This window comes from Oryctolagus cuniculus, chromosome 10 (assembly GCF_964237555.1).
Source record: "Oryctolagus cuniculus chromosome 10, mOryCun1.1, whole genome shotgun sequence".
In the NCBI taxonomy this organism is placed as follows: domain Eukaryota; kingdom Metazoa; phylum Chordata; class Mammalia; order Lagomorpha; family Leporidae; genus Oryctolagus; species Oryctolagus cuniculus.
In genome coordinates this window covers 102,389,440-102,529,436 of record NC_091441.1, presented here as the reverse complement: position 1 = coordinate 102,529,436, position 139,997 = coordinate 102,389,440, and the positions used below count along the sequence as shown (strand labels likewise).

General features: G+C 53.5%; 4 protein-coding genes and 2 long non-coding RNA genes across 12 annotated transcripts in view; 4 read left to right on the top strand and 2 right to left on the bottom strand.

Moving 5' to 3' along the window:
* The window catches only part of CCR9 (C-C motif chemokine receptor 9), an 11,553-nt gene extending 3,107 nt beyond the window's left edge, over positions 1-8,446 (top strand). Inside the window, exons 1-3 of one of the 2 annotated variants that reach the window (XM_051851681.2) lie at positions 4,765-4,892; positions 4,995-5,038; positions 7,217-8,446. In XM_051851681.2, coding sequence (XP_051707641.2) covers positions 5,018-5,038; positions 7,217-8,305 — 1,110 coding nt within the window. In that variant the 5' untranslated portion in view covers positions 4,765-4,892; positions 4,995-5,017 and the 3' untranslated portion in view covers positions 8,306-8,446. Of the gene's footprint in view, positions 1-4,764; positions 4,893-4,994; positions 5,039-7,216 lie in introns of those variants that run through there. The other variant, XM_008260511.4, reaches the window with a different exon arrangement.
* Positions 8,447-21,831: 13,385 nt separating this feature from the next.
* Positions 21,832-100,816, bottom strand: FYCO1 (FYVE and coiled-coil domain autophagy adaptor 1). Of its 4 annotated transcripts, none has more exons than XM_008260514.4 (18): positions 100,680-100,816; positions 91,142-91,312; positions 86,763-86,869; positions 84,837-84,962; positions 80,779-80,885; positions 78,781-78,924; positions 73,881-73,971; positions 70,603-73,005; positions 69,552-69,644; positions 68,923-69,041; positions 67,391-67,558; positions 64,529-64,678; positions 63,649-63,860; positions 60,626-60,770; positions 41,964-42,059; positions 33,635-33,845; positions 26,236-26,345; positions 21,832-24,581 (listed from the first exon to the last, which is right to left on the bottom strand). In XM_008260514.4, the coding sequence occupies exons 2-18, from the start codon at positions 91,194-91,196 to the stop codon at positions 24,506-24,508; spliced, it is 4,413 nt and encodes a 1,470-aa protein (XP_008258736.3). In that variant the 5' UTR covers positions 91,197-91,312; positions 100,680-100,816; the 3' UTR covers positions 21,832-24,505. The 4 variants fall into 4 exon arrangements, with proteins under 4 accessions (XP_008258736.3, XP_008258737.3, XP_002713297.3 ...); XM_008260515.4 differs by lacking the exon at positions 100,680-100,816 and adding an exon at positions 94,805-94,933; XM_002713251.5 differs by lacking the exon at positions 100,680-100,816 and adding an exon at positions 91,793-92,267.
* Positions 48,575-53,263, top strand: CXCR6 (C-X-C motif chemokine receptor 6). Of its 2 annotated transcripts, none has more exons than XM_008260513.4 (2): positions 48,575-48,794; positions 51,465-53,263. In XM_008260513.4, the coding sequence occupies exons 1-2, from the start codon at positions 48,630-48,632 to the stop codon at positions 52,506-52,508; spliced, it is 1,209 nt and encodes a 402-aa protein (XP_008258735.3). In that variant the 5' UTR covers positions 48,575-48,629; the 3' UTR covers positions 52,509-53,263. The 2 variants fall into 2 exon arrangements, with proteins under 2 accessions (XP_008258735.3, XP_069907041.1); XM_070050940.1 differs by lacking the exon at positions 48,575-48,794 and adding an exon at positions 50,240-50,371.
* Positions 100,817-105,573: 4,757 nt separating the features above from the next.
* XCR1 (X-C motif chemokine receptor 1) lies at positions 105,574-112,623 on the bottom strand. Its single transcript, XM_008260516.4, has 2 exons — positions 112,487-112,623; positions 105,574-106,873 (listed from the first exon to the last, which is right to left on the bottom strand). The coding sequence occupies exon 2, from the start codon at positions 106,840-106,842 to the stop codon at positions 105,841-105,843; it is 1,002 nt and encodes a 333-aa protein (XP_008258738.1). The 5' UTR covers positions 106,843-106,873; positions 112,487-112,623; the 3' UTR covers positions 105,574-105,840.
* A 12,192-nt stretch (positions 112,624-124,815) lies between these two features.
* LOC138843968 (uncharacterized) lies at positions 124,816-129,278 on the top strand. The gene is made up of 2 exons (XR_011379220.1): positions 124,816-124,972; positions 129,058-129,278. It is a non-coding gene; the product is annotated as an uncharacterized lncRNA (long non-coding RNA).
* A 1,934-nt stretch (positions 129,279-131,212) lies between these two features.
* Positions 131,213-134,560, top strand: LOC127492341 (uncharacterized). Of its 2 annotated transcripts, none has more exons than XR_011379219.1 (3): positions 131,213-131,511; positions 132,824-132,939; positions 134,373-134,560. It is a non-coding gene; the product is annotated as an uncharacterized lncRNA (long non-coding RNA). The 2 variants fall into 2 exon arrangements; XR_007921578.2 differs by having other exon boundaries at positions 131,215-131,511; positions 133,262-134,560.
* Positions 134,561-139,997: the final 5,437 nt, after the last annotated feature.

The following is a 139,997-nucleotide window of genomic DNA, read 5'->3' as shown; positions in this document are numbered from 1 at the left end:
GGAAATCCATCTTAATGTCTCTTTATGCGCATCTTTGTGGTTTTTTTTTTTTTTCCTTGTGAGAACACCAGCAGGTGAGGTGCTGGGTCAGACTCACCGCTTCATCCATTTCACCAGCCTCAGCTCTCACCTCCACAGAGGCCGTGGTAAACTCTCACTCCCCACGGCGGTGCAGAGGGTTGACCCCAAAGTCTTAGCAATGTCATTGTCATCTGTTGCTGCCTCCATCACTGCCTAGCACCAGGGCCTTTTTCCCCACCCTCCTTTGGTGGCTTCTTTGGGAATTTTTCTCAGGTGTTCTCTGATTCACTCACGTTCTTCAGTCAGTAAACAGGAGGTGACATAAGCCGGGCACACTAGGAGAACATGCAATGTCTCCTAACCCATGTCTCCAAAGCCAACCTTCCAGTTCTCCAAGCAGTAATGAGATGCAATGTGATCACTGGCCGTTTGTCATCAGGCAAAAAACAACGAAGTAAACCCGATTCCCAGCCCCAGGGTGGCGGCTAGTGGGATCGCCAAGCAGGCTGATGGGGTTTTTAACGGCACCTGCGGCAATGCTGCGTGGAAACCACTCCAGAGAGCCCAGGAACCCCCAACGCAGAAACACCTGGGGAAAGGCACAGAGCACGGCTTCCCTGAGGAAATGCGTTTCCCCTTCGCTGGGAACTATTTGAAAATAGCCAGGAGAGAAGTGGCCAGCACTTCACAGGTGGCTTTATCCTCTCAGCTGTCACGTGTTTGTCAGATTTCATACAAAAATGGGGTGCTTTTATCATAGTTCATTGGGAAACTTAATATTTTTAAAAGATGCATGCCGGAATCTTCCCGACACTCAGCGGGCTGCCGTGGCACTTGGCTCACGCCCGGGTGCTGCTGGGAGGTCGTGGCCGGTGGCCGATGCTGCCCGTGTTGGTTTCAGCTCAGGCCTGCTCCAGGCTTTCTAAGGTCTTGGAATCCATTTCCAAGGCATTTTTCTCCTTTTCCTTTTGTAACTCTTATTCGAATCTAATTCCAACTTAGTGAAAAGCATGAATTGTGTAGAGTGTTCACAGACACTTTACCACAACCATTGTCTTCATTTTGCCTCATTGGCATTCTCTCTCCTTACACACACACACACACACACACACTCACAACTACCTCAAGGTGTTTGAAAACATGGATTTAAGAGATAAGCCTATCTTGGTGCAGTTTTTTCCATCTATAGTTTTTTTCCATAATATGCATTTTCATGAACTTTTTGAACACTCCTCATATGCATGGATTTTGAGATTAATATTATACCAAACTACTACTTTTTTTTTTTTTTTTTTTTGAGAGAGAGAGAGAAAGCGAGAGATCTCCTAGCCACTGGCTCAGTCCCCAAATGCCCACAACAGTCCGGGCTGGGCCAGGCAGAAACTGGGAGCCGGGTACTCAACCCCACCTGGGTGGCAGGGACCCCACTGCCTGGTCCACAGACCGCTTTCCCCCAGGTCTGCATTAGCAGGAAGCTGGAATCGGAAGTGGAGCTGGGCTCAAGCCCAGGAACTCGAGTTTGGGATGCACCAGCATCTTAACCACCAGACCAAATGCCCACCCCACGCTGACCTTTTAACCCCATTTCCCACAGACTTTGTGGAAGTGCCTTCAGCCATCATAATTCTCTGAGTCACTGGGACTAAGCTGAAGATGCTGTGAATTTACCCCCGATTCCTCCAGCAGGTACTTCCTATGAGCAAGACGTTTTCCCATAGAACCACAGCACGGTCAGAAAATCGGGAAATTTAACGCCAACACTGTAGTTATCCGATTTACAGCTCACATTAAAATGCCCTTGATTTCCTAGTAATGCCCCACCCCCTAGCTCCAGGGCCAAACCCAGGATCTTTAAAAAAAAATTATTTGAAAGGGGGGAGAGAGAGAGAGAGAGAGAGAGAGAGAGAGAGAGAGAGAGAGAGAGAGAGAGAGAATTTTTCTATCTGCTGGTTCACTCCACCCCTCACTCCAAATGGGCCACGCTGAAGCCAGGAGCCAGGAACTCTGTCCCAGTCTGGTTAAGGCAGAATAATGAGGCCCTCGCTGCTGCATAGCCAATTAATTCAACAGCGATGAGAGCTGGTGAGAGCTTATTTCAAGAAGCAGTGTTTTGGGGAACGTGCCTGTCCCTTCCAACAAGCCCACGCCCGCACGCAGGGTTTGAGAGGGGAGGGGTGGCGCAGGTGGAGGTGCGGGAAGCAGTGGGGCCCAACACGGATGGCGCAGGTGTTCAGCTCTGTGTGCTGGTGGCCTTTCCGAGCCTCGCAGGCCAACGCTGTTGTTCACAGATCAGCTGCAGCACCAGCAGCCCGCCCTTGTCAGCCAAGATGTGAAAAGGGAAGACCTTCATTATGGGTACAGTCTCCCACGTGGGTGCGGGGGCCCAAGCACATGGGCCATCTGCTGCTGCTTTCCCAGGGGCATGAGCAGGGAGCTGGATCAGAAGTGGAGCAGCCAGGGCTCCAACTGGCGCTCCGGTGTGGGATGGCTGCATCATAGGCAGCAGCCCTCTGGTTCCGGGGTTGCATCTCCATGTCCTGTCCGACTCTGGGACTGCGGCCCAGGCTCTCTGCGTCATTGACCTTGCTGTCTTGGGATAACATCAGCCGGCTGCTTTGTAGAAAGTCGCTGGGCAGGGGTGGGCAGGTGCTTCCTCTCCTTGGGATGTTTTGTGTCAGGAAGGAAGATGCCGAGCCTGCCTCCTCCACGCACCTTTTTAGGGCGATGGTGCCGTCAGTTAGAGCCCGGCTGAAGCTGCTGGCCTCTGTCTTCCTCTGTCTTTGATTTGCTGTGTGTTGGGGCTGGCATCGGGGCGGAGCTTTGAGGCAGGGTTGACAGCCGAGTCCTAAGGTTCCCTGGCTGAGTCAGTTTCCACCCGTGCTCTTCTGCCTTCATCGCCTCTTCAGGACTTCCTGTTGGCATCCTCAGAAGACCTTTCTCTTCTCCCCACTCCCTCGCCAGGACTTTTGCCGCCACAGACGTCTGCTGGATTAAACGTGCTCTCAGGAGTCAGCAGGAGTCCTGTTAAGTCGACCCCTGCGCATCCTTCTGCCAAGTCCTCACGGTCTTTTGAGCATGTCCTTGCTTTCTGGGGCAAAAGCCTTGTCCCTGGCTCATCTTATAGTCTCCTTGTCCTGGCTCCGGAACCCGACAGTTCTCCAAGGAGCCCCCGTTCTTTTAGGACGGACAGGCATCGAGAAACCAAGAGCAGGCCACTAGCGCTCATGCTACAGTGTGTCAGTGCTGTTAGGCCTGCTCAGCAGAGCGGGGAAACACACACACACACACACACACACACTCGCTGTCCGTCTGTCCATCCTTGTCTACCCCCTGTGCATCCATCTTCATCCATCCATCCATCGTCTAGTCTGCCACCTGTCACTACCTCTCAGTCATCTGTTCTACCTATTAATCCTTTATTATCTCTCTCCATCCATCACCTATTCTCTATCATAATCTTAAAGACATGAGTTCATACCAATCCCTGAATTGCACCATAAGAGTGCAAGGCACCTTTCAGAAGTGGCTGGCAGAGAAGCTGGAAAGGGGGAAGCTCCCGCTGCCTTCCCCTGGGCTCCTGACAGCCAGGCATGGCTCTGATGAAGAAAATCCAAGCCTCCATCATACCGAGTTTCCTTCCCCCCTCACGGTAACAGCTGGATTGAGGTCCCATTACAATCAGCTGCCAAGTACTTAAAACTCGGGCTGTGTGTTCTGCCATCTGGGTGCACCTGCGGCTTCTTCCCATTCAGGATGCAGTGAGCCGTTCGGCCACCCTTTAGTCACCCCTGTGCCCTGCACCCCACCTGCCCTCAGGCCCTCTTTGCCAGCTCCTCACTTCCCAGGAAACCTCCCCATTCTGTTGCTGTAGTTTGCATCACGTGCTTTTATCCAGGTGGGTCCCTCTGCCTGTACTACTTGTGGTCTGGCTTCTTCTCAAAGTCGCCGTGTTGCTGTGTGAAGCAGTCACTCGTTCTTTACGTCTCTGTTGGACAGCCACAGAATAGTCATCCATTCATGGCTTGCCAGCCACTCGGGCTGCTTCTGGGGTTTGGCTGTTACCAATGAAGCTGCCATTTGCACTCATTCACCAGTCTCTGTGGGACATGAGCTCGCATTTTTCTGAGCCAAATACTTAGGAGAGGTATGGTTAACTCACATGGGAAGCGAGCAACTGCCAGCCTGTTTTCCAAAGAGGTTGTACCGCACGTTACGTATTGAAAACCACCGTACTTTCAGACAAAGAGGGCGGGTCACAATGTCGTCATGGAAACGGAGCCAGCAGGTGAGGGGTGGGTTTTCGAAGGAGCAACTTTTCTTCCAGAATCTGGAGGTGTGGCCCTGGCCATGCTTCTTCGAAATCTCCTGGTGCTCAGGGTATAAAAGGAAGCGCTCCGGCCCCGGCACAGATGAAGAATCGGTCAAGCTATTGTTTCTTGGGTTATTTAGGGGTGTTTTCTTCTCATCACCTGCTTACCCAGAGGTCCCTGGGCCTAGAACATTTTCAAAGCAACATCTGTCCTGTGAACACCTGCCAATCCCTTAGCTGGTGGAATGGGGTGGGGGAGGAGAGCCATGGAGCCACCCAGGACTTGAGGGAGGGGTGGGCTCCAGGGAAGATGGACTGATGCAAACAGGCTGGGTGGGGGGGCACTTGGGAGCCCCGCCTTGCCCCCCACCCCTGGGTGGAAGATGTGGGGCCAACTGCCATCAAACTAGCAGAGAAAAGCTGGAATCAGGTGACAGAAATCAGAGTCAAAGGTACAGGATGACTTCAAACGAGAGGTCCCTGTCATTTCTGTGTCTAGACTGTGGCATGATGTCAGCAGAACACGGGCTCTAACTCCTCCTGGGGCTTCTCCCCTCAACGGGTACAAAAACATTTAATATTTAATCTCTGACCTTCTGGTGTTTGGTTGTTACCTGGACAACTGCAAGCCGGGTCCCTGTTGATTTTCGCCCTCTCTTTCTAGACGCAGGCTTGCGGCTGACCACCATGACCCCCACGGAATTCGCAGTGAGTACAGCTGTGCCCTTGGGTGCCTAGAACACACTCACTCTCCTCTTCCCCTTTCTGGGGGCGTGGGAAGGAACCTGTGGTGGGGACGCACTTCTCGCTGTGGTCGGCTGTGGGCCAGCACGGTGGGCCTGGCAGATGCAGAGTCCCAGGGCTTGGGCAGGGGCGGTTGTGAACACGTGGGAAAGTGTGCCTTTCACATTATTGATCGTGAACGGTTGTTAGGCTCTTTCACTAGGCCTGGCTGATTGCATTTTCTGAAAGTCAAGCAAAAGAGGGTGAGAGAGAAGCCATTGAGATTGCTTTTGTGTTACTTTTTATGTATTTGAAAAGCAGAGACAGAGACAGAGAGAAACAGAGACTGATCTCCTGCGGACTTGTTTACTTTCCAAATGCCTGCAATGGCCAGGGCTGGGTCAGGCTGAAGCCAGGTGATGGGAACTCAAACCACGTCTCCCCCATGGGTGGCAGAGACCCAATCACTTGAACCACTGCCTGTTACCTCCCAGAGTGCACATTAGCAAGAAGCTGGAATCCTAAGGCAGCCAGGACCAGAACCCGGACACCCTGATATAGAACACAGGTGTCCCAAGTGGGGTCTAAATTGGCAGGCAAAATGCCCACCCCTGAATTGTTTGTAAAAAACAGGGCTGGCATTGTGGTGCGGTGAGTTAAGCTGCCACTTGCATCGTGGGCATCCCATACCAGCGTGCAGGGTCCCAGCCACCCCACTTCCAGTTCAGCTCCCTATAGGGCACCTGCGAAGGCAGTAGAAGCTGGGCCCGTGTGCTTGGACCCCTGCCACTCATGTGCAAAACCCAGATGGAGTTCCAGGATTCTGGCTTCAGCCTGGCCCCACTCTGGCCAATGTGGTGGCCATTTGGGAGTGAATCAGTAGATGGAAGATCTCTCTCGCTTCTCTATGTCACTCTGCCTTTCAACTAACTAACTAAATCTTTGAATTGCTTTTAAGAGACCCAAGGTGGGTGCCCTCTCTCTCTCTCTCTTGTACAATATTCTGCAGGCCTTATGTCATGGTATATATTTCTCTGGACAAACATAGGTGAACCAAATCATTATCCAGAGAATTTTTTTTTCTTTTACAGCCAAATGCAATTAACTATAGGATCAACTCACATCCCAGTGCTTTTATTGTATTTATAAATGCCTTACAACTGTGCCTAAGGGTTTCTCAAAGTCTGAGTCTGACGCATCGATCATGGAAACGCAGCCTTCCTGGAGGGCCCAGAGCTGCCCCTCACATCCACTGCAGGTTTCCATCAACTCTGCCGGAGTCATGGTTGAAATAGTTTAAATTAACCGAATTCTTCACAGTCGACTCATGATTCGTGAGCATGACACATTCCCGACTGGGGCACTGCACACTCAGGGCAGGTAGTTGCTTTGGTCCTGGTGAGGGGATGAGGCCTCTGGTCTTTGTGACAGTGAGAGTTAGACCCTCCATGACTAAGGGCAGTTTCGTGATGGGGAAGCCATATCTACCCGATTTTCTACTGCATCTTAGGCACCCTGTAGTATAGTGAACCTGTAGCCGGTGGATGAGCAGGAAATTCTTATTGAATAAAGACTGCTATAACCCGTGTCTGGCCCTCGAAAGCTCCCCAAAGCTGGGCGTCGAACAAGGAAAACAGGTTTGTTTAGCTCAGAGTCTTGGGCGCTGAAAGGCTAAGATCTGCTGACCCCACCGGCTCAGCCTCTGACAAGCGCCTCCTGGATACATCACCGCGCGGTAGACGGCAGCACGGAAAAAGCATGTGTGAGAGGGAGACAGCGGTCCCGTGGCGGGACGAGGAGCAAGAGGGATTTGGCAGGCACGTTCGTTCTAACGGCCGCTCTCTCAGAACCTAGTGGGGTCTCAAGGCAACCGAACGCACCCCTCAGTGAGCTGCCTACCTCTTGCAGGTCCCGCACCTGAATGCCACCGTGCTGGGGACCAGGCGCCCGGCACAGGAACATTGTGGAGGCGCACTCAAACCTTACCCAAACTGCAGCACAGCCTCATACATGACCTCACAATTCCTACTCCCTACACACACGGGTCCTCTGCCTTTTCACAGATTTCGGGGTAGGAAGAGCCAAGTGGCCCATGCATCTGCCACCAGACAGGATCTCCAAAAGATTGCCCTTGACCTCATGCTGCCTTGTGTCCCCTTGCAGAGCCTTATTCCCAATATGTCTGATGACTACAGCTATGACGCCACGTCTTCCATAGACGAGTACATGGCCTTCAACTTCACCGACCTCTTCTGTAAGAAAAGCAACGTCAGGCAGTTCGCGAGCTACTTCCTGCCCCCCTTGTACTGGCTGGTCTTTATCGCAGGCACTGTGGGTAACAGTCTGGTTGTTCTCGTCTACTGGTACTGCACGAGGGTCAAGACCATGACCGACATGTTCCTCCTGAACCTGGCGATTGCTGACCTGCTCTTTCTGGCCACGCTCCCCTTCTGGGCCATCGCCGCCGCTGACCAGTGGCAATTCCAGACCTTCCTGTGCAAAGTGGTCAACAGCATGTACAAGATGAACTTCTACAGCTGTGTGCTGCTCATCACGTGCGTCAGCGTGGACAGGTACATCGCCATCGCGCAGGCCATGCGAGCCCAGATCTGGAGGCAGAAACGGCTTCTCTACAGCAAGCTGGTTTGCTTTGCAGTCTGGGTGATGGCGGCTGCACTGTGCATCCCAGAGCTCCTGTACAGCCAAATCAGGAAGGAATCGGGCATCAGCATGTGCACCATGGTTTACCCCCGGGACGAGAGCACCAAACTCAAGTCCCTTGTCTTGACCCTGAAGGTCATCCTGGGCTTCTTCCTCCCCTTTGTGGTCATGGCTTGCTGCTACACCATTATCATCCGCACCCTGACCCAAGCCAAGAAGTCCTCCAAACACAAGGCCCTGAAGGTGACCATCGCGGTCCTGACCGTCTTCGTCTTGTCTCAGTTCCCGTACAACTGCATCCTGCTGCTGCAGACCATCGACGCCTACGTCATGTTCATCTCCAGCTGTGCCTTTTCCATCAACATTGACATCTGCTTCCAGGTCACTCAGACCATCGCCTTCTTCCACAGTTGCCTGAATCCCGTTCTCTACGTTTTCGTGGGCGAGAGGTTCCGCCGAGATCTCGTGAAAACCCTCAAGAACCTGGGGTGCATCAGCCACGCCCAGTGGGTTTCATTCACAAGGAGAGAGGGGAGCTTGAAGCTGTCATCAATGCTGCTGGAGACAACCTCTGGAGCCCTCTCCCTCTGAGGGGTCTTCTCCCAGGGCGGGGCAGATGGTGCTTTTGAAAACAGTTTCCCCGCTGATGGGACCCGAGAGAAACCAAGGGGGAACAAAGGACACAGAAAAGGAAACACACACAGCTCGGAAAGAGAAGAATGGGAACAACATTCCGACTTGTAGTGAGAAGTTGGGAAATCCGAGTTCTCAAAATCGGCTACTCTAGGAGGCTGTCGATGACCTCTTGGCAGCAACAATCATTTCCCAAGGAAGACTAAGGCACCACCTCGCAGACCACGCCCTGGCCTTGCCACCTGTCTTAGCACCGACGCGGCTGCTCTGGGGAGGAGCACTGTGAATCCCCGTGTCCCCACACAGGGGCAGAAGCACTGACTGCTGCCGGAGTCCCTAAGAACGGACGCTTTTCTGAAAACTTCCATCTTCAGGAAATTGCCTCCCTGGTTTTGCGCCTGACACCTGTGCCAGTTCTTACAGATCCTTCATCTAGAATCCTCCCGAACAATCTCAGATCGGATTCCGCTCGGGACTGCTTGGTCTGTTCTGGACCAGTGAGGGTCCCTGTTCTTGTCATGGAGCTACCTGCAGGACTGGGCAGTGAGCTCCTGGTCATGCAGAGTCTGTTGGCTTCCAAGCCATTTCCGTGTCTGGCTGGTGGTTCCTGGATTGCGCACCTGGCCACGGGTTGATCTGGGCGGGGATGTGTCGCTGGTCTCTGGTCCACCCTGGGTGCTCCCAACGAGATGGGTCGGTTCTGGAGATCCTCCGCTTTCCAAAGCTGCTGGGAGCTATTTACCCCGTGCTTCTTCCTAGTGCCAACATTTCCAAAGCTTAAAATCCAGAGATGCGGCCGGAAAAATCGACCATAATTCACTTTTGCTTTGTGCTTTTAACTATTTTGCAAATTTGTCACATGTGAAAACATTCCACATGTTGGAAGGTTGCTTTTTAATGTGCATTTAAAATACTCATTGCTTGCTGCTGCTTTCATCCTTCTGCTATTTGAAATGTGTGCAGTTAAAGATCAGACAGACACATGAAGAGTGTGGAGAGGTCAGAGACTGGACGAAGGAAATAAAATCTCCAAATACCTTAAAACTGTCTCGGCTGAGCAGTTTTCCTCTCTCCCCTGCCCAAACGTGTCCCCAGGTTTTCCCCAGTTGATCAAATGGGACTTCCAGGGAGGACGACTGCCGCAGCACCGCCAGCCACCCCAGGATTCGTTCTTCTCTGGAGGAAGCATTTGATGTCCCCAGGGCACAGAGCATTGCTGTGGTTTCGGTTTCAACACCGTCCTTTCTCCAAGGGGACACAAAAGCATTGGATTTTCCTTGTTTTCTTTTTCTTTTTTTTTTTTTTAAGATTATTTAGGGGCTGGTGCTGTGGGGCAATGGTTTAAAGCCGCTGCCTGCAGTGCTGGCATCCCTTATGGGCGTCAGTTCGAGACCCGACTGCTCCACTTCTGATCCAGCTCTCTGCTGTGGCCTGAGAAAGCAGTAGAAGATGGACCAAGTGCTTGGGCCCTTGCACTCACGTGGGAGACCTGGAGGAAGCTCCTGGCTCCTGGCTTCAGATTGGCACAGCTCCAGCCATTGTGGCCAACTGGGGAGTGAACCAGCGGATGGAAGACCTCCCTGTCTCTATCTTTCTCTGTAACTCTTTCAAATAAATAAAATCTTTAAAAAAATTTAAAAAAAGATTATTTATTTTAAAAGGCAGACTTCCTCTTTCTTTCATATATATATGTATATAAGAGAGAGAGAGATGAATGAATGAATATTGGGGCTGGCACTGTGGCATAGTGGGTTAAGCTGCTGCCTGCAGCGCTGGCATCTCATACGGGCACCTGTTCGAGTCCCGGCTGCTCCACTTCCCATCCAGCTCTCTGCTATGGCCTGGGAAAGTAGTGGAAGATGGTCCAAGTCCTTGGGTCCCTGTACCGTGTGAGAGACCTGGAAGAAGCTCCTGCCTTCAAATTGGCTCAGCTCTGGTCACTGTGGCCAGTGAGGAGCGAACCAGCAGACGGAAGACCTCCCTCCGTCCCTCCATGTGTCTCTCTCCCCCCCCCCCCCACCATACACTCTGCCTCTCTGTAGCTCTGCCTTTCAAATACTAAAATAAATAAATATTTTTTTTTTAAAAAAAGACTATCCTCCATCTGCTGGTGCACTCCCCAGATGGCCGCAACAGCCAGGACTGAGCCAGGCTGAACCCAGGAGCTTCTTCTGGGTCTCCCACATGGGCGCAGGGGCCCAACCACTTGGGCCATCTTCCACTGCTTTCCCAGGTACATGAGCAGGGAGCTGGATAGGAAGTGGAGCAGCCAGGACTCAAACTGGCTCCCAGATGGGATGCTGGCACTGCAGGTGGAGGCTTCACCTTCTACACTACCGCACCGGCTCCATGGACTTCGCCTCATTAATTAGGAGGAAGCACATGAGAGGAAGAAACTACGTGAGTCTAACATGGAAAGCCACAGGGAGCGTAAGTAATGCAAAGGCTGTGCACAGGCAGCTGGAGGCAAGAAAGCATTACAGCATTGGCCTGGGGCCAGCACGTGAACACCAAGCGCGGCCGCCACAGTCAAGGGCAGGTGAAACCCCTTGGATGACAATCACTTGTGACAGCCTTGCTAGAATGAATACAGAGCTTCCCCTGATGAGCTCTTAGGTTGCTTCATGGGTGTACCTGTTCTGGCTCTGTGTTCGTACCCTCTGCTCACCACTTACACATAATGTGTGTCTAATAGGCACAATACATTGGATTAATACATTTATTAAGATCTAATATCGGCTGGCGCCACGGCTCAACAGGCTAATCCTCCGCCTAGCGGCGCCGGCACACCGGGTTCTAGTCCCGGTTGGGGCGCCGGATTCTGTCCCGGTTGCCCCTCTTCCAGGCCAGCTCTCTGCTGTGGCCCGGGAGGGCAGTGGAGGATGGCCCAAGTGCTTGGGCCCTGCACCCCATGGGAGACCAGGAGAAGCACCTGGCTCCTGCCTTCGGATCGGGGCAGTACGCCGGCCGCAGTGTGCTGGCCGCGGTGGCCATTGGAGGGTGAACCAACGGCAAAGGAAGACCTTTCTCTCTGTCTCTCTCTCTCTCTCTCTCACTGTCCACTCTGCCTGTCAAAAAAAAAACAAAAACCAAAAAACAAAAAACATAAAGATCTAATATTAGCCAGGAGCCAGTATTGTGGAAATATGAAGCTGCCTCCTGCAACGCTGGCATCCTATATGGGCGATGGTTCGCGTCCTAGTTGTTCCACTTCCAATCCAACTCCCTGCTCATGTGTCTGGGAAAGCAGCAGAGGATGGCCCAAGTGCTTGGGCCCCTGCACCCACGTGGGAGACCTGGAGGAAGGTCCTGGCTCCCGGCTTCAGCCCAGCCCCGGCCTGGTCATTACAGCCATTTGCGGAGTGAACCAGTGTATGGCAGATTTCTCTCTGCAAGTCTGTCTTTCAAATAAATAAATTTTATAAAAAAATAAAATTGACCATTTCTGAAATATGTAGTTCAAGTATCAGAGTTAAGCTGCCAGAAAACTTGTCAAAAGCAGAGATTGCAATGCTGAGTGATGGCACAGTCCCTCCCCTTGGGCAGTGATGTGGCCTGGGGAACCGGGCAGTCGAGGGTCAGACTGGCCAGACCCAGGCCCGACACCTGTGCTTTGCCCAGCGTTCCCGCGGCCCTGCGGGTTGCCCGGTGAGATGTGCACCATGGTCTCTCCCATGTGCCAGTCGTAGTTGTTCTGAGTAGTCCTGAGCAAGGCAGGGGCCGCCCACAGCGGGCGCCTTCCACTCTGGTCTGGTTGACCAGCACCACCGTGGTGTGGCTATGGGTAGTGTTTCCATGATGGGGTCGGCTTAAACTCGAAGCCAAGGCCGCCACGGAGCATTCAGAAGGCGATGCCCCCGGGCACCCCCACCAGCTTTCTGCCTCAGGGAGTGACAGCCTGCCTGGCCCCTGCTTCCACGCTCTTTAATGTTCGTCAGTTCGCGAGCTTCCATTCAAGTTTGCCGTCTGAGGACCAGAGCGCCCCCTGGCCTTCAGATGGGAGCATGGCGGGACAGGCTCCCAGCCCCAGCCAGGCCCTCTTGTCCAGAGAGCTCCGTCCTCAGGGAAGCTGGCCTCCCCGGAGCTGGCCCCTCCTCCACGCTCTGGTCAGCTTGTCTCAAGGTGAGGTCTGGCCGGGGAGCTCTAAGGTGACTTGGAAAACGGAGAAGCAATCGTAGCCTGACCTTACACCTACACCTTACGCACTGCAGATGCACAGATAAAGATTTCTCTCCATTCAATGAGTTCCAATACCAACTGTTTGCTGTGTGTGGTTCAGAAAAACCACAGCCCTAGGAGCACCAAAGTCACCCCCAGGATGCTCCGGGGCTTCTGCAGAACACCGTTTCTGCCCCGTCCCGAACGCCCTCCCCTGGCGGTGGGGGCCTGTGCCAGGCATGCACTTGGGCCGGTGAGATGTTACCATCATCATTTCTACATCGCTGCTCCAGAGAGCCAATGACCCCACCAATGACCCAGCCAACGGCATGGACAGGAAAGGGTCTGTCCACCAAGCGACTGGGTGCGTGTCTCTATTCTAAACATACTTATTTGTGCACGCGCGATTTTGGTACCACAAGCTAAGTAGAAAATCTCTGTGGTCAGATGGATCTGCTCAGAGAGGACTTGTGGGGAGTGTGGTCGGCACACGCCCTCCGCAGGCCAGGCCTCTGCTGCAGAGCCGCCCTGCCCAAGGCCAGGGCCACCTGCTTCCAGGGCTCACGAGGCAGCAGCACGGAGCCGGCTCAGCATAGCCAGGGCGCTCGGGTAGGGCGCTCCGCCCAGAGCCTTCTGCCAGCTGGTGGAGCCTTAGTCTGGCCTCGGTTGCAGTTGGAGCTCTCCCTCTGCCTGGCCCGGCTTCCCCTCATGGGTGTCGATTCTGAATAAACACATGGCACCCAAACTACATGTCAACACCTGGGTGGAGCCTCCCCAGGTGCTGCTGGTGCCAGGAAGCCGCGCGAGTGAGGCCCACTGGGCGTGCAGACCGATGGAGCAGGTAGCACCAGACTGGGCGTTCCTCTGAGAAGCCTGGACACCCGTTCCCTCTTACCTCAGCCCAGCCACTGGGCCAACACCCTCGGGCGTCAGCTGCACACGAGGCTGCACGGGGAATGGGACAGACCTGCGCTCCCATCACGAACTCCTTGTGGGGTTGACACAGTTCCGACCTCACAGCTGTCTTCTCACCCAGGCTCTGAGTCAGGAGGACAGGGTGGGCCTGCACTGGCCAAGCTCCTAGGCCGGGGAGCAGGGACCCTGACCAGCTTGTGGCCTCCTCCCAGGCCCGCCCTCCATGGCGTCATGCTGCTGAGCTAGGTGTTACGTAGGTGACCCCTCTGGAGACTGTAAAAGCACTGTGTCTTACGTTCAAGTCTCCAATCCATTGTGAGCTGATTGTTGCACGTGATGAAAGACAGGGGTCTAGTCTGATTCTTGGCCATTTGTTGAAGAGACCGCCCTCTCCCCAGCATGCATTCTCGGCTGTAGATGCATTGATTTCTTTCTGGGATCCCTGTTGCTTTCCATCAGTCTTCGTGTCTGCTTTTATGCAGGCACCATGTTGTTTTGGGTATTATTGCTTTGTAGTATATTCTGAAGTCATGTAGTGCGATGCTTTCAGCTTCGTTCTTTTTGCTCAAGATTGCTTGGGCTATTTAGGGTTTTTTTTTGGGGGGGTAACACATGAATGGTAGGATTGTTTTTTCCAGTTCTGTGAAGAAAGTTGCTGGCATTTTGATAGGAATTCCACTGAATCACTTGGGGTGGCATAGACACTTGGGTGGTATAGACATTTGAACAATACAGGCACTGTTCCACACGCTGCTCTTTGGGACATAGGAAACCTTTCCACTTATGTGGGCCCTCTTCAATTTTTTTTTAATCAATATTTCGTGTTTTCACTGTAGAAATATTTTACTCCTTTGGTTAAATTTAGTCCTAATTTTTAAAAAGCTACTACAAATGGGATTTAAAAAAAAACTTATTTATTTGAAATACAGAGTTACAAAGAAGTAGAGAGAGAGGGGTCTTCCATCTGCTGGTTCACTCCCCAAATGGCTGCACAAGACAGAGCTGGGCTGATCTGAAGCCAGCAGCCAGGAGCTTCTTCCGGGTCTCCCACATGGGTGCAGGGGCCCAAGCACTTGGGCCATCCTCCGCTGCTTTCCCTGGCCACAGCAGAGAGCTGGACCCGAAGTGGAGCAGCTTTGCCACAGCACCAGCCCCTGGGACTGGTTTTTAAATATTTCTTTTGCAGATAGTTAGCTACGGCATCGAGAAAGAGTACTGATTTTCGTATGCTGGCTTTGTATCCTGCAAGTTCACTGAATCTGCTTATTAGCTCTAATAACCTAGCTACGTACATAGAAAGGAAATGAAATCATTCGTCCAGGAGAGATCAGCACGCCCATGTCTACTGCAGCCCTCTGACAGTAGCGAAGATACGGAATCAACCTAACTGTCCACGGACGGACGAAGGGACAGCAAGGGCGACCTGATTACTTGCAAGAATGGAACCGACTCAGCCATTGGAATGCACAATACCTTGTCATTTGCAGCAACCCAGGAGGGGCTTGGCGGATGCCATGGCTATGTTCAGTGAACTAAACCAGGCACACAAAGACAACACTGCGTCATCTTACTCATGTGTGGAATCCAAAGAGGCCGCCTTATGGAAGACAAGCGAAGCCTAGTGGTTAGCAGAGGTCAGGAAGGGTAGGGGGCGGGGGTGGGGGATGGGAGAGGGTGGTCCAGGGGTGCAGAGCTACAGTGGGTGGGGAGGAATCAGCTCGCATCCACAGACTGCAGGTTTCCAAATAGCTCGAAGAAAAGATCCTGAAAGCTCTCACAGGCACATGCATATGCTAATTACCCTGACTCCATCAGTCAACATTGTCCATAAAAATGGGCCATTAGTGAAATTGGACATGACCCCCTAAAATCTACACTAAAATGTGGTTCCTTAAATTTCCCTGGAAATGCTATCGGGGTGCCACATGTGCTACTGGAATTTGGGGTGCCTTACGATTTCACCACAGGCTTATTACTAAATCCCCAGTATTAATAAGCCCAAGAGGGTTCTTGCCTAATATTTAGAGGAGAATTCTAAATACTGGACAGATCAATGAGGCAGCATGGTGCATTTGAAGCTTTTATTTAGTGAGAAAGATGCATAGGAGAGTGAGAGCTTTATTTAAGAGAGAGAGGTGAATGGGGGTTCATACCGAGCCACGTGGAAGAGCACCTAGGCCTGTATCTGGGCCAGGAAGCCTGGAGCACATGGCCCGCAGACAGTGCGCCCTGGAGGCGCGGGGCTACAGCAAGTCCCCTCCCGACAAGAGGCCAGGGAAGAAGAGCAGCCGGGCCACACCGTATCCTGGCTTTTAACCCACTTCCAAAGGGGAGTGGTTAATTAACCTGATTGGCTGGTAGGCACCCAGGTGTGGCCAGGTAGGGGCATGAGGCCACACAGGGACGTAGTGAAGGCGTGGTCTTCCAGTTCACAAATCTAATCAATTTTAGCCGGCATGGCTGCCTACTTCATTTAAAATAAAACTTTTACAAAACTGTTACGATGTCAGATTGTGGGAGTTGGACACTTGGTTATACATTGGGAAACTGAGATATGCATAAATTGATGTGAATTTCTTTTTAGGAACTGGTTTTCAAATTTAAAAGCTAAACTGGCTCTATTAAAAATTTAATTTCAAACGGCACAGAGGGAATAAAGGAAAAAGAACAGAATCTTTCCCCTGCCCAAAGCCCCGCACGCCCCCAGCCCCAATTCCAGAGGCAGCCTCGGGGTTTCTGGTGTGTTTGTCCAGAACGGCGGCGCGTGCCTGACCGGTGTCCACTGCGGTCTTCCAGGGCACTCACGCACAGCTTCCATCCGTCCCCGCTTCAACAAACCCTTTCCTGTGTTTTCTTTGGCTGCACGGGCACTAACACCACCCGGAGCGTCGTGGGTGTGTCTGTCACGCACCAGTGTTTTTCTGCAGGCGGTGAGGCCGAGCCAGGAGGCCACGCAAGAGGAGGTGACCTACATACAGCAGAACGATCGCTTCAAAGCACAAAGTCCCAGTGCGGACCTCACTGTGCCTGCACACTCACGGTTCCTCCTCTCAAGGGGAGCCCCTTGGGGCTGGCGCTGTGGTGGAGCGGGTAAAGCCGCCGCTTGCAGTGCCAGCATGCCATGCGGGCACTGGTTCAAATCCCAGCTGCTCTACTTCCAATCCAGCTCTCTACTATGGTGTGGGAAAGCAGTAGAGGATGGCCTAAGTCCTTGGGCCCCTGTACCCACGTGGGAGACCTGGAAGAAGCTCCTGGCTCCTGGCCTCGGATTGGTGCAACTCTGGCCATTGCGGCCACTTGGGGAGTGAACCAGTGGATGGAAGACCTCTCTCTCTCTCTGCCTCTCCTTCTTTTTCTGTGTAATGCTGAGTGTCAAATAAATAAATAAGTCTTATAAAAAATTACCTGTAGGTGTATGTGACTATAACTTGTACACAGAAACATAAAAAAACAAATAACAAAAAACCAGGGCTGGACCAGGTCGAAGCCAGGAACCAGGGACTGAATCCAGATCTCCTACATGAGCGACAGGAGCCATGGCCACCGCCTCCCCGGGTCTGCCCTGGCAGGAATGGAGCGGGAGCGGTGAGCCACACCCTGTGACTCTCGCTGGCGCCGGGCATCGGAACTGCTCGGCTCACCGTGTGCTTCCTGTTTGTGTTGTTAACAAACCAGCACAGCCATGAGTTAACCTTTCTCTTCCCTTTTTTCCATTAACACCTGGCAGAACCCAAAGATCCTTATTTTTAGCATAATGTTTTTTGTGTCATCCACTCCTTTTGGCAATCCGAAAAAGTCAACAGTCCCTTTAAAATGCACGCAATAAGATCATAGGATTACATCCAAACAAAATTCTCTATGTACTAAACAAACAAAAAACCCATAAGAACTAATCGAACGCTGCCTGTTCGCTTACGCTTTCCATAAAATCCATCAGCAGATCCGACAGCCACCTTTCTCTCAGAGCGGGGAGGGGCAGACAGATGCCCCGAGAATCTGTAACTACGGTCACGTCGCACCAAGTACCAAGTCACAGGACAGCAGCGACGGGTGGCATCGTAGCAGGATTCGGGGACCAAGACGAGACACCGAGGCCTCTTAACAGGAAGTCGACTTTCAGTATGCCGGCAGAGGGCCCAGGTGGAATTGCTTATCCAAAATCCTGAGCCCCGCACAAGGAAGGGGTCTCCCTCATACATGGTTGTAGCCTCTCTGTCTCCCTTACACGGTTACCTGCGTACATTTGACTGGATATTCTAGTTACATGGCGGCCACAGGCTGATGCAACACTGTGCATGCCAACGGAGTGACCCAAGATGTTTTTTTTTTTTTTTTTTTTTTTTTTGACAGGCAGAGTGGACAGTGAGAGAGAGAGACAGAGAGAAAGGTCTTCCTTTGCCGTTGGTTCACCCTCCAATGGCCGCCGCGGCCAGCGCGCTGCGGCCGGCGCACTGCGCTGATCCGATGGCAGGAGCCAGGAGCCAGGTGCTTTTCCTGGTCTCCCACGGGGTGCAGGGCCCAAGCACCTGGGCCATCCTCCACTGCACTCCCTGGCCACAGCAGAGAGCTGGCCTGGAAGAAGGGCAACCGGGACAGAATCCGGTGCCCCAACCGGGACTAGAACCCGGTGTGCCGGCGCCGCTAGGCGGAGGATTAGCCTAGTGAGCCATGGCGCCGGCCACCCAAGATGTTTTTTAAGCACATACCGAGCCTTAGCCGTCCAGCAAGGGTTAACATCCTTGCTCTGTACTGACAGGCAGGACCTGCAGTGGTTACACAGCCGCAGACAGGGACCACAGCTGAACCTCCATAGGCGAGCAGGCAGCCACCACACTGCATTCCCAGGACGACGCCTCCCCCTTTTTCTTTTGCTGACCTCGGGGAGGCCTCTACCACAGCTGTCCCCGTGTCAGTTAGAAACAAGTTTCGTTAAAAGACGGACGCCTCTCCCACAGCACTGTCCAGCGATAATGCCCGGAAGAGCTACATTTTAGCTGGAGGTGAGGTGAAGGACGCGCCCTCCCCCCCCCCCGGGGCCAGCTCAGCAACTCCCACGTACCCTGACCTCCACGGCTCACGCCCACCAGTCCCAACTCTTCCTTCTCTGATTCTGAAGATTTGGACACCCGTGGGCCTGCTCTGCTTTGGGGAGAAGGGCATTTGTCCAATCACAGAACACCTGCCAGTTAGCGACAGGCCCCTTGAATACAAGTGTAGAAGATCAAAAAACAGCAGCTGCGAGAAGGTTTTACTCATGGACCGGCTTCATACCAGGGAACGCGCCGAGAAACATCCCCCCGCCCAGGAGGGAGCGCCCACCACGGCGTCCCCGTGCTCGGGCCAGTGGGAGGCCGAGGAGGCCCGAGCCCAAGCTTCAGGGGCTGGCAGGGGAGCTGAATCAGGAGACAGCCCAGCTGGCTCGTGGTTCCCATTTCTGCAAGTTTTGCCCAAATCAGTGGAGCTGCAGCAATGGCCACCCACAGCCTTCCCGGCACTGCCCCCAGGCCACCTCCCCTGCGTCAGCCAGAGCCGAGGGAAAGACCAGAGCTGGTGGACCGGGGAGGGAGGGGGCGCGGCTGGGGCCCACGGGGAACTTGGAGAGCCATCTTCTAGAAAGTGCTGCCGCCTGCTCCACGTAGCGGGGCCTGGCTGAGTCCTGGGGTCTCCCAGTATGTCTGACGCCCGAGGGCTCCTCAGGGCCCGGTTCTGGCGTCCCAGTGCCTCCCCCACAGGTCGGCCCCAGAGCGTGGCTACAGTTGGCGGTGGGGGGGGGGGGTCCTGGCTGCCGGGGAAGAGACTTTGGGTCCATACGCGCACCCCACCCCTCCTGTGCAGAGGCCTCTGGGGAGGAGGGGGCCGCGACCCCTCCCTGCTGCTCCTGAGACAGCTTCAGAGATGGGTGCCCTGGATTGGCCCCCCGCGCCTGCAGCCCCTGCCCTTGGTATCTCTGCAGCCAGTGGCCTGGGTGCTGCCGACATGAAAAGGCAGGGCCACACCGGTGTTGCCACTTCCCCTCCGCTCCGTTCTTCCAATGAGATGCGGCCTCGGCCCAGCTGGCCTGGGGTCCTGCCCTCCATGAGGCCTGCGGCAAGGCCCTTGCTATAGACGCCTCCCCGCCCCCCCCCACCCCCGTCTTTGTCCCCTTGCCGTCCTATCCCCTGCCTCCCTTCTCGAGCCGCCGCCACTGACCTGCAGGACCGGGCTGAGCTGTCCGGGACTGGCCTCCTTGCCTGTCCTCGTGGCTCTGCTGGAGCAGCGACCCCCAGGCCTCGCGGCGCCAAGGACGCTCCTGCAGGCTTGGGCGCGGCCACGCCTCTCACTTTGCAGCTCCCAAGACTTCATTCATTCCTGGCTTCAGGAGGGGGTGCAGGGTGCACACGGCAGCCACGCGGGCTAGCGCCGGGAGCGCGGGGTTGGGGAGAGGGAGAAGGGGACACACATCAAAGGCCCCCGCACGGCTGCCGCAGCGGGGACAGTGGAAGGCTCACCTTCCTGTCACCCCGAACCCACCAAGCGCCTTTCGTAACAGCTCTGCTTTCCCCTCATGCTTTTGATGGCTTCGGCTTCAACTGCCGTCTCAAAAAAAAAAAAAAAAAAAAAAAAAAAAAAAAAAAGTCCAGCATTAGTTCAGCCTGGGCAACACTTTTCACTGTTTCTTTGCTTTTCAGATGTGTGTAGGCGGTGAGAGATTTTTTTTTTTTCCCACGCATCTTCAAACCGAAAGGGCTGACCTTGCAGCGGTGCCCTTCTGAGTCACCCGGGGAGTCCCTGCTCCTCCACACCGGCCGGGTAGATGTGGCTGCCAGAGCTGGGCCCTTGTCCACCACGGAGCCTGCAGACGCCGAGCCAGGCTGCGAGGCCCTGGGAGGGAACGCCGGGCTTGGGATTGTCGGAGCAGAGGCTCTGGTGCACTCCCGCTCTGAAGTGAGTCATCAGGGATGGGCCCCCGGCCCGAGGCAGCACCCACACCTGTGTGCGTCTCAGCTCAGTCCAGCCCAGAGATAGGACCTACACCTGTGTTTGTCTCGGCTCATCTCAGCCCCCAGCCCAGAGGCAGCACCCACACCTGTGTGCGTCTCGGCTCAGTCCAGCCCAGAGGTAGGACCTACACCTGTGTGCATCTTGGCTCATCCCAGCCCCCAGCCCAGAGGCAGCACCCACACCTGTGTGCATCCTGGCTCATCCCAGCCCCTAGCTCATGTGGCCATCGAGCCTCGGAGGGACTGCTGTGACAACAAAAGAAACTGCTGGGTTGTTTGAGGCACTTGGTGAAACCACTTTTCCGTCCCCTTAACCAAGTTGGTAGCCAGAGGCTGGATCTGAGGACATCTTTAACTCACCAGGAGGGCAGGGGCTGGTAGGGCCAGGAACCCAGCTCGGAGTCTGCCTCCCCAGTCCAGGCCGGCCCTGTGCCCTTCTCTGCCACAGCAGTTTCAGGGTTGTTTGGCCAGTGGAATTGTCGGCAGCCTTTTGGCTGACTTGAGACGCTGGAAGCAACAGGCAATGCCTTCATCAATAACGCTGTGTGTCCTGAGTCCTTCGGTAGCTGGGGCATTGCTGGTGGGGACAGGAGAGTGGAGATGCAGAGCAAGGAGACCTGGCTCTGCTCCACTTCCTATCAGCTCCCTGCTAATGTGCCTGGGAAAGCGGCAGATGGCTGAATGCTGGGGTCTTTGCTACCCAAGTGGGAGACCCGGATGGAGTTCCAGGCTCCTGGCTTTGGCCTGGTCCAGTCCTGGCCATTGCAGCCATTTGGGGGAGTGAACCAGTGGAACGAAGAGCCCTCTGTCTGTCTCTCCCATTCTCTAACTCTACCTTTCAAATACGTAAAATACATCTTTAAAACAATAAAGAAGGAGCTGGAGAAAACCCTGGGCAGGGGCGGATTTGGAGGACCTGGGGGTGCTGGCAGGTGTGCCCCGAAGCCTCTGGCATGGAAGGAACCAGCCCCGGTCAGCCCAGATGTGGGGCTGTGAGTGTGTGTGTGTGGGGGGGGGCCCAAGCCTGAGTTCCACATGACCGGCCCAGGGGTGACTGGGGTAGTGAGCCCTGTGCCAGCAGCCATGGTGGCCTGTTCACGAACTGCAGCGTCGAGCCATGCATGGCCTTCCCCACCCCCAGTCTGGCAAATTAGAAGTCCGTGCTCTGCTCACCACGCCCCGTGAGAGCTGAGGGCGTGAGCTGACCTGGCAGAGGGCTGGCCTGGGAGGACGCCACCCTCAGATGGGACGGGAAGGAGCCGGACGCCGGCCGTGCACGGGGCAGCTGCTCAGAGCGTCTGCTGGCTCAAGTCCTTTCGAAACGCCACTGTCAGGGACGCCCTATTCCAGCACTACTCGGACCCAGGTCTGGGTAACCCCGTCACGCATCCTCCGATTCTTCCTGTCCAGAGGAGTCAAAGACAACGGCACTTTGAATGTCATAGTGTTTATTTAAATCCTGAGGTTCAAAAATATTTCTCAATAGTGTGGCAGACACTATGGGGTACAAGTTTCTCCCCCGGTGTGTGGCTGGGGTGCTGGTATTCCATGTGCTTCTGGGTAATTCTTTGGCAGGTGAGGAGGAGACGGGTTCCCGGCCCGCCCTCTCCTAAGGCCGCGCGAATGGAGCACTGATCAGCTAAAGTGCAATCGGACTGTGAAGCCTCGCAGCTGAGGCCGGTGTCCCCGGCGAGCAAGTGCCCCCGGGGACACACGTCACCTGGTTGTGAGGGAGCCCTTGGACCAGATGCCCCTGAAATTTAACCACAGACTGTGATTTTACAAAAGTGCTTCAAAGGGAAGAGAATCGTTTCCCTGGTTCCTTGGAAGAATTAGTGAGGTGCGAGGCACTCGCCCGAGGTCCCGCTGACAAGGGCTTTTCGTGAGTCCCCTAAGGCCGCACGGCTGGCTCAGTGGGGCCATGCACACGACCACATTCGGCTCTCAGCGCCCTGAGTGGCTTCCCTCTGCTTTCTCTCCCGGCATCTCTGAGCCAAGGATGGTCTCGTGGCTCTAAGAGTTCCCATGGTGGAGGGATAGAGGTGGGGCGCTCCTAAAATTGTCAGCAATGCACACGTAACAGCATCACCAAAGCCAGCCTGCGACTTCACCCCACAATCGGGTTTCTCATTGGGGGCCAGAAATGGCTCCGCCTCCTCGGGTGACCGCTCCAAGTTCTCGGGAACAACATGGCCTGCATTTTTCAGTTCTTCCTGTGGCTTTTGTTTCTGCTTTCCGAAGTCCGTGGGTCTGCAGCTCCAGGTTCCTGCCCTCGCTCCAGCGGGCTTGCGCCACAAGGCAGGGAGCTCTGGGCAGCCGGAGGCAGCAGTGGGATGGGGCTGGTGTTGGCAGAGCTGCGCCGTCACAGGGCAGGGAGGGGCCGCTTCCCCTGGGCTCCCAGTGTCACTCAGTCCAGCCGCGGTAGTTCTTCCGGTGTCATCCGCATTTTTTTTTTTTTTAAAGTATCTCAGCCCCCAAACTACAGTGAAGTTGGGAGCCTGTTTAATAATAGGAACGTTCGTCATGAAAGCCACGCTTAGACTGGCCGGCACGTTCTCTAGCTGCAAGGTGCATGGCAAACTTGGACCTGAACAGCAGACTGAGGGAGGTACACAGGGGCACCCAGCACGAGAAATAAATACGCTCACGAAAGCATGGGGTCAGGCGGGGTCCGGTGCCCGCGGGGCCCCGGGCAGTCCCCTCAGGGCAGCGGCAAGGGCTTGCTCCACACAGGACGCTCAACCCCGGGGCTGCAGGGCCGCTGGAGGCGCGGGCTGGGCTGGCTTTGCCGGAGCCCCGTGTCCTTTAGAATGTGAGGAGCAGCTGACGTCCACGACGGGGCTCAGAGGCCCCGGGCCCTTCCCAGGCCTCAGCTACTGTGGTTGCAGATGGTGGTGACATCAGCACGGGTGTGCCCAGAGGACCCAAGGCATCCTGGGAAAGCCAGGTACCCAGACAGGCCTCTAGACAGCTCCATGTCCCGTCAGCATCCTCCTCCTGTGGCCCAGGCCGCCTGGGATTCCCCCTGGCCCGAGGGCGGATGGAGTCCGAGCGAGGAGTCTGCCTCTCAGTCAGCCCGGCTGTGGCGGCGAGTCTCCTGGGGCCTGGCATCTTGTCCTGGGGCTGAGCAGGCCAGGCCTTGGCCAGCAGGGACAGTGGCCCTGGGGCTTTCCGTCAGAGGCTGTACCGAGGCACAGCCATCCTCTGAGCTGGGCATCTGAGGGGGTCCCTTCACCATTCCCTTGAGCCTCGATCTGGACGATGGAGTGAAGCTGGGGGAGGGGTCACAGGCCGCCTGGGAGGACAGCGGGGCCAAGTGCTCGGACCCTCCCTTCCCCCCGCCAGAGTGGGTGGCTCTGCTCACTGTGGGAGCACCTGGGCCTTTGCGGCCGGTGGAGAGGAGGAGGCGGGGGAAGGGGAGAGGAAAGGAGCAGGGAGCAGGAAGATGACCACACCTCAAGGAGAGGGAAAGCCAGGGCCCACTGCTCTCCGGTGTCGGGTGCAGGCTGAGCAGCGGGCGCTGGGCGGACGGGCGTTGGGGAATTGGGCAGGAGGGAGTGGGGACCACGAATAAATTATGCTTCTGTTTCCTGTCACTTGGGAGCCTCAGCGCGAAGCCCGGTTTTGGGTGTGGGCACACACGTCTGCAGGGAGCGGCGCTCCCGTGCGGCCGGACAGCCTGGCTGAGGGAAGGGCTTCGTAGGAGGGCAGAGTCGCCAGGCAGCAGGGCCAGCAGGAGCGTGCGGCCCAGGCGCCCCAATGCTGCTGCAGGAGGAGGCTGGCTGGGGTCTCTGGAGTGGTCTCCCCACCCCCGCCAGGCAGCCTGACTCCTCAGCCCAAGGACACGCCGGGGGCGGCCGCTGCGTCTGGCTCCTGCTCACTGGACGCCTGGTCCTGGCGGGCTCAGCTGCGGTGGCACAACCCTCCCCAGGAGGGCCGGTGGCGTCCCTGCACCCCGCAGGTGGAGACGGTGCCAGCAGCCCCCGAGAGCCGGAGCTGAGAGCCACGGTCTTCCTGGCTTCTTTCTTCCCCTCCCCTTTCTGAGTGCTGTGTGACAGGTGAGAGCCAGCAGTGTTTCCTGTGCAGGAAGCGAGCGCCGTGCCGGCTACGGGAAGTCGCTTCCATCGTAGATCACAGGCCGGTCAACTGTCAAGTGATAAAAGACTTTTTTGGAGACGAACCTGAGGAAACAGAAGCGGAAAGGGGGGGCGTCACCCTGAGGGCTGAGGGACCAGGGGTGGCGGCTGCCACGGGCCCCTGCAGGTTTTGTGACCACCCTAGCTGGGCGCAGGTGCCAGAGGCCCCAGGGGGATCCTGACCCACTCGAGGGTGCCTGGGCCTCTGTGGGCCCCTTCCTGTCCCTCAGCAGGTGCTCTCCCTGCACAGCGGGGTGTGGGTAGGGATGGGGCGGGGGCAGGACATCCGCACAGGCCTCCGGGTCTGGGTGCAGAACCGCCCTTTGGGGCACAGGCTGGGAACCCCCCGCCCTTCCCTACACACATGGCTGCTCTGAAGCTGGGACCACGCAGGGCAGCAGGTGGACGGGCCCCTGGGAGGAAGCACGTGCTGGAGGCTGGTGTGGGTTTCAAGACAAATCAGCATTCATGCCAGTTTGGCCTCCTAGGCTGTGTGCAGCTCAGAGGGCCCCAGAGATGACCCCCAGGGGCCAAGGTCAGAGTGATCACGGGGAGCCTGCCTAGGGTCTGGGATGGTGCCCTGCCCTCATCACTCTCCTGGCTTCTGCCCAGCCACAGCAAGGCCCAGTGAGGCCTTGACAACACTCACTCTGCTGCTCAGAGGAAGAAGCTGGGGCTGGCTACGCAGAACCCATGCCTCGCTGTGCCCAGCCCCCTCTCCTAACCACCTGCCCGTCCAGCTGGCCAGGAAGCTCTGGGGTTTGGGCCCCCGTCTGCAGGACAGTGGGCTGGGGCAGTGCTCACAGGCAGCCCTCTGGACAAGCCAGGCCTGCACCACAGTCTTGCCAACACCAGGCATTCCCCTAGGGGAATGCAGGGCAGGCTCATCCCCCAGCTTCTCCCAGGACGGACGCCCCACCCCAGCCCAGGGAGTTGAAGGCCTGCAGGCAGTGAGGGGTGGCACAGCTTTTCCCTAGCGGGTCCTGTCCAGTTACTGTGCCATGCAGGGGAGGTGGCCAATGGCATAGCGAATGCTTAGAGAGGGTGTGGCTGGGCACAGAGCAGGCAGGTCTCTTTAAAGAGGCAGCCGTAACGAAGGGGCTACGCTGAAGCCAGGACACAGGCCTTGTCTCGTGCTTGTGGCAGATGCGTGGTCAGGGTGGTCCTCTCTCAGGGCCCCATGCCTGCCCCACCTTCCTGACCGGTCTTCTCCTTGCCCTTCAATCCAGAACCTCCCTCAGAGGCTGTTGCCACAGCCCAGCCAGGGGCTTTGCCTTGCCATCTCAGTCCTGCTGCTCGGGGCTTCACCCTGGGTTCACGGCCCTCTTCCTCCCTCCGTCATCCACGCAGCCCTTCGCTGGGTTTCTGAGCCCCTTCTTGGGGCTGGGCTGTGAGGCTGACCAGAGAGGGGCAGAGGGCACACAGGTCAGAGGTCAGGCTCTGGGTCTTTGCCTCCTGCTTCCAACCTGGCTCCGCTGCAGCCGTGTGGCTTGGGAGTGTGCGGCACGAGGCGGTCTCTGCGGCACGGAGCGAGCCCGGAACGCACTCGGTGAGCGGGAAGGCCCTCATGCTCACGGCACGCGCCGGGCACGCGGGAGAGGCCTGCTCACGAGCAGCTCGTGGCGAGCCCACAGCGGGTTCTCAGCGGCCGCTCGTGCTCCTACCAGGCGGCGGCGAGGCCCGGGGCTGCGGGGCCTACCTGGAGAAGGTGTTGTCAAAGATGAGCATGTAGATGCCCGGCGCGCGCACCTTCAGCTGGCCCTGGATGTTCTCCTTGTGCGAGTTGCAGCGCGTCGTGGGGATCAGCACCTGGAGGAGGGCAGGGACGGAAGGCGTCACGGGGGCCGGAGGGGCCGAGAGGGGCCTCCGGGCAGACTCTTGACTTCGGGGAGGAGGCTAGTGTCCTCTGAGGCTGCCCCTGGCAGTACGGGAATGGGGTGGGGGGTGGGGTCACCGCGCAGCCTGAGTCTTTTGCGACAACGTGAGTAGGGGAGGCTGCGGTACACTTTCACCCAGAACCATGGTGGTCAGGCCCTCCCGGAGGGTCCGCCAGCCTCCCTCAGCCACAGTGGAGGAGCAGCCCCGCCCTGGCCCCAGGAAGCTGGGGCTGCTGGAAGTAAAGTGCGTCTGCCAGCCAGATGATGCCAGCGCTGCCCCTTCCAGAACCTCCCAGGCCCCGTGGGAAGCTGGAGGGCTCACTCTGCCCGCGGCTGCACACCCTCTCCTGGCGGGGCCCCGGGACCCTTTCCTCTCTCTGAGCCTCAGCCTCAGCCCCCTGGTCACCCCCTGCCTTCTGTGGGAACGAGAAACTCCGGCCAGGAAACACTGCGTCTGGAGGACGGTGTGTGCTGGCCAGGGCCGGCCGGGTCTCAGGGTGGCCAGCCTCCTCCCCCAGGCACGGGGTCTCCACCCGCTGACCAGCTCAGACACAGGCCCCGTGTTAATACTGAAGCAGTAAGAGTGGACCAAAACTTAACTGAGTTTTGTGGGGAGCAGCCCGGACTGGACTGAGTTACTGGAATTAAGACTTATTCTATGCATCTGCTCTCCCACAATATGGCGCTGGGAGAGAAGTAAACAGCTTCCGCACAGCTGCCTCCAGTTCAGCTAATAAACTGTAGGACTTGCTCCTGATTGGAGGAGAGCAGCGTACTCGGCGTGTGGGCAGCCGAGTTGGGATTGGCGGAGGAGGACTATAAAGGAGGAGAGAGACGGCATGCACAGGGAACATCTAAGGGGAACATCTAGCTGAAGGAACACCTGTGCAGCCCCCCAGAGAACCGGCCGGCGGTGTGCCGCTCCCCTGCGGAAGTGGGGAATGTGGCCAGGGGGAACTGCCCTTCCACGGAGGTGGAAGGGATAGTAGCCAACCCGGGAAGAACCAGCAGCAAACCCGGGGAGGGCCGAGCAGCAGAAGAAAGAACAGCGCAGGGTCCTGTGTCGTTCCTCCACGAAGAGGGGGAGCGACAAGTTTGTCTTTCTTTTCCTTTTTTTTTTTTTTTTTTTTTTTTGACAGGCAGAGTGGACAGTGAGAGAGAGAGAGAGAGAGAGAGAGAGAGAAAGGTCTTCCTTTTGCCGTTGGTTCACCCTCCAATGGCCGCCGCAGCCGGCGCACTGCACTGATCCGAAGGCAGGAGCCAGGTGCTTCTCCTGGTCTCCCATGGGGTGCAGGGCCCAAGCACTTGGGCCATCCTCCACTGCACTCCTGGGCCACAGCAGAGAGCTGGCCTGGAAGAGGGGCAACTGGGACAGAATCCGGTGCCCCGACCGGGACTAGAACCCAGTGTGCCGGCGCTGCAAGGCGGAGGATTAGCCTAGTGAGCCACGGCGCCGGCTCTTTTCCTGTTTTAAAGAAGCGACAGATGTTGAGCAGGTCTACCCAGGTCCTGAGCCCCCACACGGCGCTAGCAACACGTGAGGGACCACGCCCACATCTTAGCAACGCTGAGTGCCTAAGGTGGGAAACTGCCCCAAGCAGGCATGTTTATTCTTTTTGTATACATATATTTATAAAAAGATATTTGAAAGGCAGAGTTACAGACAGAGAAGGAAAGAGAGAGGTCGTCCACCTGCTGGTTCACACCAAATGGTTGCAATGGCTGGAGCTGGGCCAGGCTGAAGCCAGGAGCCAAGAACTTCTTCCAGGTCTCCCACGCAGGATTGGAAATGCAGCAGCCAGGACTCAAACTGGTGCCCACATGGGATGTGGGCATCCCAAGCTTAACCTGATACATCACAGTGCCTGCCCCTTCCCTAGCTTTCTGCTTGCAGGGGAAAAGGGAACAAAAAACAGAGACAAACAGAAGGCAAAAGCAGGATGACAACCTCAAACCTAACCTCAACATGATCACACTCAGGGTGGACAGCCTTCACAGCCATGGCGGAACCATCAGACTGGCTATCAGCAACCCCACCCTACTAGAAATGCAATTTAAATATGAAGGTACAAACAGGTTAGAAGTAAGTGATGTAAAAACGCGTACCATGCTAGCACATCAGACAAAAGAATGCTGAAATGCTGTTATTAATATCAGATAAAGTAGATTTTATGTCAAAAAATATTGTCAGGGACAATTTCATAAGGACAAAGATGTAGGTTCATCAACAGGACAAACTAATCCTAAACGTTTACGCCTGAAATGACAGAACTTGTAACCAGGAAACTGAGGCCAGCGCTGTGGTGTAGAAATTGAAGCCTCTGCCTGCAGTGCCAGCATTCGGGCGCCGGTTCGAGTCCTGGCTGCTCTACTTCCGATCCAGTTCCCTGCTAATGCGCCTGGGAAAGAAGTGGAAAATAGCCCAAGTCCTTGGGCCCCTGCACCTCCATGAGAGACCCAGATGAAGCTCCTGGCTCCTGGCTTTGGATTGGCCCAGCTCTGGCCATTGTGGCCATTTGGGGAGTGAACCAGTGGATGAGATCTGTCTCTCACTCTTGCGCTCTCTCTCCTTATCTCTATGTATCTCTGCCTTTCAAATAAATAAATAAATAAATAAATTTAAAAACAAAAAGAAGAAAAGAAAACCAGGAAACAACCAGTAGTAGAACTTCGAGGAGAAACAGCCAAATTCACCAGTGAGGGTGTGGTCTGCCACGTCCCTCTGCCAGTGACTGATGGGCAAGTGGACAGGAGCTCACACGGGAGGAGAGGACCTGGGCAGTGCTGTCTGCTCACCTGGCCCCCAGACAGGCACGGAACACTCTGCCCAGCAGCGGCAGGACACTGCCCTCCTTCAAGTACAAATATTCATCCGCGCAGACCACTCCAGGCCATCAAAACAACGACAAGACTCCAGATTTAAAAGGCCGTAAGTGATATAACATGTCCTCTGACCACAATAGAATTCAACTAGAAATCAACAGCAGATCTCTGGAACGTTCCCAAATATTTGGAAACGAAAACAACACACTTAAACCCATGGGTCAAAGAGAAGCCGCAAGGGAGATCACCAAGGCCCAGGAGGGAGGGTGCGGCCACACAGCGTCACTGTGCTGGGACACACACCAGAGCTGGTGCGGAGGGGGCACAGGACAGGCCCAGGGCCTGCGAGCAGGGAACAGCACGCCTGCACCCAGAGTGCCCGCAGCTGCGGGGAACAGGACAACCTGTGCCGAGCACCTGCTCCGATCAGGGAGTGGCAGCCTCTCATCCATGGAACCTCGTTTAGTTCTGACCTGTAATATGCCAGGTCCACGCAGGAGGCAGACTCCTGGGAGCCTGAGGGGTGGGTTTGTCTCCGGGGTCCCGAGCCTGGCCGACACTCCAGCCAGCGACTGACCGCTTGCTGTTAGCAGGGGCAGCTGCGTGCCCACCCTGCACACCTCCACGCTCACTACCTTGCTTATGGAGCGACAGCAGGAGCTCACTGGGGCAAGTGCTATGAGGAGGATACTTGCAAAAATACATTACTGTGTGTTCTTTAAACTAACATTATTCCTTCAAGAGTCCATTCCAGCTGCTGTTTCCCGACCATGGATGGTCAAAATGCGAGGTTTCCTCATTGTTTTTCCTGAATCAAAACACGAAGAAGTCTAGCGGAGATGAACAAAGGCTCTGGTGTTAGGGTGGGCTTCCCCTGGCGCCCCCCAGCAGCCGCCACGCCTGGGCAGGTGATGTCCCGCTGTGTGTGATGTGTCTGCGAAGCAGCCCCAGCCCAGGTTCACTCATGTCCCGACGGGTTCTGGGGCCCTGGGCCATGGCCAGAGCAAGGGTTCTGTGCTAAGTGAAAGGAGCCAGCTACAAGATGGGCAAAGAGGCTTGCGAGCGCTGCTAATGGCACGCACGGGGTTCCTGTGAGAGGGTGAAATGATCTGAGTGAGCCAGTGGCAATGGCCGCACGTCTCTGACTATGCCTGCACGTCTCTGACTACGCCCGCACGTCTCTGTGACTACGCCCGCACGCCTCTGACTACGCCTGCACAGCTCTGTGACTATGCCAGCAACCACCAGAGATACATTTTAGATGCAGGAATTACTGCTGGGTGAATGGTATCTCAACAACGCTATTCCTTTTGGAAAGTCTGGGGTCCTTGCTCTCAGTCCTGGTTCCTCCTCTGACTCCCTCTGAGGCCCCCAGCTGGCGTCGAGCTTCTCTGGACACAAGTGGGTCCCTGGGCAGGGTCTGGCCCTGTCAGGCCAGCAGCCTACATGGGGAGCTTTGCGTCCATGGTTCACTGTCTACTTCATCAGCTGCCTCCCCCAGGTTCACCATCTCTGGTCTCAGCGTCAAGGCCATGGCTGCTCGGGGACAGGGTGGCTCAGTGTGGGGAGTGTCTGCAGGTGCCACTGGCGGGGAGGCTGGCCTCGTGCTGTGCTGCTCTGTCCTCCTGGACGCTCCCCCTCTGACCCACGCCCCCTTGCCTCACCTCACCTGCTGCTCCTCCTCCCTTCTGTTAACGTGGTCTTCCCTAGCAGCCCAGGGGCCTCCGCCCCAATTACTGTGCCCCTGGTGGGCTTGGCACCCTTCCCAGGTGTACCCACGGTGCCTGTGTCCCCCATCGTGGCACTCTCCCCTGGAACCACAGGTGTCTATTTGTGGGGGTCCTGTTCCAATTTCACTGTGAACTCTTCAAGCCCAGATCCATGCTGTCCCTTTCTCTCTCCACTCCCAGTGGGCCTATAGAGCCTAGCATACAGCAGAGCCCAGTGAGTGGCTGTCAATGGTGGCAAGTACGCAGCTTCCACCCGCTGCGATCCTGAGACCTGAGGGCCGCAATCTGCAGCGCATTTGTCATTTTCTATATGGCTCAGGCAGGCAGGGGGCACACGGGAGTCCCTGGGGCAGGCGCTGACATGTGCCTGGAAAAGCTCCGCTCGGGGACTTCAGGCAGACACAGCAGCTGCCCCCAGGCTCACTGGTGACTGTGGGGTTGTGAAGGCAGATGACCTATATTGGTCCTAGTCTGCCCCCTGGTGTCCACTGTAGGGAAGGACAGGGACACCATAACCCCAGAAGCTAGAAACCAGGAAGCCTCAGCCAGGTCCCAAGCGGGTCCTGATGCCTGGCAGAAGCACACGGGTTTGCCAGGGCTGTGTGGGCTCAGTGGGTGAGGGACTGAGCAAGGGCAGAGGCCATAGCCCAGCCCTGCGTGCAGAGGTGGGCTGGCTGGGGCCGGGCTGCCTGGTTTCATTTCCTTCCCTCCCTTCAAACACTCACCAGAGTCTAATCTGGCCGGTCCCAGTGCTGGGTGGGCCTGGAGGACATGCAGGTGTGCAGGGAAGGTGCGTCTGGGAATGTCTACACAGCGTGCTGCTCCTCTGAGCACAACTGACAGGCACCCGCCCACACTGCCGCTGGCCTGCCCGGCCCCGGCCATCATTTTCCATCTCAGCTGTGATCTGGGACTGAGCCCAGCCTCACAGAGTGAGAAAGAGCCTTCCTGTGCCATCAGATGTGCTGACAACTCCACCTCGGGGGCCCGAGGAGGAGCCTTGGCCCACAGGTGCCAGCGCCTGCCCGCCTTGGTGAGGTGCAGAACCGCTCAGACTGGGCTCCAAAGCCGGGTGCGTGATGCTGGCTGTGGGTCTCCACGGGAGAAGAGAGGCAGAGACTTTACACAAGACAGGACACGAGGGGACTGGTGCTATGGCACAGCAGGTAAAGTCATAGTCTGCAGTGCCAGCAGCCCATCTGGGTGCCAGTTCGAGTCCCGTCTGCTCGAATTCTGATCCAGCTCTCTGCTGTGGCCTGGGAAAGCAGTGGAAGATGGCCCAAGACCTCGGGTCCTGCACCCGCGTGGGAGAACTGGAAGAAGCTCCTGGCTCCTGGCTTTGTCCTGGCTGTTGTGTATATTTGGGAAGTGAAACAGTGGATGGAAGACTCTCTCTCTTTCTCCTCTACTCCCTCACTCTGCCTTTCAAATAAGTAAATAAGATCTTTAAAAAAAAAAAAAAAAGACATAAGACCCCGGGCCGACAAGACAAGGTGGAGTTAGCTCCCAGAGTGAGTTTGCAGAGGATGGGAGTAACAAAGTGAGCTCTACAGTCAGGAGGTTCTAAGGAGAGTGACAGCAGGATGCATACAGTCCCACAGCCCTCTGTGTGCTGTGTGTTATCCTGCCTGCCCTCCTGCCCGGTGCCCTCAGCCTGGCTCTCTTGTCCTACACCTTTCTGGTGTCTCAGCCCTGAGCCCCAAGGGCACTCGGTGGACCAAGCACACAAGGGACTAATAGACATTATTGCGAAGGCTCACAGGGCTCTGGTTTCACAGGCCTCCCAATCACTCTTCCCTGTCTCCATCCTTGCCAGTCTTGCAACACCGAGACTTCTGCCACCACACACCCAGCCCAGGAGCCACTTCCAGCTGAAGCCTGCACGGGGACTGCCCTGGCCAGCCTGTGCACCTGGAATGATTCAAACGGAACTTCCGCTTCCATCCGAGCCGGCTCTCCCGCCAGCACCCGTCGCAGAGATGCGCGCGTGGACTTCAGACCCCAGGCAGGGTCTCCCTCCCCTTCCCCCTGTCCTGAGTCAGCCACTCCTGCTCTGGCTCCCAGCCCCTTGAACTACATCTGCGGTTATCAACCTGGGCTGCTTACTAGAACCACAGGGGGATGCCTGGATTCCACTCTGGGGCTCTGATTTGAGGGCCTGGCGTGGGGTCTTCAAAGCTCTCTAGGGGTTCCTAATGCACAGTCAAGGTCAAGGACCTTGTCCAGGCCCTGTGGACATTCCACACCTGGCAGCACTTTTTGGTTTATGAGCTGCTCTCTGCCCAACGTCCCAACAGACACTGCGCTTGTCTCCGCCGCTGGCCTTGCAGGAGACGCCGGGCAGCCTGAGCTAACAACCAGAGGCAGACAGGGCCCCACCTCCCGAGGTGGCCATTCCTGCCGCGCACAGCTGTTAGAAATGATCCTTAGGCTGCGTCATCTGTACTCTGCTGAGTTTCACGTCCAGATCTCCCGCAAGCTCAGTCAGGGGGCAACCTTCACACGTTCAAACAGCACATCTGAGCCTCAGGGGCTTCCCTTCCCCGGGCTGGATCGGCCCCAGGTGCGCTGCCTGCCCCGCACGACAACGCAGCCGGGAACACGGCAGACAAGCCCTGCCCAGGCATCCTGCCCTGGGTGGCGGGGCCCGCAGCAGGCGCCGGCTCACCTTGCACTGATCCAGCGGTGTGTCCTCGGCCTCCCGGAAGACCACGCAGAAGGAGATGCTCTTGGGGTCGGAGGAGAAGACCCAGCTGATGGTGAGGCCTGCCTCGGCTGCGGTGATGCAGATCAGGCTGTAGGTGCTGGACCTCACGAACAGCTCCCGGGGGCCCTCCCCGAAGCTGGCGAGCTCCTCCATGCTGAGAGGCAATTTGATCCTGAAATGGAAGCAGAGGGATCTGAACGGCTGGCAGTCGCCGACCAGGTTGCTGGGGACTTGGAGGTGGCTACAGCCTTCGGAGACTCCTGGAGGAAAGCCTCAGACAATGCTGACCACAATGCTTCATTACAGATGCGGGGTTCACTCCAACAGGTGTTTCCTGGGCACTCAGTGTGTGCCTGGCATAGTTCCAGGCCCAAGGACCAGCACAGATGGGAATGAGGTGGGGAGCTGCCTGCACCCTCTGTGGACAGGAAGTGAGTGCCAAGGCTGCCCTGTTGCCTGATTTCTGTGTTCTACCTGCCTTTCACCTAACCTGTCCCCGCCCCATCCTTCGGGAACAATGGGCCCCGTGGTGGGGCCCCACGCAGGCACCAACCTCTTCTTATAGCCTCACGCCGGGCACATGGGTGCTTGGGTGGTTTGGGGAGAGAAGCTCCTTGGGGATCTATTTTTTTTTTTTTTAAAAGATTTACTTACTTATTTGAAAGGCAGAGTTAAAGAGAGAGAGAGAGAGAGACAGAGAGAGAGACAGAGAATATGTTCCATCTGTTGGCTCACTTCCCAAATGGCCACAATGACTGGGGCTGGACCAGGTGGAAGCCGGGAGCCAGAAGCTTCTTCTGGTTCTCCCACGGCAGGGACCAAGCACTTGGGCCATCTTCTACTGTTTTCCCAGCTGCATCAGCAGGGGGCTGAATCGGAAGTGAAGCAGCCAGGGCTCAAACTGGTAGCCACATAGGATGTCAGCACTTCAGGCTTGACCTGCTGTGCCACAGTGCCGGCCCCCGGGGATCTAGCTCTCACTAGGTGGGTAGAAGCCTCTTCTTGAAGTTTACAGTCCCTGGCAGTGACACCTCTGCTTCCGGGGCACCGGCCTCACTTGTCTGCCAAGGGCTTAGGCTCTTGTGCGCCCCAGTTCCTCGTCTGCAAAGCAGAAACAAGCATGCCTGCCTCAGGACCCAGGTGCACATTGCCTTCGCTCATGAACTGGAGGCGACCAGGACATCTGATGCTCCTGCCCTGAGCTGCGGCTCGGCTCAACAGCGCCCCCTCTTGCACAGGGCAACCCCAGAGGCAGCAAGGCTGGCTCAAGATCTTGGGGACAAGATCTCCCTAGTAGGGCTGCACCTTGGGAGTGGTGTGGCCCGGGGCAAGTCACTCCCATGGGGCCTCATTTCTTCAACTAAGAAATGGGAGCGTGGCGGCCAGGGCGGGCTAGGCCCTCTGCCCACGACTCCGTGTGCCACCACAATGGCTACAGGAGGAGAGCATGACTGCTGCCATTCTACAAAGCAGGAAATTGGGAAATTCGGTTCTGGGTTTTACAGGTCTGATTCAAAGCCATCACCTTTTTTTTTTTTTTTATTAAGAGATGTAATTATTTCTTTGAAAGGCACAGTTACAGAAAGATAGGGAGAGACAGAAGAGAGAGATATTTCATCTGCTAGTTTACTCCCCAAATGGTCACAATAGCCAGGACTGGACCAGACTTCCACTGCTTTCCCAGGCCACTAGAAGGGCGCTGGATTGAAAATGGAGCAGCCAGTCCTCTTCTGATCCAGCTCTCTGCTGTGGCCTGGGAAAGCAGTGGAAGATGGCCCAAGTCCTTGGGCCCCTGCACCCGCGTGGGAGACCTGGAAGAAGCTCCTGGTTTCTGGTTTCAGATTGGCCCAGCTCCGGCCCTTGTGGCCATTTATGGAGTGAACCTGCGAATGGTTCTCCATCTCTCCCTCTGTCTGTAATTCAACCTCTCAAATAAATAAGTAAAATCTTAAAAAAATTTTTTTAAACCCTATATATATATATAGTTTTCTTTTTTAAAGATTTATTTTATTATTTGAATGACAGAGTTATAGAGAGAGGAAGAGACAGAGAGAGAGGTCTTCCATCTGCTGGTTCACTCTACAGATGGCCACAACGATCGAAGCTGTGCCGATCTGAAGCCAGGATCCAGGAGCTTCTTCTGGGTCTCCCATGTGGATGCAGGGGCCCAAGGACTTGGGTCATCTTCCACTGCTTTCCCAGGCCATAGCAGAGAGCTGGATTGGAAGAGCAGCAGCCAGGACTAAAACTGGCACCCGTATGGGATGCCAGCGCTTCAGGCCAGGGATTTAACCCACTGCGCCCACAGCTCCGGCCCCTATATATAGTTTCTTAAAAAAAAAAAAAAAAAAAAAAAAAAGTGGAGCGGCTGGGACATGAACCAGCACTCACACAGATCCCGGTGTTGCAGGCGGTGGCTTTACCCTGTGCCACAGTGCCGGCCCCAAAAGCTGTCACCTTTCTATTGCACCAAACTGCTTCTCATGGAGAAAATCTAATACTGTCCCCTTTAACACAGAGAGGTAAAACAAAGCTCAGAGAAGTTACTTTATGTGCTTAAGACTGCACAGCAAGTAAGCAATAACACAGCAAGCTCTTTGTCTCCAAAGCGTGAAGGCCGACGGTAATACCCCTCAAAGCTCTGCTAAGAGCAGTATTCAACACTCCACAGAGCTTGCAGGAGCAGTCTACTCACTTCTGTGAGAATTTAGTTCCATTCAACACTTCTCCATGTGTGAACCTCCGCTTTATTTCTAACTAAAAGCCCTTGCTACAATTTTCAGACCTCCGAGCACAGGCAGGGAGATTCCGAGCACAGGGCACGCCTCGTGTATCACCGCGGAGGAGCATCGATGCTGGTCACTGTGCAGCTCGAGTCCTGGCACCTGCTTGCGCCGTGGGTCTCCGTTACTTCCCTATGCGCCATCCGTTCAGTGAGGACCTTACTCAGTCAAACCAATCAGGCGGCTGCCACCTAGGCACACATCCAGCTGGAACTCAAGCCCGCTGTCTGCGTGCAAACCCTACCACGTGATCCAGAGATTCCAGTCTGTGTGAGCTCAGGGGCACCAACCAATTTTCCAGGTTCTGAGCTAATCGCAACCGCTCGTGTTGAAAGGAGCCAAGAGCCACCATAAAAAAATGGGGCTCCTGAGACAAACCGTTCCAGAGACAGCCTTGGGAAATGGGGAGTAAACCGGTTCACAGAGAAAGCAGTCAGCTACTAACCAGAGATACACAGAACACCTGCCTTGTAGATAAGCCCCTTCCCTACGCTTGCTCAAGGTTAACAAAGAAAGCTGCAAGGCACGTAGCAACCTATTCCTCTCTCCTAGAGACCCCCTCCCCTAATGTATCCCTTTGACCCAGTACTTTTCCACCGACATTACCACTTTTAGACTGCCATACAAGGCCCGCTACTGAAAATTATCCAATGAACTTACGCCAGCCTATAATATGTTAATTTTGTGGTTTTGCCCTTTAAAAGCTGTGTGAGATAGCTGCTCGGGGCTCCTCTCGCTTGCTTGCTGCTTGCAGCAGTAGAGGGCCCATTTGTACAAATGAAATAAAATTACCTCCTGTTCTATTGCATCGTCTGGTCCGGAGTCTGTGTTTCTGGGGTCGTCACAAGAGGACACCGCTTTTGGGGTCCTACAGTGTGTTGTCAGAGTTTCTGGAACTGTGCTTGCTAAACCCCAGATGTTGTGCATCTCTTCGAAAGGGGCAGCAGTCCGAGGCACTGTCACCCTGCTCGGCTGACGTTTCCTACGCACTCATCTTATGCCACCCTCTGCAAGGGCCGCTTGGATTCTGTGTGTTTGGGTTACTTCTTAGTCCATGACTTTTTCCACATCCCTCTGCGGAAGGCACCGTGTTTGAAAGTTTTATTATGAACAACTTCAAACATTTACCTGCTCTTCTGCATTAAGTGCCAAGGACAAAACAATTCAGCAATGGCAATGTAGGAAAGCGAAGGTGAGCTTCTTAGGGACCCGGGACTTGAGGAAAATCACACCAGGAAAACTGCCCCCTGGGGTCCCCTCCCTCATTTAGTCCAAAACCACACATCACGCTACAAACCAGGACAATCAGGGCTAAGCGGGAACCCGCAATTGGCAGAGGCCAACACTGGCCTCCATTAGGTGTGGGAGTTGCACAACAAGGCTGTCAGAGCAGCCAGCAGAAAATCGCTTCCGCAAGAATTTCAAATATTTTTGAAACAAAGTAAAACAAACTCATAGCACAGAAACAGAAGATATACATAAGAGGGAAGTGGAGCTTTTAGAACTAAAAAAAAATACAATCATCAAAACAGACGATCCAAGGATGGGCTCCAGCAGAAGGAATGTAACTGCCCAACCTGAAGAAATGACTCAGCCGGTCAGCACAGGGGAGAGGAAGGAGACGGGGAAAGAGCAGAGTCTCGGGGAGCTGCAAGACAACCAGGTTCTAACAACTGTCTCTCCCGTTTCTAACACTTCCCCTCCCGAAGGCAGAGGAAAGCAGGTTTCAATCTGAAAATATATTCAATGAAATGATGGCTAAAGACTTCTCAAATTTGGTAAAGGGCACAAACCTACAGATTCCAGCACTGAGTGTGCCCAAACCAGGAAGAGCACACGGAGATTCCCGCCGGGACCATCGGAATTCCACCTCTGGGGCCGGCGCCGTGGCTCAGGGGGCAAGGCCTCTGCTTGCAGCGCCAGCATCCCACACGGGTGCTGGTTTGGTCCCAGCTACTCCATTTCCGATCCAGCTCTTTGCTGGGGCCTGGGAAAGCAGTGGAAGATGGTCCAAGTGCCCGGGCCCCCACGTGGGAGACCCAGAGGAGGGTCCTGGCTCCCGGCTTCGGATCAGCTTCGCTAGGGCTGTTGTGGCCATTTGGGGAGTGAACCAGCGGATGGAAGACCTCTCTCTCTGTCTCTCCATCTCTCTGTAACTCTACCTCTCAAATAAACAAAATAAATCTTGAAAAGAGAAAAGAATTATACCTCTGCAAACAGAAGACAAAGAAAAAAGTCCCGGAGGCGCCCGAGAGAAACGATGTGTTCCCTACGAAGGAGCGCTCATTTGAATGTCGGCGTACTGCCCACCTCACACGGAGGCCAGAGGAAGGCACCATTTTGTGAAAGGAAGGAACGGCCAACTGTGAATTGTCTGACAAAATGTCCCTCAACAATTTTGCTGAACCCAGCGGTGAGACGAGAAACCCAGAGCAGAGTGAGGGGGGCTGCTTTCAGCAGTGGAGCCCCCGCACCAACAGGCTAAGGAACGGGAGCCTGGGAGCCCCCACAGAAACGCATGGATGGTATTCAACACCGTTTCGCGGTGAGCCACGTTCGCTTTGATGGCCGCTAACTGCTGCTGCTGCGAGCAGCGCTGGAGGAACGCCCTGGGCGCTCTGTGTGCGTCCAGTCACCATTTCCTGAGAGCCTCTCCTCTGCCTGCGCGCACCCATCACTATTTCCCGAGAGCGCGTTCCTCTGCCTGCGCGCGTCCATCACTATTTCCCCGAGCGCGCGTTCCTCTGCCTGCGCGCGTCCATCACTATTTCCCGAGCGCGCGCCCCTCTGCCTGCGCGCACCCATCACCATTTCCCCGAGCGCGCCCCTCTGCCTGCGCGCACCCATCACCATTTCCCCGAGCGCGCCCCTCTGCCTGCGCGCACCCATCACCATTTCCCCGAGCGCGCTCCTCTGCCTGCGCGCGTCCATCACCATTTCCCCGAGCGCGCCCCTCTGCCTGCGCGCATCCATCACTATTTCCCCGAGCGCGTTCCTCTGCCTGCGCGCACCCATCACTATTTCCCGAGCGCGCGCCCCTCTGCCTGCGCGCGTCCATCACTATTTCCCGAGCGCGCGCCCCTCTGCCTGCGCGCGTCCATCACTATTTCCCGAGCGCGCGTTCCTCTGCGCGCATCCACCATTTCCTGAGCGCACACTGCGACACAAGTCCCTGGGGCTGAAGGGAAGGCAGAGCGCGTGCACTTCCGGTGCCTCCTGCAGCCAAGCTGCTCCCCAGAAAGAGTAAACGACACCCCACCTTCCCTCACACCCTCAGCTAGTGGGCGGGTGAGCAGTCCAATTCCTCCTGTGTGGACTGACCTGTAATTCAGTGCGGGGTCTGACAAGCAGGGCCCAGGGATCACAGGAGAACTGGCTCAACACCGCATCTACTCGGATCCTGCAGGAGGTGCTGCGGCGCCACCTTCCCAATGTCTGACCTCACCCCTGCGCTCTCTTGGCTGTCATCTGGCTGGAGGAAGCAGGGGTGCTTCCACCCCTCCGAACCGCTCTCCCCACTGCTGCCCCCACCGCCTCTGCCCACAGGACAACCACGGTGCTCCCTGTCCACAAAGAGATCACACCACGTCACTGTTCTGCTCCAAACCTAGTTTTTGGGCTCCCCATCCCCCCAGACTAAAAGCCAAAGCCCTCACAGCGGAAAACAGGGCCCTGTGTTCCCTCTCCGACTATGCCTCCCTCGGTCTCTGCTGTGGCCTTCACTGTGCCAGCTTCAGGCCTTTGCACTGGCTGGCTGGCTGCCTGGAATGCTCTCCCTTCAGACACTGGCTGGCAACTCCTTCTCTTTCACACCTCATGTCCTCGGTGACACCCTATTTAAAACTGCAAACGCCTCTCCTCTTATCCTACTCTTGGTCCGGTCTCTGCCTTAGGAAGCACCACCTGAAACAAAGTACATGCCACATGTCTACCTGTGCTGCTGCTCAGTCCATCACCCCTGCTTTTATCTGTTTTGTTCACGATGTGCTCTGAACACCCAAGGCAGGGCTTGGCACCCAGTAGGGTGTGAAGAAACACCTGTGAGCGAATCCACCTGATGACTCGTGTGCAGCCACTGCACACAACACTGGAGAAACCCATGACATGGGAACACACATGCAACAACCAATGTACAAAGACTGCAGATTCAGTTGCAGAGTAGTTGTCTATATCAAGAAATTATGATGGGGCTGGTGCTGTGGTGTAGTGGGTAAAGCCACCGCCTGCAATGCCAGCATCCCTTATGGGCGCTGGTTCAAGTCCAGGCTGCTTCACTTCTGATCCAGCTCTCTGCTATGGCCTGGGAAAGCAGTGGAAGATGGCCTAAGTCCTTGGGCCTTTGCATCCACGTGGGAGAATGGGAAGAAGCTCCTGGCTCCTGGCTTCGGATTGGCACAGCTCTGGCCATGGTGGCTAACTGGGGAGTGAACCAGTGGATGGAAGATCTCTCTCTCTGTCTCTCTGCCTCTGCATCTCTGTAACTCTGCCTTTCAAATACATAAATCTCTTAAAAAAAAAAAAAGAAATTATGTATAGATAGGGTCTGGCCTCCATATCCAGGGCTTCCACCTCTGTGGCCTCAATCAACTACAGGCGGGCCAGAATTCTTCTTTACAAAACTGCATGGGGGTAGGCATTTGGAGCACGCCCACGCCCCACGCTGGAGTGCCTGGGTTTGAGTCCCAGCTCTCCTCCCTGTTCCAGCTCCCTGCTACTGTGCGCCCTGGGAGGCAGCAGTGACGGCTCAAGTAGCTGGGGTCCTGCTCCCAGGTGGGAGACTGCAGGGTAGAGTTCTGAGCTCCTGGCTTTGGCCTGACCGAGCCCCGGCTACTGTGGGCGTGGGGAGGGAATCAGCAGTGAAGGAGGGTCTTTTGTTGCCTCTAGCTCTCTGCTTCTTGAGTAAATAACTTTTAAACACTGCACCTGTACTGAACAGGTACAGACTTGTTCTTTATCAATATTCCCTGAGCAATACAGGACGGCGACTATTTACATGGCATTCACACTGTGCTAGGTGCTGTAAGTCAGCCAGAGGTGACTCAAGGCACGCAGGACCATGTGAACAGCTTATGTGCAAACGCTGCACCATCTTCTACAAGGGACTTGAACGCTGCAGGTTTTGGCACCCGTGGGGAGTCCTGGAACCAACTCCCAGAGGATCCCGAGGGACGAATCTACGTGCAGAGAAGCCTGGAGGGCCGCAGCCTGGTCTGCTCACGTCCCTGTGCCCTGCCTGCTACAATGCAAACGCACTGTTCTCACAGCAGGAAAACCAGTGTCGCCTGCAGTAGGACAGCGATGGCTACCCGGGGCCCAGGGAACTTTTCAGGGCGGCGGAACTGGTCTGCATCTTAAGTGTGGCGGTGACCTGTCAACACCGAGGCACAGTGTGCTAGGGACTGTGAATCTTAACTATAGACATTCTACCTGAGGAAAAGCCAAGCCCGGATGGGGGCGCTGTGGGTGCCACGTTCCGGCCTCGGCCGGGAAGGGCGGCTGCCACTTACATGAGCTCGCCGGACTTGAGCAGGCAGATCTCCACGTCCTGCCCCACGGGCGCATCCTCCGTGTCCTCAGGGGTGAGCGAGTTGGACGTGGTGTCCCTGAAATGTTTTAAAAGAGAACACAGCCGTCAGCCACCCAGCACACCAGCTTCCGTACCTGACACCCACAGCCCTGGTGTCCCGCAGCCCCTCAGAACGCATGTGTGACCCTCACACCATGGAGACCGTGCCCGAGGCCCCGGCAGACTCCACAGGAGGTGGGAGGCACAGGGGCTGCTGCAGCGACTGTCTTCCCTGGGGGTAGGGGACAGCGTGAGCAGAAACACAAAGCGCCGGCTGAGCTACTGCCACAGGCCAGGTTACCAGCACCTGATCCTCAGTGCCAGCCCATGACGGAGACGCCTGCCCTGCTCTGCCTCGCCACAGGAACAGGAAACAGGTGCCCGGGGCTGAGGGGGTAGGCAGTGGTTAGGGTCAGGAGGGCGGTGAGGGGACAGGGCTAAGCACAACGTGGGCAGAGCTGAAGTCCGTCTCCTCCTTCCCTCTCAGCCCTATCTGATGAGCAGAGACAGCAGCAGCCCCCTGTCAGCGGGGACACGTTCCCAGGCCTCACTGGTGCCCGAAACCACCGAGAGCACTGAGCTCTCCACCTTCATCCAGAATGGCGTGCGATTTCGCAGTTGCCAAGTTCCCTTCTAGTGTTTTCATGTAGTGTTTGTGGACCCTGCTGAGGGCAGGTAAGTGAACTGGGGAAAGCAGAACCATGGACGGGGGAGGGGAACTACTGTACGGCCACGCCACAGGGCCCCAGCTGTGTTCCAGGGGACATCAGTGCCAGGGAGGCGAGTCCCCTACACTGTGCCCCGCGCGGCAGACCAAGGCTCCACCACACACTGCAGTCAGGAGCCTCTGAAATTCTACCTTGCGTGTTCTGTATTTATTTGCCTATGGAACACCTCAGCACCTGCTGACTCGCTAATCCTTACTGGTGAGGCCCAGAGGCCCAGGATGTTCTTGGACACAGGGCTGGAGCCGGAAGTGGAGGCTCTGACTGTCGCTTGGGCTCTCCCTGCCGGGCAGGGCCCCAGGGAGCTTGGCCAGTGGCTCATGCAATTTCAAGGACCAGCCAGCGCCACTCCCTATCTGCCAAAGAGGAAAACTGGCTTGCCCACATGAAGGACTTAATGAGGACAACCTCCCAACCAGCAATGCCTCTTCCCAAAATGGTGCAACAACCCCCTTCCCAACAGCCCTGGAGAGCTCCCCCCAAGAGTCCCGAGGGTAGGATACAATGTGCCCCCCCGTGCCACACCCAGTTCCTCCTGGGTTCCTCTGGGTTCCTCTTGCCCAGCCAATCCCTGGGCTCTTGCCAGCCTGGCCTCAGGTATGTTTACTCCAGCCTCACCTGCCCTCTACAGCCCCTGGGCACCATGGGAATTCACTCCTGACCTGCCCCCAGCTGCGGAGAGCTCCCTGAGATATGAACGCGTGCCCGTGCTGGGTTAGGCACTGCACTAGACACAGGAAGGGCCCTCGCCCACCACCGAGGCAGACCAGGGCGCGTCAGGTGCAGCAGCACAGGCAGGGCAGCCGGCCAGCAGCAGGCGCCCTGGGCACGAGCCGAGACGGCCCTCCTCCTTCACAGCCGCTCAGGTACCGCGCGAGGCTCCGTCTGGACTGCGGCCATGACTCGTGCTGGGAAGCGGGTGCACTGTGAGGGTGGCTGACCGGGGATGGCCGTGCTGCAGAAGGGTTCCACGGCTTCCTTAGTGAACTGCCAGATCACGGAGCCCAGAGCCCCTGTGAGTCTGGGACCTGCACATCTGTGGGAGGTCAGGGATGCAAAGGAGAGGGCAGGGGAGCCGCCTCAATGCTTGCGGAGCTTCTGCTGGGGAGTGCAGCTGCAGGCACTGCTGCTGGCGTTTCAATGCCAGGTGCACAGACGTGGGGGTGAGATGCTCCATCCTGCCACAGGGGGGAGCACTCACACCACAGCGCAGGGCGTCCCTGTGCTGGGTCTGAGGGCTGAGGCTCTTTGCTCAGTCAGCAGGATCCCCAGAAGTCCCATTCGGGCATCCAGGAACATCTGTGTAACACCCGGTGCACCTGCAGCAACAGCACCACCCCAAGGGCCCATGCTTGAAGGTGACTGGTGGCTGAGGCTCCGAGATGACACAGAGCATCTGCAGCCTGTTCCCACCCTCCAAGCCCCCAGCCCACACTCCTTCCTGCACCCTGTGCACACCGATGTCACAGCCCTGGTCTCAGTGGCCTTACTCATCTGCCTCTGGGTCTTTTTTATTTTAAGGATGTGTTTTATTTATTTGAAAGGCAGAGTTACAGAGAGAGAGAGAAGGAAAGAGAGAAAAAGAGAGAGAGAACAAACCATCTGCTGGTTTGTTCACTCCCCAAATGGCCACAGCAGCCAAGCTGGGCCAGGCCAAAGCCAGAAGCCAGAAGCTTCTCCTGGGTCTCCCTCATGGGTACAGGGGCTCTAGCACTTGGGTCATCTTCTGCTGCTTTCCCAGGCACATTAGCAGGGAACTGGATCAAAAGTGGGGCAGCTGGGACTTGAAGCGGTGCCCATATGGGATCCCAGTACTGCAGGTCAGCCCCTGCCTCTGGGTCTTACATCCCCCTTGGCCACGAGCTCCTTGGCCATGCAGGGCGGCCTCATCTCACTTGCTTCCATCCTAGTCCCAAGTGCACATACCATAAACGAGACACGACACAGGGCAGGACAAGAAACATGGAAAACTGCAGTTGCTTCTCCCCATTTCCCCTATTTAGGATAAACGGTGCCCCTGGTCTGTAGTCCCCTCTTCCTCTTCCTCCCCCTCCTCTGGCCTCACAATGACAGACCAGCCCTGTCTTCCTCTGGGTAACCAGGGTAGCCTCCCCAGGCCCTGGGTGGATGGGTAGGTGATGCGGTCTCAGATGTGATGATTAGGGACAGGGATATCTTCCCAAAGGATGAAGTTGTGGGTCACTGCCCATTCAGTGGGCTGTGAAGCAACTGAGTAGGTTATGACCAACAGTGAGAGAGACAGAACAGAAAACGTCAATGTGATAATACATTGCAAGCTGCAAGGATAAATATTATTTTATGAAGCCTTTCTAAATTATGTGTACACATCGCGCTCAGCCCTCTGCCTCTCTGCTGAGCCGCCCGCCTGGTCTGACCAGGTGTATTCTCTCTACTCAACCATATAACCTCGCCCCCCCACCCCTGCCCCTCAGTCCGAGCAACTGCACTCTCTCAGGTCCTGTCTGGAGAGGTGCCCATCCGTCCTTACGGATGTCCCTTCCCTAATAAACCTTGCTATTTTACCTCCCACTACTCTCTGTCTCACGCCTGAATTCTTTCTTGCGCGAAGACAAGAACCCTGCAATTTCTCTGGTAATAGCTCATGTCAGCAGCCCCCGGAGAGGGTTTCTTTCTCTGTTGATAAGATTTAATATATTCCCTCTCTCTGTAACTCTGCCTCTCAAATAAATAAAATATTTGTAAAAAAGGGGGAGCTCTGTGGTATAGCGGGTACACCCGCCTCCTGCAGTCCTGGCATCCCATATGGGCACCGATTCAAGTCCCCGCTGCTCCGCTTCCGATCCAGCTCTCTGCTGTGGCCTGGGAAAGCAGTGGAAGATGGTCCACGTGCTTGGGCCCCTGCACCCACGTGGGAGACCCGAAGAAGCTCCTGGATCCTGGCTTTGGATCGCCCCATTCTGGCCCTTGGGGCCCTCTGAGGAGTGAGTCAGTGAATGAAAGACCTCCCCTCCCCTCCGCCCATGCCTCTGCCTCTCTGTAACTCTGCCTTTCAAATAAATAAACCTTAAAAAAAATTATGTGTACACACATGCACACCTAGGTAGTCAGGTGGAGTGCATCTCTTACTGCAGGACGCAGTAGAAAATGTTTCAACAATTGTTAGAGAATGTCAAGGGATTAAAAAAACCATCATGATGGGCATCAAAAGCACAGCCACTAGAGGGCACCCTGGCTCCCACTACAGCCACTTCCTCCACCTGCACTGAAGTCAGTTTTCTCAGAAAGGTGGATCAACTCTGCTCACAAGTGACTCCTGCCCGCTCCTGCTCTGCCATGGGACCTGCCACAGCTGATGGTGGCCTCGGACAGCTGATGCAGGCCACCTTTTCCTGCTGAGTCGCTGTCCCGGAGCCTCTCTTGAGCACGCACGCAGGTCCAGCGATTGCTCGTCCCCTGGGGGAGGTGTCCAGGTGCTCCCAGGCACCCTGCCGTGCACACACGTGCTGCTCCATAGCTGTCTGAGTGATGTGCCTCACAGGAAGGGGTTGTCTTTGTCTCAGATGCCCCCCAAGGAGGACATAACCAACGCTCCACTTGAGAACTGTGAGGTTAATGAGGCAAACAAACAGCATGACGCCCAGGGTCTGCAGTCCAGCAATCCACGCCTCTCTGGGTGAGGGCTCATGGCAGGAGCTGGAAAGCCTAGTGCCTCTCTGTCACTTGTTTTTCATTTCATCACTGTACAACTCCGGGCCTGCAGAGGGCCTGGGGGCAGGTGCCCAGCCTGTCTGGACTGTGGCTGAGAACAGAGAGGCCCCCAGGAAGTTCCCCCACCATCTTGCTGAGGGTCCTTCCCAAGGGCTCCGTCTACCTGTCCTCGCCAACCCAGCACAGGGACAGGTGTGGCTGCACCTGGCTCCCAGGGCGCCTCCAGGCCTCCAGCTCAGCCTCCCTCCGAGTCATCTCTGGCCAACTGGACAAGCCTTCAGCTGCACTCCACAACGCAGTCACCACGAGCCACATGTGACTGCTTAACACTTCAATTCCTCAGAAGCAAATGCAGCTGGAGAGGTGGCTCTTTGGCTGCCCTATCCACACTTGAAGTGCTGACACAGAACTCTGGCCCCCAAACCAACTGAGTGGCTCAGTCCCCTGAGCTTTGCTGCAAGTCTTCTGTGCTAGGATGCCAGGTTCTCAGACACACACATTCCCACACAGCCTGCAGCCAGGGCAAGCAGCAGGCACGCGTCTCTGTTCCCCCCGTGGCGCACAAGGAACTGCCGAGAGGAGCATGGCTGAGAGTCTGATAAGCCTCAGGCCGCTCTACTACGCAATAGGCTTGGCCTGAACTTCACGGTTGGCTTCTCCTTGCAATAGCCTCCTCCAGAGCGTAAAGATCCCAACTCGTCAGGCAGGCTTGCTCTAAGGTCTCTTTCAGAGGGCTGGTGCCTTGGTCCACTCTGTCCTCTCAAGTCCATCACCCGACCTTCCTGTGGCCACCTGTCCGCTGAGAGGTATTCCAGCAGCCTCGTGGCTCCTGCTCTTAACGAACGCTCCACCCACTCATATGAGTTTGTAGTAAAAGATCATCTGCATGAGTTCACTCAACAAAGGCCTGAAACCCACCAGAGGGCTTTAGACCGCTTACCAGGCCCCTGGGCAGCTCTGTCCTCAGAAGAGTAGGGCCCTGGCTTTGCAGTCAGCACAGACCCCGTGTGCCCTCCCCCCGGGCAAGCTCTTCATCGGACCTCCTGCTTACTCGAGGGAGCAATCCAGCCCAGGGCCCGGCTCGTGGTAAAACCGGTGTCAGTTTCTAGGTCCTGGGGCTGCTCCTGCCCCCAGTCCCAGTCCCTGACTCCTGCCCTGAGGAAGAGCCGCACCCAAGGTGTGCCCAGCAGGTGGGCACAGTGGCAGCACTGGGGGAAGCATCTGATGAGGAGTGCCAGGCAGGGGAGGGAGGTCCGACACGCGGGCAGGTGGGCAGCTGCTTCTGGCGGACACAGAGTCCACACCTCTACCCAGGGCCCTCTCCACCAGGAGCGGCTGGGGAAGGTGGCTCAGGCAGACATCGCTCTGATTCTTGCCCTGCTGGTGAGTTACTACACTGGCTCACGGAGACGAATCACTAGAGTTAATCTGGGAGACTCCCAGGGTGGAGCACACCCCAGGTATCTGGACGATTCCCTCCAGGATGGGAGGGTCCCTGCTGCCAAGGCGCCTGAGAGGTGACGGTTTAGGTCACAGGGGTGGGGAGCATCCAGCCACGGGCCATGGAAGTCCTGTGAGATCATTTGGTCTGGGCCTACCAACCCAACTGCTGGAGGGCCTGGAAACTCAGTAAATCTAGAGCAGGATAATTTTTAGGGTGATAATGTTGTATGGCCTGTGAATCCATGTTCCAAATGGCCCCTGGCAGAAACATGTTTCCTACCTCCTGTAGGTGGGGCTGCCCAGGCCCTATGGCACACCTGTCACCCAGACGCCCCTGATCCTTTGGTCTGGCCCTGATGGAGCCCTGAGTTTCTATCTTCCAAATGCCAGTTGGCTATCAGCTGTGCACACATGAGGCTGTAATTTCAGCTATGGTCCTCAGTATTCTCACTCTGCAGGTCAGAGGACCAGGTATGTGGGAGTGCGTGCACACACAGACCCCAGCCCACAGTGTACACCTTGCACTGGCCCAGCCCCAAACAGTTCCAAAGAGATGCATGGCTAGCAAATGAAATAATCTTAAGAGACAAATGCCCCTGTCGTCAGGGGACTGCCAGAGCCAACCCTACTCACTGCTCCCCCTGGTTTACAAACAAAACCCTCTCAGGGCCCGAGAGAATAAGCTCCAAACGAGGAGAGGAGGACTGTCGGGATCTCTGGGCCCCCGAGTACGCAGCTGCAGGCTGGTCATGTGGATTCTGAGCTACAGGATGCGGGTGGCGTGGGTCTGCAGAGCAACCAGCCGAGGGCTCTTAAACACTCGGCGGAAACCTGGCCCACATCACAGGAGTGGAGGTGGCAGTGGCCTCGTGAGCAAGCTCATCTCTGGAACCACGGCCAAGGCGCCTCTGCTGGTGAGTCATTTCTCTTCCCCCTCATGCTGAAGACAGAGGACTGACCCCAGGCACGGCCAGGGTTCCCAGCCTCACGCCTGCAGCAAAGCACAGGGTAAAACGGGCAGGCTACAGTGCTCAGCTGCTCTCGGTTCAAAATCCATCCCTGCCACTGGTGGGAAAGCTGATGGCGCTGATGGCGCTGAAGGCAACGGGGCCGGCAGAGCCGCCCAGGGAGTCGGGAGTCACTGCCGAGATTTGCTCACTGAATAATCTCCGTTTTCCTTTCTTTTCCACTCTGCAAGACAAGCTGTGAGCACAGCTGACTTCACTTTTTCTAAACAATATATAGTAACAGACTGCTGGAGAAACTTTGGAAACTACAGAAAAATAGCACGGAGGGGAGGAAATAAGTTGGCCATAATTCCACCAGCCGCAGGCCGGCTGTGGATGACGTCTGGTCATTTTTCTATGCTTTTGAAGAGTCAAAATTCTAATAGTTTACCATGCATTCTTAAACCAGGGTCCCCAGAATGCACAGCAGAGGGAGTCCAGGGTTCTCATGAGCCCCGGGGCCATGGGCGTTTGTGTATAGACTCCAGGGGACACTGGAAAAGCTCATGGAAAATGCACGTTTTCCCTGGATCCGGGTCGTATTTCTGAGGGAAGGTCTGAATGGTTTATGAGATTCTCACAGTGAGAATCTTAGAGGTTTATGACTGAAAGAGTTCAAAACCATCTATTATCTAAAATAGTAACAGGTAATACTTATTTTGCATATTTACTTTGTGTTTCATTGTCTTGCACAATTTAAATGTACTACATTTTTCAAGTTAAAAGCAAATCCTAAATGTTTCAGTCATATTCTATTTTATGTCTGAATTATAAGTTGCTTCATTGTTTATTTATTATAACTTTTATGCCACTTCCAAAGTTGTAGGTTATTATTTTATTTTCAGAAATCAACATAGGATTTTGATTATAGAAAAAAAAAGAAATACATTATTTTAATCTTTTCTGTAAGGCAAAGTGACTTTTAATACTTTATCTGCCTAGAACTGTCCAGCCTCAATCTGTTAATGTAAGTTGATCAATTACCACAAAGGAATCTGCATGGGCTTTTTGTGTTGAACGTGCAGTGCGGGGGTGAGGGCCCAGCTACAGGCGGAACAGGATGCTACAAAGAAAGGTCAGAGTGAGTTCGGCAATAATGGACAGCTGGACATGCCTCTCGAGAAAAGCAAAGCTACCAGTTTCAGATTTGAAACGATAACAAGATGTTTTTGTTCTTGTGTGAAGTAATAACACACCCACCGCATCGTCTGCCCTACTTACTCCATGCCTCAGACAGCTATGGGCCAGAGCCTGCCGGCTGCCCTATCACCCTGGCAGATCTAGCACCTCGCGCTCAGGGTGCAGGGGCTGCTCAGTGACGAGCGGTGCCCCAAAGGGCAGGTCCTCAGCAGAGACGGAGGCAGGCAGCAGCAGCAGCGCCGCCACTGTTCTCAGCTACACAGTCTCTGAGAGGACGCGAAAGGCCAGACAAGCTCACTCTCGTCTGGGCAGTCAATATTCCAACTCTGCTGGACTTCGCAGAGGTACCGTCCAAACTCCTGCTGTTCTTCAAACAGTTCTCTGAGGTGCTGATGAGACAGGGCCCCGGGTCCCTGGAAATGAGCCTTTGGGTGCTGAGTATCTGCAGGTCAGAGGCAAGGTGGCCACAGCTGCCCCTGCACCTCTGTCACAGGTTACATCACCCTGTGTCCTGTGTGGTCAGAGGGGACAGAGAGCCTTGCGGGGCCAGAGCCCTGGCCAAGACAGCCAGCCACTGGGTCTCTGCTGCAAGCCCAGCTCATGGCTTCGCGGCCTTTTGGCTAAGGTCAAGTATAGCCCACCCATCTGATGTCCTGCTTCACTGGGGTTCTCCATTGTTAAGAGACCCCTAACGCCTAGCCTGCTCATCACAAAAGCTAAGGCAATATTCCCTTCCTGGGAAATCTACCTTGTAAGAGATTCCTGGAGATGAAAGAGTCTTCAGGATACGAGGCTCTGATGGGAGAATGTGGTAATGGTGACAGACGATAAAGGGCAAAGTATGGGCTAGGACAGGAACAGAACGGCCCCTTCCCTGGCCATGACAGTCGTCAGCCACCTGCTGGGCAGCCTGGGCTCTGCTAGCACTTGTTTCCCCATCAGTGAGTGGCCTTCGTAAATCGAGGCAACTGGGAGGAAGAAAAGGCAAGGACTGCCCCCCTCCCAGGCCCAGGAGTCCTGGTCACCCCCATATACCCCTGCTCCCCGGGGACCTTCGACAGGGGGGCGGGTCCTGGAAGGGGCACTGCCTTGGCCTTCAGAGTTTAACAGAAGAGGGCCAGAGGTGAGTGGGCACCTGCTGTGAGGCGTGGGAAGGTGAAGACAGGTGAGTCCACTGGCCAGCGTGGTGGCTTCTGCTCTGAAAAACGAGTTCAACAGAATGTTCAATAGAATGTGCGTGGGGGTCTCCTGTGAGCTCTCTCCAGGAAGGGTGAGACCCTGAGAATTTTAAGGCAAAAAGAGTCCCTCACCCGGCTGCAGTCATTTCCCAAGGCACGGCTGTCTCCAGGGGACTCTGCAGTGCTGTTACTGTGCACAGCAGTGGGAAGGGGGTGCCTCCCTCTGCCCCAAGCCTAACTGCTGGGCTTTGGCTCACAGGTGTTTGTCGGAGGAGCCACCACGATGGAGGACGAGTACTCCGACCCTGGCTTCTTCAACTCCACAGACAGCAGCCAGGAGCAAGAGTGCTTCTTACGCTTCAGGAAGGTCTTCGTGCCCTGCGTGTACCTGGCGGTGTTCACCTGCGGCCTGATAGGCAACTCCCTGGTGCTGGTCATCTACATCTTCTACCAGAAGCTGAAGAGCCTGACAGACGTGTTCCTGATGAACCTGCCCCTGGCCGACCTGGTCTTCGTCTGCACTCTGCCCTTCTGGGCCTACGCAGGCCTCCACGAGTGGGTCTTTGGCGAGCTCATGTGCAGGACCCTGCTGGGCATCTACGCCATAAACTTCTACACGTCCATGCTCACCCTCACCTGCATCACCGTGGATCGCTTCCTTGCAGTGGTTCAGGCCACCAAGGCCTACAACCAGCAGGCCGCGCGGAGGAGCTGGGGCAAAGCCATCTGCGTGTTCATCTGGGTGGCCTCCTTCCTGGTTTCTCTGCCGCAGATGATCTACGGCAGTGTCCTAGACCTCGACAAGCACGTCTGTGACTACCGCAACGAGAAGATTTCCACCATGGTTCTTGCCACCCAGATGGCTCTGGGCTTCTTCCTGCCACTGTTCGCCATGATTGTCTGCTACTCGGTCATTATCAGGACCCTGCTTCGGGCTCGCGGCTTCCGGAAGCACAAGTCTCTCAAGATCATCTTCCTGGTAGTGGCCGTGTTCCTGCTGACCCAGATGCCGTTCAACCTGGTGAAGCTCATCCGGAGCACGAGCTGGGAGTACCACGCCATGACCCACTTCAGTTACGTCGTCGTGGTGACGGAGGCCGTCGCGTACCTGAGGGCCTGCCTGAACCCTGTGCTCTACGCCTTTGTCGGCCTCAAGTTCCGCAAGAACTTCCTGAAGCTTGTGAAGGACGCTGGCTGCCTCCCTTACCTGGGGGTTGCAAGTCAAATGAAGTCTTCTGAGGACAATTCCAAGACGTGCTCTGCGTCCCACCACGCGGAGGCCACCAGCATGTTCCAGCTGTAGGCCGAGGAGATGCACCTCCGGAACTTCCTGAGCACGGCTGTGCTTCCTGGACGTGATGAAGAAGGCTTTGTTTACAGCTTGTGCATTCCCACGGGGAAGAAACCAAACACCGGCTAGCTTAGAAGGCGGCTTCTCAGACGCGAACATACTCTGTTCTCTCCTGGAACCTCCAAGGGGCTCTACAATTTTTAAGGGCTTTCCTTCCTCCACCCCAAGAATGGTGATAACAAGGGGATGCCGTGTGACAAGTCTATGGTCTCAGGTACTCCTTGAGTGGGACTGAAGGTCACAGATAGGAATACAGTCGACAAAGCTGTTGAGGGTCAGGGGAGATGAGGACCCTTCTGTCTCCTGGGCAAGCAGTGGAGATGAGAAGGGCTTGTCCTCACGGCTCCCACCTCCCTCACCAGGCACCCTGCGGAAACGAGATCAGGCTCTGCTCACTGGGGGTCTGACTTTCGTACAGGGTGATGCGAGATGTGTTCCCTCTGACTGACATTGGAAGGACCAGCACCAGGGACTATAAAGAGGCTAAACAAATCGGATTGCCTAAACAAATCCAGAAGGCCACGGCACGCTAGAAAAACGTGAGAAACTGAGATCGAGGCCAATGCATCCAAGCAGCGCTTTCGGATTGGCTTCTTGGGTGCCTCTGCTCCCTTAAAGATGAACTTTTCAGTGCCTGCCCCCTCACCCCCCACGCCAAACAGCATACGTTCCATGACCAGAAAATAAACACTTTTTACGAGTCTCTACACTGCTTGTCCCTCGTGTGCATTTTCCTCCAGGGTGACATGTCTGGAATCTAGCAACAAGTCACTTCTGGGCTGGGAGGAAGTAAAGATCACTGCCCCGCTCGTTCACTGTGGTTTCCAGTCCCAGGCCCACAACAGGGGCCACCCTTGCCTGACTTCTGTGACAGGGCCACGGGATGAGGGGTTGCTTGAAATGGCAGACTTCTGTTCAACAAGCTTGAAGGTGCTCCGTAGGTTCATGCATCCCCAAATCATTCCCCCACTATGGAGAAACAACGGGCAACAGCTAAGCAGAATGCCCAGGGAGGCAGGCCCCATCGGGCTTAACTGTGTGGTTTGGGGGCTTGGGTGGGCAAGAGACCCGGGTGGAATCCCTGCCGCCCCCTGGGTGGGAAGCCCTGAGCGAGTCGCTAAACCTCTGACCAGCTGTTTCCTTTCTCTTTGGCGTCACCTGGATCATAGCAGAACCCACCGCTCACAGCTGGTGTGCAGGGGACCTCAGAGGTGCAGACAAAGTCCCCGGCACAGTTTGCACCCTGGGTAAGGGGTTTCCAAAATGGCAGCAGCTGTTCATTCTTACAGATCTGGAAAAAAGGTAAGCCCTCTAGGCCAGCCCTGCAGGTCAGTAGGTGAGGGAGGGTCTGCTGAGTGCCTTCCCGAGGGGCATGGCAGGCCAGTGTACCCTGGGCCAGCCGAGCACAGGCCAGGCCCTGCAGGGCCCTCCAGATCTGGGGCACCACCCCAGAGGTCACTGACATGCCCCCACTGGGACCTCTCCTCACTGGACTCAGGCCACAGGGGCCACCAAGTGCTTCCTCAAACAACGGCGCCTGCCCACTGCAGGGTGAGAGGGCTGACACGACGGACCTTCCTCTCCCTGGCTTCCAAGAGGGCTTCTGTCCCCCTGCCTTTGCACATCCACCTGAATGTGAAGCCTTGCATACAGAGGGGCCGCCAGTCCCTGGCTTGCCTGACACTGTCCCAGCCCTGGACGCAGAGGTCCTTGTGGGAAGGGAGAAGTAGACACGGCTGCGGGCTCTGCACAGGAAGAAGCGTGAGGGACTGGGAGGCAGGGCTCAGAACACTCAGACTGAGCTTGGAGATGCCCCCGCCCTGCCCCTGTGCACCTCTCTGGGCAAGTGCCACAGCCTCCCCAGGGCCCCACCCACACCACGGGTTGAAGACAGCCCTCCCTTTCAGGTGCTTGGGAGGCGAGAACAGTACACTCCATGGGCTATACTTGGGGTCTTCCTGGCCACGGCGTTCTCAGAGGACAGCTGCTGGGACCACTGGCCACCTGTCCCCAGGAAGAGCCCAGCGGCAGAAGCCCCCCCCCCCCCCCCAGGCACCCCCTGCTCCCACATTCTCTGGGCCTTCCCTGCTGCACCTGGGTGCAGGGATCATTTTTCCAACTCCTTCCTGCATTTGCATCAACACTGGCAATAAACACTGGCACTGCACATGCAGGCTGCAGAGGGCCTACATGTCTGGACCTCGTTCCCTCCACACCACAGCCGAGGAAGCAGGTGACACTGCTGTTACGGTTCCATGCCACAGAGCAGGAGAGTGAGGTCACATCTGGGGCCGAATCAGCCCAAGCTCAAACTCGCTCCCCTCCTCCTCCACCTCCCCCACCCCGCCCCGCCCTTGGCTTTCCCTTCTGCTCATGCACAGCAGCACAGGGCCTCAAAGATCTGCAGTACCAGGAGGGCTGGGCGACGGAGTCAGGCTGCGTGTGGACCCTGCCTGAGGCCAGAGTGCCCGGGGTGCAGACTCCCCCACAGGGTCCCGACTCCTGGGGCACTGGTTGTGCTGAAGGGCTCCCGCCATGGTTAGAGACATGGCAGAAGCTGCAGAGTGCGCTGCCTGAGCTGCACGGAGCCAGGGGCTCCTTGGGAGTCCAGGTGTTCTCCAGGAGCACTCTGGAGATGGGAGATGGAGCCAGAGGCCAGAGAGAAGGAAAGGTTAAAGCCACCGCCAGTGAGAGGTGGGGACAGAGCAGAGAGCTGGGGGCTGGGAGTGGTCAGGGTGGCTGCTCCGATCTTTGACTCCAAGGGGCCCAAAGCAGCACCCCATTCCAGGTGCTCTGGCCTTCCTGGCCCAAGGGAATTGTGTGTTGTTTGGTAGGAGCCTGGCACCATCATCTTTCAGACAAAGCCAGCCCAGAGATTAAAACCTGCCAGAGCTCACGCAGCAGGGCCAGGGCTCCTTGCCCGCGAAACCGCATCTTTCTCTGCCCCCACATGGTTTCATGCGAGTGACAGGCCGCAGGGCACCCGCCAGCTCTGAATTCATCTGAAGGCGGAGACTGTGGGTTAGCCCAAAAACAAGGTGGCTTTCTAGCCTTAACCATGATCACCATATCCTGTTCTCGTTTCGTTTTTGAGATGCCAGGTATTGACTCTCCTGCTTGGTGAGGAATCCGGCAGACACCGGAAGCAAGCACCCATCCGGGAGCATCTGCTGGCCATTTACTATGTGGGTGGGTTCGGCGAGCTCACTTAGCGTCATGTAGAAAAGGTGATGAGGCCACAGGGTGCAGCAGAAGACAGGCCTGGCACAGCCTGGCCTCACCGTTCAGTGTCACACATCCCGAAAACAACACACGTCCACTGTACTTGCAACCCCAACTCCCACCTCAGCTGCCTCCCAGCCCCGCTGCTGGAGCTGAGCCCCCAGTGAAGGGACTGAGTGCAGGGGGCTGAGCCCGGAGCACGGTGCCTGCAGGCCAGCAACCTGACCAGGTGCGTCTCACCTGGGAGAGCTCCTCACTGCACACAACCTGTGCGCCTGGCCTAGAAGCAGCCATGACAGGGTGAAGGCTGTGCAGTGGCCATGGGAGTCAAAGCCTCAGGCCCTTGCCAGCCCTTGTCCTATATCCCAGCCTCATTCACCAGCTGACTGCCTGCCAGCTCAGCCCTGAAAACAGTACCATTCGAGCCGAGCTGGGGCCCTGGGAGGTCACTCAGGGAGGCCACAGTGCCCTGCCAAGTCCCCCAAAAGGCTGGAATCAGGGACCCTCTCCTGTCTCACCACTGCCAGGAGGGAGCAGGCAAACAACTTATTCAGCCCTAAGCATGTGCTGTGTGCAGAGGCGGGGCCTTAGCGGCTACAGGTTCTAGGCGACGGGGCAATGGGAGGATGGGGCCCAGAGAAGACAGTGGAGCCAGCCCTTCCTTGGGCTGGAGGGAGGCCTCTGGGTCCAAAGCCTGGTCTTGACCCTCATAACAGTACAACCAGACTTCTGCTTCTTCTTCTTCTTCTTTTTAAAATGTATTTATTTGAAAGGAAGAGTTACAGAGAGAGAGAGGGAGAGGCAGACAGAAAGACCTTCCATCTGCTGTTTCTCTCCCCAAATGGATGCAACAGCTGGGACTGGCCAGATTGATGCCAGGAGCCTGGAACGCCATCTGGGTCTCACAGGAGACCCAGAGTAATTGTGCTATCTTCCTCTGCATTCCCAGGTGCGCTAGCAAGGAGCTGGATTGGAGACAGCATAGCTGGGACTTGAACTGGCACTCACACAGGATGCCGACATTGTAGGTGGCGGCTTAACCTGCTGTGCCACAATGCTGGCCCCTCCAATCACTATTTCCTTGGCTCTTTCATGACAATGAATTTTTCCTGTTTGAAAATCCTTTCCCTTCTTGGCATCCATATTACCATTTTTCCTTTTATTTCTCTTGTTACTTTTTCTTTGTGTCTTCTTGCACTCCACGGGCAGGACTTGCCTGTTTCACTTCAGTTTGTGTATTTTCCCTTGGGCAATTTCACTCATTCCCCCAGCTTCACCTGGTGGCATTTGATTGATGTTTTTTTTAGATTCCTGCAGTCACATCTCCAAAGGTTGATGCATCCATACCTTTTTCCTCAGCACTTGCCTTGTGTATCCAATTCCTTGTTGAATTTCACCTGGATGTGCACAAGCAACTCAAATTCAACAAATCCCAAAATGAAATTATCTTCCTTCTCAACTTGTTCCTTCTTCTGCATTACCTATCATGCTTTGGGCTGAGCGTGAGAAATGGATCTCCCAGTTTCCAGAAGAAATACATAAAGGTCAACCACAGGAGACAGGGAAAAGCAGCCGCGGTTCACACAGTAGTCGGACGTTGCTCACGGTAAAACAGCCGATGTAAGAAGGCACCAGGAACACCAGGATCAGCAGAATTACACACAGGGTCACTTTCCAGTGAAAATAATGGGAGCTGTTTTTCAATACTCCGAAGATTTCAAAAATGATGAGCTCACACATGGTGCAGGAAAATGCAAAAGTCACGGAGAAGATCGCCCACCCGTACAACATACTGTCATACCTCATATCCTCAAACAATTGGCACCTGAAGAAAAGCCACCCACACCCAAACAAAAGTACCTGGGGGGTCATCATGATGCTGGAGTTGATCAGGGAACTCATGGAGAAGCGTAAGGAGGGCTCACGCCTTCACTTCCAACGCCCCAAGCCCACCGCACACTGAGGTGCCGGCCCCCTCACCAGCGGCCTACGCCCGGGGGCTGGCGCCCAAACGGGCCTTCCTTCTGCTTCTTGACCTGTGAAATGGCTGGGAACCCGTGCTCCTGAAGGGCTGTGCGGGCCTGTGTGAGGTCACAGGGCAGGGCCCCTGGACAGGGCAGCTGCTCTGGCGCTGCTCCCTCCTGGGTCACTTGCGTGCGTGTGCTTATTTCTATCTCTTTCCTGTCTCAAATCCAGGCCTCTGTATCCCCTGCCCTCACCCCCTACTCTGCTTTCCCAACCTCTGGAGTTTTTGGTTGGGTCTTAGACTTACGAAGAAAAGGCTCACAAGAGAAAGCTACTAGGCGTGTTTGAGTTTGTCTCGAGCTAACTGACAAAGAGCAAAGAGGTGTCTGACCGCCTTGGAGGGCTGGCGCCTCCAGTGCGGCGACCCAGGTTTCCATCAGGCAGTCCCAGATCCGCCTTGGAGGCCAGAGCCAGTTTCCTTCCCTGGAGCAGTTCCTGATTTCCCAAGACCCAAACACGTGCATTTGTCAGCGGTCAGAAAGTCTTCTGTTTTTGTTCCTATTGGGAAAGGGGAAAGGGAGGGGGACAGAGCAATGGGGGAGGGGGCGAAAGGGAGCTACCTTCCCAAGCAGGCCACAAGAGGCGGCAAGGCACCTTCAAGCCGAAGATGACCTCCCAGATCCCTGGGATCCTGGTCCTACCCTCCTTACCACCTGCCCACCACATTTGCCAGGTGAGGAAGGCAGAATGTGGCCTATGCGAACAGAATGGAGCAGGCCTGGGCACCTGGGGCAGAGGGTTGCGGAGAACACACTAGGCTCAAGGAGGCAGGGAAGGCTGCAGAGGGAAGAGCACCAGGAAGGCAGGGAAAGGCCAAGTCAAGAGTCACAGTGAGCAGAGGCTGCCATGGACTCACCGAACAAGTTGGCTTCACCCGTGCGGCCACAAGCGAGCTCAGTCCCTCATCAGGCGACAGAAGGCTTAACCAAAACCCACCCAGGAAGAGTGGAGGCAGAAATCCTGGGAGGGCAGTGTGACAGGTCAGCCCCCGCCCTCCCTGGGACTCTGGGCAGGAGGACAGGAAGGGAGACATCGCCGTGAGCTGGTAGGAGCATCACACGAGCCCCTAGCTGGCGGGAAAGCTGGGCCTGGGGAGCAGTCAGTCTGTGCTACAGAACTGCACCCGAGCCACCAGGGAGAGAAACACCTTTTCTTGTTTTCCTGCAGGTCCCAGGGCATAAATGTCTAACGCTTTAATACGGTAGCACTTTGTGATTTTTTCTTTCATGTTTTTAAAAACTGGCCCTTCGTGGGGGTGTTCTAGCACAACAGTTAAGGGGCCCGAATTCCATATCAGAGTGCCAGGCCTGCTTCCAATCCAGCTGCCTGCTAATGAGCACCCTGGGAGGCAGCAGCTCACGTTGTTCAAGCACTTGGATTCCTGCCACCCACACGGGAGACCTGGATGGAGTTCCAGGCCCAGCTCCTGTTGCAGGCATTTGCAGAGTGAACCAGTAGATGGAAGCTCTCTCTCTTTCTCACTCTTTCAAGTAAGTAAAATTAAATAAAAGAAATAAACAAAAAGTAGCGGTTTTGACACAGCTCTTGCAAATGCCACAGGAGAACAGAGGGCCGAGGGAGGGTAGATACTCAGGGACACCCACGCGGCTGGTGTTCCTGTCCCTCAGAGGCTGCCCCGACAGGGGACTGCAGCCTTCTCTCCGCAGCAGGCCCAGGCCACTAGTGATGAGCAGTGTAAGGCACATGAGTAGTAAGGCACAGCGTAAGGGCATGCTGGGGGAGCAGAAAGTCCCTGGGCTCCTCAGGGTGTAGGGTACCAGTCTCACCTTTGCATTTACTTCTGTTGGAGCTCTGGGGCTTTGGCGGGGCGCACCTGGAGCTCAAGGCCTCTGGAGCAAACGTTACCACCCAAGACAACTGCCCTGCCCATGGCATTGTTACCACGCCTGACCAGTGTTTCCAAAATAGGAACTGAACTCGCACCTACTCACAGACATCTCTTGGCTTAGCGCATTTCCTGTCCTTCCTGCAACTGCCCCTTTGCAGCCCTCCCAGGGCCTAGCAGCCTGGCTCAGGGTGCCCAGAGCATGTTCTGCTCCATGAGCACTCAGTCTCTGTCCCCTGGCAAGCCGGGGAGGTCGGTGGTGCGGAACGCAGGGCCAGGAGCCTAGGGGCCCAGGAGCAGATTCTGCAAGGGCAGCACGACGCTCTGAGCAAAGGCCCAAGGCAGCACAGCAAGGGTGCTCAGTAGGTTGTGCCCTCTCCCCCAGCTCACATGTTCAAGCCCCGGCTCCCAGGACTCACACCGGGCCTGTACTGGGAGATGAGGCCTTTAAAGAAGTGAGGCAGTTAAAATGAGGCCATCCGGGAACCTGACCGTGGCCTTACAAGAAGGGATGAGGAGACGCAGCGAGGCACTTGGGGCACACCCAGGGACGACCATGTGCAGAGGCTGCAGGAGGGAGGGCAGCCATCTGCAGAGCAAGCAGAGAAGAAACCAGTCCTGCCAGCACCCTGACCCTGGCTCCCCAGGCTCCAGAACGCTGAGGACAGAATCTCTGGTTTAACGCACCCAGTCTGTGCAATCAAGTAAACGAACACCATCACTCAAGCCAAGAAACAGGTCTTCACAGAGACAGCTGAAACCAGGGAGGCCCTCTGACATGGCGTAGCACTGACCCTGCCCCACACCCGGGGCTCTCCCAGGGCTCCGCCAAGCCTAGCACTGCCCCAGGGCACCCTCCCTCCCTCTAGCAAGACGGCCGATCCCACTTCGAGCTCTGTTTGCCAGTCCTCTGGTGAGGAAGCAGCGAGTCGGCCGTGCAGCAGGCACATGGGAAATAGGAGTGACATCTACTCACTGTTCAGCCACATTTGGGTCAAGAGAATCCGTTTCAGTGGGTGTTTCAGGCAAAGAAGAGCCGGACTCCTGTATCTGGCACAGCTCCTCGTCCGTGATGATGTCGAACACAGCATCATCTGGTGGCCTGCAGTCGGTGCTTGCTCCTGGGGGGCAGAGGCGGGTCAGAGAGGAGATACACACACTGCTAGGCACAGCAGGGGCAGGCCTGACATCAGGTGTGGGGGTGCCGTGTGCGGGACAAGCTTGGTGGTCACTCAACTGACAGCTGTTCTGTCCAGACATGAGAGAAATGCCTGTTGGGACATTCCAGAAAAGCAGAGCAGGGACCACAGATGAAATTGAACGTGCAACCTAACAGACATTTCTAAGTCAGGGGCTTAGAAAGGCTGACCTCATATAGGTTGTCTCAGGTCTCCTACTCAGAAGGAAAAAACCTACCGAGCTGTTTCAGGGAAAGACGTTAACAACAGTGAAAACCCCCTTCTGTGCCACTGAATCACAGCCAGTGCTGACGGCCTCTGGGGGCAAGAGTCTGCACTGCTTTCCTCACTCCACTGCTGCTCTCCCTCTGTCAAGGCTGCAGCAGGCCCCGGGCTGCCAACCAGGGCCCCTGTGTTTGACCTCACAGCTTCTTGCTAGGAAGGCCACTGTAGGGATGCTGCTGTGCCAGCCACCCACGCACAGTCTCTAGCATAGGTCATGGAAAATGTTGAGGGCAGAGCTGAGGCAAAACAAAACAAAACAAAAAAATACGAAAGAAAGAAAGAAACCAATTAGCAGACAGGCAATGTCAGATAAAACCAAGTGATCTCAGCACACTGGCACGGTGCCAGTCTCTGTTGTCACTGCAACACAACACACACCAAGGAGAGCTCCTGGGCTGGCATGCAGAAAGAATGGTTCTGGTGAGATATGTGTCCCCAGCTACCTTACCACACGACTCCTGGGACAGGCTCTACTCTACAGGGAATGTTCTTCCTCGTGTCTCCTGCCTGTACACTGGAAGGCTTGAGCCTTGGCTGAAAAGGGGATCATGGAGTGGTTTATTCATACAGGCCTAACCACATCCCTGAACCTGCTTTCTGAGGCTGGCAGGGGGACAGGAAAGTGGGTGACAAGGATGCAAAATGATGTCCACTGAGAGAAATCAAAGAAACCCTAAGTGGAAAGCTATACCATGTTCATGGATGGGAAGAGTCAATTTTATTAAGATGTGAATTCCCCCTCAAACTGGTCTAGAGATTCAGTACAATCCCACTGAAAAGCTCACATGCATTTTTTTTTGTAGAAACTGACAAACTGATTCTAAGATTACATGGGAAAGCAAAAAACTTAAGAGTAGCCAATACTTTGAAAGAAGATAAAATTGTTCTTCCTGATTTTAAGATGATTTATAAAACAATGATAACCATAATAGTATGGCCTTGGTCAAGGCACACACACAGATAAATTGAATGCAACAGAAAGTCAAGATACAGACTCACACATATAAGGTCAACTGATTTTCAACAAGGGTGTGAAGGCAATTTGATGGAAAAAGAATAGACTTGCAATTGGAGCCACAACTATGCACAAAAAAGAAAAGGATCACTGACCTGAATGTATAACCTAAAACTATAAAACTTCTAGAAGAAAACAGGAGATCTTTGAGTCCTTGGGTTAAGCAAAATTAGATGACACCAAAAGAAAAGAAAAATAGTTGGTATATTGAATTTCATCAAAATATTAAACTTCTGTTCTTTGAAAGAGACTTCTGCTCTTCCAAAGAAAATAAAAAGACAAGCTATAGATAATCCATATCTGATAAAGAACTTGTATTTGGAATATATAGAGGACTCTCAAAATTCAATAATGAAAAATATTTTTAAGTGGGCAAATGATGTGATGAAGATACAGATACCGCCCCCCCCCAACACACACACACTGCACAGTTCTTTGTACCCAACAAAATAATGGGGCCTGCCAGTTTCCCTGATGATCCATGTCAGCAAGAGCAGAACTGACGAGGTCTCTACAGGCCAGCCAGCATCCAGGCTGAGTCCCAGAGACAAGGAGCAGAGGGCAGTGGAGTCTGCTAGCAGCAGGTGAACCTCGTGTCTGCCTCGCTCCTGCCAACTCAGCTCTGCCTGCCTCTGTGCCACACACAAAGTCTAGTTTCCTGAGGGCAGCCTGGGCTGGCCTGGGGGGAATCAAACCCCACTTCCTTTTATTGATTGAGTAGTGGGGAGACACATGGAGAACATGTCCTCCATGGCCATTAAGAGAGTAAGAGCGGCTGGTGCCGTGGCTCACTAGGCTAATCCTCCGCCTTACGGCGCTGGCACACCGGGTTCTAGTCCCGGTCGGGGCGCCGGATTCTGTCCTGGTTGCCCCTCTTCCAGGCCAGCTCTCTGCTGTGGCCCGGGAGTGCAGTGGAGGATGGCCCAAGTGCTAGGGCCCTGCACCCCATGGGAGACAAGGATAAGTACTTGGCTCCTGCCATCGGATCAGTGCGTTGCGTCGGCCGCAGTGCGCCGGCCACGACGGCCATTGGAGGGTGAACCAACGGCAAAGGAAGACCTTTCTCTCTGTCTCTCTCTCTGTCTACTCTGCCTGTCAAAAATAAATAAAAATAAATAAATAAATAAATAAGAGAGTAAGAGCTTCAGGGGGACAGTGGATGGCTTCAGCTACAACTCCTGGCCTGGGGTCACACTGGGAGAGAGGGAAAGTGCAGGGCTCAGGTTGTGCCTGACAGCAGTTTCCAAAGTGTGGGGTGTCCTGTGTTGGTAACACATGGGTGCAGAGGTACACAGGCTTCACATTAAGTCACACTGAACCCTATTAGGAGCGAGTCACTCCTTTTTTCAATTCTCTTTCAGTCCTACAGACATCAGAAGGAAAGTCCCAGGGTGAGGATGTTTTTAGTACCTTGGTAACATCTAAGTTTGGAAGACACTGAATTAAGCTTGTCAGAGCTAACTGGACACTCTGGACAGGGTGGCACCTTGAGGACTCAGTGGGCAGTCACAGGACCCTGACCTTGGCCTCCTGTGGCCTGTGGCCCAGTGTGGGCTGGTGACAGTGCAGGGCTGGGCTCGCCTTGGCTGGTGCCGGAGCCAGTGCTATCTGGGGAGCCGGGGCCTTCATTGAGCTTCCGGTAACAGGCGCGGCAGCAGCGCTCCTTCTTGCCACTGGACTTGGTCAGGACGTAGTTGTTGCAGCAGTAGTAACAGAAGACGCGGCCACATACCCTGGGGACAAAACAAGCATGGGCTCTGCCGGTGACGTCTGGCGGGGCTCATGTCACTGGCTCAGCACCAGAACTGGGCTCCATATGCCACCTGCATGGCTCCTGAGAGACCCCGCTCCGCCCCTCCCTGTGCAGCATGTGACCACATCAGCCCTTCTTGTGAGGTTTCAACACGTCAACCTGGGAAGCTTAGTGGGAGAATGTTCCTTCTCTTAACGTCTGGAGGAGAGTGTGTGACTGACACAAAATGTACCTAGAAGCTGAGGTTCAGAGACCACGGACCCACACGTGCCTGCCCAGCCTCCTCTCCTTCTGCCCCACCCCAAGCTGAGCATCACTGGCTCCCGTCCCAACGGGGGCCTGAGAGGGCGTGTGCCGCTCCGCACATCCTCCGTCCTCTAGTGAGCCCCAGGCCTGGCTCCCGTGGTGCTCCAGCGATGCTGTCCCCTCCATGTCCTTGGGGCCGAGGGACAGCCACAGTGCTGCTGCTATCTTGTGGCACTGCATCCCTGTGGGATCCCTGGGCCCAGACAGCACCTCTGAATTCACCTCTCTCTCCTTTCGGGGGGCCCTGGTGTCCACCAGGACCCCCACTTGTATGTCGTCCCTGCCTGTGTCCCTTCGAGCCGCAGCGCCCGCCCTCTGCTGGGGGTTGTGCCGCCTGCTGACCTGCAGTGGTGCCGCCGCACCATCCAGCTGAACTCTCGCTTGCAGTCGAGGCAGTGGTTGGCCTCCGTGTCCCCAAGCCACCGCTCCTCGGCACTGAGCTTCTGCTGGAACTCCAGGGCGTCTGACTTCTGCCAAAGGGCATCCTTGTCCCTGGGCAAAGGCACACCCCAAGACAAGGAGAGAAGTTATGAAAAGGCCACAATAGCCCAGCTTGATTTCGAAAGGCCAATGCCCAATTTCCCAAGTCACACGGGGAAAACTGATTTTTGCTCTGGGAGTGTCCCCTGCTCCCCACGAGGTCTCCTCGGAGTCCCAGCACAGCGACAGCATGTGTGAGACAGCGCCCAGGAGGAAGGGTCTATCAACGGCAGAGAGCTGCGGGCACGGACGGGGGCCGCTCGGGCATGTGAGCCAAGTGCAGGCGGCCACCGAGGCCTGAGGCCAGCAAGGCTGACAGCCTGTGCACGGTCCGCCTGAGGGCCGTCAGGTCCGAGGACCATGAACGCCCTCCCTCCCCGGACCTTACAGTGTTCCTGAACAAATGTCTCTTCATCAGTTTAGGGCGTGTTCCAGTAAGAAAGCATCATTAAGAAAATCAAGGATTTCCTGGCTTGGAATCAGGTCAGATGCTAACTTCTCTGATCTGAGAGAGAAGGGGGTCAGTCCAGGAAGCCAGACTGATGGCTGTCAGAGTCCTAAAACCCAGGATGCCCCCAGGGGGATGCGGACAGCGACTTCCTCTTGGCTGCTAGTGGTTTGGGGGCTTCTGGTTTGTGCCAGAGGCTAGTTTGTTCCCATACGAAGCCCTGGTCAGCACCCTGCCCTAACAGCACCGCCAAATCAATTGCAGGTCTTTTCCTTGGATAAAAATGTCTGCACATGGACTTGATCGGCTTCTCAAAGGTGTGTGAAATTGTCGGACAGCAGGAAGACCCATTTTTCTGGACTGGCCCTGTTCTCCCAACTGATCTCTGGCAACGGGGAGGCCAGACCCCCACCTCCTAGGAGTGCAGGAGGTGCTGGGAGGACCAGGCTTCTCCATCACACCTCTTGTGAGGACGTCATGCTCAGAGGGCCCTGGGTTCTACGTCTGAAACCCGATGACATGTGAGCAGAGTTTTTTTTTTTTTTTTTTTTTTTTTTTGTGACAGGCAGAGTGGACAGTGAGAGAGAGAGACAGAGAGAAAGGTCTTCCTTTGCCATTGGTTCGCGCTGCGGCCGGCGCACCGCGCTGATCCGATGGCAGGAGCCAGGAGCCAGGTGCTTCTCCTGGTCTCCCATGGGGTGCAGGGCCCAAGCACCTGGGCCATCCTCCACTGCACTCCCTAGCCACAGCAGAGGGCTGGCCTGGAAGAGGGGCAACCGGGACAGAATCCGGCGCCCCGACCGGGACTAGAATCCGGTGTGCCGGCGCCGCTAGGCGGAGGATTAGCCTAGTGAGCTGCGGCACCGGCGTGAGCAGAGTTTTTAAACTTCCAAATTAGGTATAACTTCAAAATGGCCATGTTGCAGCCCTAAAGAATTAGCAGAGGTAGGCACAGCCTTCCCATGGCTGCTGACACCACAGAGACAAGGCCAATCACATCTGTGCACTGTGTGAAGGAAAGACCCAAACTACAAACTGGTCCTGCAGGCATTCTTGTCCAAACTTGGACTCCAAGTGTGAGCAAGCCCCCAGCAGAGCAAGGGTTCCCAACTCCGGCTCACTGGGGCCTGGATCCCACTCCCAGAAATCCAGATGCAGGCACTCTAGGTAGCACCTGGACAGGGGCTTTTTTTTCATGCTCCTGTGGATTCTAAGGGGCAGCCAAGGTTGAGAACTGCTGCCGATTCCAGCTATCAACTGATAGGAAACACAAGGAGTGGACGAACACATTAAATGACACCATGGGGATGCAATCAGCAAAATCCAGGCTGTGGCTTTTTCAACAGCAAATGGCAAAGCAAGCAGTAAGAGAGACGGTGGGAGACTAAAGGACTAACACACCACAAATTGCAGAACAAATTCTGAAAAAATTATTGAAAAATATTTGAAACTGACTAGATATTTGATGGCACTAAGGCACTGCAGAGTTAGTTTTTGAAGGGTGGCAATGATGAAATGGGGAGCTCTTGTCCTAGCCAGGCACAAACTGAAATACTTATGGATGGCGTGATACTACAGCTGGGAGTTGCTTCAAAATGACCTGGGAGGTGGGGGACGGGTGGGACAATCAGTGAAACAAGATTGGCATGAGCTGAATACTGCTGACGCTGGGTGCTGGGTACCTGGGGTGCATCAGATTCCTCGTTTTATTTTTTATATTTCAAAATCCCCATAAGAAAACAATTTAAGTTTTGAATGACTTGCCAACATTTAAAAAATCAAGATGTTTTGCCCCCAAACAGGGCGGTCTGGTGGCCCTGGCTCAGGCACAGTGTGCACTGGGCGGGGCTGAGCACACTGTGGGCCCCAGGCTCTCAGGCCCCTCCCCGGCCCCATACCAGTTAAAGGAGCAGTCTGCTCCCTGTGGACACTGGAGATCGGGGTGCCTGACACCGGGGAGAGGGATAGAGAAGCAATAAAAAGCCCATGAGACAGGAGCTACTAAACATCACGTATTGCCACCCTGTGGCTGAGCACAGAGTGTGAAAACAATCATGTAATAATATGAAATCCAAATCCAGACTGGCCCGGGAGGAGACAGGGCCCCGTCCTTCTACGGCTGCCACGGCCTAGCAGCCCCTGCAGGTGAGTGCGGTCCCTGAACGATGGAACAAGTGCAGGGTTGGGGGATGCCCTTGGAGCGCCCTTTCCACACCAGCTGCAAAGAAACACCAAGCCTAGAGGGCGCCCGAGACGCCACGTGGGCGGGCCCTCACCGGAGCAGCTCGATCAGCCGCTCCTCGAGGTACTTCTTGGTCCTGTTCAGGTCGTCCAGGTCAGCAAGCATCTTCTGGTCGTTTCTCTCCCGGTTTGTCACCTCCTGGCACAGTCTGCTGTAATACTCCTGGAACTTCGTGGTGGCTTTTTCAAGTTCCCTCTGGGTCCTGGGGAGCAGGGGCAGGTTTTCACGATTAGCCATGACCTCTAGCTTCCCCATGCCCCTGGCTTACCCCGGCCACTAGTGAGGCAGCCGCTGCCCTCCCAGGCTCTCCTCCTCCCCCGCTGTGCAGACGGCGGCACTCCCTGCTCACAGGTGATGCATGCCCCTCACCTTGGAGATTCCCCGCATGCACCCTCAATAGCAAGGGGCGTTCTGAGAGGGCAGGTGACTCTGAGTGAGTCAGACCGCACGGCTGGTCCCAAGCCAGGGACTGAGCTTGTGGGGAGAGCCTGCCAGGGGAAGCTCTTGGTCTGCTGATGGGAACGGACAGCGGCAGAGAGTCCAGGATACAGCCACAGGGCTGGCTCTGGGTGTCTTTGGGACTCTATACACCAGGCAGTGCAGCTCAGCTCCCTAAGGCAGTGGTTTCCAAGGGCACTCTATAAAGCCAGGCCCAGCAAGATACCTGCCACAGTGCCATTACACAGAGGGCTTTCTCGCGTCCCATATGCAGGTGTCGGGAGGGAAACCAGACACTGCCCACTAAATGAGCGCACAGGTCCGCACGCACGGAATAAATCATACAAAATCCAATCCTCGGCAGACGGGCTATGCAACTCTGAGCAGTCAAAACGAATGCTAGAAGTCCTAATGACGTGCTGGTTAGTGTTTTTAAAATGCCGCCAGACCAGGAGGTTGTCTCTCCTCAGTCACCACATGAACTGATGAGCCAGGACCCTTCTCATTCTGAGTACTGACAAGGTCAGATGACGGCACACGCACATTCAGGAAACTGAACATCAAACCCACTCTGGAGCACCAGACAGCGCGCTTGGCTCACAATCCTTATGGCCCATAAAGCCTGGAGGAAGGAGCCCTTTTGGATGGCACAGGCCAACATGGTGGGACTCATACCAGGAGGTCAAAGACAAAAAACATGGTGCAAGGGGCGGCAGGAGTCTGCCACGCACAGCCCCAGCCGCAGCCCCAGGGGGCTGTGAAGACGGGCTGACCCTGGGCCTTGGCACACTCCCTCTGCTCCTCTGACACCAGGGCACACGGTCACGTGCCACGGGAGTGCTGGGAGATTAAAGGGTAAACAGAGGACAGAGCACTCCCTAGGCGCTTGCTGTTACTACTCCCATCAGCATCACTGCACCCTCGCTTTTATTTCCTGAACAGAGCTGAGAAAGCCGAGCTGAGAGAACGGTGCTCTGGTCGCATCCAACCTGGCAGACTCTTTCAGAGTCCAGAGCTTTGCTCGCACAGGGACCTCCTCGTCCTCACAGAGCGACTGGCTTTCCAAACTCCTGCACCAGCCCGCCTTCCCCGTGAGCACGAGGGCCATGCGGGGCCCCGAGCGCTCACCTCTCCAAGTTTTCACGCAGGGCGGCCTCCTCCTTGTCCTTCTTCAGCATGGCAGCCTGGCACTCTGCCAGGCGGGCGCTGGTTTGGCTCAGCTTCTCTCCCAGGTCTGCTTGAGAGGCCTGGCATGGAACGTTGGGAGCAGACTCTCAGCGTGTGGCAGCCCACCCATGATTCCGTCAACTGATGGTGTGCCACCCTCTTCAAGGGCCAGGGCACTTTCAAAGGGAGGGCCTGTTCATGTTCAAGAGACTGAGACCCTCTGCTTGATATCTGGGGTGTGTGCCACATGTCTAGGCGTCAATCAGGACTGGTGGTGGTGGCTGGGGGTGGGGCGGCGCTGCAGGGAGAGGTGGGGGAGCAGGGCTCACTTTTCCTACACACTCAGGGGACATCACTGACTAGGGAGGCACATGGCACGACAGAGACAGGTCACCCATTTCCTCCTGCACTAGGTTGCTCCAGCTAAGGGTCCGGGGAATGGAAGGGCTCAGGATACAAACATGAGCGTCAGCAAAGGTGAACCAATGACCGCTTTGGCCTGGGATCAGGATGCCTCTCTGAGCATCCTTATGAGTGACTGGGGACAGCCAGTCAGGCCCTCCATCAGGGCCACCCAGGGCAGGGCCTACCTTCAGCCTGCCCACGGCTTCCTCGGCAGCCTGCAGCTTCTGGCCTCGCTCTTCAAGCTGGTCCTTGAGGCTCCTGCACTCCTCGCTGGCTGTCTACAGGGGATGAGAAAGGGGTCAGCCAAGGGGGGCCCTTGTTCTGCAACCCTGTCGGCCCCTCTCTTTCTTTCTCCTATGCGACTCCTCAACAGGCTTTGAGCTTTACTGGTCACAAAACACTTTAAAGCTCACTCCCCAAACTTAGAACTTCATTTCTGTAGGGAAAAAGTGGCCCATGAGCTACAAAAGGTTTTTTTTGTTTTTGTTTTTGTTTTGGCAGAGGTGGGGAAGGCCCCGCAGCGTCGCCTGAGGGTGGAGGGCCAGGAGTGGCCTGAGGGCGTACAGACTCAGCACTGGAATCCAAGCCCTAGGCCCATCTGCCCCGCCCGTGCTGTCCGCTGATTTCGCGAACACATCAGTTCCCCACTCTGTGTTTACCATCAGGCAGCCCTGAAGTCTAGCGATTCACCAGGAACCCAGGGGTCAGGACCTGGGTACCCATGAGCAACTGGCTCACCACAGCAGGCTCCAGGGGCTGAGGCAGGGCTCTGACACTCACGTGCCCCGAGGCACACACGTGCGAGTGCACAGAGAAACAAAAGGACACCTGCCTCCTTCCAAGTGGGCCCCAGTCTCAGGCCCTCACCGTCTGCTGTTGTGTGGGGATGCGGACACAGGCTTTCAGATCTTCTGAGATTGCAAATGAAACCTCAAAACTGAATTTGTAAGCATCCTGCTCTTTAAATGCTGGCAACTAACTTAATACACTTCCATGTGGGCTAAAAATCCCGCCATGGCCCTTAGAGTGGAGACTTCTGGACTAAGGCATCACTCCCCAGGGTTGGGCCTCACCACCTTGCTCAGAAAGGTGCTCCTGGGTGCCGTGCCAGCACCCCCCTGCACACCCTGCACACCCCCAGGCCCTCACCTGTCTCGGGGCTGCAGGGCTTCCTCTCCTGGACCCACCAGGCCCACCCAGGGAGAGAGGAGGCCAGAAGGTGGGAGATGGGCTTACCTTCAGTCTGTTCTGGTAGTCCATGATCTCGGCGCTCAGCTGGAACTTGAGGGTGTCGCGCTCCTGCTGTGCAGCCTCCTGGAGGCTCTGGGCCCGCTGCTCAGCCTGGGCCAGCTGGGCCTGCAGGCCCGACAGTGAGTCGACCGCCCCCTCGGCCGCCTTCAGCCTCTCCTGCAAGCTCCCCTTCTCCTGCTGCAGCCCCGCCACTTGGCGCTGCAGGCCCTCTCGCTCCCTTGAGGCCGCCTCTTTGGAGTCCCGCAGCTCCTGGGCGGCGCGGGCCAGCGCCCCCTCCATCCGCTCCTTCTCTGCGGTCAGCGCGCAGACCTGGATGCCGAGCTCGGCCGTGTCCGTGTTGGCACGGTGCAGCTGCTCCTGCAACTCGGCGTGCTGCAGCCGGGCTTCCTCGGAGCTGCGTTTCGCCTGGGCCAGCTCCTCCCTCTGCTGGGCCATGTCGGCCTGCTCCTTCTGCAGCAGCCCCTGCTGCTCCGCACACTGCAGCAGCTCCTGGACGTGGGCTCTGTTGAGGGCTTCGTTCTGCTCTTTCAGCTGCTGCACAAGGGTCTTGTGCTCCATCAAGACTGCCTCGGCCACACCCAGCTGGCTCTGCACCTTGTCCCGGTCATCCAGGGCTGCCCGGACCTTGGCCTGGAGGTCCACCACCTCGGCCTGCAGCCGCTGGGCCTCCCCCTGATGGACCTCCAGCTGCGTCTGACACAGGGCCAGCTGGGCTGCTAGTTCACGGGCTGCGTTGTCCTGGGGTGGGCCAAGCCCCTGCTGGCCTTTCTCCACCTTGAGGGCCTCGATCAGCTGGGTCTGCTGGTGGCACTGGCTCTCGAGAGCCCTGAGCTGCCCTGCCTGGGCCTCTGCCTGCTGCCGGCACTGCTCCACCTTCTCTTGCAGCTGCTGGCACTCACCCTCCTTGCTCTGCAAGGCGGCCTCCTTCTCTGCCACCTGGGCCTTCATGGCCTCCTTGGCTTTCCTGACAGCCAGCAGGCTCGCCTCCATCTGGTCACCCATGTGCCGGATGCTGGCCTGCTCGGCCTCCAGGGAGGCCAGGGAGCCACGGATGGCTGCCTCCCGCTGCTGCAGTGCCTGGTAATCAGCCTGCAGGGCCTGCAGCTTGCCCTCCAGGAGCTGGTTGCGCCCAAGCACGCCCTGCAGCTCCTCCTCCAGCTTGCGGTTGGCCTGCCGCAGCTCCTCCTCCCGGCCGCCCCCTCGCACCTCAGCACTGTCCAGCAGCTCCTCCTGCGGGCTCTGCTGCTCTTCGCTTTGCGTCTCACAGGCCTGGGGCAGGGTGGAGGCCAGGGAGGCTGACGCCTCGCTCTCCTCCCTGGCTGAGGGCGGCTCTGGGCCCGACTGCCCTGGGTGCCGCTCCAGCGTCCCCACCTTCTGGAGGAGGTGGTCCTTGTCCTGGATGAGCTGCTTCCGCTGTTCCTCCAGGTCGCCCACGTGCTGGCTCACCTGGCTCAGCCTGGTCTCCAGCAGCTGCAGCTGCCGGGCCAGAGACCTGGCCTCCTGCCCCAGCAGCTCCTTCTCCTCCTGGCACCGCCGCTCCTCCAGCCTCACCTCTGCGAGCTCCTTCTCCAGGGAGCTCACGTGGGCCAGAGACTCCTGCAGCCGTTGCTGGAGCTGGGCTGCCTCCCGCCCCTTCGCAGACAGCTCCTCCCGGAGCGGGGCCGCCTCTTTCACCAAGCGCTCCAGCTCAGCCCGGGCCTCCTCCTTCAGCTGCAGCTCCTGGGCGAGCTGTTCTAGCTGGGTACTCTGCTGCCTGTTGAGGTCCTGGACCTTGGCGCTCTCACCTTCTAGGGCTCGGAGCTTCTCCCCCAGCTCCTGGACTGCCAGGGCTGAGTTGCTGGGAATGGGCTCTTGCTGTTGCTTTGTGTCCTCTGCGGTACTCGCTCTCTGCTCAGCCGTGGCCAGCCAGGCTGGGACGTTGGCTAGCAGCTGGCTCCTCCGGCTCAGGGAGTTCCGTGCAGCCTCGAGCTCCCGCGCCAAGGGCTGCAGCATGGCCTCCAGCCGCTGCAGGGCCGAGTGGTAGTCCTCCTCCTTCGAGGCCGCGCTCAGCTCCAGCGCCTGCAGGCATGTCTGCAGCTCCTTCACAGTGCTCTGGGTGGCCTGGGTGGCCTCCCACTGCTTCTGGAGCTCGGCCACCAGGCCTGCGAGGTGGACGTTGTCCTCCGCTGCAGAGCACCCCTTCTCCCGCTCCGTGTGCAGCTGCTCCCCCTGCAAGCTGACGGCTGCCCGCAGCTCCTGGTTCTCCCTGTCCAGCTGCTGCACGCGCTCCTGCAGCCGCTTCTCCCGCACCTCCAGCTGGTCCAGCTCCAGTCGCATCTCATCAAAGCCCTCCTGGGCCTCGCTGTTTATGGTGCTGTTCAGATCAAAGCTGGAGGCCATCTCCTGAGTCTGGGGAGGGGCACAAACGACAATGGGTTTGGCACAAAGCTATGTGGCTACTTGGAAAAGCTTTGGAGTTAGGGAGGAACAGAGTGTGAACACAATAATTATGCTAAGGTGAGTCTAAAGAGCTATTCAATGGACTGGAACATTTCTGCTCAGAGCTTCACACGCCCGAGCTGTGAAGCCCCAGTGTGAGCCCCACTCAGATGTGGGCGCACTTCCCATCAGGCCTCTATCAGCCCTGCCCACCGACTGGATGTGGGCTCTTCAAGACAGATTCAGTTCTGTTTAAACCAGTGTTCACCTGTGGTATAGATCCACGGGCCTAGCACGACTGAACCACACAGCAGGGCAAAGGATTACTCCCCTTCTTACTTTTACTGCTCCTGACTTCTCCCATTGCTGATCAACGGTCACAAAAGCATACACTCACATTTCTAAGCAAATAAACAAGCTGCCTTTCTCTACTAACATCTGCTGAGCCCCATCGCCTAGGACAAGCCCCTAAGCACTGTGCACGGGGGCCCTCAGTGAGGAGCTAGCAGGCGTTTTATTATCCCCACCATGCAGCAAGGGCTGAGGCTCCCACAGGTTAGGTAACTTGTCACACAGGGTAGGTGACAGAGTCAGGATTTGGCTCTGTTACTTTTAACCAAAGTGCTAAGCTACTTCTTTCAAAGAAAGAAAATCTTTGAAAAGAGCTGAATTTCAAAAAGGCCTATATTCTATCTGGTGGTAAAAACTTAAGACCCCCAAAACCCATGGCTGAACCAGACTTCCCTGGCCTGAACAGCAGGTGTCTTGAGTGGCAGGGGGGGGCAAGGCCATCTCCTGTGGACAAGGGAGTCCCAGCAAGGGAGTGCCTGCCTCCCTGGTGTTACCTGCAGGTAGTTGCTCACTAAGCTGCTCATGCTGGAGCTTCGGCTGGGGGGTCTCCACATGAAGGCAGAAGAGCCAGCGGCCAGCGTCCTCCTGTGGGGCCACAGAACAGACACACTGTACTCAGAGTAGGGAACACGCACTGGTGCACACGTGCACACATGCGTGCGCGCACACACACACACACACACACAGGCCCTAATGGTCTCTCCGCAGCAAGGTGGAGGTAGGGAGCACAGTAAAGAGGTCAAACACCCAACAGTCTCCTTCCAGGACCACATCCATGCTACTCTGTGACAGATGGACGCCCCTGCTCCAGTTAAGACATCATGGTCTTCCCTGCACAGCCAAAAAAAAAAACATCAAGTACACGCATATCTCCCAACTTTTGGACTCAATCTTCCTTGAGTTTTTGGTGCCTGCCAGAGGTTGTCTGGCAATGAAGAATAAATCCAGTCAGATTGCGTTTCAGGGCTACAGCCACCGCTCTGTGTCACACGTGTGTGACGTGTGTGACGCAGCTACAGAGCTGCCTCTAGTTCACGGGATGGCCTGGGGCAGCCGTTACAGCGTGCGCAAACTCACCATCCCCACAACCCGACACCTGCATTCTCAGCACCTCCCCTAAAGACAGCTGTGCACATGCGTAAGGAGACACCAGGGGGGTGCTTCTGGCAACACTGTAAGCATGAAAATAATGGAAGGAGCCTAACTATCCCTAGGGAAACAAAGTGTGGTTTACGGACACAACAGAATACTCTCCACCAGGGGCCGGCATTCTTTGTTTTTAAAGAACCAGGGAGTAAATGTTTGGGGCTTGTGGGCTATGTGGTGTCTGCCACATGGCACGACAGCAGCTGTGGGCACCACATAATCAAACAGGTGAGGCTGTGTTCCGTACAGTCTGAGGGCAGTGGTCGACACACGCCAACTGCACACAGGCAGACCTCCATGTGCAAACTCAGACAGAAATCTCAAGACACACTGCAGAGTGAAAAAGCAAGTTGCAAAAGGATAGCGAGCACACGAGTCAAAGCATGTACATTTAAAAAATAAATGCAAAATAAAACTATCACATATTTATAGTATATGTGAAGTAAAAACAAAGACATCTGGGAATGCTATGCATCAGCTATAGGCCTGTGATTGCTTCAGTAAGCAGCGCAGGGTACAGGACGGCAGCTGGGTGGCCTTTAGCTGGACCTATATTACCTTGTTTCTTCTTAAAAAAATATCAGGGGCAAGCATTTGGCCTAGAAGTTAAGATGCCCACATCGCACATCAGAGGGTCTGAGTCTGACTCCTGCTTCCTGCTAATGCAGACCCTGTGAGGCAGTGCTGACGGCTCAGACAGTTGAAATTCCTGCCACTGATGTGGGAGACCCTAAGACTGAGTTCGGGGTCCCTGGCTTTGGCCTGGCCCAGCCCTGGTTGTTTCAAGCATTTGGGGAGTACACCAGTGGATTAAAGGTGTATGTCTATCCCTCTCTCTTTAAAAATAAAATCAACAAATAAAGTAAATACTGTAACACTTTCAGACATAGAAAAACTTCCACAAGAACTAGCTTACAGGGGCTGTTACTGGCCAAAATGAGGTAACTAAAGGTTCAAAATAAATGACAGTGAAAGAGTATAGCCCAGTGAATACAGTCAGAATCCATGAGTGAGTACTGCTACGGGCGAACACACGAAAGGAGAAGCAGCACAGATCTTTCGGGAGAATGCAACTGCTGGCGCGGCAGCACTAATGACATTAGGGAAGCACACTGATACCCAGGCTGGTGACCGATTCAGGCAGGGGTTATTAACGGGCACTCAACTAAGAGGCATGCGGTTTATGAGGAAGAGAACAGTGACACAGCTCAAAGTACCACCCCATACAATACATATTAATTACAAAGTGAGAAACGCTAACTTTAGGCGATCCTTGGCGAACACCACCTTAAACCAAGTGATCATGGGAAACAATTAAACAAACCAGCAGGCTCCAGATCCAGTGCAGCTGAGGATACAGCACCTGAGGAACTGCTGCCAAAAATGCTCAACTTGAAAGTGACGGTGAGGAACCAACGATTTACAAAATACCTGGTCTATATGCTTCAAAACGTCAGTGCTGGGGTGGGTGCTGTGGTGGAGGGGGTTAAGCCACTGCTTGGAATGCCCACACCCCACATCAGAGAGCCAGGCTGGAGTCCTGGCTCCTCTGTGCTTCTCATCCAGCGTGGGAGGCAGCAGATGATGCTGCAAGTCAAGTTCCTGCCACTCATGTGGGAGACTTGGATGGAATCTTTGGATGGTTATTGGGCATTTGGGGAGAGAACCAGTGGACAGAAGATACTGGAAGGCATCTCTCTCCATCTTTGCCTTTCAAATAAACTCTCTCTTTCCTTTTTAAGATTTATTTATTTATTTGAAAGTCAGAGTTATACAGAGAGAAGAGGCAGAGAGAGGCGGGGGGGGGGGGTCTTCCATCCGATGGTTCACTCCCCAATTGGCCGCAACAGCTGGAGCTGCGCCAATCTGAAGCCAGGAGCCAGGAGCTTCTTCCGGGTCTCCTACATGGGTGCAGGGGCCCAAGGACTTGGGTCATCTACTGCTTTCCCAGGCCATAGCAGAGAGCTGGATCGGAAGTGCAGCAGCTGGGTCTTGAACCGGCGCCCATATGGGATGCCGGCGCTTCAAGCCAGGGTGTTAACCCACTGCGCTACAGCACCGGCCCCATCAAATAATCTTTTTTTTTCTTTATTTTGGCAGGCAGAGTTAGACAGGAGAGAGAGACAGAGAGAAAGGTCTCCCTTTTTCCGTTGGTTCACCCCCAAAGTGGCCGCTATGGCTGGCGTGTTGCGGCCAGCGCGCTGCGCCGATCTGAAGCCAGGAGCCAGGTGCTTCCTCCTGGTCTCCCATGTGGGTGCAGGGCCCAAGGACCTGGGCCATCCTCCACTGCACTCCCGGGCCACGGTAGAGAGCTGGACTGGAAGAGGAGCAGCCGGGACAGAATCCAGCACCCTGACCGGGACTAGAACCTGGGGTGCCAGCACTGCAGGTGGAGGATTAGTCTAGCGAGCTGCAGCACCGGCCTTCAAATAATCTTTTTTAAAAATGCCAGTATCAGGGCCTGTGACACTGGCATCCCATAAGGGTGCTGGTTCATGTCCTGGATGGTCCACTTCTGATCTACCTCTCTACTAATGTGCCTGGAAATGCAACAAATGATGGCCCAAGTGCTTCGGCCCTTGTTCTGGCCCAGCTCTGGTGGTTGCAGCCATTTGGGCAGTGAACCAGCAGATGGAAGATTCTCTCTCTCTCTCTCTCTCTCTCTCTCTCTCTTTCCCCTTCTCTCTGTAAGTCTATCTTTCAAATAAATAAACAATCTTTTTTTTTTTTAAAGTTAACATCATGAAAGAGAAAGACTAAAATACTGTTCTAAATTCAAGGGGACTTGAGATATGCCAAAATTTAACCACAGCGTATAATTCTAGATTAGATTTTAGATTCTAAAAGACATTATTCAGATAACTTGTGAAACCTGAATGAGGGCTGATGATCAGATAGCAGTACTGCGTCAGTGTTAATCTGATGCTAATAACCGTACTGGGTTATACAGGAGGATGTCTCTGGTTTCAGGAAACACACAATAAAGGCGAATCAAGTCTGCACTCAAACTCAAACGGCTTAGGCAAGAAAGCATCAGGAGACAGAACAAGACACCAGTGGCAGAATACTGGTGACTGGGGAATCAAGGTGAAGGCGGGATGTGTGCACTGTACTTCTATTCACAACTTTTCTCTTATTCTTAAATTATTTCAAAATTTAAAAGTTTTAAAAAGGGACATCTGGACATGACAAAATGATAGCTATGGAACCCTACATGTGCTGTGGTTGGCATATGACAATCATATGTATTCTGGACTTTTTTTCTATCATTCAAAGTACTTCTGAATTTAAAAAAATGAAATTAAAAGTCCTTATTAGCAGAAAACAAAACAACACAAAGCATGCCAGACTTGGGTGTCTGGTGCAGCAGCTAAGATGCCACTTGGGGTACCACATCCCAGGTTGGAGTGCCTGGGTTTGGGTCCCAGCTCCACTTCCCACACAGCTTCCTAACGTGTACCTTGGGAGGCAGCAGTGATGGCTCAAGTGCTTAGGCCCCTGCCAACCATGTGGGAGGCCGAGACTGAGTTCTGAGCTCTCTGCTTTGGCCTGGCCCAGCCCCAGCTGGTGCAGGAATTTGGTACGTGAACCAGCAGATGGAAGATCTCTATCTGGCTCTGGCTCTTTCTCTCTCTACTTTTCAAATATATGAAAATAAATAAGCAAAACACATTTTTCCCCAAAAGAACACTGGCCTTGAGTTTAGCCCAGGTCTGCAGCCCAACAGCTGTGTGAGCGTGGACAAGACCCTCTGCTCTCTGAGCCTGCTCACTGAGCCCCGCCCTCCTGGAGTTGGGAGTGCTGTGATGGTACGGGAGGCCATGCTGGTGGTAAGGCAACCTTGGTTGGCTGGACAGTCTCAAAACAGAAAAAAAGAAACAAAAATACAGCAACCTTCCCAGAAGTCCTCATGGGGTAAGCTGTAGTGTTCATTCCCTGCTACACTGCCTAGAAGGCCACCAGGATAACTTTGGAGGAACCACAAACGGCCCCTCCCCTACACCCACAAGGACCAACAAGTCTCTTACAACATTTTTAAACCTTGGGTCTTGCAACATATTCTCCCACTGAAGCATACCTTCCACCAATTGTTTGGTTTAGATTGGAGCCCTCAGATGTTATCTTAGTCAAGATTCAAAATCTGCAAAATTCGCAGGCATGAGCTGCACAGCTTTATGTAACTGAGCAAGCAAAAACGTCAAACCTCTCTCTCCCTAACCTTCATATCGAAGTGATTCTCTAAAGTACCTGGCAAACGTTGGCCACGCAGCATCCAAGTCGTAGCCTCTCGATGCTAGGTCAAACTGAACCTCAGTCAGCTCATAGAGTTGGCCCACAATGTCTGAGCTCAGCTTTGGCTTCAGAAAGGGGCTTCTTGCATAGTACCAGTCACTGCAGAAAAACATAAAATGTGTCAACCACAAAAGTAATAAAGAATGAATCTAATCATTCAGGCTGCTAAGTTAATTAAAGACACACACACACCCACACACAGGCCAACTGATTTCATTTTCACTGTAGGAGCACTTAACTCTCAAATAAGCTTGCTCTTTTCCAAAGACATTAATGCAATGATCTGGGTGCTTATTCATTTATGTCATGTTTATTTCCCATGAAGATGGTAAGAAATCTTAAATATCCTTCACTTGCCAAGAAAGGGCAAGAGCAGGGGAAAGCAATCTTCCTTCTTGAAACATAAACTCATCTTGTGTTCCTTTTCCAGAACTCAGTATGGGACACTGGCCTCGCTGCTAATTTCCGTCCAGATGCCAATTTAGAAACCAAGGACCACGCTACCTGTGCAGCAACACTTCCTGCACTGTGAGGGATGGTCGTTCTACCCCGCGTGAAGCAACAAGAACTCACAGAGGCAGCAGTGATGCACTGAAACAGCCCCTGGGCTGACGGCCCTGAGCTGGGGTGAAGGGGTGGAGTCAGCTGTGCCCACAGCCCCTGGGCTGACACGTGAGCTGGGATGGAGTCAGCTGTGCCCACAGCCCCTGGGCTGACATGTGAGCTGGGATGGAGTCAGCTGTGCCCACAGCAGAAGCATCTTCACACGAACTACACAAACACCAGCGTACACCAGTGCCCAAGGCCTGTCACGGGCCCAAACAACACAGTCTGCTTTTTTTAATTCAGAGGGGTCTTCTTTGATTAGACTTGTGGGGCGGGGACTGTCCAGCCTGTGAAATCAGATGGTCTGGCCCTGCCAAGGCAACACTGGTGGGACCCGGAATCAGTAAACCTACAGCAGGCTAATTTTTAAGTTGGTCACAAATGATGTTACAAATATCCAAATGGCCCTTGGTAGCCAAAAGGTTGCCCACCCACCTGACAGCACTCCCTAGCAAGGCAGGGAGGCAAACCAGGTTAAAGGAACTACCCAACCCAAAGGGTCCAACTGCCGGGTACCTGGTGTGCAGCTCCTTATCTGACACACATTCCCACTTTACACTCTCAAGCCTTGCCAACACCTCAGCACCAACAGCGCAAAGCTGGACCAGGTAGACAACCCTGACCATGCAGCGGCACCTGGTTCATCCTGGCAGCCCATCACATTCCAGGAGCCCAGACACCCGGCAGAGGATGGCTCGGCTGTGTCAGGCTCGGACCCAGGTTCAGTGCTGTTAAAGACCCTATACGTGGGCCTGGTGCTGTGGCGTGGCGGGTAAAGCCACTGCCTGCAGTGCCGGCATCCCTCATGGGCGCCGGTTCAAGTCCCGGCTGCTCCACTTCCAATCCAGCGCTCTGCTATGGCTCTCCCTGAATCTGCATGGGAGACCTGGAAGAAGCTCTTGGCTCCTGGCTTCAGATCAGCACAGCTCCGGCTGCTGCGGCCAATTGGGGAGTGAACCAGTGGATGGAAGACCTCTCTCTCTGTGCCTCTCCTTCTCTCTCTGAGTAACTCTGACTTTCAAATAAATAAATATTAAAAAAAAAAAAAAGACCCTATCGGCAATTCTGCTGAGAGGCCCTGAGCACTGGCACCAAGGACACGCCATCCACCAGGGACAACTGCCTGTCATCAGGAGCTGGAGAGCTTCCCATCCAGCATGAGCAGGGCCTGCAGAAAGGCAGCTGGGCCCTGTGAGCCTCCGTGCTACCTGCCCCACATGTCAAGGGCTGTGGCAAGAAGCTTAAGACACACACGGGCACTGCCATTGTGACTATGGCTGTTGAGGAGGGATGTCAGGTGGCTGCTTGGTGGCCCGGGGCTCCACCCTGGCACAGGCCTGTATTTACCTGGTCACTTTGGTGTTCATGAAGCACTGCTGTAAGGTGTCCGCCAGCCTCTGGTGCACCAAGGAATAGCGAATAAATGCTCTTCCCTTCCCCAGAGATGTTCGGAGCTGGAAAGAGCAAATGACACAGAGAAGAAGCGCTGTCAGCCAAGTGCCCAAGCAGACCCTGCCTGGTGGCGGCCCGCAGAGAACAGCTGCAAGGCAGAACTTGTCCCCTGTTCTACCTGGGGTGACATCGGCTTCCCTCGTGTCACCCCAGGGACGCAAGGCATCTGACTAACGCCACTCCACAGAGTGTGGCCAGAAGTGAGGGGTGGGACTGCCCCACCCAAGGGTAAGTTGCAGGCCCTGCAGAGGTGGTAAGGCAGGTACACTACAGAGAGGCTCGCAGACATCACGGGGGCTGCGGGGTGCCTTCTCCCCGTTCTGCTCCTGTGGCATCAGGTCTGCGACTCCTCGGTGGAGGGAGGGAAGGGCTTCTGACTCTAGAGCTGAGCTGCAGGAGCAGCCGCTGGTGCTTGGCCAGTGCTGGGCTTGTCTTTACGGTGTTGCAGAACAGAGGAAGAGCCTGGGGTGTAAGTTTTGCTGGATGTGTAAGGGCCTCCTCTGTGGCCCCACAAAAGCACCAGGAAACTCCTGGCCTTCCTGATTGGGCTGGTTTCTCTTCAGCTACGCCAACTGACTGCATTAGTCACAAGGCATCGGGGGAGTGAGAGCAGGAGCGTCCTTTGGCGGCCCAGTCATGCTGGCGTAGCGCTAAGATGGAGATGGGGCTGCTTGAGAAGTCTGGGTGGAGGGCACAGGTTCACTCCCGTCTTCCAGATCTCTCCCTGCTGCCTGGAACTACAACACCAATTCAGAGGAAGGAGGTGTGACTGGAACTGTCTAAAGGCTTCAATTCAACACTCACAGGAGTGAGTGGTTTGAAGGGAGGCTCCTGGAAGCTTGCTGTGATGGAGATGGGGCAAGCTGGTCAGAGACTCCGTTGTTTATCTCCCAGAGCAGAGCTCAGCCAGCGGGGGGCACCTGGTGGCCAAAGTGGAAGAACCAAAAGGGACAGCCCAGAAGATATCCGCATGCACCTGTTCTATCAGGCGATGGCTCTGAGAGGGGTGAGCCACAACCAACTCCCTTTCCACCCTCTTAAGGGCCAGAAATGGTTAACACATGCTCATGCAGCAGGGGAAGGGGTGACAGCCTTTTGACCCATAGATAGGCTTAAATCTCCATACTGTTAAGGTTCCAATTATGAGGGCTGGCATTGTGGCGTAACTGATTAAGCTGCAGCCTGTGATGCCGGCATCCGATATGGGCACCAGTTCGATTCCTGGCTGCTCCACTTCCGATCCAGCTCCCTGCTAATGGTCTAAGAAAGCAGTGGAAGGTGGCCCAAGCCCTTGGGCTACTGTACCCATGTGGGAGACCTGGAAGAAGCTTCTGGCTCCTGGCTTTTGCCTGGTCCAGCCCCAGCTGTTGTGGCTATTTGGGGAGTGAACCGGCAAATGGAAGATTTCTGTCTTTCCCTCTCTAATTCCGCCCTTTGAATAAATAAAAATCTTTAACGATTCCAATTATGGCACTAGATTAACACAGGAAACCTATGGCACAGGCTCAAGCATTGGCACCTCAGTGAGGACATAAACCTCCCAGCACACAGCACCTGTGGCCCAGGGCGACAGGCCTTCTTACTGCTGACTCAAGGAAATGCTACCATAATATGAAGTGGTTTTGAAAAACAAAAAGGTGTAAAACCTCGTGGGCCACAGAATATATAACACATTTCTTCCTGTGACTTCTGGGGGTTTTGATCTTGGCCAAAACCCAAGAGGGGAAGTTTGGTGACAGCCCTATGTCCAGATATTTTTCCACTGATGAGTGAGGTGAGAAGGTGCTCAGTGGTGATAACCAGGGAATTCATCAGCAAGGCATGGTGAAGGGAAGTGTGCCCATCACACACACACACACACACACACACACACGGGCTCTGCCACAGTCAATGAGACCTTCACATCTCTGGCCATGTCTGTAAGTTTCCTAAGCAGGAGCTCGTCCCTATTCTTAGCAAACTGGCCATTGTAACAGTCTTGAGAACATTAACATTTTTTAATGGTAAACATTAGAGGCTCTATTTTTAATCATATCTATTAATGGAACAGATTATAAATAAAGGGAGCTATTTACTTTAAAAGATATTTTTAAAAGTCTCTCTGTCAAGGGAACATTTCCTTTATGCTGCAAATGAAAACACTGCACAGCCCTTGGATTTGGGTCTGCTTTCATTACCTAATTCCTCAATGCTTTCAGTACCTACTTAGAACTCCAGTACATGAGACTGAGAAGTAATACTACGGCAGCAAAGGACAGGAAGCCAGGCCTCTGAGCCACACGCCTCGTGCCAGCTAACCCTATTTGTCATGCTGAAGCAGAGTCCATGCTGAACCTCTGGAAATGTCTTATTAGACCTTTTGCCGACTTCAGCCAGAACGGCTGCCTCCCACCCTAACGGAGCCTGCAGGGTCCAAAAATGCTTCCTATCCATTGACTTTCCCCTCCAACATGAGGAGACGCTAGATTACTGTCACTAACCTGGATCCAGCAGCCCAGCGATGTCCCAAACCTCTCTAAACAATGGCACCCCAGGGAGCTGAGTCTGCAACAGAGCCAGAAGCATGGATCCCACAGGAAGCAGAGCCTCTGAGACCCTCCACAGAACCAATGTCTGCTCAAGCAAGGGGTGCTTCCCGCCTCCATTCCCATGGCCTTGAACTGTCCAAAGGCCTGACTGCAGTAGAAAGAGGGGGAGCCAGCCAATAAGCAGATGTGTTTCAGCAAGCATTCACAACCCCAGGGAACTCATCTCCAGACTTCCAGCTGCCCCGAGTCACCAAGTCCAAGGTTTGAGCTGTCAGATGCCAAGGCTGACAAGTGAGACTTAGAGGATCGAGGGTCATGCCGTCCATGGGGACGTCTACGGGGAGGGGTGGCAGTAACAGCCTATCCAGGGCACGGATGCATCAAACACTGCTCCACATCTGAGCGTCCCACCAGGCCAGACCACACAGGACCTATCCACAAGACGTGAGTCTCCAATATGGAAGCAACCCTGCAGAAGCACGGTCTCTCCCAGTTTGCTCAGATCTTGCAGGGTGTAGCTCATGGAAAAGGCCCCGTGCTTGATGTCACTAAATTTCAAACTGTCACGCTCCATAAGGAGAGACACACGGGCTCCCGTCGGCATGGCTGGGGAGGCGCTCTTCCCAGAACATCTGATGCCACAGCCTTTGTGTGAGGCCAGCCAAGGAGCATGCATGTCCATTTCAAAGTGACCTCACACTACTGAAGAGACACTGCAAAGACAGACGAAGCCCACAAGCCCTTTGGAGCCCCCGCCCTGCGTTAGCAGGCTGACATACCCCTGAATGTGCTAAGTCCTTCGCTCCTGGATGGACTATGCGGAGGAGACAGAGACTTACTGGGGCCAGGGGAAGAAGAGACAGTGTGTGTTTGCACGTGCACGTGCCCGGGTAACTGCTGTTTTGTACACCAGCGAGGCCACAGCATCTTTTTCTTTCTTTTCTTTTCTTTTCTTTTTTTTTTTTTAGCACATTGGCATTTGAAGAAATGTCCCTGGAGAACCCACGTTGCCTTTCATTTCCAAGTTTCCTGGGCAAATCATCTGGATTGTAGACTAGCAAACACTTAAGAATTTCATCTCAGAAAATGGATTTTTAAGAAAGAGGTGTCCTGTCCTATACACCCACAAGGGGCGCGGCGAGCACAGACTCCAGTGTGAGTGGCTGCCCTGGGAGGTAGTGCGAGGGCCTGGCTGTAACGTCTGCTCCAGGCCAGGAATTCCTCAGCCTGCTAAACACCCAGGCGGTGCCACTGAGTTAGAGCCGCAGCAACAGCAGGTGCCAAGCACACAGGGCCTGGATCTTTCTCTGCCATCTAAAGCACCCATGTCCTCACTGCTATCTGCACCAGGGTCTCTGCTGCAGCCACTACAGGCAGGCGGAGGAGAACACGAGGGCCCTGGCCGCTCCCTCCCCCGCCACTCACCTCTGAGATGGACTTGACGAATCGGATCCCGTCATTGGCTCCTTTCACCTTGGCCAGGCAGGCGCAGAAGTAGTCCCAGTAGTCCTTCTTGCTGCCCAGGAGGGTGGCCTTCTCTTTCTGATCAAACTGGGAGCAGAAAGGGACAGAGAGGAGAGCTGCAAGCCCGCTGCCTTTAATCCCACCTCTTAAATGATAAGCGTTATCAACAGCTTCTTAGGTGCTGGCACTGAGTGAGGCTAAAACTACTGGCGTTGTTTTTATTTATGGACAAATCACGGTATATTCATCTCCAAATGAGACTGTTTTAATTCCCAATTTATGAGTGAGGAAACAGGCTAGCAGAGGTTAAGTAACCGGCTCAAGGTCATAACAGTAGTGAGATTTGGGAATAACAGCTGCCCAAAAAGCTTTCGCCCTTGAAGGGACTCTGCACGGGGCTGGGTAGAAGTGGAAGACCACTGAAGCTGCTACCAACGCATGATGAAAGAACGCAAGGGAAGAAGAGTCTTGGGGCAACACGAAGAACGTTACTCACGCCCCAACTCAGGGAATGAGGCCGTGACGCTTCATCCCTGTTAAGTAACTCCTTTTACAAAATCAACCTATTTTTGTTTATTTGAAAGTCAGCGAGACAGAGGGAGACAGACAGAGAGAGAATTCTCCCATCTGTTGGTTCATTCTCCAAGTGCCTATCATAGCCAGGACTGGGCCAGGCCAGAGCCAGGAGCCAGGAATGCAACCCAGGTCCCCCATGTGAGTGGCAGGGACCCAAGTACTTGAGCCATCGTTGTTGCCTCCCAGGGTGTGCCCCAGCAGGAAGCTGGGAAGGACAGTGCCTGCCCACCAGTTACTCAACTCCTGTTTCACTACTGTCCTAGGGCGCATACAACAAATTCAAATACGTGTCAGCACTGAGTCATATCAAATCCAAAACTGAAATGGGAGTAACTGGAAAAAACCCACAAAGGTTTATAAACATTCCTGCAACGTTAAAGAATCAGCTGGGAGGCACAGGAAGTCGCGCCCTCCACCATGCTTTCCTGTGGCGGACTCTCCTCCTGTGTGGGATGTGTAAATCGGCGTTCAAGACGACACAGGCATACTGGTGCACACGTGTCTACTGCAACATTCCACGGCACCTTTTCCTGGTTATAGAAGCAAAATCTACACGCACTGCTAGAAATGCTTGATCAGAAAAGAAAGGGAGGGGGGAAGAAAACAAATGCAATGCCTAATACCACCAGCCTAAAACAGCTTTTGGTCCATTTCCTTCCTGCCCATCTAAGCTGTCTGTGTTTTTCCACATCTAAAGAGTCCTCTAGACCAGTGCCTGTTGAACTAAGCAGGCCTAAGAGTCACACCACGAGTATGCTAAGAGCTACTTCCCCGGGCTGGCCCGGAGACCCTGACTCCACAGGCCAAGGAGGGAGCAAGGAACAGACTGACACTTCTCTCCCTGTGATGCTGGCACTGCTGGCCTGCGGACACACTGTGAGCGGCAGGGCTCTACCCCAGGTGCCTCTGGGCAGCCTTCAGAGGGCGCGCACACTCTCACCTGCCAAAATGCAGGAGCGGGCGAGTCCATGGGAGCAGGTCTACTTGGGGAGAGATGCCACAGCTCCCACACAACTCACAGAGGGCTGTGTAACTGCACAACAATAGGACCCCTGCTTTCCAGTGACCTAACTCTCCACTGAGAACATTCTCTCAGCTTCTACCTCCATCCTAGGGGGCAACCCCCTGACTCCCCAGAGAGTCACACTTGGGGGACTGAGGTCGTGCCGGGGACTGCCTGACCTTCAGTCTAACCACGACAGCCTAACAGCTCCCACAGGTTTCTGAACCATATCCTGGAGGCTGATGAGTCACCCAAGGGGAAAACAAGAGACAACAGTGCACAAAGTGGCCGTGACGGGCATCACTTACTTGCAGGAGATACTCGAGTTTATAGGAGAACTTGTGCAAGCTGCTGCTGTCATCTGTGATAGGCTCCCCTGCTTCCCTAAATTCACTGCTGAGCTCTGTCACAGCATCTGCAAGACAACACACAGGAACACATGTCCAGGCAGAGGCTGTGTGAAGACCGAGAAGCAGGACAGTCCCAGGAAGCAGGAGGAAGGAGTGATGGAAACGCACGGTCAGTTCCAGTCTAAGCTGGAGCATGTCAGAGCACCCCTAGACCACACAGACACCTGACCACAGGCCTGCTGAAGGGTGTATGTCTTCTTCCTGCCTGCCTGCCCATCACCATACTGCACGAACTGTGTGCATGTAGCAGTGCCCATCACCATACTGCACGAACCGTGTGCATGCAGCAGCTGGTCAGTGAATGCTTGCTGTGTGGACGCATCACTCAGCTCCTTAACACTGACATCCAGAAAACAGTATCCTTTATCTGGGCAGTGTTTTGTATTCCTCACTGTGTGTTGCTGTAACAAAATGCCTGAGGCTACGTACTTTACAAAATAAAGAGGTTGGTTTAGGTCACAGTTTGGGAGGCTGAAAGTCCAACACTGGGCAGTTCCATCTAGTTGGGCTCTGGTAAGGGCCTTCTAGGCTGCTTTATAGCACAGCAGAAGGGGCCAGCCCTGTTTTTTCTTTTCAAAAAAACTAATTAATTAATTTCACTTTATTAAAAAGTCAGAGAGATGCAGCGAGAGACAGAGAGAGATATTCTGCTCACAGGTCCCCTTCCCAAAAAGCCTGCCAACAGCTGGGGCTGGGCCAGGCCAAACCAGGCACCCAGAGCTCCATCTGGGGTCCCCACATGAGTGGCAGGGACCCAACTATCTGAGCCATCACCTGCCGCCTCCCAGGGTGTGCAAGGGCAGGAAGCTGGATCAGAAGCAGAGGAGCTAGGACTTGAACCCAGGCACTCTGATACGTGATCTAGGTGTCCCAAGTTAGGACTTAACTGCTGTGCCAAACGCCCACCCCAGCCTCATTCTTTTATAACAGAGTGCTCTCTCTGGAGCTGATCTCCTGTGAGACCCAACATGATCTGTGGGGGCAGCATCAATTCCTTGTCAGGGTGGTCGTGACCCAATCATCTTCCAAGAAGCTCCACTGCTTAAAGCTCCCAATCCCTTTCAGTATGGTTACCATGGAGACCACGCTTTCAGCACAAGGATGTCTGGGAGACAGCGCACAGCCAGATCACACACAGCCTTCACGGTAGCCCCACGGCTTAGTCCAGGCAACTGCAGGCTTCATGAACTGTGCGCAAAGGACAGCGATGGTAACAAAGAGGCCAGCTTCTGTTCATCGAGGGCTCGTGCAGGGTTCATCATGTTGCTTCTGTTCATCGAGGGCTCGTGCAGAGCCAGGCGTGCATCGTACTCCTCAGTGGACACTGCACCACTGAGGCAGGACTGCCTCATGTCAACACATCTAAGATGTGACTGATTGAAAGATGTACCCCAACTTCAGGGCCTGAGCTGATCAAATGTGAAATAAGTGGGTGCGACTTAGAATCTATGAAGCCTGGCGTCGTTACCCCCATTTTACAGATGAGGAAGGTACGGGGATCCAGGCACTTGGGCAAAGACCAGGGTTGGCAAACAGCAGAGCTGGCACAAGACCCTTGGTTTTCTCGAGGGATTTCTCACTCCAGAGCCTCCTCTTATCGCCTGGGATAATTCACCTGCACAGAAAAGGACAGAGCCCCTGCGACTGCCACCCCGCCTCTGCCGCGTTCTTAGATGCTGGACTGGGTTTGGATCCTGGGAAGCACTTGCCCAGCTGAGAGGGCTGGGCTACGCGCTGCACACAAGCGTCTTCTTCCTTGACAATTCTGGAGAGAAAAGGAGCCCCAGGCCTCTGCTCCCAGCTCGGTTTGAAACAGACCTGCTCACACTGAGCCTGCGCCGGCTGAAAACTCAGCACAGACCCCTCAGGCTACATCAGCCAATGGCAAAGACAGGCTTGTGGGACGAACTGCTACTTGATGTGCCCAAGGGTGCAGCTGCTGGGGCTGGCACTGGGCCGGGAGCCAGGGGCCCCTCCTCCGCACCTGACCTGGCTGTGCACCAGGAAACTTTCAGCTCCTGGATGACACAGATGCACGACTTTGAGTCGAATCAGGATTGCACATGTGATTCTCGACAATCCTGAGAACCCGGCGCCATCATCAAGCCCTCCCGGCACAAGAAGGAAGACACCGTGCATTGGGAAAGTCAAGGGACTCGGGCCTGGCGTTGTGGTGCAGAGGGTTAAGCTGCTGCTTGCAATACCCACATTCCCCATCAGGGTGCGGGTCTGCTTGTGATCTAGCTTCCTGCTAAGGCAGCTAGGAAGGCAGTGCAGGATGGCCCAGGGGGTTGTGCCCCTGCCACCCACGTGGGAGACCTGGATAACAGGGTCTGGCTTCAGTCTGGCCCAGACCTGGATGTCGTGGGCATCTGGGTAGTGAATTAATGGATGGAAGTTTTCTCTCTGTCTCTCCCTCTCTCACTGCCACTGTCTTTCAAATACACACATAAATCTTAAGAAGCAGAAGTGGAGGGACTTGCCCAATTGTTTTCCGGGTTAAAAGTAGAGCCAGGAGCTGAGTCCACAGCCGCTTGACTTCAAAGCCCTTGTAACCACCATCACCAGAGGAAGTGGGCTGCCCTGCCGAGGTGCAGGACACACGCTCCGCATTTGTATGTGCGCCAAGACTTTTACCGACAGACACAGGTGGGGACTTGAGAGAGCGGCTCCCTTTAAGAAGCCCCACCAAAGTGCTCTGCGGGCTGCATAGGATGCTGAGACCCACGCAAGATGCTGGGGATGACCTGACTCACAGAGGACATGGCGCAGGCAGTGGTCTGGACCCGTGCTCCACCTGAACGTCCTCTTTCTCTCTCCTCCCTCCCGGGAAGGACTCCGGATCCCAACGTTATCCTTGAGCACCAAAGACGGAGACACAGAAAAACTCCCATTTGCAGGAACCATCATTTTCCTCTCTCTCCCTCTCTCATTAAAAGAAAAAAGCATCAACGTCTTAGCTGAAAGCACACCAGCACCAGGCTGCTGGTACGCAAACCGGGGTTCTGCTCCTGCCTGGCCGTGCAACCTTAGGTAAGTTACTTAACCTCTCTGTGCAAAGTGGGAACAACAGTGGCACCTATCTCACGGGACCAAACATGAAGACTCAATGAGTTACTACCGGTAAGACATGGGTAGGACAGTGCCTGGTGCACACGAAATGCCAGGTCATCATTAGCGAGCGCAGACCAGCACATGATACACGGGTGACAGCATGCCTGCCGAGGTGACCTGTGGCCTGTCCACCGCGGACCTTCACAATGAGGACTGGGGGCTGCACTGTGGCCGCACGAGGGACGAGCACTGCTCGCTGTGTGCAGGCCGAGCAGTTAGGAACCTGGGCCCTCAGGAAGGGGTCACCTGGACGTTGTGGCAAGGAGGAAGTGGCCAGGGTAGACCAGCCCTGGTGATGGATGGGGTGGAAAACATGCCAAAATTCTGACTGTGGGAGGTCATGAAACTTGGGATTAGCAGCCGGCAGGGAAGGCAGTCTGCCCCTACCCCACCCCGAGTCTGTCACACTCCATCTGCCTCTTCTGCTGTCTGGTCTTTCTCCCCCAGGACAGGGGCCCAAGTCCCCGCCTCTCCCCTGGACAATGTCATGCTCAGAGAACTTGGAGAGGTGGCAGGCCCAGAACTGGAGTGCATCATGGGCAATGGGCCACCCGCCATCCAGGGCCAAGTGGAAGCAAAACAAGGCAGACGAGGACATGGCCTTCCTGCTCAGGAGGACAGAAGCTACTGGCCCACGGAAGCCACCTTTATCAGGGCCCAGAGGCTTGTGACTGAGCCAGACACTTAAGAGGCAGCTTGAAAACACTCACCACACACATGCACATGCACACCTCACCCACACGCATGCACACGCACACACTCACGCACACACACGCACACACACACCTCACGCACATGCACACACTCACCCATAGGCATGCACATGTACACACTCACCAACACACACACATGCACACGCACACCTCACCTACATGCATACACTCACCCACACACGTGCACATGCACACACAGGCTGAAATCTGATCCAGTCCAGAGACGCATATCTGATTCTGTTTACAAATGGCTTGACTGCACTCTGAAACAAGAAGCAGCCGTGCTCACCCAGCCCCACACCAGGTGGATATCTGAGCCCCAAATATTTCATGTGCTGCGTCCCGAGGGCTCCAATTACTCCCCGGGTGAGCGAAGACAAAAGGGCCGCATGTCGGCTGATGCCAGCAGGAGCACGGCCACAGGGAGAACCGCCCAGCCGCCTCCCGCACCTTGCAGGTCGCGGATGATCCTCTGGAGCTGGCTCTCTGCGCTGGAGGCAGCCATGGCGAGTCCGCTCTCCTCTGTGCTGTGCCTCCCTCCTGTCTGGGTTCAGAGAAACGCCTGGAACTTCGGTCCTCTGTGGCTGTGTGGTCAGCAGCGGTCAGACTCCATGGTGGCACCTGCGTGGGAGAAGAGGCCAGGGAGGCCCAGCAGAGACACAGTTTAGTCGGTGCTGGACCTGTGCGCTGGGCACAAGGGAGCCCGCCTGGGTGTCTTCCCTCAATCTTTCTGAGCAGGCCTTCCTCTGCGGGCACTCTCCGTCTGCCTCGGTTACAAATGCATACAGACACACATACTCACACTCCAATCACATGCTCACACCCAGAACTCTAGCCTGGCTTGGGGCTTCACGAGACAAGATCAGCCTGAAAGCACAAGTTCTGCCACAGCCCCCTCCTGTTCCGCGGCTCTGACGGAACTGCCTCACTTCCATCCTTAGAGAAACCTCCCGTGGCTCCTTCTGCCCCTCACACTAGACCTAGCCTGCCAGATGCGAGTCTCCCACCAGACCCCATCTTGCCCACACAACCCTCCCGCCCAACTTCCCCAATGACCTCTGAGCCAGCAGTGCTACAGGGCCAAAAGCCAAGGACACATACCCTCACGGCTTCTAAACCAAGGACAGCCGGGCTTGCTGGCAGAGGGAGCAGCCCCTGGTTTTTAGCTGCCCAGAGTCTGCCTCAGCCTGAGGGTATAGACGCCTCATGGCCTGCCACCCAGGGGCCTGTGCCACCCTCATACCAATCAAGGGACAAGCATCTATTTTAAGCTCAGTTACAATCCACTCCCGCTGAGTGAGTCCCAAGTTACCAGCCCCTTGGGCAGCTGCTGGCGTGATTTAAGGACACAGAGATGGCTAAAGACCCAGAGAGGTGAGGAGCTGTGAGCACCGGGGGAAGTGGTCTGGGCCTGCACTTGGACACTCCTTGTCCTCCCGGGACCTCTGCTTCCTCCCTTAGCCGCCCACTGCCAGGCTGTGGTGGCTGCTGCAGAAAGCAGGTGGCCAGATGGGACGGCTGCAGGAAGAGCAAAACAGGGCCTGCGTGCGCCAGGCCCGCTCCGTGCTCTTGCCACACTCACGCACTGGGGTGGACAGCATCATCCCCGGATACAGAGGAGAACATGACGTTCAGAGCAGTCACCTAAGGTGTCCAAGGCCACGGGCCAGGAGCAGAACTGCAGCTTCGACCCCGGACAGCCTCGTTTCAAACCTGGCGGCTTTCCCAGCTCATCCAGTTGACCTTTTGGGCCGAGCTGTCATCACTACAGTGAATGACCAACCACTCCCACTGGCTCTCAGGAACCACCCTGAACACCAGAGCCACGCTGAGAGTGTCCACCTCTCACTCTCCCACTGCCTTCTTCCTCTTCCTGCACCAGGAGTCAGGGCAGGGCGCTGCTGGCATGGAAACTGTCCCGCCCACAAGCTCCTCAGATGCTGACACGGGCATTCCAGCGTCTGCAGCAGGCGCAGAGGGCCTGTCATGGCGTGGATGCCAAGCGCCTATTTTTAACCAGCACACCAGTGTCGCTGTGACTCAGTGAAAACAGGGCCCAAAGCAGCTGCTGCTGCCTGGGAGGGAAGACACAGCCAGGCACATAGCAGAGCCACAGGTCTGGCAACTCGTGACACTGATGCCCAGGAGCGGCGATCTGGGGTCCACAGAGAACCTCTCAAAGCCCCTGAACACACGCTGGCGCCTGCCTCTCGAGGACACCAGACTGGGGGCGGGAGTGGTTTACAAGAAGTCTGCCTGCCAATCCCTGGCTGTCCCTCCAGGTCACCTGCTGAACAAAGACTCGGCAGGGAGCAGCCAGGCCCAGAGCAAGCCAGAAAGAACCCAGGCTGACACGGGCATTCCATACTTTGTCAGGTGCCCGCTACGTGCAGGCTGGGGGCACAGAGGCTCTCAAGGCACAGGCCATCCCTGGCGGAGCTCAGCTGTCCACGGGCAGACACCAGGTGGGGGGAAGGGCGCTGCTCTCCCCGCGCTCCCCTCCCGGGGCTGCTGGCGCTTCTGGGAGAAGCCATCTTGCAGGAAGATGCCTGGACTAATACAAGTCATCACTGGAAGCCGCTGGGGCCTCAGCTGAGGGCGTGAGACACACACGCAGGAGAGGGTGGGGCTGGGGAAGGGAGCAGCAGAAGGGAAGATTCTGAGCAGCTCGCCCAGGCTGCGGCCAGACGATGCATGAACTACACGGCGGCCGGCTTTCCTTGGAAGCCAGGCTGTCTGGAGTCGGGCACGAGGGAAGACACGCGCACGGCCCAAGTACTCTGCTGGCGCCATGAGCCTGAGCAGAGGCAGAAGCGGGCTCCTTTAAGACTCGGGTGCTTTGGTGGCACCGACCCTGTTCCAGCCTTCTCACTGTGACCTTCACAGTGTGATTAGCTGGGGTCAAGTTCACAGGTCATGATGTGAGCTTTTCCGGGCCACTGATTACACAAGCTGATTTTCCTAAGTGCCTGTGTCACTACCAAGGCCATGAGCCCTAAGAAATGACTGCCAGACCTGCGGCTATGGCCTGCTCCCTGCCAAGTTCTGGGTCACAACTTCACAGGGACTCACACGGTCACCTTGGGGTTGCTATCTTCATGGATTCTCAGCCACCTGCCCTCCCTCCTCCGCTAGAGCTGCAGTCATTTCTAGCCTAGGAATGGCACAGAACGGGGCACTATCTCACTCCAGGCGGCGGTCAACTTCCCTGCGTCTCCAGATAAGCTTGACTTTCAGTTGAAGCACCACAGACTTGCGGCAAGAACCAGCCCGATCCGGATACTACAACCCAGCAGCAGACTGCTCTCCTGACACAGGACTTGTGCACACTGCAGGAGGACCCCACGACTCCACCCCTCGCCAGGCCCCCAAGGCGCACTCCACCTCCATGAACGCAGGGTCCCAGCTGAACGAGCTGCCGAAGCTTCCCCCACTGTCCCTGGCAAGCTCTTTCAAATATCAGCTCGTTCACTGCACGGAATCCTTAGGAACATTCGATTTTCTTGCCACCAACTCAAGATTATGTTTAAGGCTACCCAAAATGTCTCAAAACATGCATTCTCCCGACAAAGACATGAAGACACTGAATGCAGTTTGTAGAATTCTTATTTATTACCCGGGACCAGCGCCTGGATTCTCATAGCCTGGGTATTACTTTAGGGTCGAAGGACCCTCCCTGACTGCAGACTCCTCCCACACCTGCCCAGAGGCCTTCAGTCCTAAATACAAAGGCACCCACTGACTCAAGGGAATTCATTTACACTATGGTGCAACTGACTAATGTCCATAATGTGGCCCGGAGACTGGCTCAGGCAGGGGCACTACAGCGTCTACACAGCTGGAGAGGGAAAGAAAGATCAGAAGGAGCGCAAGAGGTTGGCGCCATGGAAGTCGGTCTTGCCATGCCTTCAAAGCTGCTGCCACACGACAGCTAAGAACTGACCAGAGAGGCCATCCTCCAGCTGGACTCCTTCCCAGTCTCAACCAGGTGGAACACACCTGTCGTAAATTCTACCCTGGCCAAGACAGCCTGTCAACAAGGGCAATTAAGTCCACTCCCTCAGCCTGGCTTCACACAGACACCACCACCCGTCTAGTTACCCCCTGCGGTACCTGCTCTCTGAGGGCCGGAAGTCCTGCTGGCACTGGCGCCGGTGCCGACAGGGCTGGTGGGCAGGCAGAATGCCCTCACCGGGGCTTCACCAGGGTGGCCAGGAGAGTGCTCAGGAGTTTACCAGAAGCCAGCTCATGGGCTGGCACGTGAGGTGACTCAGCCCCGTGGACCTGTCATTAAAGTGTCCACCCACTGCGTGCCTGGGTCATCCTTCCCAAACACGCCTTTTTGCTGGTGACCTCTTCTCTTTCTCAGAGGGAATGAGGTCTTGGGGCTTTGCCATCACTTCTCAAACTCTCTCTTGGCCCCCTTCCCACCCCAAACAGCACGTTCCTCAGTGATTCCCCTAGAACACACACAAAACTAGCCTGGATTCCTGGGAGCCAGGAGGGCAGCGAGAGGGCCATGTGTGTGTGAGGGGTTGCTCTGGGCCTGGGAGCAGCTGTCTTTTAAGGAAGGTGGTGGCTGCTCCAGGACAGGAGCCACCTGTCTGTGCTCAGGGCTGCGGGGCTGAGGTCCCACCACTGGACAGCCTGGAGGAAGCATCCGGAAGTGGCAATGGCAGAGGTGAAAATCTTGGCACACTCCCGGCCATGTAAAGAGGGCCAGGCCGGCCAAGTAGGAATCAGAACCGAATGTGACTGAAGATGACAAAGCTACTGGACATGGCTTGGAGGAAGCTGCACATAACCTCCAGTGCTCACACACTGCCGGCCAGGCAAGAGGGGTTTTGTGGGCATCACTATGAACGGCCAGGCCTGATCCAGGGCTGGGGCTACAGCTGTCAATCAGAGCGTGGGTGGAGCCCTGGCCTTTAAGGAGCCCATGCCCAGGGGCAGAAATGGGCAACCCATCCCCCAACATGCTTACAAACCAGAAACAAAGACCACTCACGGCCTGATGAGGGCTCCCAGGAGGACAATGCTGGCCCCGGAAGCACCTCACCATGTTCTGCTCCTACCCCCAAGGCCCCACTGAGGGGTCTCACGTTTTCCCACAGCCCTCGGCGCCATTCACAGCCTGGAGACTTTCTGGTTTAATCTCAGTTCTTCCCACTTGTCTGTAAACTCCACTGCTGTTCACCACTTCCCTAGCACCTACCACACTTCTAGCACAAGGAGAGCCCTTAATCAACTCCTTGCTGAATGAATGAGTGAATGAAAAACACCCAGAGATCCCTGCTCCATTAAGCAAACTAAACCTTGAGGCCTAGAAATGTGCCCCAAATGTAAATAATAATGACAATCTTTCAATGCTGGGAATATGGGTACATTTTTTAAAAATTCTGTTTTAAATTTTCCTTTGTTGAACATAAATTATTCTTATATTGACTAAAGCAGTGCATTGCAAAAATCAAGTTGTAACCGTGGACATTATATTGCCACTACTGTGAAAACAACACAAGACTATTATTCGAAGAGTGAATGGGATAATATAATACGGACGCAGCGTATCTGTTCCACTCTCCCCACCTCACCTGCCTTTACCAAGAGCGCAATGTTCTGAGACACTGTCCTGGTAAATACTGCCAGACAGGTGTGGGACTCTCTCAGTCTGGCCTTCGAGGCCTCCATCCTCAGGCTCAGAGACCTCTCCTCTTGCCCGTTCTTCTGCCTGGCTGTGTCCTGGCCTCCCTGTTGGGGTTTGGAAGCTCTGTTCCCTCCACTAAGCAAGACTGGTCTCTGCCCACACCTACTAATGGCCAACTCCTCTGGTCTGCCGGCTTCAGCATGGACAGGAGAGTGAACACCACCGGAGGAGGCTGTGCCCAGGAGCCTCTCCCACCCCAGCCAGGACGATACCACTGCTGCCGCCACTGCCAACCCCACTGTCGCAGTCCCCACCCCTGCAATGCCTACATTCACAGGTTGAAGCCCTAACTCCCGTGTCACAGAACAAACAGATCATTGAGATGAAATGAGGCTGTGAGGGTGGATCCTAATGCAATCAGACTGGTGTCCTTTTAAAAACAGGAAATCTGGACACACAGGACACTCGAGACGGGTGAGCAGAGAGGAAGGCCACAGGAGGACACAGCAGCTGTCTGCCAGCCAGAGAAAAAGCCCTCAGGAGAAGCTAAACCTGCCATTATCTTGATGCTCGACTTCCAGCCTCCAGAGCTATGAGAAAACACATTTGTGCTGCTTGAGCCACTCAGTGCGCGGTATTGTGTAGTTAAGAGCAGCAGGATAGCAGCCTGGGCAGAAGCCAAGGGACCCCGGGCGAGAGCAGCAGGGGCGGGGCCCGAGGCCCAGGCCGGCTCTGAAGCCGGAGTCAGCCCTCTCACCAGCAGCAGCCGAGTTTTGTCAGTCTGGACCCTATTCGGATTCTGGAAGCAGGCTTGTTATGTGAACTTTTCGCTCCCTATTATGTAACAAACAACGCCAACGTGGGAAGACGAAGTCAAGGTTCACAGTCTGTTTAGCTCACCACACTACTTCCCAGCAATCTGCCTCTCCGGAAGTTGTCTGACCTCTTCTTGCCTTGCAAGGCGCACTGTGCAGGGAGTGATTCAGAATCGGTGCCTGGGGAGGGGGTGCGAGAGGGAGAAAGCAGACATTCTCCACGGCTGGCCCTGGCTAAGCTTCCGAGTGCCCCTCTCTGCTCTCTGCAGCTACAAAAGGCAGCCGGCCTCCAGGATCAGCCCCGTGCTGGGCTTCTCGCAGGGACTCTCTGCTCTGGCCCAGCCCCCCTGTGTTCAGGGCTTGTGTGAAACGGTTTTTTGGGGGTTTTTTCAAGTGTGCGAGCTTTTCTTGGATGCCAAAGACTCCTGTGATTTGATTTGCTGCCTTTGGCCAAGGGTGCAGTACTCCAGGCCTCTGGGGCGGTTGGCCAACCAGCCTTTGGGCCCCCAAACCAGCCACTAGATGACAGCATTCAAACCACAGATTCTCCTTTTTCTGGCTTCTGAACCACACTGATGCTCACATCCTCATCCCTGCAAACTGGATCCGGACAGCCAGAAACGGGCCCCTGGTGCCCTTCAAACGCCACAGAGAACCTGTGAACAGGAATAGCTATGGGCAGTCACCAAACCATCAGGCCGACTGGTTCCAACGCGCGCCAAAGGAAAAAACTCCTCTTGCCCAAGCAAGCACGGCTTCTGCCATCCCAGCTTCTCAAAGCCATGGGACCTGTGTGTTTGAAGGCTTAAGGTCTAGTGATGGGGATGGTGCAGTTACTTCAGCCAGATTTAGTGGCACATCAAAACCAACGGGGAGCTAGGGCTGGCATTTGGCACAGTGGGTAAGAGACAGCTTTAAATGACTGCATCCCACATCAGCGCCTGCTTTGAGTCCTAGCTCCTCTTCTTGCAATCCAGCTTCCCACTGATGTGTACCCTGGGAAGCAGCAGGTGACAGCTCAGCACTTGGGTCCTTGCCACCCAGCTGGGAGACCTGGCTGGGCTCCTGGCTTTCACCTGGCCTATGCCTACCTGGCTGTTGTGGGCATTTGGGGAGTGAATCAGCAAATGGATAACCGACCTCTGTGTGTGTGTGTGTGTGTGTGTGCGTGTTTGCCTTTCAAAGATGAGAAATAAATTTAAAGCATTTGGAAAATAACCAGGTAGACAAAATTTCCATTGGTAGATGGGCAGCAACACTCCAATTCCCACCCTGCTGGTTTACTTATTCAAATAGAGGCTCTTAGTGCAGCCAAGAGCTGCTATCTGCAAGGAACGGGCACTAAGATCACAAATGAAACTCTTGAGCAAGGAAGGAATACAGCAGCCACTAGGCGAGCCAGGGACACAAATGACTTCTCTATGGCTACCAGCACCAGCGCCTGGGCCCGCTCGCAGTGACTGGTTCCCGACTCTACCAGCCGAGTCTGCCAAGAGCCCATAGCTAGACACAGGCTTCCCTGCCTCCTGTGGTAAGATTCTGGTTTTGAGTCACCAAAGTTGTGTCTGGAATCTCTAGAAAACACAGGTTACCCAGCAGCCAAACCCCAGGATAGGGTAGTGGGGTGGTGGGAGGAGCTGTTATTTTTTGAGTATCTACTCTATGATCTGGAAGCAGCACCCACAGCCTTGGTGACCAACCTGGATCAAAGCCACCCACGCGCGGCTCAGATCTTACTCTGTTAGAAGTGGGTCCGCTCATCACACATATCCCACTCAAAATGGGCCAGGCTACAGATCTGGCTCCTGAACCCACGCCAGTGCCCTAAACTCAGCCCAGGGGCAGCTGGAGGATCCCCGCCCGGGGCTGTTACCAATCCCTAAAGCAAATGTAAAAACAAAATCAAAGTAAACTATTGCCTTAAATATATGGATGGTCCCTATACAAGTCTTTCAGTGATTCTGGATGTTTCACTATTTTTCTAGTCAGTGACTGAAAATAATGTTTAAAAAATGAAGGCTACGCAAAGAGGCAGACTTTTCACATGAGCGAATAAGCCCTGTTTCCCTTCATATTTCTTTAATCAGGAGGCTGGCAGCCATCACCGTGGCCATAACCATGGCCCACAACTAGTAGGGGGCATTCAACACTTTAGGAATAGTGGTTCTTGGTGCTAGTGTTGTGGTGCTGTGGGTAAAGCTGCCGCAACCGACACCAACATCCCATATGGGTGTTGGTTCAAGTCCTGGCTACTCCACTTCTGAACCAGCTCCCTGCTAATGGCCTGGGAAAAGCAGCAGAAGATGGCCTAAGTGTTTCGGTCCCTATCATTCACGTGGGAGACCCAGATGGAGTTCCAGACTCGCTGGCTTCAGCCTGGCCCTGCCCTGGCCATCGTGGCCATCTGGGGAGTGAACCAGCAGATGGAAGATCTCTCTCCCTCTCTCTGTCATTCTCACTTTCAAATAAATAAATAAATAAATAGTGGTTGTCATACAAGGGAGGGTCAAGGGGAGCCTCTACTCGAAGTCCACTTCAAAAGGCGGGAGCTCGGGGCCCCTGCACCCCTCAGCAGCCCCAGGCAGATGGCAGGGGATTAAGCTTGCTGCCGGAGGCCACTAGGCCAGCGGCCACAGGAGGGCAGTGAGCAGATTAAGCCCTGATCCTCTGCGGCTCAAAGGCCCCTGACCCATTTCTCTGTTGGGAAAGAAAACTGCTGTGCTAACACAAGCTGGGGACACAGGGGCTCCCAACCCGCCAACCCTGGCCGTGTCCACCAGCGCTCTTGTTCTGTTTTTTTTTTTTTTTTTTTTTTTTTTTTTTGTCTGGAGCGGCGGGCAGTGCCGAGGGCCACAGGGTGGACACACGTTGAATGCACAGGGGGCTGCTTGGATAACATGTCAACCGTACGTGCTGCTTTTCTTAGGAAAAATGAAGTTTCGCCCTCTGCACCCAGCGCAGCCACACCAGAGAGAGACCATGCAAAAGCCACTCAAAAGGTTTTTACGGAAGGATCACCTGAGGGCTATGCAGACACCCTGCCCCTGCGCACGAGGGGCAGTGGGTAAAACGAACGGCCAAAGGGAACGAGCAGACCCCTCCCGGGACGGGGACGGCCCCCGCTTCCGCAGAGCGGTGCCCGCTGCACGTCTGGGCTGTCCCAGCCCGGCTGGGCCAGAAACTAGGCTGCCCGAGGACAGCGCAAGCCGCGGTTGTTCGGAGGCCCCTCTCGGTGGGCTCCTGCGCGACCCCTCGGCCGGCTGGGGTCTTGGAACGGGGGCTTGGGCTCTGTCTTTTCAACCGACCACCGGGGGCAGCCCGGGTTCCAGGGGCAGTTTCCACCCGCCGGAGCGCTTCCGAGGCGCGCCGGGCAAGCGCTGGGACCCGGGCAGGGTCTGCGGGAGAGCCGGGATGGGCGGGGCCGATAAGGGCAACAGGTGACAAACCGCACCCGAGCGAAGCTCTCTGATACGGGCTAGAGGGCAAACCCGGTGCTCCCAGAGTCCTGCCGGTCCCCCGCGGCACTTACGCGCTCGTGGGTCCACGGCGGGGCAGAACCGAAACTTTCTGGGACCAAGCGGAAGAGTACTGGAGCGCTGTACCGGCAGCCATGACGCGTACACCCAGCCGCGGGCGGGCGGGCGCGCGCGAACCACAACTCCCGGCAGGCTGCGTGGGGCGTGGGCCTACAACTCCCATGGGGCCCCACGACGGACTACGACTCCCGGCATGCTCCACAGCGCAGAGGTTTGCAGCTTCATCAGCTCCTTCTCTGCCCTCCAGCCTGCCAAACCAGCCCCCAGATTAACTCTTGCAATCTCCGGGGTCAAGTGTGACCGCAATTCCTGTTCGCGATCCGCATAGTTGAGCCCTTGTGCTGTAAATGTAAAATACGAGGGTACGTCAAAATTTTTGTGGAAAATACGTATGGGAAAAACTGCATGGATTTTGAGTTATTTTTGCACCCAAATAAATTATCTTCTAATTATATTTTCCACGAACTTTTTGAAGTACTCGCGTACACCTGGATTCTAAATACTTATTCCAAATAACATAAAATAAAATAGCGCATTAATATTTGTATATTGATTATGTGGTAGGATACTTTTGAATAAATACATGTATTGAGCTAAATAAAAAGCATTACAATCACTGAGCCTGCTATCATAGATTTGTCCCCTCACTTAACAGTGTGACTCACTTAAAATCAGTGCTCCAACGGTGTGTGTTAAAGTGCTCCATCCCATTCCCAGCCCAACTTCTGTTTGTAAGTTGTGTAGTGCACAGAGCTGTAGAGCTGGATACAACAGGACAGAAAGCATTTGATGAACTGTGTCCGTCGGGCACATTCGAGGAGGAAGTGTACACCGGGAACTTTAGCCGGTGATTGGACCCATTCCCTAGCACTGACGAACCATCGGTCCTCTACCCTCTGCCAGAAGCACCCTCTGTCCCAGCTCTAAGCTGGTAGCACCCCCTTGAGAGCCGCAGTCACAAAATGGGGAGTTGTTTGGGTAGAATACTACAGGAAAGGAAGTGTATTTCTTAGCTGACTTTAGGTTATGGCATCTCGTTAGCCACCTTTTGTAAATTAGATATAAAGTGGATGGCACAGTGACTTAGAGTTGTCAGTTGAGGAGTGAAGTTGGGAGGAAGGACATGAATACAAGTGATTCTCATTTTTGTTAGCAGGATGGAAAACTGTCACGAAACAAGAGAGAGTGGGGGAGATGACAAAAGGAAAAGTCATCCAAGGAGCCAGTAAAAACATAGCTCTAACCACAATGTGAAGATATTATGAGACATTAAGGATGAGAAGGATTTGGTACTGTATGCTTTTTTTAAAAAAAAAAATTACTTATTTGAATGGCAGAGTTAGAGAAGCGAGAGAGCGCGAGATCTTCCATCTACTGGTTCACTCCCCAAACGGCCACAATAGCTGGGACTGGGCCAAGCTGAAGCCAGGAACCTGGAAGTCCATCCAGGTCTCCCGTGTGGGTTTGCAGGGACCCAAGCACTTTCAGATAAGAATTCTGACTACCCTAAGGCAGTCACGTCCTGGGGACGCCACATGGTGAGCTGGCCATAGAGTGAGCCTCGTGGACAGCTGAAAGGCAGAAAGCACACTCAGCGCAAAGGCTTGGGGTCAAGACGTGCAGCTGGTGTGACTGAGGAGCTGCAAGGAGGCCAGTGCGAAGGGAGAATAGAGCATAGGGCCAGGGAATAACAGAGGTGCACCTGAGAGTAGAGGTCTGGATGGGAACTGTGCATCTATATTTTTAAATACCTCCCCAAGTGCCTTTTTTTTTTTTTTTTTTTTTTTTTTTTTTTTTTTTTTGACAGGCAGAGTGGACAGTGAGAGAGAGAGACAGAGAGAAAGGTCTTCCTTTTTGCCGTTGGTTCACCCTCCAATGGCCGCTGTGGTCTCCCATGGGGTGCAGGGCCCAAGCACTTGGGCCATCCTCCACTGCCTTCACGGGCCACAGCAGAGAGCTGGCCTGGAAGAGGGGCAACCGGGACAGAATCCGGCGCCCTGACCAGGACTAGAACCCGGTGTGCCAGCGCTGCAAGGCGGAGGATTAGCCTAGTGAGCCGCAGCGCCGGCTCCAAGTGCTTCTATCATGCAATCCCTGGTGGGGAGAGGGTGGACAAAACCTCTGATTTAATCCCTTGTATAACAGGTTAAAAAACTAAGAGCCTAGAAATGCTCCTGGGCTTACGGAAGGAGGCCCAGTGCACTGGTGGAAGGCTGAGGCTTGAACCCTGACTAAGCGACCTTGGGCAATTTGCTTTCAGTTCACCGTCGTCTTCTATGAAACAGAAGCCATAGCAGCAATTTCAAATGGTTTTGTGGACACTAAGCGAGATAAGACTCATGCCCTATCACGGGGGTGACATAAAGTTAGTGCTGCATTTTTACTGGCTACATTGTCATCAGCACCACCACCACCATCCTCATCACCATCACCATTTGCAGTGGGGCCCCAGCCAGCGAGCCGCAGAGCTGGGACTAGAATCCTGGTCTCAGATTCCTGATGCAGTGGCCTTCTTGTTAGTGAGGCATCAAGACCGACCTCGGAAGGATTTAAGTATTTGCTTGTCCAGGATTGTGTAACGAGCTCTCGCTGTATTCTGAGTAGAGAAATAATGTTCTACTTTTTGTCCAGACTAGCTCTTGGCTCTCAGAATAAAGGACATCAGCTACACCTAAGGCATGGGGAGAAACTAGAAAAGACACCTTGGAGAAACGCTTATCTTTCCCACCAAAAGATAACCATTAGGTCCATGACCTGGCCACTTCCCCAGAGCTTCACTGCCCAGTGGGCAGCTCTGTCGGCCGTGGCAGGGAGCAGTGCCGCTCCCGAGAGAAGCGCCGGTGGGGGCCTGCTGGTGCCACCTGTCAAACGGCCTCCGTTGTAATGGACACTGCCTAGGTGCTCAGAGTGAGGCCACAGCCTCCTGGATATTGGACATGGCTGTGGTCCTGCTTCTGCCTAAGCAGGTGGCACACCTTCCGAAATGGAAGGCCGCAGCAGTAAGCAGAAGGATTGGGTTATTATTAGGTATTACTTTAAGGAAAACTCCTTACCGTACTTCAAGGGCATAGAAAATGAGCCAAACAATATGACCACCAGGAGCAACCTGACCTTTTACTTCCCACCATAAATATGTCACGTGATGCATGCATCCCCTGCTTGTGCCTAATTGTTAGCCTTTTGCAATGTACATTCCTAATTGTTATGTTACTAGTTAAACCTAAGACTAAATAATAAAAGGCGCTGGCCGGAGCTACCCAGCGGTGCTCCTTGAATGAAGGCCCCCGTGTCTGTCTTGGCTGATCATTTTGAAACTCCCCACTCCCTCAAGGATTTTTGGGTGGGGCCTTCTGGCTTGTAGGCTGACCCTCAACAAGGATGAGCAGGAGTCAATCTCTGTAACCTCTTTCACACATGTGGTGGCATGTGTTGATTTGGTGGCTGGGCCTCTTCCTTGCTTGGGGGCTTCCTCTCTGTGAGAAGTGAACATTTCTTTCATTTTCAAAGTAAGGTGTTTAGCTGGGAGTAGACAACGAGCTAGCACAACGGCTTACAGCGGTGTAGAAAGCTTCCTAGGTTACATGCACCTAGAAAGGTGGGCGTGGCCAAAACAGCTGAGGCACTTGCTGGGAAGATTGTAACCTGTAGTACTCAGCCAATGAGGAAGCAGGGAGGGACCTGCGTGCTAGGAAGTCAATCAGTGGCTGTGAACCCCGCCGGATGCTCTGGCCCACCAGACACCTGACTGCTAGTAAAGTCGCACTTTGGCTGCACTTCCCGAGTCTGAGTCTTGCTTCTGGTCCTGTACGCCTGGCTTCAGTTAGGTGGAGCCTCCTGTGTAGGCGAGGCAGATCTGGAAGGTTTGCAGGTCACTGGGATTACCCTTCTACTCAATGAAATGTGTGTCCTGTGCCATAGGGAAGCTCCACGACTGGGAGTCTCAAACGACACAGATCACCGTTGCAACATCCTGGAAACCTGAAGTGTGGGGTCAATTCGTCAGGGAGTCAGCTCCGAGATGGAAGGGGAGACTCTGCTCCATGCCTCTCTCCTGGCTGCTGGGGGTTTCCTGGCTGTGGCCACACAGCTCCAACCTTCACAGGGTCTCTCCTGTGCCTTTGTCTGGGTTCATTTGCCCCTTATTGTAAGGACACCACTCCTATTGGCTCAGGGGCTCACATTACCCCAGGATCATCTCATCTCAGCTAGTCACATCTTCAACAACTCTGTTTCCACATCTGGTCGTATTCAGAGGAACTGGGGCTCAGGATGACACAGTTCGATCTGGAACACGTCTTCAACCAAGGCAGATTATGAATTATAGATGCACAGACTTTGTTTCCAGGCCAGGGGGATCAGAGATGGCCGAGTTCAGACCTTTATAGTTAAGATGAGGAAGCGTGCCAGTCTAGTGGTGCAGCAGGTTAAACTGCTGCCTACAATGCCACCTGTGACGTCACCATCCCATGTTGGAGCACTGGTTCAAGTCCCAGCTGCTCCACTTCCAGTTCAGCTCCCTGCTAACGCACCTAAGAAAGCAGCAGAAGACGGCTCAAGTGGTTGGGCCCCTGCACCCATGTGGGAGGCCTGAATGGAATTCCAGGCTTCTGGCTCCCCCAGCCATTTTGGTCATTTCAAGAATGAATCAGCAGATGGAAGATCTCTTTCTCTGGCCCTCTCTTTTTCTCTGTCACTTTGCCTTTCAAATAAATAAAATAAAGCTTTAAAAAATTGTATGAAAATGAGGAAGTAAACTCCAAAGGAAGGGAAGTGCCTTGCTAAGGGCTTAGCCAGAAGAACAGATATCATTTCCTATGAGACCAACATTCGTGTTTCCTCTATTTTGAAATAAACAACAGGTACTTTGAAAAATTGGAGTATTCAGTGTTTTTTTTTAAATCCATCTTGTGTTTATTAGGAAAGATAAAAGGCGGAAAGTTGAACCAGTTATAAACAGAGTAAGAATGGGGTAGATAAGAGTGGTTCCTCCCGCCCCAGATGCCCGCGGTTCTTTGCAAAGTGCCTTGGAAAGGTTTTCATAGTATGTTAAAAGTGTACCTCCCGAGTCGTGCGAACGCGAACCTCAAGCCAGGTCCCCACAGATGCCTCTTTCCCAACGTGCTGTCCACCTCCACCTGCCCCGTCCCACTCCCCTCAGTAGAAGGAGGCCCCCTCGTAGATGAAGGCACCTGGGGACTGGGGGAGCGGGGGCGGGCTGGGCACCTGCTGCCGGCACAGCCAGAACCGCCGCAGGAGACTTTTGAGGTGTCTGCGGAACTTGACCCCGACGAAGACGTAGAGCACGGGGTTGAAACAGCAGTGCGAGAAGGCCACGTTCCGGCTGATGAGCACGGCGTAGCCCAGATGCTGGCTGACCTCGCAGCTCCGGATGACCCCTGTTTTCAGCAGGGTCTCCAGGAACAGGATGATGTTGTAGGGAGCCCAACTGAGGAAGTAGGCGGTCACGATGGCGAAGATGAGCCTGACCGTCCGGTGGCGGCGTTTGGACCGCGAGCGGAACAGGGTCCTGAGAATCTGTACGTAGCAGAATAGGATGACGGCCATGGACAGCAGGAAGAAGATGTTGTGCTGGTACACCGAGGCCAGGAACCCCCAGAGTTCCGAATACGCACAGTCGGACGACAGCACCTGGTGGAAGATGGCATCGCCCACGGAGGACAGCAGGCTGGCTGCCCACACGGCCACGGTCGCCAGCACGCGGCAGCGCAGGGTGTGGACGCGCAGGCTGGAGAGGGGGCTGACCACTGACAGGTAGCGGTGGATGGTCATGACGGTCAGGAAGAAGATACTGCTGTAGAGGCTGAGGGAGAAGGCCATGCTGAGCAGCTTGCAGAGGAAGTCTCCCAGCACCCAGCCCCAGTAGAAGGTGGAGACCCACACGGGCAGCAAGCAGGAGAAGACCAGGTCAGACAGGCACAGGTTGAGGATGAAGACGTTGGTGAGGGACTCCAGGTTCTCGAATTTCACCAGCACCCACAGCACCAGGCTGTTGCCCACCAGGCTGAGGAGGAACACCAGGCAGTACAGGATGGTGGTGGCGAAGGTGGCGAAGACAAAAGTCTTGCTCTCACACAGGAGGCTCTCAATGTCGTACTCAAAAGGCGTGGTGGACTCGAGGGTGCCCGAGGACTCCATCTGGCTTGCACGGCAGGGGAGGTGAAGGCATCTAAAACCAAGGACAGGTGGCATTTACAGCAGGGGGGTGCTCAGGCTACAAACAGTAGGGGCCACAGACCAGCTGCGGGCTGGTGAGCTGTCAGGAACCAACAGTCGCTAAGCATAGTGTTGAGTTTGCTAACATCAACCCCCCCCCCCCCCACACACACACACATACACAGTGGGACTTCCTTGGTAAAGGAAGCAGTGCCTTGATTTACACAATCCATGCAGATGTAGGGAAAACTGTGGTGGAAGTGGAGTTAAAAACCTGAGATCAAATGTGGGCCCATAGGCTGGCGCTGCGGCTCACTAGGCTAATCCTCCGCCTTGCGGCGCCAGCACACCGGGTTCTAGTCCCGGTCAGGGCGCCAGATTCTGTCCCAGTTGCCCCTCTTCCAGGCCAGCTCTCTGCTGTGGCCCGGGAGTGCAGTGGAGATGGCCCAAGTGCTTGGGCCCTGCACCCCATGGGAGACCAGGAGAAGCACCTGGCTCCTGCCATCGGATCAGCGTGGTGCGCCGGCCGCAGCGCGCTGGCCGCAGCGGCCATTGGAGGGTGAACCAACGGCAAAAGGAAGACCTTTCTCTCTGTCTCTCTCTCTCTCACTGTCCACTCTGCCTGTCAAAAAATAAATGTGGGCCCATTACTGTGCTCTTGGATCAACTCACCTGTCTGAACCTTAGCTCCTTACCCACAAAAGAAGGCGAGAGATCCCACACTCATTTATTCAACAAATATCTAGTGCAGTTCACTAACCCTCCTTCCCCTCCCTTCCTTCCTTCCCTCTTCCTTATCCTCCTCTCCTTCATCTCACAAAATGCAGAAATCCCATGGCGGGATTGTATCAGGGAACCTACTGCCTCCTGGAGCAGCCCACCAAAAGAGAGGATACAGATAGAATCAACTCATCCCAAGACTCCCACGAATGTGGAGACACGGGGAGAGGGAACCTGCGCTACCGCAGAGGGTCAACTCTCAGAGCAGGAAGCTTCCCCTTTTGGGGTTGGGGTTTACAGCACCTCTCATAGACCGAGCAAGTGGAGACAACCCAGTGACCCATCAGAGGGGAATCTGTAAGGGGACGGGGCCAAGTCAAGCTCACTCGGTCTCTTAGTGAGGTGTTAGCAGCAGACACTAGAAGGCAGGGGAGAGAAGGGAGGGAGAGTGAACAGAAAAGGTGGGATTGCCACGGGATGAGAGCAAGGGAGCAACAGGATGGAAAGCTCGGAGAAGCTGTTGCCTGCGCCACTTAGAGAGTGCTCATGACCCACTTGGGAGTGGGCACTGAGCTAAGACATCACACTGCTCTGGAAGGGATCGTATTGGAGAAGAAACCGAGCCCCAGGGTGTGAACGCGACCTTCTGAATGTCATTAGTGCACAAAGACAGCTGAGCTGGGACCACAGCTGGACAGCCTTGTAATCTGAGAGGGAGAATTGGAGAAATAACCTACATTTCTCACTCATCCAGGGTTGGATAAGAGGAACAGGAAACGGACCCTGAAATTTATGCTACTGCAGATGGCCAAGTCAATTTGTGTCTCCAGAGACCTCAATGAAGACAGCTGAGATATTTTGTGTGATTTTACTTTGTATTTTTTGCTTCCTAGAGAGGAATACACACACTGTTCTATTTTTACTGTCCACTTCTGCTTCTTATTTTAATTTTTTATTTTTTTCTTCTTCTCTATTTCCTTCCCTGGCATTTCTTTTGTTTTCTTTTTTAAAGGATTTGTGGATTTGGGGACTTTTTTTTTTCATTTGGGATGATGTTTTATTATGGATTTTAAAGAACATTTTACTTAGTATTGTCCACTCATTGTGCTTCTTAGCCTCTCAATTATGCCTATGGTCTTTTGGTTTTGTCTGACATATAGAAATTACAGGTACTTATATTTTACATATGGGTATATCTGACTTGATGAAACAGCACTTAGTGATCACTGATAGCAGATATTATGGATTCTAGGATATAAACATGAATAATAGTCTCTGCCAATGAGAACTTTAGAGTGCGGAAAGAAATCAGCAATTAAACAAATACATGAGATTTTGTATGGTGCTTTGGTTGCAAGTAGGTATATCAGCACGGAGACCCTCTAAGCACCCTTCACATCATGGAGGCGAGCCCCACGTCTACTAAACAACCCTTGTCCTGACCCACTGCAGGGTGCAGGTGGACACCTGTTAGCGTGGGCACTCTAGCGTCGTGGTTGAAAACGTCTCAGAATTAAATGGCTCCTCCTGAGAAAGAAGAGAGCTTCCCTCCCCTTCCTCCTTCACTTACTCAAAGACAAGTAGTTTTATAAACTTGCAGCGTTTGAGTGTCTTTCAGGAATTCAGAGTAGAGACGAGCTGGCTCACGGGAGTGACCATTGTGTTGCTGCTGTCCCCAAGGTGGAATGACTGCTCTTCTCCATTCCCGTGGAGCCCGCATGCTTTCCTCTCACCTCTGCAGAATTAAAGTCCTCAGGCTGCTCTGGGATAGCCAGGAACCACTGGCTGACCCAGTGAACTCCGTCTCTCTCTGCCTTACTCCGTCTTTTCTGGATCTGTGGTCCTGAGTAAAGCTGCTTGAATGAACTGGCAAGATGACTTTCAGTCCGCTTCTGCCAAGTCATCAACTGCTGGATTATTTATTGTGTAAGAGAGAACGTAACTGGGTTCCACTTTGGCTAATGACTGAGTAACCTCCTGGGTGACCCACCTTTCCACACACAAGGCCTCAAACCCTGCATCAAAATAGACAGAAAATCCACGCATTCCTAAGGGGATCTGGTCATTTGAAAGAAGAGAACAGCTACATGGCGCTGGGAGACGTTCCCATTTTTATGCTCTTGGCCTACGGGCAAGACAGCTACATCTCTAGTAGAAAGCTCCCAGTGGTCTATGTCTTGAAGAACCACATGACCAAGTCTGAGACAACCACAGCCAGGGTCACATGAAGGGAGGAATCACAGAAAGAAAGGGTTAGAGAGGGAGGGGCCCAAAGTCTGTGCATGTGTCCTGCTCAGATGTTTGGCTGCCCTCGGAACCACGAGTGCACAATGAGAGCTCAGAGAACTGAACTTTGAACTGCTGCCCACTTCCATGGAGACAGAAGTTGAGCCTGCCAAGTCAACACCCATTCAAACAAATCAGCAACGAATCAGTAATCGACATTTTCAGAAGAATGAAACAGGATCCGGAGTCTACACAATACAGCATTCACAATGTTCAGGTTACAATCCAGCGGTACTGTGCGTGTGAACAAACAGAAAAACACGACTCATGTTCCAAAGAAAGAAAAATCAAGAAACCGACGCTGAGCTGATCTCCGTGTTGGAACGTGCGGGTAAGAATCAACATGCAAGGCTAAGTGTGCTCAAGGAGCTAAAGGAAAAGATACTCGGGATGTACGGAAAGTTAGGGCATCTCAGTAGAGAAAGACAAGTCGTATAAAAGACCCAAAAGGGAACTACCATCAATAAGAACAGATAATCAAGAAGGCTTCACTAATTTGCAGATAAAGCAATATATTTCTAAAGAATTTATGATCAAAGAAGAAATTAAAAGGCAGTCTACAAAATATTCTACACTGAATAATGAAAACACCACAAATCAAAAATCACGGGATGCAACTGAAAAAGTAGCTACAAAGAAATCTATAGATTTAAACATTTATTGTAAAGAAGGAAGGCCAAAAATCAAATAGCAAAATTCAATAACTTAAGAAGACAAAGAGCAGATTAAGTAAGAGGAAGGTAAAAATAAAAGTAAAAGCAGAAATAAAGAAATTAGAAAACAGAATAAAATCAAAATTGGTTGTTTGAAAAAATATTTTAAAAATTGATGAAACCTTAATCAAAATTGAGAATATAAAGATAGAATACAAAATGTCAGTAACAGGTGTGAATGAAGAATTATTGCTACAGCTCTTATAGACCTTAAAAGAATAACAAATAGTATGATCCATTATATGTTAAGAAATTCAACAAGGGAAAAAGGACAAATTTTTAACAAATTCAACATACCAAAAATGACCTGCAAAGATATAGTAAACTTGAATAACCCTATATTTGTTATGGAAATATACCTAATTATAAAAAAGACCTTGTAAGAAAGAAAAATTCAGAACTAGATGATTTTCCTAGTGAACTTTTTCAAATATTTGAGGAAGAAATAATGCCAATTTTATGCAAACATCTGAAATAGAGGCTAGAATAGTTTCCACTTTGTCTTACAGGGCCAGCATTAACCTGATGAAAAAATCAGACCAAAAATTACAAGAAAAGAAAAGTACAGATCAATATTCCTCATGAACACGGACACAAAAACCCTGAACAAAATATTAGCAAACTGAATTCAGCAAGATGTGTTACAAGGGGAATACAACAAGAGCAGGTGGAGTTTATCCCACAGTATGAGGTTGTTTTAATATTTGAATATTAATCAATTCAACTCACCATATTAACAGAATAAAGGCAAGAACCATATGATGGGTTTTGATAAGCACAGAAAAACATTTGGCAAAACTCAACACCCATTCCTTTTATGAGTTCAACTAAGTGGACTACTGGATGTCTTTAAAGTGATCCTATTCTTCCGTAGGTCATTAGCTCATTTACTCAGAATTCCGTTCTGGGCCTGGAGGCTCTTGTGGATACAAAGGACAAAGATGCCACTCCAGAGCTCTCCCAGCACCACGCTGGGGCTTTGCCCCCAGCCATGTCTCTTCCCCACCTCAACTCTGAGCCTGTAGTCCCAGATTCCTCATCTTTAATACACTTTACAGGCCGGCACCGCGGCTCACTTGGCTAATCCTCCGCCTGCGGTGCCGGCACCCTGGGTTCTAGTCCTGGTTGAGGTGCCGGATTCTGTCCCGGTTGTTCCTCTTCCAGTCCAGCTCTCTGCTGTGGCCCGGGAAGGTAGTGGAGGGTGGCCCAAGTGCTTGGGTCCCTGCACCCCATGGGAGACCAGGAGAAGCACCTGGCTCCTGGCTTCGGAGCAGCGCAGCATGCCTGCCGTAGCAGCCATTTGGGGGGTGAACCAACGGAAGGAAGACCTTTTTCTCTCTCACTGTCTAACTCTGCCTGTCAAAAAAAAAAAATACGATTTACAATGACAAACACAACTAAATTATACAACCGCCAATGCTAACAAGGCTTTTCATAAAGACCCGGTGCCAAAGAAACCCCCCTACTTCCTTTGGCATAAGCCAAAGAACGACGGCAGCTTTCTCAGCTCTGCTCCAGCTAGGGGCCACAGAGCTGCTGTTCCAAAAGGGACCCAGGTCTCGGGAATGCTCAGCACGGAGGAACCGGAGTCTCGCAGGGCTGGGGAACGAGCTTTCTGCCACGGGCCACGTGGACGTCTAGAGCGCCATTCCCAGGCCGCACAGCATCACCAACTGACAAAGCTGTACTGAATGTTGAGTCCTGCCTGTTGTTGCCTTGCTGGGGCCAGACTGAATGATTTTCTGGGCCTCAGACAGCCTGCTGGCCAGCTGTCCCCGCTCCTGCTAGAGGTGGGCTCGGGAATCTGCAAACTCACTAACATGCCGTGCAGTTTTGATGCCTGCTAAATTTCAGAACATCCAGAAGTTATTAAAAACAGTGGAAAACATAAGTTTAACGGAACTCACCTGAACCCACACCTCTTTCTACGCGTCTCAAGGCACGAATGGTGCTTCTCTGTTTCACAGTCTACTTAAATCGAAACACCTGCCCTGCCCAGACAGCCAGAGGAAGGTGGGGGAAGATCACTGTGAGGATCTTAAAGAGAGAGAGAAAGTCACAGGGAGTAGTCACGGATTTCGAGTTTGTTCATTAGGTTGAACAATTTTCACCTGTATTCCCATAGAGAACACATTTCATAGAGATATAATTAGGAGATTATATATGTCATCCTGATATTTCTATGTAGAGTTAGTCTCCTCCTTTCCAGTCTGGAGGCATTTCATTGTCTTATCTGATTGCCTGGCTGGAACCACCAGTGCAGTGGTGAACAGGGGTGGTGAGGGTGGACCTTCTCGTCTTGTTTGTCATCGCGCAGGAAACCGTCCAGCTTTTTCATCATTAGTGTCTTGCCAGCTGCCCTTTGTCTACTGAGGAAGCTCCTTCCTATGGCTAATCTGCTGAGCGCTTTTTTGCCTCCCTTTCTTTTGAGGTTGATCGGGAAAGGACGTTGGATGCTGTTGGACACCGTTCCGAGCATCCCCTGAGTTCTGCCGTGTGGAGGCTGCGACAGATGTCTGATTCCTTCACCCACGGCAGGACATCTTGGTTGCTCCAATTTCTTGGCACTTATGGAAGATCCTTTGCACACTACATTCTAAACATATTTATGTGTGGGTTTTTGTGTGGACGTAAATTTTGAGCTCAGCTGGCTGAGTCACTAGGTGCGTGGTTGATGGATTATGGTGTATGCTTTGCTTAGCTTTCTAGCAAACTGCAAAACTGCCTTCCATCACTGATGAATGAGGACTCTTGCTGCTGCACATCCGGGACCTCACCAGCACTTGGTATTGTCAGCCTTTAAAAGAAAATTAGCTGCGTGTAGAGATGTCCCTGTTGCTTTAATCGCAATCCTCGGATGCCTATAATGCTGGATGTCTCATACTTGTGATTTGTATATCATCTGGAGTGAAGTGTCCATTCAGATCTTTTGCCCATTTGAAAAATTTCCATTCTTTTCTTGTTGTTGACTTCTAAGTGGTCTTTGTATATTTTGGATACAAGTTCTTTATCAGATTTTTTTTTGGCACATATCTTCCCCCAGTAGGTGGCTTGTGTATTCATTCAATTTTTAGAGCTTTTGATTTAAATGAAGTCCAACTTCTTAATTTTTTCTTCCATGGTATGGTGTCTAAAAATCCATTAAAAATCCAAGGTCAGGCAGGCGCCACGGCTCAACAGGCTAATCCTCCACCTTGTGGCGCCAGCACACCGGGTTCTAGTCCCGGTCGGGGTGCTGGATTCTGTCCCGGTTGCCCCTCTTCCAGGCCAGCTCTCTGCTGTGGCCAGGGAGTGCAGTGGAGGATGGCCCAAGTGCTTGGGCCCTGCACCCCATGGGAGACCAGGATAAGTACCTGGCTCCCACCATCGGATCAGTGCGGTGCGCTGGCTGCAGCGTGCTGGCCGTGGCGGCCATTGGAGAGTGAACCAACAGCAAAAGGAAGACCTTTCTCTCTGCCTCTCTCTCTCTCACTGTCCGCTCTGCCTGTCAAAAAGAAATAATAAAAAAAAAAAAGAAAAAAATCCAAGGTCATCTAGATTTTCTCTTTCGTCCCCTAAAAGTTTAATACTTTTGTATTTTGCATATAGATATATATCTATATATTATATGATCTATTTTAAGTTAATTCTGCCAAAGGTGTAAGGTCTCTAGGTTAATTTTTTCTTGTAGATTTGCAATTTCTGGCACTATTTGTTGAATAGATTATCCTTTATCCATTTGATTTTTTCTGTCCCCTTTTCAAAGATCAATTGGTGATATTAGTGTAGATCTATTTCTGGACATGCTGTCTGTTCTGTCAAATCCATTTGTCTATTATTTTATAAATACCTTGTTGTGTTTTACTGTGCCATACTGATTGCTATAACTGTATATATGTATATTTTAATAAAAGTAAATCTTTATGAAGATAAAATGATTTTCATAATGGGTCACACAGCAAACCCAACTCTGTGTTTAAGAGATGCATCCAAACAAAAAGATTTGGAAAGTTTGAGATTAAATAGTCACCAGGGAAATACAGAGAGCAAGAGTGGGTATCTTAATATCACATATGTGGGATTCAGAACTGAGATCATAAAATGAAGAAAGGCATATTATTATGTAAGAGGTATAATTCAGGGAAGACAGCATTTATAAATATCTATAGTCTAATATGCATTTACATTTATATATATTTTAAATTTAATATATGAGAAAAAGTGGTATTTGTCTTTATGTGGCTTATTAAATCACTATTAGCATAATGATCTCTAATTCCATATATCTTGTTGCAAATATCAGGATTTAATTATTTTTATGGCTGAATAATATTTCATACACACATACACACACACGCTACATTTCTTTTCTTTAAAAAGATTTATTTTATTTATTTGAAAGAGTTACAGAGAGAGGTAGAGATAGAGAGAGGTTTTCCATCTGCTGGTTCACTCCTCAGATGGCTGCAATGGCTGGAGCTGTGCCAATCTGAAGCCAGGAGCCAGGAGCTTCTTCCGGGTCTCCCACGTGGGTGCAGGGGCCCAAGGACTTGGGCCATCTTCTACTGCTTTCCCAGACCATAGCAGAGAGCTGGATTGGAAGAGAAGCAGCCAGGACTAGAACTGGTGCCCATATGGGATGCCGGTGCTGCAGGCCAGGGCCTTAACCCACTGTGCCACAGCGCCAGCCCCCTCCCCACCACGCTACATTTCTTTATCCATTCATCCACTGATGGACATGTGGGTTGATTCCATATCTGTGCTACTGTGAATAGAACTGCAATAAACACAGACATGCAAGTATTTCTTTCATATGCTGACTTCATTTCTTTTAGATATATTCCCAGACATGCGATAGCAAGGAAATGTGGTAGATCTACTTCTAGCTTTTTGAGAAATTCCTTTATTGTTTTCCATAATGGCTTTGCTAATTTGTATTCCCATAATCTTGCCAGCAGTTGTAATTTTTTTCTTTTTAAAAAACATTTATTTGTTTATTTGAAGCAAATAAACAAAAGGCAGAGTTACATAGAGGAGAGAAAGAGAATTTTTTTCTCTTTGATAACAACCCTTCTAACTGGAGTAAGGGGATACTTTGTCAGGTTTTTAGTTGCATTTCACTAATGGCTAGTGATATAGAGCATTTTCACACGCTGGCCATTTGTATTTCTCTTTCTGCACAAATGTTCAGGTCCTTTTCCCATTTCTTAACTGCATGGCTTGTTTTGGTGTTGCTGAACTTTGCAAGCTCCTCATATTTTCTGGATATTAACTCTTTATCAGATGCATAGTTTGCAAGTATTTTCTCCCATTCTTTTGGCTGTCCACTTTCTTGACTTCTTGCTATGTAGAACTGTCTTAGTTTGATAAAATAGCATTTGTCTGTTTTTGCTTTTATTGCCTGTGCTTTTGGGGTCTTAATAAAAATAATAATAAAAAATCAAGTTGCCTCTGCCTGTGTCTTAAAGTGTTTCCCTGATGTTTTCCTCTAGTAACTCCACTGTTTCAGGTCTTTCATTTAGATCTTTGATCCACGCTTATTTGATTTTTGTAGGGTGAAAAGTAGCGATCTTGCTTCCAACTTCTGAAGATGTCCTTTCTCGTGTCAAAGGTAAGTGAGTTGTCGATGTGTGGATTTATTTCTGGGATTTCTGTCCCAGAGATCTGCCCAGCACTACTCTGTTTGGATTATAGGAGCTGTGTAACAGGCCTTGCAACCTGGTGTCGCAACGTCCCAACCTTTGTGCTTGTTCAAGATTGCTTTGGCTCTCTGTACATATTTTGTTGAATTAATGCTTAAACACTTCACCTTTTGGTCCTAATGTAAATGGTATTGCTTTAACTTCTAAATTTCAGTAGTTCATTGCTGGTATTTAGAAAAGCCATGAGGTGGGCATTGTGGGTTAAGCCACTTCTTGGGATGCTCCGTCGCATTCTGTAGTGCTAGCCCAAGTCCTGGCTGCACTGCTTTCCATCAGCTTCCTGCTCATGCATCCTAGGAAGAAGTGGGTGACGGCCCAGTAGTTGGGTTCTTGCCATCCATACTAGGGACCCAGGTGGAATTCTGGGCTCCTGGCCTCAGCATGGTCCAGCCCTGGCTGATGCAGACACTAGGAAAGTAAGCCAATGGATGGAAGATTCTCTCTCTCACTCTGCTTTTCTAATAGATGAAAATAATCACTCAAAAATAAAACCAATGGAAATTTGCATATTAATTTTATATCCTCCAGTCTTGTTTTAATCACTTATACATTTCAGGAGTTTTTTTGTTGTTGATGATGATTCTTTGAGATTTTGTACAGAGAAAATCATATCATCTTCAAATGAAGACATTTTTACTTCTTCTTTCCATACCTGTACTTCTTATTTCCTTTTTAAAAGATATTTATTTATTTATTTATTTGAGAAGTAGAATTACAGACAGAGACAGGGAGAGACAGAGAGAGAGGCCTTCCACTCACTGGTTCACTCCCCAAATGGCCACAATGACCGGAGCTGAGCCAATCCAAAACCAGGAGCCAGGAGCTTCCTCTGGGCCTTCCATGTGGGTGCAGGGGCCCAAGCACTTGGGCCATCTTCCACCACTTTCCCAGGCCATAGCACAAGCTGGATCGGAAGAGAAGCAGCTGGGACACAAACCGGCACCAGCATCAGCACGGGCCCCTCGTTTCCTTTTCTTGTCTCATTGCATTAGCTGGATGAACAGTGAAATGCAGAACAGGAGTGCTGAGAGGGGACATCTTCGCAGTGAAACTTTCTTAGGGAACATCCACTTTCTTACCGCTAAGAATAATGCTTACGGAAAGTATTTTGTTAATTGTCTCAAAAACTAACTGGGAGCCCGCAGTGTGGTGTAGTGGGTTAAGCTGCCACCTGCGATGCCAGCGTCCTATGTCAGCACCAGTCTGAGTCCCAGCTACTCTGCTTTTGACCCAGCTCCCTCTGATCTGCCTGGGAAGGCAGTGGGACATAGTCCAAGTACTTAGGTCCCTGTCACTCATGTGGGCAACCTGAATGGAGGTCCACGCTCCTGGGGAGTAAACGAGCAATGGAAGATTCATTCTCTCTCTCTCTCTCTCTCTCTCTCTGCCTTTCAAATAAATAAATAAATCTTTAAAAAAGGAAAAAAAAAAAAAACCTAATTGAGGAAGTTCCTATACATTCCCAGCTTTCTGGGAGCTTTGTAGTTGGAGCCAGGAGCTGGTCCCAGGCTCTCTGATGTGGGATTGGAACATCTCTGCCAGGCTCAATGCCCACTCCTAATCACACTGTCAATTCCTCATGTAAGTCCAAAATTTCTAGTACCGATGCTTAGCTTGTCTCTTCAGACTGTTTTTTCTTGCCTTTAATCATATCTTTTAATTTTTTGTTGAAAGTTATTCATGATATATCATCAGCTGGAGCAGACAGGCCAGTTATGCTTCACCTGTTAGGTGCTGGTCTGCTGACTGCTACCGTTTGCTGTAGCTGTAGGCTCTGATGTTCTTTAGTGTCCTTGCTTGTCGTCCATGGATTTCCCTAGAAGTTCCTTTTTAAATAGAGTCTGAGTCTGCAGTTCTTTCAACTGCAGTCCATGGTTACTATACTGGAGCTCTGTCGATGGGGTGGCAGGGCATGGGGCGAGGGAAAGCCATCTGTAATCCATTACCCGGTCTCAGTCCTTCAGTGTGCTTGTGTCTGTGAGATGAGCATCTCTCCTTTTCCTCCCCCAGTCCGCTGAGACAGGGAAGATACAGAGGATTCCATTGGGTATTTCCCCTTCTTCATACAGGGCAAGGCTCTGGTAAAGTCTTTTCTCTTGCTTCAAAGCCATTCGTTAGGGAGAAAGCTCAGGGTGTGTTTCAAAATAGTTATCTTGCCCCCACCTCCCTGGCTGGACACAAGAAGAGTTTGTTCTATTCTTCACGTGGCATGGACATTGCTCCAAGCCAATTTAATTCTTGTTAAGAACCAAACAGTACTCAGTTGCATGGAAAAGTCATATTGCACTGGTATGGTCTTCATTACTACAACGAAACACCAAAGGCAGGCTACTTATAAAGAAAATGTTTGTTCTGGCTCTTAGTTCGGGAGGTGCAAGGTTGAGGGGCCACGTATGGCCAATGTCCCTCAGCAGTGCAGGACAGCGCACAGCAAAGACAAGGAACACACGTGTGTTTGTGTGTGGTCTCTTTCCCTCTTCTTGTAAAGCCACTCTAATGACAGGATCTAATTCTAGTTATTTTCCAAAGACCCCATCTCTAAACCCATTTCTAAATGGGTTTCCATCTTCTTAATATTATTAACATGTTGTCTGGGGAATTAAACTCCTATGTGAGCTCATGGGAACAGCCACATTCAAACCATAGCACATACTTTCCCTGTTTCTTTGTTGTGAACATCCAGTTTGCTTCGAATTTAGAAAATCACCATAGTGCTACTGGTGTTAATATTTCTACAGGAGGGGCTGGCACTGTGACACAGGGGGTAAAACCTCTGCCTATGGCGCTGGCACACCATACGGGTACCAGTTCAAGTTCCAGTTGTTCCACTTCCAATCTAGCTCTCTACTAATGTGCCTGGGACAGCAGCAGCAGATGGCCCACATGCTTGGGCCCCAGAACCCAGGAGGAAGTTCCTGGTTCCTGGGTTGGGCCTGCCCAGCCTCAGCCATTGCAGTCATTTGGGGAATGAACCAGCAGATGGAAGATCTCTCTCTCTCTCTCTGCAACTCTACCTTTCAAGCAAATAAATAAATCTCAAAAAATATTTCCCTAAGATTTGTTTCCGGAAGTTTATGGGTCATAGCATAGGTAAATTTTACATTTTGGTAGATTTTGCCAGCTTGAACCTAAAATGGTTCAATCTATTTATGTTTCCACAATGAGGTATAAGAGTTCCCATTTCCATGTACCTGGTGTTTCATCATTCTGAAAGGAGACTAGACATATAATGGTATTGTGAGTTTGGGGATTTCCTTCACAGATTTATTGGCCAATTGAGTGTGAGTGTCTGTGGCAAATGGTTGCCCTTGGCCAAGGCCGGTGACTATTAGGAGGACTCATATAGCAAGTGCTCAACAAATGTTTATTCCCTAAATAAGAAGTCACAATTTGTAACTAAGGTTTTCACATTTCCTCATGCTTGGTTTCAGTGTGAAAAACATCATATTCTTGTCTTAAACAAAAAGTTCTAAGCTTCCAGTTAGGCTTGAATAAGATGTGATTCTGTTTCAGCTTCAGGCAGAAGTGGAAGTCCAGCCATGGGGACACCACTATGTGCACAGGGACCTCAATACCACAGTAGGGATCTGGACCCCTCTTTGTGGAAGTGAGATTCAAGGCAGAGACTGGACCTCAGAGGGTTTTGGCACCAGGATCACAGCATGGCCCTCAGCAGAAATTTATTGTTGCTAATACAGGAAATGCTGGCTCCAGATTCCCAGGGTCTCATGGTCTAATTGGACCAACTCCAATAAGGTGTGTGGTTCTATCTGAGCCTCATCTCATGCCCATGGGACCAACTATAGGCATATTGTCATACGTAAGGCCTTGGGAGGGACAGGAAGTATCTGCACTCATCCAAGCAACAGAGGGCAAATGTAGGCCCAGGATACCATGGCAGACCTGGAAGGGAAGAACACAGCCTTGCTGATGATGACACACGAGGCCCATTCAGTTATCTTATCATTAACCTTAATAAGTGTTGAGTGACAGGAGGTGGGGAGGACACGTGCAGGGGTCCTGACATGGGTGTGTGTGCCAGGGCCATTGCAATTTGAACTTCTAGTTAGTGTGATCTTATTGCAAATGTTAGGCTGGTGAGCTGGAGGTCCCTGCAGTTATGCGTCTGAGGCATACTTCTGCAGGAGAAAGGTCTTCCTTTTGCCGTTGGTTCACCTTCCAATGGCTGCTGCGGCTGGCACACTGCGGCGGGTGCATCGTGCTGATCTGAAGCCAGGAGCCAGGTGCTTCTCCTGGTCTCCCATGGGGTGCAGGGCCCAAGCACTTGGGCCATCCTCCACTGCACTCCCGGGCCATAGCAGAGAGCTGGCCTGGAAGAGGGGCAACTGGGTCAGAATCTGGCGCCCCGACCTGGACTAGAACCCGGTGTGCCAGTGCCACAAGGCGGAGGATTAGCCTATTGAGCCGCGGCACTGGCCTGAAGTAGTATTATCTTTAAGAGTTGCAGAACGGGGGCTGGCGATGTGGCGTAACATGTAGAGCCACCACCTGCAGTGCTGGCTTCCATACGGGCACCGGTTTGAGTCCTAGCTGCTCCACTTCCAATCCAGCTCTGCTATGGCCTGGGAAAGCAGTGATGCCCCAAGTCCTTGGACCCCTGCACCTTCGTGGGAGACTCAGAAGAAGCTCCTGGCTCCTGGCTTTGGATAGGCCCAGCTTCAGCCATTGCGGCCATCTGGGGAGTGAACCAGCAGATGGAAGATCTGTCTCTCTCTTTCTCTGCCTCTCTGTAGCTCTGCCTTTCAAATAAATAAATAAATCTTTTAAAAAAAAGAAGAGTTAAAGAACAATGGAGGCCGGCGCCGCGGCTCACTAGGCTAATCCTCCGCCTAGCGGCGCCGGCACACTGGGTTCTAGTCCCGGTCGGGGCGCCGGATTCTGTCCTGGTTGCCCCTCTTCCAGGCCAGCCCTCTGCTGTGGCCCGGGAGTGCAGTGGAGGATGGCCCAGGTCCTTGGGCCCTGCACCCCATGGGAGACCAGGAAAAGCACCTGGCTCCTGGCTCCTGCCATCGGATCAGCGCGGTGCGCCGGCCGCAGCGCGCTGGCCGCGGCGGCCATTGGAGGGTGAACCAACGGCAGAGGAGGACCTTTCTCTCTGTCTCTCTCTCTCACTGTCCACTCTGCCTGTCCAAAAAAAAAAAAAAAAAAAAAAAGAACAATGGAACACCAGGGTCACCATATGTTACTGTCCAACAGTGCCTCTCAATTATTTTTTAAATAGAACTTTATTATTGTGGCTGAGTAGGTAGTATAGTCACAAGGGTAAATGGGAATCATGGATCAAAATTTAAAATATTGCTCTGCTTCCAGGCTCGCATGTGCCACAGCAGTGGGACTCACCCTATCTCATGAACCTCCGAAACAGTTAAGGAACTTTGGCGTGCAACGAGACTTGCTTGTCTTGGAAGAAGTCAGTTCTCATTGCTTTGAAACTTGTGGCTATTACCCCGCAGCTTCCATTAAGAGTGGAAAGTATAAACAGAGTGTAGGACCTTTCTCTGCCAAGGATGATTCAAGGATGATCAGGAATCTTACCATCAAAGGTCTTACTTTGCTGTCACTCCTGTCTGCCACCTGGCAGAGGGCAAATAAAAAAGGGTTCCCTAAGCCTTGGTATGATTCAACCTCATAAATTTGCAGATCAACAGGAACCTGTCTGACCAGCTGTCTCAGTACAGCAGTTCCCGCCAGCTTCTCCACACCCACAGAGCAAGCACAGCCACCATCCCAGAGAGGGAAAGAGAAGGACTCTGGCAGTGCCTGGCCTCTCTGGTCTCTCGGGTGAAGCACAGTCAGGTTCTTCAGTTAGCGAAGCAGTGGGGTCTGAGTGTTCTCCTACCTCATCACAGGACAACCTGAAGATTCTCCACCAAGCAAGCAGTCGTGCTCTTTTAACCTTGCGTCCTGTTTCTGCCCAGGACCAGACAACAGCATGAACTACAGCATCAGCTACACTGCCAGGAAAACTTGTAGGCTGTCTAGTAGCTATGAGGATCCCTAGGAAAGAACAGATACACAAAGTCGGAATTCTGTGGGTCAGTTTATGACCATTCTGCCTGTTCTAAACAGATTTATTCCAAGATCTGCAGCTAAAGAATTTTCCTTATAACACCAAAACTTCCTACTTCTGAAGTTTTCAAATTTGGGACTGTGATAAAGACGGCAGACTGACACTGGATGAGCTTGGTACTCCTTTGCGTGTGGCAGTTGCTAGGGGACCAACAGTCTTGGCCAGACTCAATAGTGAATTGCAGCTAAAGGCCATCCTCTTACCTATAAAGCAATTCCTGTTAACTAGGGACATACCTATGCTTAAGCAATTCAGGGTTCAAAGCCAACTTGGAGACCCAAACTTAAGTTTACTGCTTAATTCAATATTAAAGTTTATGATTCTGATTTGCCCTATATATTTACCATTATATTTAGGTTTTATTTTTTAATTTTAACAATGAAAGGGTCAAGATGAAAAAAAAATCAAGGAAATACAATAAAATCCATGAAAATATCTAAGTAAAAATCAGGTGAGGGGGAGGCTCTGCTTTATAGGAAATGCAAGGGGCTAGGACACAATGGAGGGCGAGTCAGAGAATCATGGCGCAGTGCACAGTGGAGACTGGTTCAGGCGAGCACCGTGAATGGAGGCTAAATTTAGGAAGCAGGTGGAATTCTGCTGAGCAGGAGGGTGCTGGCATGATCTCAAGTTGTCTCTGCATAAATCACTTATTAATACCCAAGGAAAAAGCTAGTAAGTGGCCTGTTAGTGCCCCAGATGAAGGGACAGCTGACACGCGGCTCCCCAGGAGAAGTCCCGACAAAGACACCACTTCACTTGTGTGATGTTCCAGCCAAGGAAGCACAGGATGGTGAATCATCACACTAACCCCGAATGTGGAATATTCTGTTCAAAAGGGGTGGAGGAGGGCTCCATTCCTTAGAAATGTCAATGTCAAGACAAAACTGGAGAAAGGCAGAGGAACAGCTCTAGACTCAAGGAGGTAAAGAGACATGACAAAGAATGTGATGCAGACCCCAGACAGATCCTGCACTGGGGGAAGGCGGTGCACAGGACGTGCCTGGATCAGCTGCACAGACTGGAATATCAGTAGTAGCTTAGACAAAAATGTTACACCAACACTGAACTTACTCAGATTCAAAATGATGGCAGTAAAGCATCAAGTGATTTTATTATTATTATTATTATTATTTTATTTATTTATTTATTTTGACAGGCAGAGTGGACAGTGAGAGAGAGAGACAGAGAGAAAGGTCTTCCTTTCGCTGTTGGTTCACCCTCCAATGACCGCCGTGGCCGGTGCACTGCGGCCAGTGCACCGCGCTGATCTGATGGCAGGAGCCAGGTGCTTCTCCTAGTCTCCCATGGGGTGCAGGGCCCAAGGAGTTGGGCCATCCTCCACTGCACTCCCTGGCCACAGCAGAGAGCTGGCCTGGAAGAGGGGCAACCGGGACAGAATCCGGCACCCCGACTGGGACTAGAACCTGGTGTGCTGGCGCTGCAAGGCGGAGGATTAGCCTAGTGAGCCGCGGCACCAGCAAGCATCAAGTGATTTTTAAGGAGCTATGGAAGAGAATATTCCTGTTCCTATCCCTGAAATATTTAGGGCTATAGATCCACGGAAAGTGCAGCTTACTTTCACAGAACTGAGTGAAAGACAAAGGGAGAGGCTGAGTGCCTCTGACAACGCCAGGGGCACCAATGCTGACAACAGGTGAGTCTGTGCAAAAACCAAGTACAAGTCCTGCTGTTCTTCCTACGACTTCTCTTTGCTAGTTTAACTCTGACAGTTTGAAAGCTCAAGGAATCCAAGGCAAAATTTTACTTCCAGTGCCAACCCCCTCTACACCCCAGAAACCACTTTCTTTAATTCTTGTGTTTACCTCCAAAGTTTTTTTTTTTTTTTTTTGCACATGAAAGCAAACATAGATATTTATGCTCGGGGCCGGCACCATGGCTCACTTGGTTAATCCTCCATCTGCAGTGCCAGCATCCCATATGGGTGCTGGGTTCTGCTCCTGGTTGCTCCTCTTCCAGTCCAGCTCTCTGCTGTGGCCCGGGAAGGCAGTGGAGTATGGCCCAAGTGCTTGGACCGCTGCACCCACATGGGAAACCAGGAGGAAGCACTTGGCTCCTGGCTTCGGATCAGCGCAGCTCCAGCTATGGTGGTCATTTGGGGAGTGAACCAATGGAAGAAAGGCCTTTCTCTCTGTCTCTCTATCTCACTAACTCTGACAAATAAACAAAAAATAAAATAAAATGTAAAAAAAATAGATATTTATGCTCACATTACTTTTGCATGAACTCTTGATTTGTATCTTTCCTTCAGAAGTCTTTATTATTAGCATCATGTACAGGGATTTTGGTTTTTCCACTCCTGCTGAGTCATCCAGAACAAATGCCAAGTCGTGAAGACATCTTGTCCTCACCAGTACTGGAGGGTAAATGGCCGACCCGTCTTCTAGTTTGTCCTGGGAAGCACTGCACTTGCTTAAAGAGCTGATCCCTTGGCAAGGATGACGAGTCAGCTCCACTTGGGAGCAGATGGTCAGCTAAGAGCACAGACAGCTGACCCAAAGAAATCTGTCGACGGTGGAATCTTAACAGACAAGGCAGCCGCAGCTTGGAGTGGGAGGAAGAAGGTCTCTGTTAAGTCGCATCCTCTGGTGCTCTCCCAGGTATGGAATTCAGGCCAGAGAGGGGTGAACAGTGCCTCCGAGGCCCCTCGGACACCCTGACTCCGCAACTTCAAGGTGCCTATGGGATCCCAGTTGGAGTCCTTGCTTGTCCAGCAGGAGGGTCCCTGTGGAAACATGGAGTTGGGGAGCCACCGCTATTCCGCCAAGCACTGGCTCGGTGGAATGGGCAAGCAGATGGGCGAGCAGAGGTGACCAGAGGTTGAGGTCACTCACCACAGGTAACCAGCGAGAAAATGGTGGCTGAGTGGGAATCAGTCTGGTTTGTCAGGCTCCAGATTTCTGATAGCCTGGTCTCTTCCCTGGACTTGGGGTTGGGATTGGGGATGCTGAGTGGACCCTGACTCCTCCACTCTCCCTCCCACTGCCCCTATAACTGCCTGCTGTAGGTGCTGTCCTCATATGTATGTGTCAGGCCAGCATGACAGGACTATCTCAATACTTCTTTGTACACCAAATTTATGACCCATATAACAAACCAAGGGCTATTAGGCAACAAATTTGAAACTTGGAGGGATGATACAACCATTTTGGAACACAGTTTATAATTTCCTTTAAAAAGAGATTTATTTCTATTTATTTGAAAGGCATAGTTACACAGAGAGGGAGAGAGACAGAGAAAGAGAGAAAGCGAGAGATCTTCCATCTGTTAGTTCACTCCCCAGATGGCTGTGTCAGAATAGTCAGGAGCCAGGAACTTCCTCTGGGTCTCCCACCTCGGTGACAGGGGCCCAAGTGTGAGGGCCATCTTCCAGGCCACTAGCAGGGAGCTGGATATGAAGTGTAGCATCTGGGACTTGAACCAGCACCCATATGGGATTCAGCATTGCAAGTGATAGCTTAACCCACTAAGCCACAAAACTGCCCACTCCTTTTGAAAAAAAATAGAGGGGGAGGGAGAGAGTAATAAGGGGAGAGGGAGAGAGAGATTCTTCCATGTGCTGGTTCATTCCGCAAATGGCTGCAATAGCCAAGGTCAAGCCAGGCTGAAGCCAGAAGCCCAGAACTCCATCCGGATCCCTCATGTGGGTGGCAGGGACAAGGAGCACTTGGGTCATCTTCTGCCGCTTTCCTAGGTGCATTAGCAGGAGGCTGGATCAGAAGTGGAGTACCTGGGCCTCAAACCAGTGCTCATATGGGATGCTGGTGATGCAGGCAGAAGGTTAACCCACTGCACCACAACTAAGGCCGCTGGAGCTTCTTCATGCATTAAACCGACACCTATCTGACCCAGACTTCCTACTCCTAGAGGCAGGGTACCAAACACAGAGAGGGAAAGACAGAGAGAAAGGGCTTCCATCCACTGGTTCACTCCCCAAATGGCTGCAATGGCCAGAACTGAGCCAATATGAAGCCAGGAGCCAGGAGTCTCCTCTAGCTCTCCCATGCAGGTGCAGGGGCCCAAGCACTTGGACCATCTTCTACTGCTTTCCCAGCTCATAGCAGAGAGCTGGATCAGAGGAGGAGCAGCCAGGACTCGAACCAATGTCCATATGGGATGCTGGCAATTCAGGCAGAAGATTAACCTACTACACCACAGTGCTGGCCCCAAATGACACACTTTTAAATATGTGATATTCATTGCATTTTAATTATGCCTCGTGGTGGCTGGTTTCATGTGTCAACCTGGCTAGGCTACCTTCTACAGCTCTTCAAGCCCATGCACCAATATAGGTGCCATAGCTGTGATCAGCCTCCGCAATCAGCTACCTTTGCAGAAAGGAGACTATCCTCGATGATCTAGCAGGCCTGGTCCACTCAGCTAATACCTGACTCTAGAGCTAGGATTTTCCTGAGGAAAAAACCTTCCACCCATGTGCTGCCCATTTAGCTTCTGCCCGCCTGATGGTTCACCTCGCCCTTCCTGACAGCCTGCCCTGCAGAGCTCAGACTGCCTGGTTAGCCCCTGCAGTTGCATAAGCCAATTTTTTACAATAAACATCTCTATTTGGATCTTCTTTCTCCTACGTCCTACCTGTTCTGTTTTGCTGGTAGAAGCCTGACTTATACTCATGAGAGTGGTTCCAGAAGACCAGAATCTTCAGGATGAACTTTCTGAATTGGTTCTGGGCTTTCCAGAATTGATTCTGTAATATGACTAGATTGAAGGCTACTAGTGACTATTTCCCATGGAAAAAAGAGCATCATGGGAAAATATTGCTGCTGGGTACTTCTAATCAAATCAAAAGGTAAGGTTCTGGGTGATTTGATTCTTTAGGACATAGTGTGGACTGAGCTTGGCTTGTTGTTTTCCCATTGATTTCCATTGATAGACAAAGTGGGAAAAGAGGAGGATGAACTCGGGGCTTCCAGGTGTCTACCTGAACTCTACATAAATGACCCAAAAGCTTCTGTGCCTGTCCTTGAAGAAATTCTGTCCCTAAAACTACAGGGCTGGGAGTCATGCAAACCAAACCCTGAGTGTCATCCTGTGAGTGACTGAATTATAATGCAACTTGGATTTGCAACTTTCAGGATATTCTCTGTTAAAACGTGGGCATCAGTGAGGCAGGAATGGAATCTTGAAAGCTGAAATGGGGATACATGGGAAGGTTCCAAAGAAACTGGGGTCACTAAATCCTTGAATTCTGCTGAGCCTTCTTTGTCAATAGAAGTAGCACCTTCACCTCCACCTGACCCACTAATTTCTAAGGTTGGGCATGCAATCGGTACCCCAGCATCAGATGGAAGTGGTAAATATGAAACCAGGCCTCCAGAGCCCTGAAGTTCAAGTAAGTTCACCAGGAGGCAGCCCACATACCCATGGCTCCTACACTCACTACACTGCCTTCCCTCTCCCAGCTGCATCTATAGGAGTTCCCTATGCCCAGTTAAATGCAAAAAAAGAACTTGTGTCTGATGGACAGATGGTTCTGCGTGATATACAGGCCCCACCCAACAGTTGTCAGCTGTAGCCTTCTTGGTGATCCTTGAATGGCAGTGGTGAAGGGAAATACTCCCAAGGGGCAGAGCTCTGAGCATTGCACCTGCTGGTTCATTTTGCTTGGAGAGAGAAATGGTTGCCTACACTCTTCATCGTGGTGTTTATAGATAGCCCCTGGGTTCAGTCCCACAAATTTCAGCAACTGCCCATTAAATTTGGTAGTTGGTTTTAGGAAGAAAATCTCAGTTTCCAGTTCCCAGTTCCAGGGACACCAAGGTAAAGGACTCACTGTCACTGCTGTGTTCATGCAGCTTGAACAATTCCATTTCCCACTTCTCCCAGCTAAAAGAGGAAGGGTGCCTGGCTACTTTTCACTTCCACTTGCTGAGGATTGAAGACTCATGCTCAATGTCTCTACCGAGGTTTTGTTTTGCTTTGTTTTGTTTTCTTTTGTTCGTTTGTTTTCCTTTTGCTGCAGCTTTAGAAGAACCATTTGGATGGATATCTGTATCCCTATCTATTTTTTACAATAAAAAAAGCCATATTTCTGTCTAACGTTACACAGCTATCCTGCTCACAACCAAAACTGTGCTTCCCTTTTCCCTGGAGCAGGTTGCAAAGTTCTTGGTCGATGATGGTCACTTTTTATTTGATACCCCGTAACTTAAATACTATCACACAATGGTAATTACTACTAGTGTTTCTTAGGTTAGATGACAAGGGCATAAAGAGTAAAACTGACAGAATGCTTTGCTTGATACATATCCATCTATATAAACACCTGACAAAACCAGGACACAACGTTCACACTGATTCCAGTCCTCGTTGGTGCGTCTGGTCAACAGATGGTGTAGGTAGCGCCCTTCTTCCACGAGCAATATCATATGCCCTTTGCCCCAGGCAAGCACCTCAGCTGGTCATGGTTCTTTGCTTAGTGGATGATTCCAATCTCATTCCTGAAACCTCAGACATTGGCAGTTCTGCCTATATTGGGTTTTAGTTTTCCAATGATTTTAATCACAGAACATAGTAGTACTAAGAGGTGTCCTAACAGGTCTCCTTAATTCAAAATATATGTTGCTGGGGCCGGCATTGTGGCGCAGCGGGTTAACGCCCTGCCCTGAAGTGCTGGCATCCCATATGGGCGCCAGTTTGAGACCCGGCTGCTCCTCTTCTCATCCAGCTCTCTGCTATGACCTGGGAAAGCAGTAGAAGATGGCCCAAGCCCTTGGGTCCCTGCACCCGTGTGGGAGACCTGGAAGAAGCTCCTGGTTCCTGGCTTCGGATCGGCGCAGCTCCAGCCATTGCGGCCATCTGGGAAGTGAACCAGCAGATGGAAGCCCTCTCTCTCTGCCTCTCTGTAACTCTACCTTTCCAATAAATAAATAAATCTTTAAAAAAATATATATGTTGCCATGGCTCCCCTTCATACTAGCTGCACAACTTCATTTTGCTGATCAAGGTCAATCACTCCAATGAGTACCAGAACTCCGCTACTCACCTTCTGATTCCAAGGCAAGAGGAGCCCAGCTAGGCAAGTGGTGCTCTTAACTAGCAGTTCAGTGGAGCCAGTGTTGTGTCCCCCGACTGCAGCCTTCTTTCCTTTGGAGCTAAGAGTTCTAGAGGAAACCAGAGGAATAAATACTCCCGCCTCTTCCTCCCTTGACTCTCTCCCATCCAAACTCCTGATGGTATCTTCCGGTACCAGCCAAGAGGCAAGCGAGACTGTTGGTGCAGTCCTTACAGGCTGGCCCCAGAAGCCAGGCAGGTGGAGAAGGTGGAAGGTGGACCTGGAGGGACAAATGTAAGGCACTCAGCTCAGAGCTGTGGGCAATCGGTCCCTGTCCCACCCGCCCAGCCACATTCGATGCACGCTGCCCCTTGCCCACTGCACTCTGTGGTACACACTGTCCCCTCCACCTTGAATCTCCCCCCTCCCCAGTTCATTACTGCTCAACCTTGGCTGAAAACGCACTCTGCTAAACAAGTTAACCTCTTTGTTAATTGAAAGACAGACAGCAGTGGGGTGGGGGGACAGAGAGAGATCTCCCGCATTCGCTAATTCACTTCCCAAGTACGAACAACAGCCAAGGTCGGGCCAGGCTGAAGCCAAGGGCCTGGAACCGAAGACCAGATCTGCCATGTGTGTGACAGGGACTCAACTACCTGACCCATCATCTGCTGCCTCGCAGGATGTGCACCAGCAGGAGCCGGAATGGAAACCACAGCCTGGGCTTGGCCCCAGGCACTGTGACACAGGATCCTAGTATCCCACCGGTGGCTTAACCACCGAGCCAAAAGCCCAAGCCAGTAACCAACACTCAGGAGCGCTTACCACAGGCCAGGCACCATGGCATTATTTGTTAGACTGTTCTAGACTACAGCCTCCTTGAGGCCAGGGACCACGTTTCTGTCACTGCTCTCTTTCTCCAGAGCTGAGAACAGTGTCTGCACACACCTGGAACTCAACACACGTGCACGGAATAAAAGCCCCCATGCTGAGCCTTGCAAGTGTTCCCCAGAGCTCTCGCACTGTGGGAGACTGAACACGGCAGCAGATTCTTTACCGCTCTTCCCACGGAGACACACAGTCTAATTTCACGCTTCTGGAATTGGCCCTGGTCTCACCAATAGGACATGGCAAGAGTGACTTCCTTGGCCTCTAGGTCATAAGAAGCCTGGCATCTTCCACCTGGGTGTCCTGCAGAATCCTTGCTCGGGGCTCGGCACTACTGCTTCTAAAGTCCAACCCCACCAGGCCACCATGCTGGTGAGGCCGTGTGCATGGGTGGGGGATGGCTCCAGCTGAGTCCAACTCTCCAGCCTGCTCAATGGAGGGCCAGATATATAAGGGAAACTTGGACCAGCCCACCTACCAGCTCGACAGCACCAAGGGACGTGCACTTGTACCATACAAAACAGCTATGCAGGCAAGCTGTGCCCGAATTCCCCAGGCACCCAATCAGAAGAAAGAATCTTCTTATAAGCCAGGGCGCTTTGTCACACATCTGTCCTAAGTGATTTCGGCTGGGGAAAGCCCCATCTGCTTTCCAGCTTCCCCGTCACCCACCCCACACTCGCAGGTTCCTCTGAGGACTGTCCCCACCGAGATTCCTGCTGACTCTGCTGCAAGGCCCCATTGCTGTGGCTTTAAGAGCAGGGCCTTCTTCAGCCTGGCTTCCCTCCCAGCACTGCCAGGGAATCCCCCACAAGCAGGCCTGGCCTCTCCCTCCCCCCCCCCCCCCCCAGCACAGCTCTGATGGCTGAGTTGTTCTGGGCCACCTGCCAGATCCCCCAGCACCTCCCCCCCCAGTGTCTGCACAGCAAAATCCCCACTCGTGGGCAGAGGCCCTTCCCTGCAGAGCTGGCCCAGGTCAGTTTGCTCTGGTCAGCAGACCACGGTTAGATGACAGGCAAGCCGGGCCCTGGGAAATGCGGGCGGCTGCTGGGGCTGCCCCAGCTCCACCGCGGCCCTGGGCTCTGGGTCAGACTTGTCTGCAGCACAGCAAACCCCTGCTGGAATCGCTGGGACTTGTCTGCCGGGAACACCGGAGCAGAGGACGGAGTCCTGGTGATGTGCTCTCAAAGTGTGCGGAGTTCCGAGTGGAGCCGTCTGAATGCTTCGGAGACTAAACAGGTATTTGGAAATGTTGATGCCTCTGCCTGCTCCAGGGAATCAGAGCATCTGGGGCTGTCCCTGGGGTCTGGGTCATTACCAGCTCATCCTGCGAAGGAGCTGTCTTCACGCCACTGCCTCTCAAGCACACAGGGCTGGGCGGGAGTCAGGGGGTGGTGGCCATGACACTCTTCCTGGGACAGCGAGCAAGAGCAGGTGCAGGGTGTGCCTGCGATGCCATGAGACAGGCACGTGGGGTCACGCCACAGCCAACCAGGGACATACTCCCTGATGCTCTTGGGCGCAGCGACCTTGTCTTAGCAGGAAGTTGGTGGACTTTACTACGGGGCTCAAGACAAACCCAATTTCCCAGCTCCCCCCACCCCGGGCCTAGAGAACCAGTAGCTGGGTGGGCGGGGGGAGGGCTCTGCGTTTGTAGCAAGTGTCAGGTGGTTCGGCAGGAGGAAGAAGCCAGGCTCCGGAGTTAGACCACAGGGGTCCAGACCCCGATTCCAGCAGGATTCAGTACCCATGCAATGCTGGTGCTTTGGTCTCCTCCTCTTCATTGCACACGATCACAGCTCCAACCTCTGCAATTATGCGAGGATTCAATCATCACCAGGAGTAAAATATCTCAGGCACGGCGTGAGTGCTCAGCCCGTGGCAGCCCCCCCCCCCCCCCGATGAGGGCAGCGGGTGAGCTGCAGGAAGCTGTGGGCCCCTGCACAGTCAGATCTCCATGCAGGGTTGCTGAATGGAGGACAAGGGGGCACCACATTCAGCCACGCCGCAGCCGCCGCAGGTACAACCACGCCAGGAACATTCCCGTTCCCAGCTGGGCCTGGCCTCACTCTGGGTGTCGGGTTACTCCAAGAGGCATGAGTGAGGCCTCTGCCTTTGAGATGCTCACAGGTGTGGATATGGGTGATGAAGGAGCAATGTGGTAGGTGCTCTGTGAGAGGCAGGCTCTGAACACACCAGCCTCGGAGAAGCAGGGCAGGCTTCCTGGAGGAGGTGTCACCAAAGGGCGATCAGAAGGATGAGGAGGGCTATCCCCCAAAAGGGGGTTGAGTGCCAGACGTAGGGGAACCCTGAGGCATTAGCACGCATGCTGGGCCCTGAAGTGGTCCGGAAAGGGTGAGGTGCACAGTGTAGGAGACAGGAGGGTAGGGTTTGAGACTGAAGAGTGAGCGGCACCGCCTGGTTGTCTTGAACTGGGCTGGGATGAACTGAGCCCTGTGCCTTGAGCTCTGGCCGGCTCCTCTCGCCTGCCACACCTCCTACAAGGCCACCGTCCACGTTGCTGCATGACACTCCTCCCTGCACCTGTCAGGAACACACGGATGTGCAGTCACAGAGGCCCAGATCCCCACCAGAGGAAACAGGACCACTCTGAACTGGAGGACCGGGACCTGACTTGGGGAAAACTTCCTGGAGGAGATGGTATGGGTAAGTCTTGAAAGAGGAGCAGGTTGGGAGAGGAGGGAAGAGGAGGAAGAGCGTGGCATGGAAGGGCAGCACATGCCAGCATCAGGAAGCCTCAGGCTGCGTCCAGCGTGTTCTCATGCAGGCTCACGGTGGGGGCAGTGGAGGTGCTGGGGGCTGAGGCAGGAGAGGGGGGCGAAGCCCAGCTAAGGAGGCGGAGATCCATCCTGGACGCAGGAGGAGCAGAGGTGATCGGTGGGCGCACCGGGGGCTGCTGGCTGCAAGTACTGGAGTGCAGGGCTCAGGTGGCGTGTGTGGTGAGGTGCTGCTCACTTCTCTTTGGAAGGCGATTCTGGGATTGATGCAGCAACGTGGCACCGTCCACAAGAACTAAGGCTCCCGCACCAGTCTCGGCACCTCCGTGGTGTCATTCCTCATGACAGCAAGGTGGCTGCTGTGCCTCCAGGCTCTGCGGCTATGTTACAGCATCCACAGCAGGAAACGCAAGGAGACATTTGGTTACCATGACTGTGAGAAGCCACCAACATCCAGTGGGTAGAGGTCAGAGAGGCTGCTGCAGGGAGCAAGTCCTTACAAAGGAGCATTCCCGAAACGTCAACAGCCCCGAGGAGAGAAGCCCTGGTCTCAGCTGACTGGGTGCCCTCAGCCCCATCTGGAGCTTGGGCACCAAGGATCCAGTCTCACGGTTCAGCTGCCGTGGAAGCCCAGACACGCCAGGATCCCGGAGGCGCTGCAAAGCCACAACCACGTGATGTTCCAGGGAAGTTCGAATGTGAAAAATGCAGCGTGGAGGCCATCAGAGGTCTCGGATGGGCGGGGGAAGACTTTCCACACAGCCGTGTGCTCCTGTTCGTCTGCGAGCACAGACGCGAGCCAGGTCTGCGGTTCCCAGCACACCCCCTCCGGGAAGCACAGGCTGCCTCGTGCCGACCAGATGCCGGGGGGCTTTGCAGGACGTGGCTTCCGGTCTTTCTCCTGCTGCCTCTGCAGATTTCCGTTGCACTGCTGTAGTCATGTAGGCTCTTGTCTATTTCTTTCTGTGAGTTTTTCAAGGCATCGCTAGTTTGCGGGTCTTGTTAAGAGGGGGCGTGCTGGTGGGAAGTGGGCAGGAAGCTGAGAAGCCAGCACTGCCAATTTACCGTAAATGCAGCTTGAATACAACCACACCGGACCTTGGAACCTGGTCTCTGGCACTTCCGCCGGGGGTTTCTGGTTTGGCCTCGTTCTCTGAGACACGAAGTTGGCCCTCATCATTTTCTCGCCCCAGACAGCTTCCTTTTCCTGTTTCTGGTTTACCTGGTATCAACCCTGAGCCTTATTGTCTAGAAATGTGAGTTTGAGCTCCGCTGGGTGGGTGTGGGTACAAGCACACCAACGGTGTGTGAGCTCACGCGTGTGTGCATGGATGGTGTCATCTGTCTATTCTGTTCACCCAGGTTGGCGGGGCACGTTCTGGGCCCTTTAGTAGTGAGGACGTGGTTCTCCTTCCAGCACACTCACACTGGGAAACCAACAGCTGACAAGGAGAAGAAGTTCTGCTCCAAGGGAAAACAACAGACTTTAAGTGATCCAAGGGTCAACAGTATCTAAAGGGGGAAAAAATAAACTGGAGTGAAAATGCAAACACAACACAGCAGACTTTGTTACCATAGTGCTACAGGGAAATGCATGGCAGTGTGTGCCCACGTTAGGAAAGACCAACTGTTCACATGATTTATGTCTTCTTCTAAGAACCCAGAAAGAGTAAAATAAACCCCAAGAAAGTAGAAGAAAGGAAAAAATTAAAAGGGTAGAATTAAAAAAAAATTGAAAACGGGGTGGGGGGGCGACGCTATGGCATAGTGGGTTAAAGATCCAGCCTGCAGTGCCAGCTACCCATATAGGCATCAGTTCAAGTCCTGGCTGCTCCACTTCCCATCCAGCACTCTGCTATGGCCTGGGAAAGCAGCAGAGGGTGGCCCAGGTCCTTGGGCCCCTGCACCTGCATAGGAGACCTGGAAGAAGCTCCTGGCTCCTGGCTTCAGATTGGCTCAGTTCTGGTCATTGTAGCTATTTGGGGAGTGAACCAGCAGATGGAAGACCTCTCTCTTTCTCTGTCTCTACCTATCTCTGTAACTCTTCCAAATAAATAAAAATACATCTTAAAGTAATAAAACATAAAAACAATGGAGAAATGAAACATTTATGAAATCCATGCACACTAGGCATCTTCAAAAAGTTCTTGGAAAATGTGTATTATGGAAGAACTATGCGTGGATTCCAAAACATTTTTGCACCCACCAAAATAAGCTTACCTTTTAACTCTATTTTCCATGAACTTTTTGAAGTATCCCTGTATTACACTGAAACTAAAACTAGAGATAACAGAAAAAGTAAATAACTGCAGAGTAATATGAATGTAGTTGAAAAATTCTTAACAAAATATTAAATGTGGGGCTTATTCCAGAGACGCAAGCCTGGTTCAACCCTTAAGGCGAGCCAAGGTGATCAGCTGTACGGAAAGGCTAAAGAAGAAAACCGTCTGATATTATTCACTGGCACAGAGAAGGCATTTGAAAAAACACCCATTATAAACATTTCAGAAAAACTAGAGGTAGGGAGACTTTACCAAAACCCCACAGCCTATCACCCACACCGTGAAAGCCTGTTTCTGCCCAGGAATGGGAACAAGGACAAGCCGGCTGCTCTCCCCACTGACTCCACAAGCACCGGAAGGCCTCGCCAGAACAGCAGGGCAAGAAAGGAAATCAAGGGTGTATGGATCAGAGAGGAAGGAATAACTTGGTTGCCATGTGCTGATGCCATGACGGTTTATATGGAAAATGCTCACGAAGCTCCAAAGACAAAGGGAAGCAACACCACTACCAACTCCTAGCATAGCAGCTGAGTTCAGCCAAGTCGCCAGATCTAAGAAGACAACTGTATTTCTTTCTTTTCTTCTTTTTTTTTTTTTTGACAGGCAGAGTGGACAGTGAGAGAGAGAGACAGAGAGAAAGGTCTTCCTTTGCCGTTGGTTCACCCTCCAATGGCCGCCGCGGCCGGCACGCTGCAGCTGGCGCACCGCGCTGATCTGATGGCAGGAGCCAGGAGCCAGGTGCTTTTCCTGGTCTCCCATGGGGTGCAGGGCCCAAGCACCTGGGCCATCCTCCACTGCACTCCCTGGCCACAGCAGAGAGCTGGCCTGGAAGAGGGGTAACCGGGACAGAATCCGGCGCCCTGACCGGGACTAGAACCCGGTGTGCCGGCGCCGCTAGGCGGAGGATTAGCCTAGTGAGCCGCGGCGCCGGCAACAACTGTATTTCTATAGATTATCAACAAACACAGCAAGTCCAAGTTAAGGTACCGTATCACTTACAATCTCTCTTGAAAAGAGATTATGAATGAATCAAAAGGACATGTACAAAACATACATACTGAAAACCATAAAAAGTTGCTGAAATAAATCGAAGAAGATATACAGAAGTAAGTGGATCTACATAGGGTGTTCCTCTGTTGTAAGACTCATCATAGAAAAAAGGTCACCTTTTCCCCAAATAACATATACAAATCATGCAATTCCTATCAAAATCTTCCACTATTTTTCATAGTTAAAGATGAGCTTATCTGAAAGTTTACATGGGCAGGCAAGGGAACCTGAGCAGCCGAAACACTTTGAAGAAGGAGAACGCGTCTCTCTGGTTCAGTCTGAATCCGGAGGCTCCAGAGCCAGGAAAAAAGAAGAATGTAACTCAGACTGAGGCTGAAGGCTGGAGAAGCCGAACTTGTGATGGCCAAGAGCAGGAGAAGATGGTGTTCCAGCTCCAAGAGACGGAGAGGAAGGTGGGGAGGGGGAGGGGGAGGGGGAGGGGAGGGTATTCACCTTCCCTCTGTCCTCCTGTCCTGTCTGGCCCCTCAGCCATGTGGACTCTGCCCAGCCACATCAGGGCGAGGGCACACCTTCCTTTCTTAGTCCTTAGGGCCAAAGGCTGATGTCTTCCGGGAACACCCTCGCAGCTATTCTCAGAAACGATGCTCTCCCGGGGTCTGGGCACCCCCTAATCCCCACCACACCTCACGCCACGGCAATCGCACTCTTGGGTGTTCACCCAGGGAAATGAAAGCTCAGGGTCACACACAAACTTCCACATGAATGTTTACAGCAGGTTTATTCTTAAAGCCCCCGACAAGCAGAACGTCCCCCGTAGGCCAGTGACCAATGGGACACTGCCCAGCAGTAAGACTGAGGGAGCTTTGGGTATGTGCAACAATTTGGATGGATCTCAAGGGTTTTATGATGAGTAAAAAAATTCTACCTCTAAAGGTCACATATGGTGTCATTTCGTTTACATGGTATTCTCCAAATGACAAAAAATCGCAGAGATGGCAAACAGATCAGTGTGTGTTGGGGTTAGGGATGGTGGGGGCAGAATGGCTACGAAGGAGGCACTGGAAGGAATGGGTCTTTATCTTGATTGTGGCGGTGGTTGTGGGTGGAAGAATGACATCACACTGCATGCGCACACTGCGATCATGTTACATTCCTGGTGGGCCTATTGTACTTGTTATGGAAAATGCAACCAGTGGAGGAAGCTGGGGGTTTATAGTTGCTATGCTATCTTTGCATAGCTTCCTGTGACTCTACAATGATTTCAAAGTTCAACAAAGAGACCAGGGTCCTGCTACTGTTCCCCTCAAAAGCTGCAACCATTCTCCCTTGCCCAGAGTGGAGGCACGCCCCTGCACCCCTGCACCCCTGCACCCCTGCACCCCTGCACCTCATTATCGTGGGTGTTCTATTAAACAGGCGGACACAGGACCCTGCTCCCGAGCTTCAGCTGCAGGAGTACGGAGCGGGCAGGTCTGTGTGGGGCAGAAGCTTACCAGGCGACTAGGCAGCAGCAGAGGTCTTCAGACTGGGAGAAACAGCCTGGAGCTCTGCTCTGCAGCTCCACTGGCACAGGGACGAGGACCAGGCCCACTAGGACTCGAGGGCCTGACACGTAAGGAGGCGCTTGGTCTCTGGTTCATCTAAGCTCAAGAGGGAGTGCTTTCTTACACTGTGCACCTTAGCTGCCTTGCTGGCCCTCCCTCCACTCCACCCCCACCACAGATTTGTACACAAAGATTCAGAGCGGCCTCGTTCATGACACCCCAAGACTGGAAACAACTAAACGTCCATCCCTAAAGAATGGAGCTGTAGCTGCAGTATGGTCCTAAAACAGAATGAACAGGAACAAACCACCAATACAACCAACAGAGCAATCTCGTGGACATGCTGAACCACACGAAAGGTGCATGTTCTGAACTGCAGAAAATCTGGAAAAGACACGCCTGCTTCGACAGGAAGCAGATGAGTAACTGCCTCGGGCGGGTGACCATCAGAGGATATGGGTGACAAGGGACCGGTTGTGTCTGGATGGTGGTGGTAGAGGGTTAAATTATTCTAGACTCACAGAGAAGCCTGTTTAAAACTGAAAAACCTTAAAAATCAAACCAAGATGGAGTGACTTAAGCTAACACTATTAAAAACAAGAAGTCACCTTTGCCCCAAATAAAATTAAAGTTTAAAAATTATAGCCCTAAACTTTTTCCCCCAAAGCTAAAATTAGGTGCAGCTATAAAAATAAGGCACCCTATGCTTAGCTAGCTGCGACACTTGTGCCTGGCTGTGCTAAGACCTAACCCAGTTTGTATGCCTCCTAATACTCAGATAATGGTGTGGAAAGCGGGACGCTGCTCTCCCTCCAGGGGAACGAGGGGAGCGAGACATCGTCCCCCTCAGGGTGAACAAGATGATGCTGACAGGGGAAGGAACTGCTAAAGAAGTAAACAACAAAATGGCGATGAGGTGCATGCCTCCCATGTGATCCCGTAGCTGATTGGATAGAGGACGCATGCCTTTCACATGATCAGCTCACGGATTGGACTGCTGTGTGCATGGACACTATAGTGCTTTTGATTGGTCGCTGTGGGTATATAAACCGTGTGGCTTTGTGCTGGGGGCGCTCTCTGGACTCCGGAGTTCAGGAGGCCCGTCTGCGCAGACGCTGAATAAATCCTCTTGCTTTTGCATCAGCTGGTCTGGACTCTGAGTCTTTGGGGTGTGCTTCTCGACGTGTTAGCATCCTCACTCAGAGGGTCTAACAAAAACGGGTGCATTTTATCTCGCGGGGATATCTCAGTGAAGCTGATTCAAGAAACAAAAACAGAAACAAACCCCACAGCTCTCCCACAAATATCCAAACCCCGTGATTTGGGGTAAGACCGTCTCTTTTTGCAGGGCTCAGACACAACATAATTGAGCAGGAGGGCCATGATGAGGGCCGGGACCCCGGGATTCTCATGCTGGTTCTTGCCCTTAGAACAGGCGGGATGAGCCCAGGGTCAGCCCCTGCACCTGCTGACTCCCAGATTCCTCCTCTGCCATGAGTGTTTCACAGGGCTTTGGACAACGGCGGATAACCCAGGTACCAGAAAGCACCTGGGGAAGAGCTGCACACCTGTCAACAATTATGACAGGGGCGCAACCATTTGAACTCAAGTCTGCCGTGGTTCTAGGAATCTGAGGAGGGTGCACTAGCAGTCAGGTACAGGCAAACACAAGCATCCTGACACCAGTGTGCCCGTGCATTTGGCAACATTCTGAAAGTCAGATAAAGTCAACTGGCCGAGAATGGGGAAAGCGAGGCCCCTCAAGGCAAGGCTGGTGCGAGTGAGTACTGGAGTCGCAGCTGGAGGACAAGCTGAGGCTGAGGTCACAAATCCTCCTCAGCCCAGCAGTTCCACTCCTGGGCTCCTCACCCAGAGCACAGGCCACATGGAGACAGGTGAGACACACGCACAGCAGGGCTGCTGGATAGCAAAGATGGGGACAGTCTAGGTGTCTGTCACCAGGGAAATGACCGTCCTAATGGGCAAGAGAACCCAGCACTGTGGGGGTGGCTGGAGGTCACGGTAACACATCCCGTGTTGTCTAAGGAGCTGGAAGAGAGCAGCTGGTAGGCTCCCAACATAAAGACAAGGAAGTTGCTTTGATCAGGTTACCCCTCACCCATGTGTTTGCCATGGTGCAAATGTACAAG

Coding starts and splice junctions, on each gene's coding strand:
- XCR1 (XM_008260516.4), bottom strand. CDS start 106,842: ATGGAGTCCTCGGGCACCCTCGAGTCCACCACGCCTTTTGAGTACGAC.
- CXCR6 (XM_008260513.4), top strand. CDS start 48,630: ATGTGGATTCTGAGCTACAGGATGCGGGTGGCGTGGGTCTGCAGAGCA. Junction 48,795..51,464: donor CGGCCAAGGCGCCTCTGCTG/GTGAGTCATTTC, acceptor TTTGGCTCACAG/GTGTTTGTCGGAGGAGCCAC.
- FYCO1 (XM_008260514.4), bottom strand. CDS start 91,196: ATGGCTGCCTCCAGCGCAGAGAGCCAGCTCCAGAGGATCATCCGCGAC. Junction 64,679..67,390: donor CGGCTGATCGAGCTGCTCCG/GTGAGGGCCCGC, acceptor GCCTTTGCCCAG/GGACAAGGATGCCCTTTGGC. Junction 26,346..33,634: donor CACCGCTGGATCAGTGCAAG/GTGAGCCGGCGC, acceptor GCCCTCCTCCAG/GTGCTGATCCCCACGACGCG.